This window comes from Mustelus asterias, chromosome 3 (assembly GCF_964213995.1).
Source record: "Mustelus asterias chromosome 3, sMusAst1.hap1.1, whole genome shotgun sequence".
NCBI classification, from domain to species: Eukaryota; Metazoa; Chordata; class Chondrichthyes; order Carcharhiniformes; family Triakidae; genus Mustelus; species Mustelus asterias.
This window is the reverse complement of record NC_135803.1, coordinates 94,715,335-94,859,513: the sequence shown is the minus strand read 5'-3', so window position 1 is coordinate 94,859,513 and position 144,179 is coordinate 94,715,335. Positions and strand designations below refer to the sequence as shown.

General features: G+C 43.7%; 3 protein-coding genes and 1 pseudogene across 11 annotated transcripts in view; 3 read left to right on the top strand and 1 right to left on the bottom strand.

The window, feature by feature from the left end:
• Positions 1-13,556, top strand: part of pcbp4 (poly(rC) binding protein 4) — a 72,227-nt gene extending 58,671 nt beyond the window's left edge. For 2 of the 5 annotated variants that reach the window (XM_078209364.1, XM_078209363.1), the window contains 4 exons: positions 1,012-1,090; positions 1,791-1,843; positions 8,275-8,444; positions 13,072-13,556. In XM_078209364.1, the coding sequence (XP_078065490.1) occupies positions 1,012-1,090; positions 1,791-1,843; positions 8,275-8,444; positions 13,072-13,159 (390 nt within the window). In that variant the 3' untranslated portion in view covers positions 13,160-13,556. Of the gene's footprint in view, positions 1-1,011; positions 1,091-1,790; positions 1,844-8,274; positions 8,445-10,365 lie in introns of all 5 variants that reach the window. The other 3 variants (XM_078209362.1, XM_078209360.1, XM_078209361.1) reach the window with 3 other exon arrangements.
• Positions 13,557-51,755: 38,199 nt separating this feature from the next.
• Positions 51,756-99,765, bottom strand: nprl2 (NPR2 like, GATOR1 complex subunit). Of its 3 annotated transcripts, none has more exons than XM_078209351.1 (11): positions 99,517-99,765; positions 91,743-91,834; positions 89,796-89,964; positions 89,387-89,495; positions 78,770-78,906; positions 75,964-76,061; positions 71,111-71,147; positions 66,090-66,183; positions 56,364-56,481; positions 55,007-55,149; positions 51,756-54,210 (listed from the first exon to the last, which is right to left on the bottom strand). In XM_078209351.1, exons 1-11 carry the CDS (start codon positions 99,763-99,765, stop codon positions 54,143-54,145), a joined length of 1,314 nt encoding a protein of 437 aa, XP_078065477.1. In that variant the 3' UTR covers positions 51,756-54,142. The 3 variants fall into 3 exon arrangements, with proteins under 3 accessions (XP_078065477.1, XP_078065478.1, XP_078065479.1); XM_078209352.1 differs by having other exon boundaries at positions 99,557-99,687; XM_078209353.1 differs by lacking the exon at positions 99,517-99,765 and adding an exon at positions 99,475-99,514.
• cyb561d2 (cytochrome b561 family, member D2) lies at positions 99,764-119,165 on the top strand. 3 transcript variants are annotated; one of them, XR_013497451.1, is made up of 4 exons: positions 99,764-99,887; positions 101,979-102,016; positions 116,327-118,056; positions 118,469-119,165. XR_013497451.1 is itself a non-coding variant. In XM_078209357.1 (3 exons), exons 1-3 carry the CDS (start codon positions 99,764-99,766, stop codon positions 116,828-116,830), a joined length of 666 nt encoding a protein of 221 aa, XP_078065483.1. In that variant the 3' UTR covers positions 116,831-119,165. The 3 variants fall into 3 exon arrangements, 2 of the variants coding, with proteins under 2 accessions (XP_078065483.1, XP_078065484.1); XM_078209357.1 differs by having other exon boundaries at positions 116,327-119,165; XM_078209358.1 differs by lacking the exons at positions 99,764-99,887; positions 101,979-102,016 and adding an exon at positions 113,261-113,397 and having other exon boundaries at positions 116,327-119,165.
• Positions 110,469-110,598, top strand: LOC144492022 (U2 spliceosomal RNA; annotated as a pseudogene).
• Positions 119,166-144,179: the final 25,014 nt, after the last annotated feature.

The window sequence follows — 144,179 nt, the reverse complement described above, 5'->3', positions numbered from 1 at the left end:
GCCCATCCCACGCTGCCCTTGAACTTAGTGGTTTGCTCGGGCAGTTAAGAGTCAGCCATGTGTAGGCCAGATGAGGTAAGAATGGCCGATTTCCTTCCCTAAAGGGCATTTGTAAACCAGGTGGATTTTTATGATAATCGATGATTGTCTCATGGTCACCATTCCAGATTTTATCGAATTTTAAATTCGATCAGCAACCATGGAGGGATTTGAACTTGTGTCTTCAGAACATTGACTTGGATCTGTGAATTACTAGTCTGGTGACTTTGCCACTATGCCACTGTTTCCAACTGGCTTTAAGGGTCTCTTTGAAATTAGTTTAATTGTCTCAGCCCAGTGGCACAATTAAAACTGCCCCTAATTGGCAGAAGACATGAGACCACAAGATGGCTGGTGTAGGAAATGATGTGGAGACGTTGATGTGGTGTTGTTAGACTCCTTACTGATGTAGGAAATGGCAGCATGGCTAAAGAGTAACTAGGCCTGAGGTTTCTTATTGATTAAAGTAAGGGGAACATCTAAATGTGGAAATTGAAAGTCAGTGGTTTAAGATAACTCAGTTAATGATTTAATAACCAATTATTTCATTCCGTGGTAGATCCAGGTAACTGTACCAGCTTATATTGGAGACTGCTGACTAAGATTGGTTCAGAGCAGTTGACTAACCAGACTGGTTTCCAGAGGGATTGGTGCAGCAAGAGTTTCCCAATCTTTGCCATGTCTCTAGGAAGCCACCAAAATTCCAGGCATATCGGGTTAACTCTCAGCTATACCATCTACCTGGTCCCTGTCTTTGCTGCTGCCATCAGACATAACTGAGTAGAAACATTTGTCCCTTCTGGATCGTCTACTGGGAGACCACAGCTAACCCTGTCCACTGTGCCAGGAGGGAATCTGAAGATGAGGATCTGAAAAGCTTTAGATTGAGACAGTCAACAGCCACAGATATTGCCATGATGATGCTATTTATAATTGCTAAATATTGATAACCTTTCCCATCCTGCCTTGCAGCTATCCAAACTTCACCAGTTGGCTGCGCAGCATGCTTCCTTCAACACAGTGAATCAATCGTCGTCCTCCTCATTTGCTGGTAGGTAATAAACACATTTGGAAAGTGGGACAGTAACTAACTGTCTTGTCACTGTTGTGCATTACTTTGAGATTTGACAGACTCTGGTCCTGAAACGTGAGTCAGTGTAAAATTATTTAAATTATGTATAAAGTTTGTGTTTCATTCCTCTGGTTGATTATCTGGTTAGGGTGGGATTGTAGATTATAATGGATGAAGTGAAAATTGATGCTAGAATTGGAGGGTTCTGGGTTGCAGAGATCTTTTAAAGGAAGGGTCCTGGTCAGCAGTTGGTAATAAGATAGAGCATTCCTCTAAAATTTAGTTGTGTGTAGTCAGCTTTTTCAATGTCCGTTTTCTTTAAATCGCATTACTTATCTCAGAACAGGGCTAGAACAGTACTAGTACACAGTTGCAGCTTAGTGGAAATGTTGATGGGACATTAGGACTGCTCTGTTCTGGGGATTTGCTTGATTTATCTTCAGGACTGGGGAAGAACTTGGCTGAATCCTAAATGGGTTTGCATTCTGTCTACAAGATTGATGGAAGCTACATTGCTTTCTTCTCTGAACTTTGTGTCTGCTTCATCCATTCTCTTTCTGTCTGTCCCTGCTCTGTCTCCATTGTTAACTCTTCATTTTCTGCCTTTGTCTTGCTCTTTGTGTCTGGCTGCATTTTTTGTGTTCCTGACCTTTCTAACTTTGTTGCTTCCCTCCTGCAGGATTGGACAACAGTGGTCAGACTACGTCTCAGGAGCTTCTGATTCCGAATGATGTAAGTAGTGGTCATAAGAAATAGAAGCAGGCCAAGAAATAGAAGTGGCCATAAGAAATAGAAGCAGGCCATTCCATAAGATCATGCCTGATCTGATTATGGCCATAACTCTAGTTTCCTGCCCCCCATTTGGTGACTGTAGTTCTTAAATGGGCTATCTAGCTCGTAGTGGATAACAGGATAATTGTACCTCTATAAGCAATGAACCTGCGCTGTCTGCGGGTGGCATTTCAGTGTATGAACTGACTACTCCAGACTATAATCAGGATGACTGTACTTCATGCAATGCAGTCATAAATAGAAGGATTATTTCTCCAGAGTGACACTGCCTCAATATTTCTGGAATGTGCACTGTTAGCTGTTGTCATGCCCTGTTTATTTTTATTTATTATTATTTGTGTCACAAGTAGGCTTACATTGACACTGCAATGAAGTTACTGTGAAAGTCCCCTGTTTGGACTCCATTAGTGATAGGGTCTGTGCTGTGTCTGTAAATTTGAGGCTGATGCTGTTGTCCTCTGATCCATTGCCCCAGTCCTGCTGAAGGACAGTTCTTTGTGCTGCATTGGGTAGGAATAGAGCTGCAATTCCTGGCATGTGAGGCAGGGTCACAGCCTCTGCAAGGACCATGCTTATAAATAGTCGGCAGTGCAGCACAATACTCTCTTCAAAACCCAGCAGTGTCAAGTGACAAAGGCAGAAAGGAATGTTATCCAGACAACGCAAGCCATACGCCTTTTGAAATTCAGAACAAGAATGAAGGGCTATCTGTTTCACGAAACATGCCAGGACAATGCTGAAGAGGCACTCTTAACTGTTGGAGGTCAGAATGCTATTATGTGAGGCAGACTTCCACATCCATAGGGTGTACTGTACGGTTAGGAATCTAGCTTGGATACTACGTCAGAGACATTCACACCAATATTAAAGAAAGACTTGCATTTATAAAGGATCTTCCATGACCTTGAGACCCCTCAAAGTGCTTTATGGCCTTTGTAGTGCAGTCATGGCTACAATGTTGAAAATATGACAGCTAATTTCCACACAGCAGGCTCCCATAACAAGATGATGATTGGCTAATCTGTTTTGGCAATGTTGGTTGAGGGATAAATATTGGTCAGCCCACTGCAGTGAACTCCTGTGATTCAAAATAGTGCCGTGGGGTCTTATACATCCACCTGTGGGCAGACACCCTGGTTTAATATTTCATCTGGGGGGGAAAAAAGCAGTACTCCCTCATTACTACGCTGAAGTGTCAACTTGAGTCCACCACTGATGAAGTTGGGAACTGATAATCTAATGCAAGTGAGGAAAGTATTTTGGAGAAACTAATGGGACTAAAAGCTGATTAATCCCCAAAGCTGACAGCTAGTGGATAGGGTTTTAAGAGGTGGTTCCAGCCATGCGTTTGTTTTGCTCTTTCAAGAATCTAGGGAACTCTGGGTGGTCCTCGTGAGTTGGAAGGTAACCCCACTGTTCAGTTTTTTTCCTATTGGTTAGCTTGACAGCAGTAGTAGGAAAAATGCTAGGTTCTATTATTGGAGAGGTGGTAATGGGGAACATACTAAATCAGCAGAGTCAGTATGGGTTTTATGGAGAGCAAATGGTGTTGATAAGTCAATTCCAATGCACTTGGGGCTGGTCTCCCACATTCTATACTCGAGTTAATGTCATCCAAACTCCATATCCTACCATGTACGCATTTCCACTCACCTGTCACTCCTGCACTTGCTGACCTGCACTGGCTGCCAGTTAAACAGCACCTATTTTTAAAAGCTTTTATCATCTTTGTTTTTAATTCCCACCATGGTCTCGCCCCTCCCTGTCTCTGTAATCTCCTACAAGCCTTGGATATTTACGCTCCTTCAATTCTGGCCTTTTGACTACCCCTGATTTTAATCACGCTTCCACTTGTGGCCATGTCTTTAGTTGCTAAAGCCCCAAGTTCTGGAATTCCCTCCCTGGAGTACTGTCTTTCTTAAGATGTTTCTTGAAGTCTTATCTCTCTCCCCAAGCTTTGGTTATCTGGCCCTAATAATAGCTCCTCATGTGGCTTGGTGTCAAATCGTGTTGATGTGCTTGTGAAGTGCACAGTCTTTTTACTGTTAATGGACCATATAATACTAGTTAGAGTACGTTTTTAGGCTATAAGTAGGATTGTCAATAACATTGAACCATTGAATGTTGTATATTTGGATTTTTGAAAGACATTGGCCTTATATGAGGTTGCTACTCAAGATTAGGTCTCCATGGCACTGGGAGGCTTGAGGACCAGGAACCATATAGAAAGCCAAATAGGTGCATATGTTGGCAGGGTGAATATAATGGAGTCCTCCAAGAGCAGTGCTTAAAAGTCTCAACTGTTTACAGTCTGTCACTAACCTGGATGAGGCTGAGTATGCAGGTTTGTTGATGATAGAAAACTAGGTGGGAGATTCAAGGAGGCCGCAGAGATGTTTAAATGGGTTATGTGAATGGGTATGCATGTAGCAAGTGAAATATAATGGGGAAGCGGCCGTGTAGTGAAAATGTCACTGGATTTGTATCCAGAGGCCCAGGCTAATGCGGTGGGGACATGGGTTCAAGTTCTACCATGGCAGCTGGTGGAATTTAAATTCAATTCATGAATCTGAAATATAAAGTTAGTCCCTAAAAATATCTGGTTCACTAATGTTCTTTAGGGGAGGAAGTTTGCCACCTTACCTGGTCTGGCCTACATGTGACTGCAGGTCCACAGCAATATGGTTGATTCCTGCCCTCTGAAATGACAGAGCAAACCACTCAATTCAAGGGCAATTAGGGACGGGCAGCAATGCTGGCCCATCCAGTGATTTTAAAAAAGAGAGGGGTGAAATAGGAAATTATCCAATTTGGTGCAAACCAAAATTTGGAGAAGCAGACTTTTTTATTTTATAAAGTCAAGTCCATTCAAAGTTGGTTTCCGAAGGGATTTCAAGATCCTTGTATATGAATCATGAAGGTGCAGCAAACAATAGCAAGACATATGGTATGCTCGACTTTCCTGCAAAGGAATTCGAGTATAAGAGTAAGGAAATCTTACAGCAATTCTATAGGCCTTTTGGTGGGACTACACCTGGAGAATGTTATAGTTTTACCCATGGGAAAATATACTTGCCGTGGACAAGGTGCAATGGAAGTTCATTACATTGATTCCATGAATAAAATGGCTGTCTTGTGAGAAGATTGAGTAGAATGAGTCAATATATTCTTGTCATTAATAGAATGAGGAATGAATCCTCTTCACGGTAGGGGACCCAAATAGCTTACCGAAAATTGACGGTCGTGGGACTGTAGGGGGTGAGGTCCTTAAAACGATTACTATTACTAAAGAGGTAGTGCTTGGTAGGCTAATGGGACTAAAGGTAGACAAGTCCCCGGGCCTGGATGGAATGCATCCCAGGGTACTGATGGAAATGGCAGAAGTAATAGCAGATGCGTTGGTTGTAATTTATCAAAATTCGCTGGACTCTGGGGAAGTGCCGGCTGACTGGAAAACAGCTAATGTGACGCCACTGTTTAAAAAAGGAGGTAGAAAAAAGGCAGGTAACTACAGGCCGGTTAGCTTAACGTCCATAGTTGGGAAATTGCTGGAATCCATCATTAAAGAAGAAATAGCAGGACACCTGGAAAAAATAGTTCGATCAAGCAGACGCAGCATGGATTCATGAAGGGAAAGTCGTGTTTGACGAATTTACTGGATTTTTATGAAGATGTAACGAGTACAGTTGACAGAGGGGAACCGGTGGATGTGGTATTTTTAGATTTCCAGAAGGCGTTCGATAAGGTGCCTCACAAAAGGTTGCTGCAGAAGATTAGGGTACACGGAGTTGGGGGTAAAGTGTTAGCGTGGATTCAGGATTGGCTATCTAACAGAAGGCAGAGAGTTGGAATAAATGGGTGCTTTTCTATGTTCTATGTTTCTATGTTTTCTGGTTGGCAGTTGGTGACTAGTGGCGTGCCGCAGGGATCGGTGCTGGGGCCTCAACTGTTTACCATATACATAGACAATCTGGAGGAGGGGACCAAGTGTAGGGTAACAGTTTGCGGATGACACAAAGATGAGGGGGAAAGTGAATTGCGTGGAGGATGCAGAAAGTCTGCAGAGAGATTTGGATAGGCTAAGTGAATGGACGAGGATCTGGCAGATGGAGTATAACGTTGACAAGTGTGAGTTTATCCACTTTGGAAGGAATAATAGTAAAATGGACTATTATTTAAATGGTGAAAAATTACAACATGCAGAGGGACCTGGGGGTCCTTGTGCATGAATCGCAAAAACTCAGTTTGCAGGTGCAGCAGGTGATCAAGAAGGCAAATGGAATGTTGGCCTTTATCGCGAAGGGGATGAAGTATAAAAGCAGGGAGGTCTTGCTGCAATTGTACAAGGTACTGGTGAGGCTGCAACTAGAGTACTGTGTGCAATTTTGGTCCCCTTATTTGCGAAAGGATATATTGGCCTTGGCGGGAGTACAGAGAAGGTTCACCAGGTTGATACCGGAGATGAGGGGGTTAGCTTATGAGGAGAGATTGAGTAGATTGGGCCTGTACTCGTTGGAGTTTAGAAGGCTGAGGGAGATCTTATAGAGACATATAAGATAATGAAGGGGCTAGACAGGGTAGAGGCAGAGAGATTCTTTCCACTTAGAAAGAAAACAAGAACTAGAGGACACAACCTCAAAATAAGGGGGAGTCAGTTTAGAGCAGAGTTGAGGAGGAACTTCTTCTCTCAGAGGGTAGTGAATCTCTGGAATTCTCTGCCTTTTGAAGCAGTGGAGGCTACCTCATTAAATATGTTTAAGTCACAGGTAGATAGATTTCTGATCAATAAGGGTTATGGGGAGCGGGTGGGTAAGTGGAACTAAACCACTCTCAGATCAGCCATGATCTTATTGAATGGCGGGGCAGGCTCGAGGGGCTAGATGGCCTACTCCTGCTCCTATTTCTTATGTTAAGTTTCTGTTGGGCTTGACAGAGCATAAGCTCTCTGGCCAAAGTGTCTAAAACTAGGGATAAGGGATTGGCCGTTTAGGACTAGGATGAGAAATCTCTTCATTCAGCGTTGTGAAACTTTGGCATAGAGAATTTCAAAGAGCTGTGTATGCTCAATCATTAAAAAATATATTCTTAAAGACCATAGACATTTGGACACTGGAAATTAAGGGATAGAGATAGGGTGGATAGTGGCACTGAGGTAGATCATCAGACATGATTTTATCAAATGGCAGATCAAACGCGAGAGCCTCCTATTTATGTTTTACATTAATCAGCAACCCCAATCCTTTCTTGTGTTGACTCAGGCGAGGCTACTACCACTGGACAGGAGCTGGCTGTTATGTGATTCGCGCATTTAATTGAAATGTCCCCAATCTGAGAGTGGGTGGGATAATGTAAAAAGGGGTAAAAACATTAGTTGCATTGTTCAAGACCTCCCACCCCCTCATAAATTAACTTACTAACTTCCCTATTTCCAATAGTTATAGTGTTGTTGCCTTGTTTAGCAGGCTTTTTCAATCAGGAAATACCAATGGTGGTTGCCAGTCTTGCTAGTATGCCTAGGCTTCAGAGCTCTGTGGTGTTGTCTGTGTAACACTGGCAGACACTTTGACCAGTTTATACATCTCAAACGCTTTACCCAGGTGCCCTTATTAATGAGATGAACAAAACGACAAGACAAGTCCCTAAGCTAGGTTTCAGTGCTGTTCCTACCCTCGCTGTTTAATAAGCTAGGGAATGAGGCACAACTCTTGTAACATGCATAAGACCGAATGAGTAGTCCCATTGAAAGGAGACATCTTATCCTGTCTTGAGTTTCAATCTGAAGATCTTCCAAATTTACGATTGAGATTCTGTCCTTTTGTGATTTGATAGTGAAGCAGTACCTTGCTTCAGTATGTGTAGTGGCAGAGGAAACATGCATTACTGTAACTCTTTGGTGTGAGATCTGGTGATCAGGTTCTGTAATTTCCCTGACTTTCTTGACTCTGTGCTCCAAAATGATCCTGGTTGATCTGGGCCTGCAGCACACATCCACCTTCAATCAGGCATCAATTGTCATTGGCAATAGGACAATGTCAAATTACAGTATGGGGCACTCTTGAGATTGAGTCTCAAGTTCATTGTGGGTCAGTGGGAGCTTTTCTCTAACTGAACTGTGTTGTACCTGTCCTGGGAGTAGTTGGTAAAGTGTAGAGGAACCTTTACTCCATGTCTAGTGTATGCTGCACCTAATGTTGAACTGTTGAGTAAATGTAAATTAGTGTCAATGACGACTAAGATGGAGTCTGAGATGGAGTATCTCCTTCTCCAGCACCATGACGGGCACAAAAACAACTCATTTTCTATTTGAAATGAAAAAATACAAAGGGCTGATCAGTTTTCTTTACTAACCCATGTTTGTTTTTCCTCCACAGTTAATAGGCTGCATTATCGGGAGGCAGGGCAGCAAGATTAATGAAATCCGGCAGATGTCAGGTGCTCAAATCAAGATCGACAATCAGGTCGATGGTTCGACCGAGCGACTCGTTACAATCACAGGGGGTCCCCTGAACATCAACTTGGCCCAGTACCTCATAAATGCATGGTAAGCAAACCTAGCAGCCTACCCCAGGGTAGTACTGCATGCGGCTAAGCACAATAGCTGGGAGAGGGACTGGTCTTCTGTTGACTGTGAGCGCAGATTTCGTACAGGGGTTACAGTGAGCCAGGGACTTGGAAGGGCATAGAGTAGAACCAACTTGCTTGGCTAAGTTGGAATATTGCATTTATTTTGGCATATTTTCAGTGTTCTCTTGAAATCTGAGGCCATGCGGAACCCACCGCCACAAGTGTCCTGTTCCCAGAGCTATCAATGCCATTCTCCTCTCAGTCAACAGCACAGGAGAGTGAGTTGAAGCTGGGTCACCCTTTACTGCTTTTTCCCACTTTCAATTGGAAGCACTGACTTCCGCCGACTGTTACCTTAGTGACCTGAGTTGTGATGAGTGTATCAGATGCTGGTGTCCCGTTACTCCTCACTGGTGATTGGGATATAGCACTGCAGCACCTCTGCTCCTTAGTTGGTTTCCTCTAATTTTCTCCCGTCCTTTCCTCTTGATTGCAGTACAGTTCCACAGGCACTGCCCAACATCCGAATGGTCTTCCTTCCTGTGCAAATTAGACAACTAGTGCTAACCGGCTATTTGACCATGGGGTGTATTGAGGCTCAGCCCTGCCTGGCCTTGCTCAATTATTCACATGGGCAGTATCCAGCAGTGGGTGGGTGGGAATGGGTGTATGACGAGAGTGAACAGGAATGGGGAACTCTGGCTGAATTTCCACATCTGTCCCTGGATTAGTGTTGGGACTGGCTCTCCACTGCCGTTGTGCTTGAGATCAGCTGGTTCAGCTCCGATCTGAGCCTGAACTGGACACTTTGCTGGTCAGCTATCTACTAACTGAAGTGTTGGTAGAAAACTTGGTATTGAAGACAAGATAGCAGGTATTGAACATGGAGATTTTCTGCTCCTAGTCACCACCCTTCATCAGAGAAGCATTATGATATTCCTAGGTTAAACTAGACATTGTTGCAACTCCTTGCTTATGTTCTCCTGTTTGCATCTCCTATTCCTAGACCATGTTTGGCAACATGTAGGGCACAGGCCACCTGAGGCAGGTCAAGGCCTCCAGCTCGGGTGCAAGAGTGACCACAGATGCGAACCTCATTCCTTTCAGCTTCTGGCACTGACTGCCTGTCCAAAGTACTGGCTCCCAGCATACTCCTCCACAGAACCAACCTCTGGCATGTTACCTGCCACTTGGTGTTTATCATCGAGAGGCCCGGGTGAAGGTCCTTACCACAGGATGCCAGCAAGGTTGAAAAATCAGAGATCTGTTTTTTAGGAAGCCTGGAGATTGCAGAGCTAGAAGGAAATGAGTTCCACAGTTACAATATTGGGAAACAAATTAACTGTAGGTCAGAAGATCAATCAGCAAACCAGGAGGGATAAAGATCAGAATAGAGAGAGACCAGGATCTCTAGCTTTGATTTTGCTTCCAAACCCGTAGACGAGTATCTAGGATACAACCTGTTAAGTTGAACAGCTCTGTAAATGTATCTACACTTTGTGCTTTGTGAAAAGCATTGGGATTTGCGCAGTGGGGCAAGTTGCTCCAGTGCGCAGGTTCCCCAGTGGAACTTTAACCAGGTATATGGACCTGTTCACTAGATGTACACAGGACCCCAGTGTGAACATCGTGGAGCCTGGCTCTATTCTGTGTACCCTTCATAATATGGATTTTAGTGGTTGAAGGGAAGGTCAGGCTGCGAAGGTTCCCTTGCATGTATTTAGTGTGCGTGAGTGTGTGTGTGTGTGTTTAATTCAATACGCAAGTATTGAACCTGAGGCATAATGTATCCTTACATTTGTTTTACTATCATCCTTCACCACCCTTCCTTAACTCAAATCTTCAATTCCTCTCACCTAATATAACCCTGACCTCTCTCCACCTCTCTTTCTTTACAGTTTAGAGATGGCTAAAACCACCTCCCAGAATGCTTCCATCACGACCCCAGTTGACCTCAACATGACCTTCTCTCAGCCTACCAACCCTGCCTCTTCCCCACTGGCATCGATGAGCTCCACCCTCCCATCCTCTCTGCTGAATGCCCCCTATGCCATTCCCATCTCCAGCCTCCTTGGCATGAAAAGCGTTCCCTTCCTGGCACTGTCTGCGGCCACTTCGGGGCCTTCTGGGAGCCTATCAGCTTATACAGCCAAAATCTCCTCATCCAATGGGGTTAAGAAGTCTGAGCGACAGAAGTTCTCTCCGTATTGAAAGGATGATGCAGCTGCCCAGACCCTGTGTAGAACTAGTGAGGTAACAAGTGACGGGAAGGAGTCATTGGGAGTTTCATTCAGATTTGTGAATTTTGTTGTTTAGGAGGTCTGTTTTCGTACAAGTCCGTACCTACAGATTGACCCCCTCAAAGTGGCTGAATAACCTTTACCTGATTCCCTCAACATTAAAAAAAAAATCAACATTCTAATAGCAGGCAGAATTCGTCAATTTAATTTTCATGTTGGCTAATGGAGTTTGAGACAGTGGCTCAGTGGACAAATGCATGACCTTTGTCTAATTGAGCCACATTGTCCAAGAAGACCTCTAAGGCGATCTCCAGTAGGGTGGCAATTGGCCTTAGTACCCTCTGGGTTAAGGGGGGTGGGGAGGTGGAATTCAGCCTCTGTTCCCACTCCTGATTGGTGTCAGTGACCCCTGCTGGAAAGAGTGACCTGCAAGTAATAAGAACAAAAAAGTGCTGCAAAAACTCAGCAGGTCAGGCAAGGCAGCATTTGTGAAGAGAAACAGTGTTAATGTTTCAGGTTGAATACCTTTCATCAGACCTGTGGGTACTGGCAAACTGATCTATCATGACTGGGGAGTAGGAGGCCAACAAACCCGTGCCTTCTCTGGCACCCTCCTCCACCCCACATGGTCAATTAGCCCATTGATGCTTGCTGTTCAGGCTTCCGCTTTGAATATTAGGCACAGGAGCAGGTTCTGTGGAACTCTATCCCAGCACGAGTCACTGCCTTGAGAAAGAAAAAGTGGGAAATGAACGTTGATTTTTTTTTTAACAATTTGGCAGTGGGGAAGGATTTGTTTTGCTGATGCCAGCTCGCTGTGCATTCTGGGAATCGGGGAAGCCATCTTGGAAGTCACTGGGCATTAGGGGGCTTGGCACATTCCGTAATCGAACTACTTCCTTTGTGCTGTACTTCTCCAGGTTCATCAAATGTTTAAGTTTAGTTATTAAACCTGATTCCTTCAGGGAAAATTTCAATATCAAATAATTACAATGAAAAAAAACTGTTCAATGTTTGTGTTTTATTTTGTTTTCCCTCCAATGAGAATTTAAGTATATCATTGATTGCACCAGGTTTGTGTAGCATGGTAAGGGTACCTACAGTGGACATGTCTGGTCCAATCTCAAGTCACCGACCATTTAGATTTTGAGTATTTGTCTCCTGCCAGCCCCCTTACAATTAATATCTGGCTTTAAGGCCCAGGCTGAAAATCAAACACCTTTAGCAAACTATGCAAAAATTAAACATGTATTATTGTTTTTTTAAAATTCAAATCTACTGAAATTTTGAACGACTGATTTAACTTCTGCTGCCGTCACGGAGGCTGATTTTTTTTTTATGAAGTTGTTTGCTCGTGTTGGAACTGGAAACATTTTCTCACTTCTTTAATAAGAGAATCCCTTTTCCTAGAAGTTCTGTTGTAGTTCCCATTTTCCCAATCCTGGCGGAGCGCACCAGGATAAGCCTGAAGAAAGGAAGAGACTTTTTTTTTTCTCACGAGCCACAGCTGTAACTGGAATGCAGCACATCTTTCTCTCTCTTCTCTCTCTCTTCCCCCCCCCCCCCCCCACACACACACACACACACACACACACACACACACTCTCTCTCTCACTCTCTGCACTGGACATTCCATTCACCTCCCCAACACCCTCATCTTCCTCTTACACAAAGCTTTTTTAACATGAGCCCATTCAAAAAGTGCTAGATTCACCAAGCAGGGGAAAAGTTAAATGATATTTTTCTTTTTGATTTTGGTTTGAGAACTGGATCCCAAACCAATGGAATACAAGTCCGCTTTTTGTGTAGGACTGTAAGCAAGATTAGTTTGGGCACCTTTAGCCCAGCTCCCTAGTGGATGTGAATACACCATGAAACTGCAGCTGATATGGTACAAATCAGCAGTTGTTCCCGGAGATTACAAAATGCCTGACCTCCTGGACAGACACAGGCTCCTGACATTACCTGAGCCTGAATAAACCCCATGTGATTCCTGCTGCAGGAAGGGACATGATCCTGATGTTGGGGTGGAGGTGCATATGTTGTAGCATCGAGGGAGCTTAATTCTAACCCATGCTGTACCTTCCCTGGGAGTGTTTGATCATGATAGAGTAGAGGGAGCTTTACTCTATCTAACCCCGTGTTGTACCTTTGCTGGGAGTGTTTGATAGGGACAGTGTAGATGGAGCTTTACTCTGTGTCTAACCCCATGCTGTACCTGTCCTAGAGGTGTTTAATGTGACTAATATCCCTTTAAGTGGCAGAAAATTTTCCTCAACCCAAGAACAAGTTGAAGTTAAACATAGGTCCCAGGGAATGTAGATCTTGGCCTTTTAGAATTTGTTCTCTGATTTCAATTTGTAGCGTGACAGAAGGAAAAGTGTCCTCTTTGACTGGGGACGGCAGGCCTCGGGGGATACCACTGGGCAATACCTGCGGCTACTGTTTGTAAAGGCGAGGACCGTGTGGTCTCTGACAACATTCGCATCTCAAAACACATCATTCCCATCGCCGAGATGGTGTTTAGTTGCTTGCACGTGATGAGGCTGGGAGAGAGCCAGCTCGTTGGGCCCCTCAACTGAGGAAAGCTTTGTGTAAAGGTACACGCAGACTCTGTGAATGCACAGGGTTCTGGGCTGACAGCCATGTCTAATATTACAGACCCACTTCTTTGTTCCCTTGTCCCACCTCTGCCCTTGTCCTCTTGTGTTGGTGGTGTTCAAATTCACTCTCCATTTTCCTTTGCAGTTGTTTCTTTTATATTTCCTGTTATGTTTCGTTAAATAAAAGTTTTTTATGCGACACAAATTCCTTTTATAAAATATTAATAAAAGTTTTTTGGCACATTACCGGAGTTCTGTGTCCCTTTTTTGATCTAATTTTGGAGGTTGCTTTTGGATGAGATGTAAGATAACAATGGAAAAAATCTCTGGAGTTGGGGGAGGGGATTGGATAGAGTGCTGCCAATACATCAGCCACATTAAGCAAGAAACTCCCAGGCTAAGACTGGGAGCTTGTCCAATGCCCCTACTTTTGATAACTGATCCAGTAAACGTGTTGAAATAAAATTGGGTTTGGCTGTGAATCTTCTCATGGTAGTAGAATGCTCATGGCAGCAATGTGTACTGTCTACAAGATGCAGCTCACCAAGGTTGCTTTACCTTCCAAACCCATGGCCTTTACCCTGAAGGACAGTAGACACAAAATTCTCTTCCAAGCCCCACACCATCCTGGCTTGAAGGTAAATCATCATTCCTTTGCTGTTACTGGGTCAAAATCAAGGAACTCCCTACTTGACTGGTGGGTATACCTGCAGGGCCTAAGAAGGTAGCTCAACACCTTGAGGATGTTTGGGGGAGTGGGCAATAAATACTGCCCAGCCAATAACCAATGAAAAAGGATTAGTGCATAGCATCAGTTTTTAAAAGGGCATGGTGGAGCAGGGACATTGTAATCTAGGTTGTGTGAGTAACAGTGCTGGTGTTGGAAAGGACATAGCTATGCAGCACATCAGGTTTAAAGTCAATTGGACCTTACCTGAATAAACAATGTTTTCAGCTGGTGCGGCAACCAGTATACATTAGATTTAGGCTGGCAGGAAGTGAAGCAAAAAAAACTTATTGTTGCTTTATGTACAACAATCCACAGAAATCTGATGAAGGATTGAACTAAAAGCCTTGGTTTGCATCTGGTGAATTCAGACATCATAAATAGTGAAGGAGGAAATTTTCCAGAAAACCATATTTTGTATCATCAAACATATTTACTTATTGGACTAATTGGCACCACTCATAACGGGCCAACAATGCAGAGGGGCACCCCCGGATGGATATTCGATCGGGTCCCCCCCTGCACAGCTGAGAGACTCGCGAATTTCAAAGACTACGGAAGATCCCTAATCTGCCTAGCAACAGCGCGCAGCTGCATTTTAAACTGGCCAAGGACGATCAAGATCCCTACGAAACGAGACATAGAGTGGGTTATCAAAACCAAGCTATCACTGAAATATTACCAATTCGGCCAAGGCAGACATAAAAATCTGATAAACTAAGATATAAGAATAAAAGGTTAGAATGAAATACTCCAGACATCCAACAGGACAGGATGACATTAACACTCAATCTCACAAGCAGGAAACACAGACACGAAACAATAAGATCAATTCAGATAAGAGGACACATAGAGAAGATAATGGGAAACGCATTTAGACACCGGGGCAGGACCAAGTAGTCCCATTAACACAAATACACACCATACAAATGCAAATTGACAAGCCTCCCAGAGAACGTCCTGACCTGACAGACCACTTTATACATATTGTAAAAATGCATAATCAAATGTTCCCGCTCGAATTTGGATCCCTATAAAGATCCAGAGCTGATGTGAAAGGATTGAGATCAACGTGGCCAAGCCACTGTTTCTGAGCTGGCTACGGGGGTCTCCCTGGGATCCCAGTAATTGTACAATAAAGACACGCTTTGAACCTTGATTTGCGACTCAACTTCTATTCTGCACTGGTAAAGGGATATTTCCCTACAACAATAGTCTGCAAAGAGTATTAAATATGTTGCAGGTTTGGCAGACAATCCCAAAGATTAGAGGGTAAAGGTGGCGCAGTGGTTAGCCCTGCTGCCTCACAGCGCCAGGGTCCCGGGTTCAATTCCTGGCTTGGGTCACTGTGGAGTTTGCACGTTCTCCCTGTGTCTGTGAGACTTTCCTCTGGGTGCTCACCACTCTGGGTTTCCTCCAACAGTCCAAAAGACATGCTGGTTAGGTGCATTGGCCATGCTAAATTCTCCCTCTGTACCCAAACAGGTGCAGGAGTGTGGTGACTAGGGGATTTTCACAGTAACTTCATTGCAGTGTTAATGTAAGCCTACTTGTGACTAATAAATTTTAAATACCCTATTGATGGTCATGACGCTGGCCGCACTCCCATTCTCACTCTGCCAGTAGATCCAAGATTTCTAAGGCAAATGTGGCCCAGAAATGAGCACTGAAATTCTGTGACAATTTACTCCCAATTTTCTGTTGTACTTTCAGTGGAAGCTGGGTCGAATCCCCAGAGAAATATTGTAAAACCAGGTGAAGCCCTTTCAATGTTATATGTTTACAATTACCTTTTAGACTGCTCAGAGACAAATTGACATGGGGGAAATGGTGGCAGTAGTAATATCCCTGGACTGGTAATTGAGGGCAATGCTCTGGACAACCATGGGTTCAATTCCCACCATGGTAGTGGGTGCAGTTTAATATTGAGTAATAGATCTGTAATGGAAAGCTGTTCTCAGTCATGTTGACCATGAAACCATTTAGGGAAAGCAAGCCAGGACAAGGGGATCTGTATGGATGAGTGATATCCCTGCTTCTGGAGCTACTGCCTCGTCCTTGGGTACAGTTCATTTGTACCCTCATTGTTATACAACTACCCTCTGCTATCTTGTTCAACTCATCACTCCATATAAGCATCTGAAGGCAAATAGCACAACTTTATTTATATCACAAGTAGGCTTATATTAACACTGCAATGAAGTTAGTGAAAATCCCCTAGTCGCCACACTCTGATGCCTGCCCGGATACACTGGGGGTGTTTAGCATAGCTGAATGCACCTAACCAACATGTCTTTCAGACTGTGGGAGGAAACTGGAGCACCCAGAGGAAACACTTGCAGATGTGAGGAAAATATGCAGACACAGCATAGTGACCCAAGCCGGGGATCAAACATGAGTCCCTGGCGTTGTGAGGCAGCAGTGCTAACCACTGTTACAGCCCCAGAGGAACAACTGCTCTACACTGGACCAAAGTTAAAAGCTGGAAAATGTATGGAATGTGGATGAGGGTTCAGCTTTGATGCCTTTGCAGTCAAACAACTTCGCTCTGCTTGCATCTGGAGAGTTGGGTGAGCTATAGGAAGGTGTCTGAGGATTTGGCTCCCAGTGAGACGGTGAACTTTAATGGGGGGGGGATGTGGCATGGTGAATGTGAATGAAGTAGAGGAAGGCCACTTTGTATTACAGGGTGTGACTCCTGTGCTTCGAGGGAAATGGTCGGCTAACTCCCCTTCCACCTATTTGTCCATTCTCATAAACCCAAAAGCCATCGCACTGTTGATCAGAAGCTTTGCGAGCCTGACACTGAGCCACTGTATGAGGAGGGGGCAGGCACGCTACTAACAAGTTTATTATTTCTCTACCCAATAAAACAAAATTATATTGATAGTGCCGTAACCTGTGCATGCGTTTGCTTTTAAGAAATTAATTTATACAGCTGCATTAAATCAAACAGAAAGCTAATGGGAGCTGCTCTCCTGCTGTTTGATATATGTAGATCTCTTCGATGCCATCAATACTTTCCATTCAGTGGCTGACAGAGAATCGAAAGCTGCCAGCTGATGCATTATTCCCCCATGAACCTGCCTGTCATTCACTCTATGTGGGTGCGAGTACCATCTAGATTTATTAACGGCATTCAGTTTATGCTAAGTGATGAGATCTGACATTTGTGAAGAGGGTGGGGGATGGCGTGCATTGGTACTCCTTTCCTGAGCTAACTCCATTGTAATAAAAGCAAAATACGTACTGGAGATCTGAAATCAAAACACAAAGTACTGGAAAAACTTTGCTCGATTCCAGTGTAATGTTCTCAGTTGCAGGTTAATAATCCCAGTGGTCGGACTATCCTGAAGCAAGTAGGTATTGTGAGAAGTGCTGAATTAAATATTAAGAGAGGACTAGCATTTATGTAACACCGTTCATGGCCGAAAGGCAATTCAAAATACTTTGCAACCATTCCTAAATCCTTTTCAAGTTATGTTACTGTTGATAATATAGAGAAATCTGTTGTGCATAGCAAAATCCCACAAAGTGCAATTAGATAAATGATCAAATTATCTTCTTTGTGACGTTGGTTGAGGGATTGGCCAGGACACCAGCGAGAACTCACCTGCTCTCCTTCAAATAATGAAATGGGATCTTTTAAATCCATCCAAGAGGCCAGGCACAGCCTTGATTCAACATCTCATTTGAACAACAGCACCTCTGACGGTGTAGCACTCTCTCTCGAGACAAGTGCTCAGGACTTTTTTTTATTTTATGTCTTCATGTCTAACCGTTCAAAATTAAAATGAAAAAGACTTGCAAAGACTTAATTTAATCCTTTTTTAACTCATTCATGTGCTACGGGCATCACTGGGCTAGGGCAGCATTTATTGCTCATCTAAGGAAGACTAAGGAAATTTGACATGTCAGCTACGACTCACCAACTTTTACAGATGCACCATAGAAAGCATTCTTTTTGGTTGTATCACAGCTTGGTATGGCTCCTGCTCTGCCCAAGACTGCAAGGAACTACAAAAGGTTGTGAATGTAGCCCAATCCATTACGCAAACCAGCCTCCCATCCATTGACTTTGTCTACACTTCCCGATGCCTTGGCGAAGCAGCCAGCATAATTAAGGACCGCACGCACCCCGGACATTCTCTCTTCCACCTTCTTCCATCGGGAAAAAGATACAAAAGTCTGAGGTCACATACCAACTGACTCAAGAACAACTTCCTTGCCGCCATCAGACTTTTGAATGACTTACCTTGCATTAAGTTGATCTTTCTCTACATCCTAGCTATGACTGTAACGCTACTTTTTGCACTCTCATTTCCTTCTCTACGAATGGTATGCTTTGTATAGTGCACAAGAAACAATACTTTTCAGTGTATGTTAATACATGTGACAATAATAAATCAAATCAAATTATCCTTAATAATCCCTTGAGAAGGTGATAGTCACTTGAACCGCTGCAGTCCATGTGATGTAGGCACACCCACAGTGCTGATAGGGAGTGTTCCAGAAATATGATCCATCAACTGTCAAGGAATGGTGATATATTTCCAAGTCAGACTGGTTAGTGGCTTGGAGGGGAACTTGCAACTTTGAAGATATGGATTATGTTTTATCTAATATCCTTCTGTTAAAATAGATTTTCCGCATCCCAAATAATGTCAGTTTTCATATGTCAGTACATTCATGATATTCTGAAGGTCACACTGTTGAGTTACCATTAGAATCAAATATCTTAGTTCGAGTACTCAAGTACTCACTGTTCCTTGTCAACATGAGGCACTCAATGGCTTGGCAACAAAGAAGCAACATGCACTCCCAATTCTGTCTCCATATGAGTCAAACAACATTTATTCCTCACATTTTTACAGCCTTTTGTTTGTGTTCCAATACATATTTCACATTTTTCCCAACAACAGGAAACTATTTGCCATCTCAGAGTTTGATTCCTCCATTAAGGAGGGGAGTGAGAAAGGGAGACTGCACCCAGGTTAATGGTTAATGCACCCAGCACAAAGGGGTCTGCAGATAAAGATTTAGCTTTATTGAGATGTCCATGGCTGTCATTATTTTATACAGGTCCATCATAACTCTCTGCTCTTATATTCTATGCCTCAACTAATAAAGACAAGTATCCCATTTCTCTTAACCACCTTATCTACCTGTTCCGCTGCCTTCAGGGATCTTGGACATGCACCTCAAGATTCCTCTGGTCCTCTGTACGTCTAGTGTAGAACCGTTCATTGTGTATGCCTTTGCATTATTAGTCCTCCAAAAGTATCACCTCACAGTTTTCAGGGTCAAATTACATTTGCCACTTATCTGCCATCTGACCAGCCCGTTTGTATCATCTTTTGATCTAAGGCTTTCCTCCTCGCTATTTACCAAACCACCAATTTTCGTGTCATCTGCAAACTTCCGAGGTGCTTGAGGGGGTCACACATTGAAACATGGCAGCCAATGGCTATGCACCTGTGATGTCAATGGCTTCAACCCATTGACATATGTTCAAGGGAGACGCGTGACTTGCATGCTCCTCCTGAGATTCCTTGTGATGCCAATTGACACATGACAGGACTTTCCCTGTGCTAGCAATGCTGAACTTTCATGAATGACTAGCTCCAACATGAAACCATTCCAAATCCTGCATTCACCATCAGCTACCTTTTCATACCCTTCATTTCAATGCCTCAACATCTGGTCATGGCCCAAAGACAGCAAATTTAAAAGATGCACAAAGTGATAACACAGTGGGATTCAGCAACTACATATGACCCAGTACTGACCCGAGTGTATTAGGTGCCTTTATATGATAGTGTTTGGTTTCTCAAACATCCTGTTCTCCCTGTGGCTGGAACAGATATGGAGACAGATTGCTGGCTTTGCTGATCCAGTGCTTCAGATGCCCGCGGCAGACAGCCTCTGGGTGCTTGAGCCCTTGAGGAGTTCAGCACAGACTGCCATCTGCATTTATGACTCGGAGCTGCATGCGGAACTCATGATATCATCAAAGAGGCTGAGGATCCATTATCAACACAAGGAATACCTTGAGAATAGCCTCCATGGCCTTCATTCATACTCTCCTGGAGCCTTTCAATAAACACCTGCACTCTCCTGCATACCTGGAGTGAGAAAACACCTGGAAACTAGGTGCCTCTGGGTCAACTCACCAATGCATCACACAACTCTGTTCAAGAATGAGGCCAAACTGTGGAGGCCAGTATGACCCTCCTGCATCCCCTTGGTAGTTCCGAATGTGGCTCTCCTTTCAGTAGAAGAGGACATCTTACCCAGGCCCTCCTACATTTTAGAGGCACCATTTGCAGGGTCCAATGAACATGGGTGCAGTGCCAGAGGCGTTTCTGTGGTCTGGCAAGGTGAGTGACATCCTACCCCCATAACCCCACACATTTACAATGGCTAATCCATCTAACTAAACATCTTAGGACAATAAGTGACAATTTTCTTTTTACCATGGCCAATCCACCTAATATGCACATCTTTGGCACAGATTTACACCTGGTTCAACCTAGGTGCCTGCTTGTCACTGGGAAAATCACATCTTTTGAATGCTGACTACTATTGTTGCTAAGCAGATTCCTACCTGTTGCTGGGCACGTCGCATCCTATCATGTCCTGTTAAATTATTGTTACTGCTGATACTGAGTAAATCTATGACAGTTCACAGGACCACACTTGTCTCACGGTCTAGCTGTGCTTGTCAAACTGTGGTACTTTATATGTCCATCATCATGCCAGCTGCAAACAGCCTTCACCCTTAGCACCACAAAGAGTACCTCTGACTGACCATGGCCCTCTGGTTTGGGGAGCACTGTGGCTCAATGTACATCATCCTTCCTGGGCATTCCCTATGCCTGGGTCATCCAGCTTATCCTACAACTTATAGGCTGCCATCTTGTCATCATACATGTCACTTGCCTCATCATCATATATGTCATTAACCTTGCTATCATACATGTCACTCACCTTGTCATGGTTCATGTCACATGCCTTGTCATCATACATGTCATTCATCTTGCCATCATACGTGACACATGCCTTGTGATCATACATGTCACTCACCTTGCCATCGTACATGTCACTCACCTTGCCAGACCACAGAAACGCCTCTGGCACTGCACCCATGTTCATTGGACCCTGCAAATGGTGCCTCTAAAATGTAGGACGAGCCCGTCCATAGGGAATGACCAAGGATTGGGAAAACCTAGAACAATCTCAGGATAAGGGGTCAATCATTTAGGACAGAGATGAAGGGAAATTTCTTCACCTAAACAGTTGTGATTCTGTGGATTCTGTACTTCAGAGAGTTGTGGATGCTCCATCATTGAGTATATTCAAGACTGAAATCAATGGATTTTTGATCTCTCAGAGAATCCAGGAATGTGGGGAGCAGCAGGAAGGTCTGATCTTATTATGCTCTCTTTTGATTTCCATTTGGTGCCAATCTTGTCTGATATAATTTTGATTTGGTGCCATTCTAATCTAGCATCATTCTAGTCTTAGCATCATTGGAGTCTGGTGCCATTCCAATGTGTTCATTCTGCTCCTTATCATATTAACCTGTTGTCACTCTGATCTTGTCACTCTCTGGTTCTTGCTAAAGTCTCCAAATCCTCAAAACCCGTCACCTGCAACTCCTTAAGTCGAGTCTGAGGCCTGAGGCCCGTCACAGTGACAGCCAGATGCAGAAGGATCAATGTGTAAAGGAGCCTCGGCCCACCTTGCATTACAACTGAAATGAAACTCTCACTCGTTGTAAATAAATAATGAGGTTACATTTTGTGTCAACAAGCAACAACGTGACATAGATTCTCAATTAATACATTCAGTGCTGGCTTTGTTACCCATTTTGATTCCTTCAGGAATGGAGATTTTAAACTTAAAGAACTTTAATGAGCTTAAACAAAGGTATAAATACACATTTCCCCAGGGACTCAGTAGGGTGGATATAGAATCATAGAATCCCTACAGTACAGAAGGAGGCCATTTGGCCCATCGAGTCTTTACCAACCACAATCCCACCCTGGCCCTATTCCCGTAGCCCCACACATTTACCATGCTAATCCCCCTGACATTAGGGTCAATTTAGCATGGCCAATCAACCTAACCCGCACATCTTTGGACTGACACAGACTCTTTGAATATTTTAAGGCAGCTGTAGATAGATTCTTGGTAAGCAAGGAGATAATAGATTATCGGGGATAGGCAGAATAGAGGTTACTATCAGATCAGCTATGATCTTATTAAAAGGCAGAGCAGGCTTGAGGGACTGAATGGCCTACTCCTGCTTCTTGTTTGTAAGTTTGTATTCGAGGCAGAGTTAGACGGATTTTTGATACTTAAGGGAGTCAAGCGTTAAGTGGGGCAGACAGGAAAGTAGAGTTGAGACCCACTCTACTTGAATTTTACTGAATGATTGAGCAGGCTTGAAGGACTGAATGGCCTACCCCTGTTTCTAAATCCTATGTTCCTATTTACATATAATACATATACTTGCATCAACACCCACAAACAGACACACATATATATATAAAAACATTTCAGCTTTCCTGGCTCAATGGGCGACATCAATGAAAAAGCTCTGAGAGATGGGGCAGGGCTGTGACTCACCGACACAAAATCCACAGGAACCAACAGAGTGGGGTGTCTCTCGACCAATGGAATCGGCATAGCTGACATGTGGCGGGATGCAGCAGAGAGCGTCAGGTGTCACCGACACATGAAGCCTGTGGAGTGCACCTCACTGATGTGGTGAGGCCAGAAGAGCTGGGTGTCGTTGATGTTAAAGTTAAGGTTTATTAGTCATAAGTAAGGCTTATATTAACACTGCAATGAAGTTACTGTGAAAATCCTCTAGTCGCCACAGTCCAGGGCTTGTTCGGGCCAATGCACCTAACCAGCACATCTTTCTGAATGTGGGAGGAAACCGGAGCACCCGGAGGAAACCCACGCAAACATGGGGAGAACGTGCAAACTCCACACAGACAGTGACCCAAGCCGGGAATTGAACCCGGGTCCCTCGCGCTGTGAAGCAGCAGTGCTAACCAGACAGGGATGAGCACTGGTGCCAGCAAAGGTAAGTATCACCTCCCCATTGTGGAAGTGGCAGCACTGGGTACTGGCAGCAGCAACCAGCAGAGTGGGTGTCATTGGCTATGGTGGTGCCAGTACAGGAAGGGAATCATTGACACACAGCAGGCGAGTCAAATTGAGTTGGATGTCATTGATAGTCTCAAAGTAATTTCTTATAAAACTATTTTGGAATATATTGCAACAATTTGGAAGCAAGGGAACTCTTACCATATTCCCTGACATAAAGAACTGGAGGTGTCAACATTCTGAAATTAAATTGTCCACAAGCTGCAATCTGACAGAGAAGGTGGAAACACAGTTCAGCTACACAGAACCAGCCACTACCAAGACTGAAAAGAGTTCACAGGAATTCCCAGTTTTTTTTTGGAAAGGACCAGTTAGAGCAGGAGTTCACAGTGAGCTTTCAATTTATGGTGAAAGTGCAGTAAGGAAGAATGTGTCAGTTGATGTGATGCCCTTTATAAAGATCCTGGAGAATTCACCTTGACTTATGGCAGTCACAGTAACGAAGATCTCTTGCTGCTCTCAGCGAATCTGAGGTGGTGTTAGAATGGGCCTGACGAACACTCAGTATGAACTGTACAGGTGTAGGGGCAGTGCTGCCCACTGTTTGCTGCTTTCCAGAGAATATGAAAATCAAATCAGAGCTGTGCCCATTTCTCCAGCGCCCTCTAGTAGCCCGGATGAAGCAGTCCTTTTGAAATAAGAATCAGCTCCTATCAGCCTTGCTGCAAGGATTTTAGGTTCTGGCACCATTGCAATGCACCCCTTGATTAAGTATTCATCTACTCGGCTCACAAATAAAGAGTGGTCAGGCTGGCAGACACCAGCCAGAGAGTGTCTGTAGAATTATACTTCAGAAAGAGAACATGCCTTTCGAGAAAACTTTGAGATGATTTTTCTTAAAGTTGTCAGTTAGAATCAGTGTAGTTACACCCAACCGATTCATACCAAATACTCACTAACCCTGGTTCACTCACAGATGCAGATGCCTGCTGAAGATATTCAATAGATTTCGGACTGTGCTTTCCACCATTTGTACAGAAAACACAGCTGAAGAAACAGCCACAATATCACAGGAGCACAACAGTTTTAAATGGATTTGGTTTCTTCAATGCAAGTCAAGAAATATACAGAGTCAACTGCATCAATTAACTGTTAATACTCATTGTTCAAGCAGCTAATGAATTGGTCTAAATGATGGACAGTTCATTGATGCAGTTGTGGAGGGAACAATATTGCTGTGGAAAGCCCTATTTCTCCTGTGTTCACCTCCCCAATGCATATCAGCATGATCCTCACATTGCACCATCACTTTTAATTTTAGGACGAGGTCACACTCCCTTCAAGGTCAGCACTGGCTCACAATCCAAGGTGGGGAAGCTATGAAAGAAAATCTGTAATGATAGTGAATGAAACATTTTGCAGGAGTTCATCTGTACAGGCAGGATGGGTCATATCTCAGAAACACATGTCCCCGTGGGCTGGTTTGCTGGTGCTGTTGGGGAGGGTTTAGACTAACTTGCAGGTGGATGGGCATCAGGAGCATTAGAAAGGAGAAACAAGGTTTGGGAGAGACAGATAGGACCAGTGCAAGGTATGATCAGATGCAGAGGGAATGCCATTATCAAAATTTTATCAATTAATTGTTAAGGTTTGTTCATGTCAATTACATTTTAAAGGTTAAGAGAAATAGACGATGGATATTAATAGTCTTTAAGCATATATAAATAGGGGATAGCAAAATAGGGGATAACTGGGACACTGGGTTGAGTGGGAGGAGAGTTTTGATGAACAAATCAACAAACTCTCTCAAAAAGCAAAGAGAGCTCAGTGCCTTGGTTTTAGCTTCACCAACAGCAGTACAGTTTAAATTATGTTTACAATGCATGCACAAAAGTGCACAGAGTGTGGTAAATAAGGTTGGTGAACGGCAGGTGCAGCTGGTGCCATGGGAATATGATGCCCGGTGATAATGGAGACCTGGCTCAAAAAAGGTAAGGACAGGGTACAAGGTGTTCAGGAAGATTGGGAAGGAATGGCAGCATTTTGTAAGGAGACTATAACAGTATTAGTCAGAGAGAATGTCCTAGAAGTGTCAAAGATAGAATCTATTTGATTCGAGCAAGAAACAATTGCGGTACCATTACACTACTGGGATGTATTATATAGGTTCACAGCTAGCAGGAAAGATATCAAAGAAAAAAATGCAGTGAAATTACAGAGGTGCAAAAACCTTGGAATAATGACAATGGAGGAATTTATCCAAATATAGCCTGGGATCATAATACTGGAGAAGGTCAGGAGAATTCTCCAGATCAGGATGTTTCTGGCCTAATGAGGAAGGAGGAGGCATTGTTGGATCTGGTTCTGGGGGAACAAAGTAGTAAAGGTGTCAGTAGGGGAACATTTAGGGAACAGTGATCATAGCATCATAAAGATTAGCAATGGAAAAGGATAAGGAGAGATCTAGCATTAAAATATTGAATTGGAGCACTGCTTAAATGAAAGTAGAGTGATTACAGATGTGAGCCTTCAACAGATGTGGAATCAAAGATTGTAAGAAGTCTCACAACACCAGGTTAAAGTCCAACAGGTTTATTTGGTAGCAAATACCATAAGCTTTCGTTGGCAGACAATACTGTAAAGGAGCAATTGACAAAGTACATTCCACAAAGGAAAAAGGTAAGACAACCAAAGCCAGAGCTCCCTGGATGGCAAAAGAGATAGAGAGTAAGATAAAGCAGAAAAATGGTACGTACAATGGATATCAGATTGATAATAGAAGTGAGTACCAGGCTGAATATAGAAAGTTCAGTGGGCAGGTGAAAAAGGAAATAAAAGAGGCAAAGAGAGAGTCAGAGAAGAGAATGGCAGCTAACATAAAAGGGAATTCAGGAATCTTCTATAGGTTTATGAATAGCATATGGGAAGTAAGAGGATGGATGGGGCTGAATAGGAGCCCAAAAGAGGATCAATATGTTGAGATAGAGGATATGGTATCTGGAACGGGATTAACTGATCCTTGACAAGGATTGTTTTTACGTCTGATGAAGGTATCTCTTGAGATATATTAATGACCTAGACTTGGGTGTGCAGAGCACAATGTCAAAATTTAGAGATGGCACAAAACTTGGAAATATTGTGAACTCTGAGGAGGATATAGATAAACTTCAAAAGGGTGTAGACAGGTTGGTGGAATGGTGGACAGGTGACAGATGAAATGTCAGACGGAGAAATGTGAAGGGATGCATTATTTAGGTAGCATATGACAAAGGGAGGTGATATTAACATATAAGATCCTTGGGGTCTTGACAAGGTGGATGCCAGAAGGATGTTTCCTCATTTGCGGTCACCTAGAACTAAGGGTCACTGTTTAAAAATAAGGGGTCGCCAATTCAAGACAGAGATGAGAAGTATTTTTTTACTCTCAGAGGGTTGTGAGTTTCTGGAGCACTTTTCCTCAAATGGCAGTGGAAACAGAGTCTTTGAATATTTTTAAGGTAGAGCGAGGTAGGTTCTCGATAAGCAAAGTAGGAATATGGAGTTGAGATTACAATTAGATCACAAGGCTGGAGGGGATATGAGGCCTATGTCTGCTCCTAATTTATATGTTCGTATGTCCATAAATAAAGGGTACAATTCTAAAGGGAGATGCTGACCTGGGGGTATATGCTTATACATTGTCGGGCAGGTTGAGAAAGGTTAAAAAGACATTTGAGATCCTGAGCTCCAAAAATTGAAGCACAGAGTACACAATCAAGGAAATTATGTTGGGTCTTTATAAAACACTGTTTCAGCTTCAAATAGAGTATTGTACCCAATTCTGGGGACCACACTTTAGGGAGGTGATGAAAGCACTAGAGAAGGTGAGGAAATGATTTACGAGAATTGTTTCAGGGCTGAGGGACATCAGTTACATGACAGATTGAAGACACTGGGATTGTGGCTCTTGGAGGAGGAAAGCTAAAGAGATTTAACATAAGCATTAAAATCATGAGCAGTGAGACTGTTGGGTTCCATTGTTAGGGCGGCATGATGACACAGTGGTTAGCGCTGCTGCCTCACAGAACCAGGGACCTGGGTTTGATTCCTGGTTTGGGTCACTGTTCTGTGAGGAGTCTGCACGTTCTCCCCGTGTCTGCGTGGGTTTCCTCCGGGTGCTCTGGTTTCCTCCCACAGTCCAAAATATATGCTGGTTAGGTGCATTCGGCTATGCTAAATTCTCCGTCAGTGTACCTGAACAGGCACCAGAGTGTGGCAACTAGGGGATTTTCATAGTAGCTTCATTGCAGTGTTAATGTAAGTCTACTTGTGACACTAATAAATGAACTTTAAACTGTTGCCATTTGCTAAAGGGGATACCAATATAAGGTGATTGACACAAAAGCTAATGGCGATGTGAGGAAAATCTTTTTTTAAATGCAGCAAGTGATTAGAATCTGGAATGCACTGCCTGAGAGTTTGGTGGAGGCAAATTCAGTTGTGGTTTTCAAAAAAAGCCAAATGTGAGCCAGCAGTGCTAACCACTGTGTTGCCCCACAGTGGCACAGTGATTAGCACTGCTGCCTCACAGTGCCAGGGACCCAGGTTCGATTCCTGGCTTGGATCACTGTCTATGTGGAGTTTGCACGTTCTCCCTGTGTCTGCGTGGTTTCCTCCGGGTGCTCCGATTTCCTCCCACAGTCCGAAAGATGTGCGGGTTAGGTTGATTGGCCATGCTAAATTGAGCCTTAGTGTCAGGGGAAGTAACAGGGTAAATATGAGTGGTTACGGGAATAGGACCTGGGTGGGATTGTGGTCAATGCAGACTCGATGAACCAAATGGCCTCCTTCTGCACTGTAGGGATTCTATGATAATCATCGGAAGAGAAAGCTTTTGCAGGTTACATCGAAAAGGCAAGGGAATAGGACTAGCTGAGTTTGCTCTTGTAGAGAGCTGGCATGGACACAATAGGCAGGGATGGCCTCCTTCCATGCTGTAACCATTCAATGGGTTCAGCCTTAGATAGAGGAAGTGGTGCTGGGCTCTTAAAGAAAAAGGAAAGACCTTGCATTTATTCAACATGTTTTAGCTGTTCAAAACAGCCACTGAAGTGCTTTTTGAAGCTTAGTCACTGTTGCATTGTATGGAAGTGCTGTAACCAATTTGCACACAGCTTAGTTTCACAATAGTATTCACATAAATAACCAGATCATCTGTTTTAATGATGTTGGTTGAGGAATACTTATTCAGAGAACTGTATGCTCTTTTTTAAAAATAGTGCCTTGAGGTTTTTTTATATCCAACTTGAATAGACAAATCATTTAATATGTCACATGAAAGACACTGTGCAGTAGTTCTTCAGTATTGGATTATGTGCTCAGGTCTCTGGAGTGGGTCTTGAATGCACAACCTTCTAAATTAAAACCATCAGTCCTCCAACTGAGCCAGGGCCTTCCTTTAAAAGATATTTGTCAGAAGCATCGCTGGCTAGGCCAGCTTTTATTGCCCATCCCTAATTTCCCTTGAGAAGGTCTTGAACCACTGCATCATGTGTAGGTACAGCCACAGTGCTGTTAGGGAGGAAGTTCCAGGATTTTGACTCAGCGACAGTGAAGGAACAGCGATATACTTCCAAGTCTGGGTGGTGAGTGGCTTGGAAGGAACTTGCAGGTTGTGGTGTTCCCAGGTATCTGCTGCCCTTGTCCATTTAGATGGTAGAGAACACGGTTTGTAAGGTACTGTTGAAGGAATCTTGGTGAGTTGCGGCAGTGCATCTTGTAGATGGGAGTGAACGTTGAAGGGGGTGGATAGGGTGCCAAACAAGTGGGCTGCTATGTCCTAGATGGTGTCGAGCTTGGAGTGTTGCTGGAGCTGCACTCATCCAGGCAAGTGGAAAGATTTTCATCACACTCCTGACTTGTGCCTTATAGAGGGTGATAAAGTTTGGGGAGTTCTCAAAGGAAACTGAGATGTTTGCCTTATTTGGTTAGAGGGTCATGGGACAGACCAGATATTAGACACTGGATTTGACAGTTTGGTTTTCGAACAGACAAACCTTTTGCCAGTTAACTTCTAGTCTATAAATACTGAAATTATGAATTGGCTTATAGAATTTTGAATTTCAGAACACTATCCAATTTATAACTACAGATTCTGTGACTAAACCTTTACTGTGCATTAGATGAGCGAAGTGATGAACAGCTTCCAAGCTCTCTCAGCTTATTCACCCAGCAACTAATATGCCTTCCCACTTTGGCACCTATTTTTTAAACTTATGGAGAGATTGGCTTGGTTACATGATAGACATGAATTGGCCAATCTTTAGATTTGTCATGTCCGAATGGCAGAGAAACTGGCCTTCGTGGTTGGTGTTTAATAAGCATCAAATTTTGGCAGCCCCTCCAATGCCCAGAAGAAGTGATTGGAGTCAGAGAACAAAATTGGTCAAATGTTGGGTTAAATTCAATAGGTAATGACCATAATGCAAAGATTTCAATGATAAAGGAAATAGGCTGGAGTGCGTGGGGGGCAAGGATGAGTTCATGATAATTGTTGTATTATTTATAACATCTCCCCTCCAGAAATATCTCAAGACACTTCACACACTCTGAATTGCTTTTGAAGTGTAGTCACTGTTGCACAGGCATAGACCTGGCAGCCATTTTGGACACTGCATAATCCCACAATTATGTTAGAAAAAAATCAAAATACTGCGAATGCTGGAATCTGAAACAAAAACAGAAAATGTTGGAAAATCTCAGCAGGTCTGACAGCATCTATGGAGAGAGAATAGAGTAAGAGTTTTAACAACACCAGGTTAAAGTCCAACAGGGCAGCACGGTAGCACAGTGGTTAGCACTGCTGCTTCACAGCTCCAGGGACCTGGGTTCGATTCCCAGCTTGGGTCACTGTCTGTGTGGAGTTTGCACATTCTCCTTGTGTCTGCGTGGGTTTCCTCCGGGTGCTCCGGTTTCCTCCCACAGTCCAAAGATATGCGGGTTAGGTTGATTGGCTGTGCTAAAATTGCCCCTTCGTGTCCTGAGATGCATAGGTTAGAGGGATTAGTGGGTAAATATAGGGGGGTAGGGCCTGGATGGGATTGTGGTCGGTGCAGACTCGATGGGCCAAATGGCCTCTTTCTGCACTGTAGGGTTTCTATGTAGACTCGAAACATTGACTCTATTCTCTCTCCACAGATGGTGGCATGTTAGAAAATCTTCTCTACCTTTCTACAAAAACCTGCCCAATCACATTTAAGAATAAAATAACTCCTAAAGAATAAAATAACTTCTGAAACACAGCCAACCCGATGGTCTTTACACTGACTGAGATTTGGGCTATTAATAGTTGCTAAAAATCTCATTAATGCCATATTTTCTTTGATGATGTCAAACACTGCTTTCTTTTTAAGTCAAAATAACATAAATCTGATGGGAGTTAAGAGTAAAGGGCAGAGTTTAAGGAGCAAGGCTAACATAAACATTCAGGAAACAAGTAGTTACAAAACAGATGTGAGAGTACTATTCAAAATGAAATAAAAGAAACAACAACGAAAGAAAAATTAAACTGCCCACCGAGCATCGTACACTTCACCCAAAATAAAATGGCGAAACTGGAAGCACCCCGATTCTCTATTAATAATTCCACAGCACAGTTGAGATAGGGTGAACTCAAGAGGATTAGTTTATTAGGCACACACTGAAAATGCAGAAAGGGGGTGGTGTTACCACATAACCCCCAGTGCATTCAGGCATTAAAAGGGATATAGAAATGAAAGTGGTACACGGCAAAGACCACAGACAAAGTATTATGGTTTCATGTGATTCCACAATCCAGAATCAAAATTGAATGATGCATTTTTTCACAAAGTCAGCAGGCTGCACAATGAGGCTGGAAATGCACTTTTCCAGTAGAGATGACTTCCATGATAGGATAGGCAGGTAGAAATGAATTAGTCTTGTAGGCACTAGTACAGAAGTTCCAGCAGAAACAGTGAAGATGGGGAGTCTGGTATTCATACCTGGACCAAGCCCTTTCTCTGAGTTGCTCCTGGCTCAATGGAAAAAGGCAGCTCCATAAGACAGGAAATCTGCTTCTCCCAGCTGCGGGGGGTGGGGGGGGGGGGGTGGGGGGGGTGGAGTGGGGAGGGTTGTACAATTCCATTTGGTTTCTGCAGCCACTGGGCCATTAGCATATCTTCAGAGAGAATGAGGTTGTACTTATTCAGAATGTCAGGAAATTCCATTTGTTTGAGTCATGGACAGCCATGGCTTTAGTCATTTTAAAGCCTTTGACCAGTTTTCAAGATTTTATAATTAGCCATAATACATATATATATTTTGTGAAAATATAGAGTGACGTCTCAGCCCCCTGACAAAACTAATATGTGAAATGAGTAAAGAACATGAAATTATAGGCTTCATACATGAAGGTATTAAATATTAAAGGAGGGAAGTTATGCTGAATCTTTATAAAGGTCTGATTGGACAACTAAAGTCTAGTTCTGGCCATCACACTTTATATAGAGAGTGAGGATCATTGAGAAGGTGCAGAGGAGATTTACCAGATTAGAGAAGCTGGGTTATTCGCCATTGGAAAGGAAATTGGATGGGAACTTGAGGGAAATGAGGGACAGCATAGACTTGATGGGCCTTTTGGACTCCTTCTTTGTCATAATGACTATGAATTATAATCAAAGGAAATTTTAATTATCCTCAAATAAACTGGCAAAGAGAGGTAGCAAAAGAGGTGCTGAGAATTAAGATTTCACAATGTGTTGCAGGTTATCTTTCTTATATGCAAAATGTCCAACCAGTGGGAAATGATCTAGGTAAGGCAAGTAAATGTAGGGGAACATCCAGGCAATAGTGATCACATCATAATATGGTTTAAGATAAAGATTGAGGAGGATGATGACCAAAGTAAAGATTTGAAAATAAGCCGAGAAAATGAGAATAAAATTGAAGAAAATTAACCCGGAACAAAATACTGACAAAGAAGTAGAACAGCATTCAATAATCAATAGAGTTCAAAGGAATTATATCCCACAAGAAAGCAAGGACAAATTAGCTAGTAATGACACACCATGGATGAACAAAGTAATAAGGACAAGATTGAAACTAAAGAAAAAAGCAAATGTTAAGGACATGGATAACAAAAGAAAAGATGCCAAAAGGGAATACACAAAGGCAAAAAGATTAGGAAAGAAGTCAAAAAAATTAGCAAAGTGAATTAAACTAAATTATCAAGGAATGTAAAAATTATTGGTAAAGTCTATTACACTCAAAAAACAAAATAAATTTTAAGAAGGGTGTGGAGCCACATAGGGAGACAGATGATAAATTCACAACTAATGGTGGCAATGTGACAGAATATTTGATTCTGTATTTACCAGGGAAACTAACATGGTGAATGTGGTTTTTAAAGAAGAGGTCAAAGAAGAAATAAAGACATTTACGGTATAAATGGAGGAGGGAAAAATAATTTATAAACTAATCTAACTTGCATTGCACAAATTAAAAATTAGGGAAGACAAAGCGGACATTATTAAATCATTAGGAAAACAGAATGTTGCCAGGGTGCTGGAGGACAGCTAATGTGATTCCATAGGGAAAATATCCTAAGGCACTTCATCAAAGCACAAGGGAAAAGACACTGAGCAAAAGGAGACATTAGGAGTTTGGTCAAAGGTGTGGATTTGTAGGGGGATGTTGAAAGAGGACGAGGAGGCAAAGGGTTGTGGAAGGGAATGCCACAAAAATCACCCCATGTGGCTGAAGGACTACCTGAAGGTGCATGAAGAAAATTATAAAATGGTTACAGCATAGAAAGTGATCATTTGGCCATTTGAGTCCGTACCAGCACAGGCTATCTACGAGAGGAACTCAGCTAATCCCACTCCCCTGTCTTTTCTCCATTGGAGAAGAAAACTGATTTTAGAGTGGTGGGGGTTGGTTGGCTGGGGGAGATTGTAGAAATAAGGTGGGACAAGGCAGAGTAGGGGTCTAAACACGAGGATAAAGTCACTGCGGCAGGAGCAAAGATTCTAGATGAACAGGACAAGATATTGATGAAGCAGATGGGTTGAATTTTACAGGAAGACAGGAGGCTGGCCAGACAAAGTAGTTGACACTCCATTTTTATCTTGAACTTTATTATGTGGTGATCACTATTGCCTGGATGCTCCCCTACATTAGCTTGCCTTATCTGTTCTGGATCATTTCCCTTTACTGGATCTAACATTGGACTTGGATAAATGTATGGACACGGGTCACTGGCAAATGGCCAGGGGTCTGGATGGGCCAGGTAATGTTATGGAGATGCAAGTAGGCAGTGTTTATAATGAAAGGGATATAATGTTGGAAATGCAGCCCACGATCAAACAGGACACCAAACATATTCCTAAAATGTTACCTGCAAGAACCTACAACATTCTCAACATGTTTTGAGAAAGCCTCCACAAGCCACGGGCATGATGCCTGCCCAGTCTTACTTCATTCTTTCCTTGTAGACCTGTCCTGAAGTGTTACATTTCATTTCCTCCATCATTGGTCTGCTCAGACTGTTCCAATTAAACACCCCTCTCCTCCTATTCCCTCCTAAAACCAGCATTAAAGTAAAGAGCCCCTCTTCAGACCCAACTGCCCTTCTGCCCCTTCAGCCCATCAACAACAAGATGCATTTATGCACCATTGAACAAGAAAAACTAATTCCAAAGACATGTCACAGATGAAAAAGACAGGGAGAGAGAGAGGCGTTATGAGGGGTGGTGACCAAATGTCTGGCTGAAGTAATGGGTTTTGAGAAAGCATTAAAGCTTTCAAAGGCACAAATCCAAAACCATTTACGGATGCTGATGCTGCAGATGTATGTACAATACTTTAGTGTTGTAAAAGTGTCACTTCACAAGTGGATTTATTGTTACCAATTCTTAAATTGCAGTTGAGTTTTTAAGAGAATGGCTGTTAAGTAAGTACTGTAATATAATCTCATTAATTAAGTTTGATATCAGTTTACGATGGAGAAAAAAAACCCATATTTTCTACACCCTTCAGAACAAATCTATGTATCAAAGCATTGAGATTTTGCTTGTCACCATGTCCCAAATCATAGGGCTGGGGTGAGTGCCATATCAGGCCCAGGTGGCCATCTCAGGAGTGGCACTGCGGGTGAGAGTGTAAGAATCTCAGAGTGACACCTTGCCAGTCCCAGAGCGATGCCTAGGCCAAACAGAGAAGCTAGCAGGCCAAATAATAGTCCCAGAAACAAATGGCAAACCCTCCTTCTTAAATGGATTGATATTCAACTTCTTCCTGATGGGACCTGCTTATATGAACATACAAAATATGAACAGCAGTAGGCTATTCAGCCCCTTGAACCTGCTGTGCCAGTCATTAAGGTCATAGCTGATCTGTTTATATTTTGAATTCCACATTTCAATCTACCCCTGATATATCCTTTGATTCCCTTGCCTAACAAGAATCTCCATCTGCCTTAAAAGTATCTAATGACCTCCAGCACCTTCTGAGGCAGAGTGTTCCAAAGTTGCACAACACTTAAGTGAAAAAAAATTATCATCATCTCTGTCCTAAAATTTTAAAACAACACCCCTTAGTTCTGGACTCACCCACAAGAGGAAACATCCTTTCCACATCCATCTTGTCAAGACCCTTCAGGAACTTGTATACTTCAATCAAGTCAAACCCTTATTCTTCTAAACTCCAGTAAAAACAAGACTGGCTGTCCAATCTTTCCACATAAGAAAACCCACTCATTCCAGGTATCAATCTAGTAAACCTCCTCTGTACGCCCAACAAATCCTCCTTTAAATACGAAGGCCAAAACTGTACACGATATTTGAGATGTGGTCTCACCAATGCCCTGCGTAACTGAAGCATAACATTTTTACTTTTATATTCAATTCTTTTATTAAAGGCTAGCATTCCATTAGCCTTCTTAATTATTTGCTGCACCAGCATACTAACCTTTTGTGACTCATGCACAAGAATACCTCTGCACCTCAGCATTCTGCAGTCGTTTTCCATTTAAGTAATACTCTACTTTTTTATTCTTCCTGCCAAAGTGAACAACTTCACATTTTCCCACATTATACTACATCTGCCACAACATCTGCCAGATTTTTGCCCACTCACTCAACCTTTACATACCAATCTGAAGAAGACCCATTTATGCATATATTGCCAGCCAGCCAAACTTCTGTCCATACTAATACATGACCCCCCTACACCATGTGCTTTAATTTTCCATAATAACCTTATCAAATATCTTCTACAAACTCAGGTGCAGTGTGTCTACAGGATCCCCTTTAGCCACAGCTCATGTTACTTCCTCAAAGAACTCCAATATATTGGTTAAGTATGATTTTCCTTTCACAAACCACACTGGCTCTTCCCAATTTTGTTTTGAAGTGCCCAGCTATAACCTCCCAACATCTTCCCCATGACAGATATTGAACTAACTAACCTATCAGGGTGGTGCGGTGGCACAGTGGTTAGCACTGCTGCTTCACAGCGCCAGGGACCTGGGTTCAATTCTCGCCGCGGGTCACTGTATGTGTGAAGTTTGCACATTCTCCCTGTGACTGTGTGGGTTTCCTCCGGGTGCTCCGGTTTCCTCCCACAGTCCAAAGATGGGCGGGTTAGGTTGATTGGCCATGCTAAATTGACTCTGGTGTCAGGGGATTAGCAGGGTAAAGATGTGGGGTTACAGGAATAAGATCTGGGTGGGATTGTGATTGGTGCAGGCTTGATGGGCCGAATGGCCTTCTTCTGCACTGTCGGGATTCTATGATTCTATAATTTCTTGCTTCCTGCCTTCTTCTCTTCTTGAATAGAGAGGTCACATTTGCTACCTTCCAATCTGATAGAACCTTTCCAGAGTCAAGGAAATTTTAGAAAATTAACTCCAACACATTATTTAAGACCCAAAAATGGTGTCGATCTTGGCCCAGAGAGTTGTCAGCGCATAACTCCATCAGTTTACTCAGTGACTGTAATTTCACCAAGTTCCTCTCTCCCCTCAACCTCCTGATTTACTGGAATGTTTCTCATATCCTCTATAGTCAAGACAGAAACAAAATATTTGTTCATTTCTTATGCCATTTCCTTATTATCTATTAACCTGCCATTCTCACTCTCTAGAGGGCCAACACTCACTTTACACTTACTCTTTTCTTTTTTAAATACCTGTAGAAACTCTTGCTATTTGTTTTTACACTTCTATCTAGTTTCCTCACATATTGTAATGTCTTTCTCCTGATTAACCTTTTAGTCATTCTTTGCTATTCTTTATATACTGACCAATCATCTAACCTGCCACCCATCTTTGCGTGGTTATATGTTCTTTCCTTAAGTTTGATGCTTTCCTTAACTTCTTTCGTTAATCACAGATGATGGTTTTCTTATTTTTTCTTTATGGTCGGAATATACTTGTTCTGAGTATTCTGAAATATCCCCTTAAATGTTTAACACTGCTTCTCTATTGATCTATCTTCTAGCCTTATATCCCAGTTCACTTCACCTAACTCAGTTTTCATGCCTATGTACTTGCCCTTATTTAAGTTTAAAACTTAGACCCAATCTTCTCCTATTCAAACTGGATGTAAAATTCAATCATATTGTGGTTGCTGCTACCTAGGGATGCCTTTACTCTGAGGTCATTAACTAATCCTGTCACATTACACAATACTAAGTCTAATATAACCTGCTGTTTTGTGGTTCTGGAATGTGCTGTTGTAAGAAACTCTCAAAAACATTCTATGAGCTCTTCATCCAGGCTTCTGCTGCCAATCTGATGTTTCCAATTTATATGAAGATAAAAATCACCCATGATTATTGCCGTCCCTTTGTCGCAATCACCCAATATTTCTTCTTGTATACTTTGTCCTACATTATGGTTACTGTTTGGGGGCTGTGGGTCACTCCCACTAGTGACTTCTTTCCCCTACTATTCCTCATCTCCCAAACCGGTTCTACATCCTGATCTCCTGAACCAAGGTCATCTCTGACTATTTTACCAATACCATCCTTGATCAACAGTGCTACCCCTCCACCTTTACCCAGCTTCCTATTCTTCTTGAATGTCAGAGACCCCTAATATTCAGGAGCCAAATCTTGTCATCCTGCAGCCATGCCTCTGTAATGACTATCATGATCTCTTTATTCCCTTCAAGTTGGGTTATCAGATACATTCAGATACAGAACCTTTAGTTTTGTCTTTTAGTTATCTGTGTAACATCTAGTCTTGACTGCTGGTGGATTCTTAGATTTTTCTCTCTCTGTCCGTTCCTGCCATTCTTTGACCCTCATTTCCCGTATTACTATTTTGCTCTCCTGTCTTGACTCTACCCCTCGATTTGCTACATCTACCCAAGCTTGATCCCTCACCCACCTTGTTTAGTTTAAAAGCCTCTCTACCTCCTCAGATATGTGGCTCGCTAGAACACTGGTCCCAGCATGGTTTGGCTTTATACCATCCCAATGGTATGTCCCTCACTTTCCCCAGCACTGATGCCAGTGCCTCACAAACTGGAACCCACTTCTCTAACACCAGGCTTTGAGCCACACGTTAGTTTGTCTAATTTTATTTGCACTGTGCCGATTTGCACATGACTTAGGTAATAAGCCAGAGATCATTACCTTTGAAGTTCTGCTTCTTAATTTGGTGCCTTGCTCCTCATTGTCTCATTTAAGAACCTCCTTCCTCATCCTGATTATGTTGTTGGTACCTACATGGATCACAGCAACTGGTTCCTCCCTCTCCCACTGCACTTCAGCCCTAAGCAAATGTCTCAACCCTGGCACTGGGCAGGCAACACAGCTGTTTATGCTCTTGCTCTTTGCTGCAGAGAACCATGTCAATCTCCCTCATTATGGCAGCACGGTGGCACAATGGTTAGCACTGCTGCCTCACAGTGCCAGGGACCCAGGTTCAATTCTGGCCTTGGGTGACTGTCTGTGTGGAGTTTGCACGTTCTCCCTGTGTCTGTGTGGGTTTCCTCCGGGTGCTCCAGTTTCCTCCCACAGTCCAAAGATGTGCAGGTTAGGTGGATTGGTTATGCGAAATTGTCTCTTAGTGGCCAAAGATATATAGGTTAGATGGATTGGCCATGGTAAATGTAGGGGTTATGGGAGTAGGGTGGCAGGCTGGGCCTGAGTGGGATACTCTTTCAGAGACTCGGAGCAGACTCGGGCCGAATGGCCTTCTTCTGCACTGTAGGGATTCTATGGAGATATACTCTCCACTACTACTAATACATAATAGACAGAATGGCATCTGTGCCTGCTTTCTGCATGGCTGGGCAGCCATTGTGACATGTATATTTGGTGATTGTACTCGAGAGCTCCGGAATAATTCCAAACACTGATATTTGGACATAAATACTACCTGCATTTGCTACAGTGAAACCGGTTCCATCTGAACTTCCAGTCTGTGCGTTGCCTCTATCTTTATCCAAACTCCGCACTGTGGAGCAAAATGCCTGAGCTCTTTTTGAAGTCGAGTGTCTTCTTCTCACCACTGACAATTGTAATTTTGAAACATGACACAGAAAAGCAACTTGGCAACATAATCTTTCCTGAGCTGGTTGCACAGTTCCTGCAACCAATTTGCAAGCAGAGATATGGTTTACAACATTCCCAACTATAAATGAATTGTCCATTTCTACATCCACATTTGGTCTTTATTCCTGAAGATAGCCATCAGCAACCCAGCTGTATCAGTAAGATTTACTGATCCAATTCATCAGTAGCTGATTCACTGTTTATAGCTGCTTGGACAAAACAAATGTGCCCTAAAATTCTTGCTGACATTTTCTCAGTTACAAAATGTTCAAGTATCTGATAGAATGGAATGCATTGGTTTTCACAGATTTCAAGATCAAAATCTGTATACACACAAACAACAGATCTTTGTTTTCCCTTTCAAGGAGCACATATCGCGGTTCATTTCCAGAAAGGTGCTGGGGGCGGGGTGGGGGGCGTGGATGAGGGTGTGCAGAGGGTCAATATAACAATCAACCATAACAATTATTCATATGACCCTGTAAGCATATGTCTCACTGGCAGGGTGGAATAGCAGCAGGTAATTCACCATTGCTCTGCCATTGTTCTTGTACTGTACTGGTAGGCTGCATGGTTTTGACTGGTCAGGTTCCAATAGTATCTGTGTGCACATTTGCAGGGGATGTGGTGGTAAGTGGTGGCAGGGTGGAGGGTTGGGGTGCAAGTGGAAAGGTGGTGCGGTAGTGGTATTGCCATTGAACTAGTAATCCAGAGTGATGTTCTGGGGACCTGGGTTCAAATCCTACCACAGCTAATGATGAGATTTGAATTCAGTTAAAAACTGTGATTAAAAGTCGAATGATGTCCATGTAACCTTTGTCAATTGTTGTAAAAACCCATTTGGTTCACGAGTGTTCTTTAGGGAAGGAAATCTGCCGTCCTTACCTGATTTAGCCTACATGTGATTCCAGATTCACAGTAATATGGTTGTTTTTTTAAATATCTCTCTGAAATGGCCTTGCTAGATCAGCCAGTGACGCCAATATCCCAGGAAAGAATGGAATAAAGTCTGATCTCTACCCCTTTGCACCTGAGCACAGAGCATTTAGATACGTAGGCTATGTCCTGATAAGGGAGAGTCCATACACATCAAGCAAATAAACTCTACCTATCTGGATTTCAAAAGGTTTACGTGTGTCAAAAATTGTGATGACTTACACGACTAGAGTTTTTCAAAGATGAATAAAAAGAAACCGAGAGGCAAATGTTAAACAGTAGGGCAGAGGAATGTAGGAACCAGAAGAAAGACTTGTAACTATGTTCAACTGTTCCTGACGTTGAGATATCCCAAAGTGCTTTGCATCCAACAAGCTACCATTGATGCATAGACACAGCTGAAATGTGCCAGCCAATTTGTGCACAGCTATATCCCACAATAAACAATTTGATTGTGACTAAATAAGCTATTTTAATTACGTTGGTTAGTCAGAACTCCAGGGAGAATTTCCCTGCTCTTCTTCAAAATAGTGTCATGGGATCTTTGACATCCCACTGAGAGCATGGTTACTTGGTTTGATGTACGAATGAAAAGAGGACACAGCTGACACTGCGTAGCAATACAGGACTTAGGAAAAGGAATAGACCATTCAGCCCTTGGAGCTTGCTCCGTCATTCAATCAGATCATGGCTGATGTGGCTGTGGTCTCAACCCCACGTTCCTATTTGCCCCTGCATAACCCTCGACTCCCTTGTCAATCAAAGATTGGTCTAACTCTGCCTTAAATAGATTCCTAACCTCCACTGCTTTCTGGGGAAGAGAATCCCTCAGTGAAGGGTTTCAGGCATCTCCTCAGCACTGCACATTTAGTTTACATTTAGTGCTCTGGAGTGGGAGCTGAATACTCAAACCTTAGGCTAATGGGCGAGTATGCTGTCACTGGGCCTCAGCTGCCACCTAAAGTAAAGAAATATATTTGCAAGCAGGTTGATCAAGATATGCAGAAACTCTAAGGACTGAACGCAGCCACATGACTAGGAATGATGATAAGACCCATTGTAGGGACAGGATATCAACCACTTGCCCATCCACCAAAAGTGACCACTCCCATTAGAAACATGGATCCAATTTTGTTTCTTTGTTCATGGGATGTGGGCAGCATTTATTGCCCATCCCTAATTGCCTTTGAGAAGATGGTAACGTGCTGCCTTCTTTAACCGCTGCAGTCCACATGGTGTAGGTACACCACATTCTCTTCCACTAACAGCAATTGATGCCAGATCAATTGTAAATGCTAACTCTGATATTGATAGATTTTCGTTACTGAGGTATTAGAGTGGGTATGTAGAGTTAGCAGATCAGCCTTGATTCCTTTCAGTGACCCAGTGGTACATCCAGTGCTGTTAGGGAGTGAGTGCCAGGATTTTTACCCAGCAACAGTGAAGGAATGGCAATATATTTCCAAGTCAGGATAGTGAGTGACTTGGAGGGGAACATCTAGGTGATGGTGGTCCCATTCCTCTGTTGCCCTTGGTGATAGAGGTTGCAGGTTTGGAATGTGCTGTCGAAGGAGCCTTAGCGAGTTACTACAATGTAGATGGTACACACTGCTGTCACTGTGTGGTGGTCGAGGAAGGGATGTTTAAGGTGGTGGATGGGATGCCCATCAAGTGGGATGCTTTGTCCTGGATTGTGTCAAGCATCTCTTGAGTGCTGTTGAAGCTGCACGCCATCCAAGCAAGCAGAGAGTATTCCATCACACTCCTATCATGGATTGCCTTAGTGACAGCGGTAGCCAGTGTTCAAAGGGGATGATGAGTAACGAGATATACTTCCAGATTCAAAGAATAAAGAACAAAGAAGATTATAGCACAGGAACAGGCCCTTCGGCCCTTCAAGCCTGTACCGACCATGCTGCCCAATTGAACTAAAACTCCCTACTCTTCCGGGGACCATATCCCTGTATTTCCATCCTATTCATGTATTTGTCAAGACGCCCCTTAAAAGTCACTATTGTATCTGCTTCCACTACCTTCCCCAGCAGTGAGTTCCAGGCACCCACCACCCTCTGTATAAAAACTTGCTTCGTACAAGTAATCAGCATATACAATCAGAGTTGTACATTTGTATAGAAATTATCTACGTTCAGTCATAACTATTGATTAGATTTACATAAGGGTATAGTTGTCCAATTACAACTTGTGCATGTCTATCTAATTATAGTATCATCAAGAAATGATAGCTATAAGTCTGCCCAATGGTATATCAACCTCCAATTTGTATTGTTCCTAGTTCTAATGGACACACATGAGCTGCAGCTGCACATCAATTCTTGTGTGTGTATACTGTGTGACTAAAACCTCCCTTGTAACTTGACCTTGACGCTTATCTGGGTCTGCTTTAATCATGACCTGTGCTTTTTCTCATAGCACCTCGTGTGATTTTTAAACTTGTGTGATTATTAACCCTTTCAAAGTTGATGGAACTGGCAGATAAATTGAAAGTAGTCTTAGTTGCAGGGGCTAAGATAATTGAAAGCATAGCATCACGTTTAAAAATACAAGAGGGGTTAGCCAGACCCAATATTTCGAGAAGTGAGAAAATTGAATAACTAGGCTTCCATTACAAAGAGACTTGGAAATTAAGAAGTTAGACGTGCAGGAAAGAGAAAGGGAGAGCTTTCCTATGGGAACTAGAGGAACGAGAGAGGGAGTTTAAAAGGGAAATGGAGTTTCTTGACTCAGGTGACCTTATCAAAAGATCTTGAAGTCTTTGCTCATCTCTCCATGAGTAGTCCTGATGTTTCAAATAGTGGCCAGACTATCAGATTAAATTCTCTTAAAAAAATTCCTAGACAAGGACATAAATATCTCCAGGAGGAATCTGTTAATTTAACTAGTCTTGTCTACACCTTCCTTTCACTAGACTGTACATTAATACCAAATTGATATATTGAATTGCACCCAATGTGTATTATTCCCATTCGATGTTGTATCTTTATTTTCCCTAACTCTATTTTGTCACACTATTTACACATGCAATAGTTACTATCTTATCTCATTTGTGAGCCCAGGAGAAACTTTACAGTTCAATAAAATATCCTCATATTGGGCAGAATTTTCCCATCCCGCCCACCACGGGAATGGTAACGGGTGAGACCATGCAAAGGTCTGTTGACATTGGGCGGGAATTTCCGGTCTTGGGGCGAGCACAACCGGAAAATTGCGTCCAATATCTTTAAAACAGAAGTCAAGTATTTCTCTTTGATTGCAGGCATTTATGTTTTACTTGTCCATTCTTTACTTTAGATGACATTTCCATTTCTCAAAAACAAGATACGAAATCACACTTGACCTATGACATTCCAAATTATTCTCAATTCAAATGACAATTTTGTTGTTGGACCAACAGGTTTCCTTTTTTCTTCATCTTTCTCCAAAATAAACTTTTTCTTTAAATAATAAGAACCACTCTAAAAAATAGTGTTTGTATATTTTTTACGGCTTTGCTTAACTTAAAAAAAAACTTGAATATCTTCTCTTATTTGTTACATGGAATTGTATTTACAGATACCAGTTTTTAAAAAACCAAACATCAATGTGGCTCTGGTCAGGAGCATAATGAGTTAAAACGTAGTAAATCATACCTTTGTAAGAATTTACATCCAAATATACAAAAGCTGTGTGGAGATTTAAAAAACAAATCAAATGTCTACTGAGTTAACTTTCCTGAAGAATCTAAAGGGGGGCGGGAAGGGGGGGAGTTACACAGTTGCGTAGTCCAATGTAACTTTCTCTAAACAGGTTCTAAACACCATATTGAACTCCACTTTCTCAAATGTTATACTTTTCTCTCCCATCCTAATTTCTACAAATTCTTCCTAGGGAACTAAACACAACAAAAAAAACTTACTAGCATTGACTCAAAAATAAAACAATAAACTAACCTATGTTTTAAATTTAACTGACTCAACAATCACATTCAAAAACAAATACAAATCGGTGGACGTTAGTCAAACCTTTGATAAGGTTCCTCATGGCAGGCTGATACAGAAGGTGAAGTCATATGGGATCCGAGGTAAGTTGGTAAAATGGATACAAAACTGGCTTGGGCATAGAAAGCAAAGAGTAGCAGTGGAAGAAACATATAAACATGGAAGATAGGAGCAGGAGGAGGCCATTTGGCCTTTCGAGTCTGCTCTGCCATTCATTACGATCATGGTTGATCATCCTACCCACTAGCCTAATCCTGCTTTTTCCCCAAAACTCGGCCAACTTTGTCTACCTGATACGCTGCAGGAAAGGATGCCCCGAGACATGGTACATTGGGGAGACCATGCAGATGCTACGACAACTGATGAATGAACACCGCTTGACAATCACCAGGCAGGAGTGTCCTCTTCACGGGCATTCAGCCTCTGATCTTCGGGTAAACGTTCTCCAAGGCGGCCTTCACGACACACGACAACGCAGAATCGCAGAGCAGAAATTGATAGCCAAGTTCCGCACACATGAGGACTGCCTCGACCGGGATCTTGGGTTCATGTCACACTATCTGTAATCCCCACAACTTGCCTGGGCTTGCAAAATCTCACTAACTGTCCTGGCTGGAGACAATACACATCTCTTTAACCTGTGCTTAACCCTCTCTCCACTCACATTGAATATACCTTTAAGACTTGATTACCTGTAAAGACTCACATTCCAACCATTATCTTGTAAACTGAGTTTGTATCTATATATGCCTTGTTTGTGAACACAACTCCCACTCACCTGATGAAGGGGCAGTGCTCCGAAAGCTTGTGGCTTATGACTTGTGCTACCAAACAAACCTGTTGGATTTTAACCTGGCGTTGTGACTTCTTACTGTGCTTACCCCAGTCCAACGCCGGCATCTCCACATCAGAGGCAGAGAGACAGAGAAAGGCAAGGGAGTGATGTGCTGAGAACTATCTTTCAGATTCTTCAGATCTGTTACTTTATGACCTGGTCTGAGAAGGATGGTGAAATGTCTGTTCAATTGTTAAAGTTAACCTTTCTCCCCTTACTGTTAATTGACACTTTGATTTTTATATGACTTGTTACCTTTTTAATGGTTAATAAACGTTCTGGATTCATCATTTAAAGTGTTCTTTCTTGTCATGTGGTTAAGTCACTAGAACCCTATGTGATTAACAATAGGAGGGATCATTGCAAATAAGAGAATCACATAAATCTTATTGGATAAATAAAAACACAGACTTATAAACTTAAATACTTATAATTGGTGACACCAGCAGGACTATCTGGATATGACTGTGAAATGGTAAGTGAGAAAGGGCAGGATGTTCCTCATTCTCAAGCTGATGGGCAAACTTGTGTTCGGGAATTAGGAACAGTCAAAGGAAGGAATTCACTCTAAAGAGACTAGGAAATGGAGATCAGGTGAGGTGAATCCAGACTAGGAGATATTTCTTTTAAGAAGGAGTTGGAGAGACACTGGATAAGCTGTAAAAGAACAAAGAACAGTACAACACAGGAACAGGCCCTTCGGCCTATCAAGTCTGTGCCGACACAGATGCCTCTAATATTTTCTTGCCTCTACATGGTCCATATCCCTCAATTCCTGTCTATTCATGTATCTATCCAGATGCCTCTTGAACGTTGTTATAGAATCTGCTTCCACCTCCTCTTCCGGCAGCACGTTCCAGGCATTTACCACCCTCTGTGTGAAAAACTTGCCCTTTACATCTCTTTTAAACATTTCCCCTCTCACTCTCAACCTACGTCCTCGAATAATTGACACATCAACCCTGGGAAAAAGACTCTGACTATCCACTCTATTCAAGCCTGTCATAATTTTGTAAACCTCTATCAGGTCCCCCCTCATCTTCCGACGCTCCAATGAAAACAGTCCAAGTTCGTTCAACCTTTCTTCATAGTCCATATCCTCCAAACCAGGCAACATCCTGGTAAATCTCTTCTGCACCCTTTCCAATGCATCCTTCAGGTAGTGTGGTGACCAGAATTGTACACAATACTCCAAATGAGGCCTCGCCAAAGTCTTATACAGCTGCAGCATGATTTTTCAATCCCAATACTCAATGCCTCGACCAGTGAAGGCCAGCATGCCATATGCCTTCTTGACCACCTTGTCCACCTGAGTTGCCACCTTTGGGGTACTGTGGATCTGCACACCTAGATGCCTCTGTATGCTAATATTTCTAAGGGCTCTACCATTTACTGTATACTTTCCTTTTGCAGAGACCTTGCAAATCGCATCACCTCACATTTGTCCGGGTTAAATTCCATCTGCCATCTTTCAGCCCAGGTCTCCAGCTGATTTATATCCTGCTGTATTCTCTGACAATCCTCCTCACTAGGACTTGGGTCTAGACCAATAATTGACTAACATGGCCGACTGTTGTTTGGAGTTGAGGTCCCTTAGACAAGGGCTCATTCAGTCTTTCTGCAGTCAAGGTTAACATTCATGTTATCTCCTTTCATGGTGGCTTGAGAAACACATACTAATCCCTTTCTCTCACAGCACTTCAAAAGTCTGTGTTAATAATCTCGTGTTAATAATATGCTTATAATTACAAAGTCATAAATATTTGTGTTTCAAATTACATTTCCAGTCTTTCTAACATACTGTATCTATTAATTAACTATATTCTTTAATTGTCTCACAATTAAGGCTGTCTTCTCAACCAAATCTGGCTGGCTTCCAATAAGACTGGTTTAGTTTTTATTAAAATGGCTTCCATCAGTTTCAGGTAAAAACATATAATTCAAACTACAAAATGATAGTCACAATTAAACTAGTGAATTTGAAACTACTAATAAGAAAGAGACACTTCCAACATCGCATACAAGCAGCAGGAACTGAATGGTAAGAGCAGGCGGTGCAGGACAATGGTTCTCGATGGGAAACTAGTTTAATCTTCAGCATAGTGATCTTGAGAGCCCCAGTTTATTGAAACATGTAGCCCTTTTCACATCTCTCATCCCCCCCCCCCCCCCCCAACCCCAACCACAGCAGACTCTGCTTTAGTGTATGGTGAAGCCTCCTTGGAGTTTCCGACCACTCCCTCTCTTGCTGGCCTGTCCCCTCACACACCTTCCCAATTTCTAGTATTACAAGAGAACATATTAATGAGAAACCACCGCATGTTAGTGCAGAGGACAAATGGACAGAAGTACACCAAACTGCATTACCGTCTGAATATAGGAAAGAGATTTTGAGGATAGCTTACAAGATTCCATTAGGGGGACACCTTGGAATAAAGAAAACCCAAGCAAAAATCCAAAGACAGTTTTATTGGCACAGACAACACGAGGATGTAGTCACCTTTTGTTGAACCTGTCACCTCTGTCAGGTAATAGACAAATCACAAGTGGTAATCAAGCATGTACCTTTGTTCCTTATCCCAACATTTGAAAAACCTTTTACCAGGGTCCGAATCGACTACTTAGGGCCATTGCTGAGGGAACCAATATTTGTTATCATGGATGTATCCACCCGATTCCCTGAAGCCATATCCTAGAACCATTGCAGCTGGGAGAGTAATAGAGTTAACCAAATTAATTATTAGATATGGCTTACCAAAGGAGGATCAAATTTAATGTTAAGACTATTCAAAGAGGTCATGAATATCCTGGAGATCAAACAGTACAACTTATCAGCCTATCATCCAGAGTCCCAGGGAGCACTAGAAAGGTAGCACCAGACTTTGAAAACCATGATGAGAGCTTATAGCCAAGACTACCCTCATGATTGGAACAAAGGGATTCCATTTTTATTATTTGAGATTAGGGATGTACCAAACAAGTCTACTAAATTTAGTCCTTCTGAACTGGCCTATCGGTATGAGGTCAGAAGACCATTGAAATTAATTCATGAAAAGTTGCCCAGTACAAAATCAGAGACTATCCTTTTAGACAATGCCTCAAATTTCAGGGAATGACTGATTGGAGCCTGAGGTGGCGACAAAACATTTAAAGAAAGCCCAGCAGGGAATGAAAGCCAGGGCTGATAGGAAGGCCCAAACCCCCAGTTTTATAACAGGACAGAGTGCTTATGTTATTACCTGTATCAAGTGAACACTGTATCAGTGGACCGTATCCCACAGAAAGGAAATTGAGCGAGGTAAGCTATACAGATAGATGCAAATCACACAGGGTGTGTCATGTGAACATGTTAAAGAAATATTGGGTTAGAGGAGATGAGAATAAGCAGGAGGTCTTGTTGGTAATGATGCAGGGAGAATATGAGGTGTTAAATTATTATATAATTTCCACAGGGCAGAAGAGGCCATTTGGCCCATCAAGTCTGCACCTACCTTCTGACAGAGTCGGCTCCCTACCCTATCTCCAGAACCTCACACAGTTCCCGTGGCTAATCCCCCCTAAGCTACAACACTAAGGGGCAATTTAGCATGGCCAATCCATGTAACCTGCACATCTTTTGACTGTGGGAGGAAACCAGAGCACCTGGAGGAAACACACGCAGCCACGGGAAGAACGTGCAAACTCCACATAGACAGTCACGCAAGGCTGGAATCGAAATCGGATCACTGGGGCTGTGAGGCAGCAGTGCCTCAGGGTGTGTCATGTGACAGTGACTGCCCTATAATTCATTTGGGGACTGAGGAAGTACTGGAGAAGTTAAACCAGTGGTTAAATGTCAAATGTCACTAGCAGAAGTACCAGACCATTAAGACAGAGACGTTAAGCCTGGTACTGGCATTACAACACTTTGAGATTTATGTTGTCAGCAACTCAGCAGAGGCAATCATATATATGGGCCACAACAAGAATTTGAGAGATCAGAACACTTGGTTATTCCGAAATAGTTTGCTATTGCAACCCTTTAACTTAAATCTTTCATGTGGCCAGGAGAGAAAACGTCATTATGGACGCTTTATCTTGAATATAGAAGAAATTTTGGGAGTCGTAAGCATAAATTCTCCAGGGTATCTTCTGTGTTAATACATGCATTTGAATTTTGTAATGTTGACGAAGATAGAATTAGTAAAAGGGTTGAGAAATGAAACATCTTTCAAATTAAGACATTTCATTTTTAAAAAGAGGGGGATGTGTCATGGATCAGCCTAGCGACAGCAGTAGCCAGTATTCAAAGTGGATGATGAGATGTGACCTTTCCCAGTAACAAGATTAGCAGATAACCAGACAGGATCAGGTGTAAATAGCTATCATCAGGAAACAGTTTACCTAGATGACTAAGAGATAAGTGGAGGTATACAGATGCTAATTTAAAAAGTCACAGAATGTGAGATGCAGAGAGCCCAAATATTTTGAGGGGGGGGGGGGGGGGAGGGGAGGGGGGATGAGGGGAGGGGAGAGGGGAGGGGGAGGGGAGAGGGGAGGGGGAGGGGAGAGGGGAGGGGGAGGGGAGAGGGGAGGGGGAGGGGAGAGGGAAATCGAAGAGGAACCAGCGATTAATTGCCAGCACCTACAGAAGCAGGCAAGTCAGTTTAACATTCCACTGCTAAGAGGCATTGTAACATCTAAGGGTCTGAGGGGTTATTTTAACATCTAAGAAGTCTTAGAGCCAAGACAGTGCAGAAACCTTCATAAAGGCAGTTTAAATATCTTTGATAGACCAGGAAAAGATGTTTTCCAGACTCTTTCATCTGCCTTGTATTGTGTGGGAACTATAAGCTAGATTTCACTTTAGATTTATTTAATTTGGATGTTGTTTGGGAATGGGAAAATCTTGAGTTCAGGGATCGCAAATATATATTTTGGAACGAAGGGTAATTTCTAAACAAACTGTGTGTGTTTAGTAATTGATATACTTAATTGTTGTAGAGTATTATAGTCCAACTCATGTGCATTTGTCTTTCATTTAATAAATAGTCTTTAGTAATCGTCACACAATGACTGGGCAGGTTATTCTCATTGGGGATTTCACATATCTCATCACGCCATTCCAAAACAAAACTATACACTACCACGAACTGGTGTCTCAAGTTGAGACGTCCTTGCAGATAACATCCACATGGTTCGCGAAACCCCAACATGTGCCTGTAGATAGGCTTTGGGAATCAGGAAGAGTCCACAGAATTCCAAGCCTTTGACCTGCTCTTGGTGCCAGAGCAATACTTGGTCCAGTTTAGTTTCTGTTCAATGGCAACCCTCAGGGGATTAGTGATTATGATAGAGTGGGTTTGAGTGATAGTAATTTGATTTGATTTGATTTTTTATTGTCACATGTATTGGGACACATGAAAAGTATTGTTTCTTGCGCACTATACAGACAAAATATACTGTTCATAGAGTACATAGGGGAGAAGGAGAGGGTACAGAGTATAGTGTTGCAGTCACAGATAGGGTGTAATGTTTCAGTATCAGAGTCTTTGTGCAATCATCAGCGAACATCCCCACTTCTGATCTTACGATAGAAGTTAATTAATGAAACAGCTGATGGATTCCTGCAGTGATGTGCAGGACTGAAAAGATTGACCTCCGAGAAAGATATTCATCTTTCTCTGCATCAGATACGACACCAGCCAATGGGATATTTTCCCTGATTGCTGTTGACTCTAGTTTTGCAAGGGCTTCTTGATGCCATACTTGGTCAAATGCTGTCATGATGCCAAGGTCAGTCACTCTCATCTCACCTCTGGAGTTCAGCTCTTTTGTCCATGTTTAGACTAAGACTGTAATGAGGTCAGGGGTGGAGTGAACCAGGCAGAACTCAAACTGAATGTCAGTGAGCTGGTTATTGCTGAGTACCTGCTGCTTGATAGCACTGTCGATGACACTTTCCATCACTTTGCTGGTGATTGAGAGTAGACTGATGGGGTGGTAATTGGGAGTGTTGGATTTGTTCTGTTTCTTGTGTGCAGGATGTACTTGGACAATTTTCCACATTGCCGGTAGATACCGGTGTTATAGCTATACTGGAACAGCTTAGTAGGGGTTCAGCTAGTTCTGGAACACATATATTCCCAGAATGTTGCTGTGTCCAGAGCCTTTGCAACGTCCAGTTCATTCAGCTGTTTCTTGATATCATATGGAGTGAATTGAATTGGCTGAAGCTTGGCATTGGCGATACTGGGAACTTCAGGAGGCGGCCAAGGTGGATCATCCACTCGGATGGAACATTTAATTTATGAAGAGAGGTTGGATAGGCTTGGGTTGTTTTCGTTGGAGCAGAGAAGACTGAGGGGCGACCTGATTGAGGAGTTCAAGATTATGAGGGGCATGGACAGGATGGATAGGGAGCAGCTGTTCCCCTTAGTTGAAGGGGGCACAAGTTAAAAGTGAGGGGTGGGAGGTTTAGGGGGGATTTGAGGAAAACCTTTTTTACTCAGAGGGTGATGACCATCTAGAATGTGCTGCCTGGGAGGGTGGTGGAGGCGGGATGCCTCACGTCCTTTAAAAAGTACCTGGATGAGTACTTGGCATGCCTTAACATTCAAGGCCAAGGGCCAAGTGCTGGCAAGTGGGATTAGGTGGGCAAGTCAGGGCATTTCATGTGTTGGTGCAGATTCGATGGGCCGAAAGGCCTCTTCTGCACTGTAGTATTCTGTGATTCTGTGAATTTAGCTCATAGAGTTACTTAATATTGGGTGTTATTTGGGATAACATAAAATGTGTCTATAGCCTTAAGTGTCGAAGTGAATTATAATCCTTCTTGTATTCTTTATTAATTGTTCACACAAATGGCTGCTTCCTCACTGCAGTGCACAGTGGTATTGTCACTGGACTAGTAATCCAGAGACCCAAAGCAAGATATGGGAACCGGAATTCAAATCCCACCACAGCAGATGCTGAAATTTTAATTCAATAGGAATCTGGAATTAAAAGTCTAATGATGACCATGAAATCATTGTTGATTGTCATAAAAACCCATCTGGTTCACTAATGCTCTTCAGGGAAGGAAATCCTCCACCCATACCTTGTCTGGCCTACATGTGACACTAGATTGACAGCAATGTGGTTGACTCTTAAATATGCTCTCAGATGCACTCTGAAATGCAAGGCAGTTAGGGACGGGCAATAAATGCTGGCCCAGCCACCGACATTCACGTCCTGTAAATGAATAAAAAACAAAACATAATACCAAAAAGGCACACACAACGATGAGCCAGTGTTCCAAGGTACCCTTCTGAATTTTGGGATACCCTTGCATTTATCATCACCATGTTTCATAACAACTGGCTGAAAGAGATACCAAGCACAAAGAAAAAGTATGATTCAATCAGAAAGATTGGATCTGGAGTATTCACAAAAAAAACCAGGAAGAATTGTAGGAAACAAGATGCTTGAAAAGACAACATGGAAATGCGCCCTTTTGATTTCCACTATTTGGAAATTCCTATTCTATCACACAGAGGATAAAGAGCAAAATAATATATAGCTACGTGAGATTTACAATCTACCATCTAATGGGTTATGTAAAGGTTAAAAGATATTGTGGACAAGAGGTTCCAATCGTTTTGAGGGAGATTAATGGATGTCTTGAAGCACAAGTATTGCACAGATTAGAACAACAGATACTAGCATTGCAGGTAAGGAGTTTGAGCAACTCAGCATTTCAAAGCTGCAAATGAGGGGTTTATTTACTGATATTGGATATGGAAAAGGACAGAAAGTGGAATTGCAAGAAAGAAGCAAGGCAAAAGAAGGGATTGGAAGAAAACAGAGTGTGCAAGGCCCCTGCAATTATTTCGCACCTTTGATATATTCAGGTGTAGCCAATCTAAGCAAAACAGGGTACCAGGAACAGCAAAAGAATGTTAAGCCTTGTCTTTTCCACTCACTTGTGGTGTTCCATCATCTTTGAGGATAGGGATGTTCAGAAAGTTTCCTGCATCCCCATTAATTGTCCACCACCATTTTTGGGACTGGTTGCGGCAGAACTGCAGGGTTTCAATCTGACTCACTGGGTTGTGGGAGTTCTTCGCACTGTGTATGGCATGCTGCTTCCACTGTTTTAGCATGCATGCATGCATGCAGTCCGGAGTTGTAGCTTCACTAGATATGCATTCCATTTTTCGGAATGCTTGATGTGCTGGCATACTCTCCAATACTTCTCATTGCACCAGGGTTGATACCTGACTTCACCGTAATGGCTTAGTGAGGGATAGGCTGGGCCATGAGGTTAGTTTCTGGTTGAATACAATTCTGCTGATGTTGATGTCCTGCGGTGCCTCATGGATGTCCCATTTTGAGCTGAATCTATCCCATTTAGCACAATGGTAGTGCCACACAATAAGATGGAGCATACCCTCAGTGTGAAGGTGGGACTTTGTCTCCACAAGGATTGTGCAGTGATCCCTCCTAACAATAGGTGATTGGTGAGGATGAAGTCAAGTTGTTTTTTCCCCTATTATTGATTCGCTCATTATCTGCCACAGGCCAGGTCTGGCAGCCATGTCCTTCAGGACTTGACCTGATGTAACACTGCATGTAAAAGATGAAAGCTATCTCAGTGCAGCACTCCCTCAGTAATGAAGTCGAGTGTCAGCCTAGGTTATGTAATCAAGTATCTGGAGTAGAACTTCAGCCCATAACCTTCTGCCTTAAGGGTGAAAGTGATACTACTGAGCCAAGCTGACAGGATGACAAATTGATGATTTGTGACACCACTGTTCCACAGCCACATTGAAGAGTTACTGAAATTCATCAATGCTTGTTCATTCACTATTAAATAATTCTATTTATCCAAAGCTAGTAATAACAATCAGTATGGATTTTATCCATTCCCAATCTCATAAAGGCATTGATTTACTGACTACTGATTCAAAGTGCATTGAAAGCTCTGCAGTAACACACCCAAGTGAATCATTCTTAAATGTTGGCAAAAATTTTTTAACTGCAAAGTCATCGTGGTTGACATGATCACTTTGACACACACACTTTCCAGCAGCTGTCCACAGATAGATCAGACTCCTCAGGAGTGAGGACTCTACCAAGCCCAGGAGCACTAATGCGCTTAAAGCACCCCCACAACAGTGGTGATCAGCTAACTCAGTACAGAGCAGCAACTGAATGTGGTTACTTCAGGATGTGTATGACTCAGTACTACACACAATCAGTAATCGGTTACACAGCATAGTGACTAGCCAAGGAATATTTACCCATTATAAATGATGGGAGGGGAGTGGAAGATTTGAATGAATCAGCTGAGGGGGGGAAGCTCTGTTCTATCCTTGATACTCATGAAGAACTTGCATGCGTACAGGAGAAAATAGCTGAAGGTAAGGATATCAATAAAAATCTCTCCATTGTGGATCAGAACCTATTTGAGAAAAAATATTTTCATACATTTCTTCACCTATTTTTAAGTGAATGCAGGAAGGTCAGAAGATCTTCTCAGTCCTGCAGGCCAGCACAGCTCACACTACCCAGCTCAGTACCATTTTAAGTCCACTTCTTTGCCAATCTGTTCCTCAATTTGGAAACTCCTGGTCAACATTATGCGACTGCACAGCAGAACACGCAGTGATTATCCTGGCAACACACTGTACTGTCACTTCCAGCACACAATGATATTTGAGTCGTTCTCCAGCCTCTCATCCAATTCCTTGTAGCTAATTCCTGAGAGAAACAGACAAAAAAAAAGTTATAATTCCTGCAAAAAAAAATCAAACCGTCCCAAGAAGTTAGTTACAGCACAAATCAGATACAGAGTTAAGGAAGTGTCAGTATGAGCACTCTTGCTTCAGAGTTAGAAGGCTGTGGGGCTTACAAGCTCCATTCTGACACTTGAGCACAAAATCTAGGCTGACACTGCAGTGCTGGAGTTGCTGCCTTTCGGATGAGATGTTAATCCAATGCTCCGTCATCACTTTCAGGCGAATGTAAATGATCCCATGGCACTGTTTTCAAGAAGAACAGGGAAAAGACGTGCTGGTTGGGTGCATTGGCCATGCTAAATTCTCCCCCACTGTACCCGGGCAGATGTCAGAGTGTGGTGACTAGGGGATTTTCACAGTAACTTCATTGCAGTGTTAATGTAAGCCTACTTGTGACACTAATAAATAAACTTTAAACTTTACCTGCTACATTACCGTATGGGTTAGATACAGAGTAAAGCTTCCTATGCACTGGCGTGATGGAATGCTTCTCGGAGACCCTGTGATATTGTTCCTTTTCTAGTCCCAAGCCATTCTACAGCCTCTCTGACTCAGAATCCCAAATATGTTGTTAATTAGAAGCTATGCATCTATATCCAATATAGTACTCAAACTGAATTCACAAAGAACTCTTACTGCCAACAGGCTGGACTGTGAACATGCATCTCAGTCCTGAACACATCTAATCCTTTGCATCATTCTGTTCCCTTGGCTGCTTTCGTTCCAATAATGGAGTGATTCGTTGTGGGTTGCTGTACCTGTTTTGCAGCAGATTTCATCATAGCTGTGAGAGCCAGTGTAGAGACGTGGTGGGCGGCTCCTCTCATCACGGTTAATCTTTACTGGATATTTGTGCAGTCGCCGAATTAGATCCTTCATCAGACCAAACTGGATCAACTTCCTGCAATCAGAGGAGAATGAGATAGGTTGGCTATTCTATAACAAATCACTTATCAGGCACCCAAAGTCTCTCCACTATTTACAGTAAGAAATCTCATAATACCAGGTTAAAGTCCAACAGGTTGATTTGGTATCACGTGCTTTCGGAGCACTGCTCCTTCATCAGGTGCTGTGAGATTTCTTACTGTGCCCACCAGAGTCCAATGTCAGCATCTCCGCATCATCATTATTTACAGGACACAAGTGTGTTGGGATTCCATCCATTTTGCTGGGTTGCTGCAACCAAACTCAAAAAACTCAACACCACGCAGAGCAAAGCAATGAGTTTGATTGCTACATTACCTATAGACCAAACATTCACATTCCTCAACCATCACCACACTGTGATTGTACTGAAATACCATCTACAAGATACCCTGCAGCCACTTGTCAAGGCTTCTTCTCAAGACCTTCCAAACCTGCGACCTCGACCCTTTTTAAAAATTCCTTCATGAGACGTTGGTATCGCTGGCTGCCCAGCATTTATTGCCCATCCCTAGTTGCTGGAGGACAGTTGGTAACCAACCACATTGTTGTGGCTCTGGAGTCACATGTAGGCCAGACCACGTAAGGACGGCAGATTTTTCCCCCTAAAATACATTAGTAAACCAGATGGGCTTTTCTGACAATTGACAATGGTTTCATGGTCTTTAGTAGATACTTAATTCCAGTTATTTTTAATTGAATTCAAATTCCACCATCCGCTGTGGCTGGATTCGAACCCAGGTCCCTAGAATATTAGCGGAGTTTCTGGATTAATAGTCTAGTGATGATACCACTCGACCATTGCCTCCCCAGCAAAGGGGAGGACAATCTAGACATCTAGAAGGACAAGGGCAGTAGGCCCATGGGAACACTAACACCTGCAAATTCCCCTCTTAAGTCATGCATCATCCTGACTGTGTGCATGTCACTGCTCCTTCGTCACACTGAGACAAAATCTTGGAAATTTCTACTGAACAGCACTCTGAGTACTTACACCCCACAAACTGCAGCACCTCAAGGGTAATTCGGGATGGACAATAAATGCTACACATCCTGAGAATTAATGAAAAGAAAACACTAAACAAAACCAACAAGAGCAGAGTGAGGGCAGGGAGCCCATCATCCAAATTCATTCGATCTGCTCAGAAAGGTAAATCACACTATGCTACAAATCCAGGCTCAACAGCTTACCTCTCGTCCACGTGTTGAAGCTGTTGAGCATAGCGTGAGCAGAGATCTCGAGCTGTAGTGCCAGGGCTGAGCCCACAGTATAGCTGGAATACATCTCGCAGGCTGGCACGCTTGTGTCCTGTGGGCAAAAGCAGCAATTAACAGCTCTTCAAAGATTTCCCATTGTTACAGGACCCATCTCCACTCCACAAGAAGCCACTGGGAAGATTGAAACAACATTTACCTCCAATGCCATTGAGAATGTAAGTAACTACAGGGCACATTCAGTGCAATAAACCCATTCTCTAATCTGACATTTCAATTTTAGGGATTAACTACCACAACATCATCATTACCTCAAACACAAACAGAAAAATGCTGGAAAATCTCAGCAGGTCTGACAGCATCTGTGGAGAGAGAGAGTAGAGCCAACGTTGAGTCTAGATGACCCTTTGTCAGAGCTGAGAGGAAAGAGAGTCAGCAGAGATTTATGCTATGAGGGTAGGGAGGGGTGGTGGAATTGGACAAAGGGAATGTAAATGAGTATACAGAAGGCTGAGAAGGTGTTGAAAGTGTCCATTAAGTGACCAGAATGTGTTAATGGCGAAACAAAGGTACAGCTTAGTAAAGGACTGCCTGAGGAATGTGGCAGTTGGCCTGAAGTGGAGGTGGGGATGTGGAAAAAAGAGCGATAAAATGGAGAATGAAATGAAATTAAATGAAATAAAATGAATGGAACACTATTACCTCTTTGTATTGGCAATCTTGCACTCTTATAATAGTCCAGTAACCTGTATATTTTGAAACTACAAACACCAAGCTGGTGGTTTCCACAATGACCCTCTGAGATCTTCAACAATATTTAAGACTATTCCATTAAATGTATTAACCAAGGACTGTTGGCTAATTTAGCAGAGATGAGTCAACACTAGTAAAATAGCAAACAGCAAGCATTTGTTCAGTATTATCTACAGTAATTTGTAGGTTGTGATGCCTTCTCCTGGTTCCTCATTCCCAGATCAGTTGTTTTTATTGTGAACTTCATTTGCCAACTACTGGCTCAGTTTCCCAGCAGATCCACATTGTTCCAAATCTATTTAGATTGTTTCTCATTAGTTGTCCTACCTCTAATTTTACCCTTCTTTCTTTTTTAATGTCTTATCCAAATGATGCTTTTTAAAATTAAAATCAATAGGGTCACAATTAATCAGTCACAACCTCCTTATATCTTGAAGAGTTTCCATTTATTGAAATTCTCTCTCTCCTGCTTTGGTCAATTTAACTGCTCCAAAGGCGCTGGTTACCATGTACTATTCCACAGGTGCTAGTTGCTAGGCAAACACTGCACAAGTTCTGACTGAGCTCTGGTATTTGTCCAAATGGACATCATCTGCAGAGGATCCAAATGTGTTCTCATCCAATATTCACACATCTCATACAAAGGGCATCAGATGCTGACAAAGAAGTGGGAACCCTGGACAACTCGTTTCTCTCTCCCTAACCCCAACATAGTTTGGCACCCTGGTGAAGATCAGCACAGTGGGTCTGGGACAGATCTGCAAGGCTCATCTAGTGGGTCTCTGGGGAGCTATTTCCTAGAATCATAGAATCCCTACAGTGCAAGAGGCGGCCATTTGGCCCATTGAGTCTACACCGACCACAGTCCCATCCAGGCCCTATCCCCCTATCACCATGCATTTACCGTGCTAAGCTCCCACACTAAGGGGCAATTTAGCATGGCCAATCAACCTAACCCGCACATCTTTGTAGTGTGGGAGGAAACCGGAGCACCCGGAGGAAACATACACAGACACGGGGAGAATGTGCAAACTCCACACAGATAGTGGCCTGAGGCTGGAATTGAACCCAGGTCCCTGACGCTGTGAGGCAGCAGTGCTAACCACTGTGCCCCCGTGCTGTCCAAGATCATTTTTGATGCAATGGTCCACTCTACTTCCTTAGTCATACCTTGGACACAAATTTACCTTAGCCACTAATCACAGACAAGGATCCTTATTAAATACTTTGTAAATTTAACTGTATGAAATCTGCCCCATCCAACAAACCAACCATATCTTGGAACACTCCAACGAGTTAGTTGGCTTCACTGTCCCTCCGTGCTGCCAGTAACTTATTCATTTTACCTTCCCAAATATTACCCACTATGTATTGTTACGTTATTTCAAAGATTCTTCAATATCATGTCCTTTACATTTATTAGGTTAGGTATGCTTCAAACATTTAATTTAAAGAATAGTTTTGTCACCTTCTAATTCCCAGAGACATTATCACTTTAGAAAATCATAACAACACCTTAATGTAGTAAAAACAGGGATTTTGCCAGCAGGGAGATGGAGTTGGGATGGCTCCAACAAGACAGTGGTGCCTAGATTATTCTAGGGAGATGCGCTGCCACGATTAGGCACGTGGTAAGGGTACGGGGTTGGATTTGGGGAAATCACAGAGAGACTGAAAGGATGTGCAATTGCTTTCTATCAGCTCTGTATGAGTGGATCTGAGCAAGTCATTGCTCAGGGTTGAGGTCGTCCTAGAAATGTTAGTGTCTCTTTTGCTGCAAGGCTTCATAGTTGATGCCAAGTTGGGCCGATCACTGACTCACATGACACCCACAGGAGATAACCAGGAGGTAACCATTTGCTGAATGTATGATGCATACCGGGCATATAGGCTTCTGAGACTGCTCCATTTCCATAGGAATTTCCCCAGCCTTTTCAGAAAGAGGTCACGTGATTTTTTTTCTGCGTCCCCCAGGAGTCAGCTTTACCAACAACCGGGAAGGAAAATGGATTTATCCCGATAGTTAGGGCTGTTATGTTGGGCATGATGGTCTTTTATTGCTTGTTTGTAATAAAACTACAAATAGATTAAGTTAAGAACACAAGAAATAGGGGTAATAGGTCATGTGGTGATATAAACAGGGCCTAGTTTTAAGGCTGATAAAATTGGATATCCTAAATTAAAGAATTGGGCATATTGAAATCAAACACAGTCAAACCTCAGGCAGGCCAATTGTACAATACACAAACGTGCCTGCGCCTGACCCATCAAACACCCATCAAACATCGTTACACTCTACTTGAAACTTAGCAGGAGATCATGGCACCTCATTGAAATGCATCGATCTATTGTTAGAAGCCCAGATCGGGCCAGACTTTCTGTCACCAAGAGATCCTGTAGATACCTTATCTGATAACAAGTTCAACAACATGGAGATGGACACCTGGGGGGCGGACCCTGGTGTCCTGTCAGGCAGACATCAAGAAACCCACTGGGTATTGGAACCCCCTCCTGGGACCTCATTGGCCGGAAGCCAGAGAAGTTTCTGGAAAGGCAAGCAGGCTGGGGATAAAGGGACACACTCAGAGGCACACGGCAGCGAAGACTCAACGAGGGAGGCAGTTGTGACCATTCGGAAGACTGACCAGAGAAGGAAGAAGCTGCCATCAAGACTCACCTTTGTGACGACAGACCAGAGGGACTCAGAGAATCGGGCCTGCAGTTTAACCAAGCCATCTTTACAGGTAGTATACTTGAATCTGGGGTATCCTCTTGTTTTATGTGGGTAATTTAAGGGTTAATAGTGTTATTATTAATAAACTTGTTGAATCTTTACTTGTGTTTGTCCTTTGTCCACCTTGCAAATAAAGGCACCGGGGTAAAACCTTGGAGTAAGTAAACTGGTTGAAAGTATCTGAGAATTAACAGGTACAACAGTGGCACCCCAGATGGGACTTCGATAAGAAGTAATACGTTGCTCCGAAGTCGAACCTTCAACCCGGTATTCTCCAACACTCCGTCTGAGCCTGAATTAAGAGGGCAGATGCCCCACGTGACGGCCAGTCTTAAGTGAGTGAAGGACTAATACAGATTGAACCAGTAAATTGGGCCATAAACCCGGTGTCTGTAACACAAGGTGGACAAACTGTGTAGTCAGAACTAGAACAGTCTAGGGAATTTGGGTAAAATCTACGGGAGGGAATTTAGTGAAAACCGAACCCCTATCCCAATCCCTTACCTATACTCAAGTGACGAATCCTAAAAGGAAATAATCATGGCCAGTCATGCTGCATGGGAGGACCTCTGGGATTGGGGTTCAAATGTCCAAATCCACCCATGGGTCCGCATTCTGTCACAACTGGCCGTAAGAGGAATCCTGCTTATGACAGTGTACCTAACCATCCTCACATTTAAGTGCGCCCGATGGAAGACCGCGCGCACACAACAATTGGAAGGGGAGGTAAGCACAGGAGAAGAAAGGAACCAAATCAATATGATACACATGAGCCAATTCCAGGCTCAATGTGATCAAGCCTACCAAAAGGCACAGCGTGCTGTCCGTGAGAGAGAGGCTGCGCTGCAACAGGTAGAGGAAGTTGAACGTAAATGCAGCGACCTACAGGCTGCAGTAAAAGTTTTGCACCAAGCAGGAAAAGTAAATACAGCCCGCGCAACAGACCACTCCAAATGCCTGCGCGAGATTAAAGATTTAAAAGCACAACTAGCCATAAAAAGGGGTGTAATGTGTGCATACACGACCGAAACAGGGGATAGTGACCCAGGGGTAGAGTGGGGGGATTTAGAAGAGGATGCCTGCCATTATGCAACAACTAGCGTCACTGCCGACTGGGGACCCCCCACCTCCCTTCCCGGTAGTGGAACCAATGGCACCACCTAATCCGGCCCCCATCTGGGGAAACTCAGTCTCAGCTCCTAGTCCTTTTACCATCCCAATAAGCCCAGTCACTAATCCGGTTCCTGTACCGATGAATCCGGTCACCACCCAACGACAGGACGGACAAAACCACAATGTGACTTATGTAACTCCATACACCATGACACAGCTCACTGACATAACTAAAGTGATTGGAGAATTTGAACCCTCCACATGCTCTCTTTGACCAGGTTACCCAATATCGTGTTTTAAACGGCCTAGACGAGGCAGAAGAGGTTAAACTTATTCTGTTATGTTTAAGTCCTGCCATCCGTTCTGGCCGCCATAGGCTACAATAGGGATGACCACAAGGCTTAAACAACTGCCAACAAAAGAGAGGGGGGAGCACCCGACAGCCTATGCTGGCCGACTGTGGAACCAATTTGTTGTGGTTTTTGGCCAATTAAATCGAGTCCAATTAAATGCACACCACCAGCCCACATGGATCCGGACCCTGATAGCACACGCCACCGAGGGGAGTCGGAAAGCTTGTGAGAATTTTGATCCTGATGATAATACACACACAGAAGCCTGGGCCATCCGCAAAATGACTCGTGTGTGGGAACAGGAAGTCAGACAAACAGACACCCCCAAGTCCACAAAACACGGATTGATGAACCCGATCCACACAGACCTGGCCCCGGTTTGGCGTAACGAAGGGGGAGGTGGAAACAGGGGACTGGGAAACTCACCCCCATATACCCGTGCCAATCATCGATACAGAAGACCGCAGCCCCGCGCAGAACCCCGATATATTCCCAACCCCAGGTACAGGGGACAAGATAAAACCAACCCCAGATATGCACCCCCACAAGCACAGTGTTATAACTGTGGGCAACCCAACCATTTTGCCCGGGACTGTAGGGCACCACCAAATTTCAGGGGACCAGCAAACCCCGCACACCCATACACTATCGCTGATTGCCGACACAGGGAACCACAAGGCTGCACAGGACATAGGCCCAATCCCCGACACCGAGAACGATATAGAGCTGAGCCCAGAGGCCCACGCCCACAAGCACAGTGTTATACCTGCGGGCAACCCAACCATTTCGCCCGGAACTGTAGGGCAGCACCCAACTACCCCACACGACCATCTCAGCGGTTCCTCGACGATGGACCCCGACCCATGCCCCTTGAAGGACTGGCCCGACAAGCAGCTACAACCCTCACATTCCTGGCAGACAACCTAACCTACGGCAGGGAGCCCCATGAATGCGAGGTTCCGGCAATAAAAGACCCCAAGGGGCCATTTTTGCCAAAACAAAAAGGGGGAGGAGCCAGGGGAATCAGCCAACCCAGGCTCAGGACAGTTTAAACATTTTTGTAGATGGGTCATCCATGGTGGAAAAGGGAAACAGGAGGACAGGATGCGGGATATATGTGGAAGACCAAGAAGGCCAGCCCCTCGGTATACAAGGTCATGGTAGACCACAAGAAAGCCGGGTGGTATCATGTGAACCAAATGAAGGCATTCGGCTCCCAGCAAAATTTTCACCAATACCATGTCACCCTGGAAGGAGTCTTTGAGTCACAAGGAAGCCCCAACCCTCACCCCACAGCACCGGACCTAAATCACGGTCCACAATCTGTACCCCAGGTTATCAACCCCCACCCAGTATCCCCAGGAACAGCACACGCAACCGCGGTCCCCACCCCAATTTACAGGGCTTCAGGAATAAAACCCCGGCCCAGGGGACCCCGGCGGACAGGATGGGGAGCCCGCAAACCTTACCTGCTGTGGCGCCCCTGGTACCGGGACTCCCAGAACCGTTTGACTCGGCGCTCACTACCAGAGGTGGTAATGCAGTGGGTACCTGGCAGCCAAAGCCCGCCCATATAGGTTCCCTCCACTAAGAAAGAATCAGGACATCACAGTCCAGATTGTAAATAGCTTTATCCGTCCACTCCACGCATCACCCAATTGAAAAGGGTTTCTTATCTGCCCACAATATACTGCGTCATAATCTTCCGACACACCATAGTTTGGTTGTGAGATGAAGAATCTATTGCTATACTGTGCCATAGTCCTCCAACAACAAGGACACATGCCACATACCCAACATTTTATTTTCACGCTCTGCAAACTCCTTACCCCACTACCCTTCGTATGACACGATTGGGCCTTTATTATTCCTTTACTTATTTCTTTGTTTTTTTTTAAAAAGAGGAGTCATACGACATTCTAGTAAAGAAAAGGAAAAGAGAATCAGATATTAATAAGAATTAACAGGTGCTACCTTGATCTTCCCCAGAATGAACTACATACTTCCCTGTTATCTGGGACTCCTTGTCTCAGACCGAACCACAGACACCACATCAACCAAAGACCAGAAGATCAGCCTACGATACCCCGGATATATGTGGTTCACCCCACACCCGATGGAAGTACACTCGTCAGAGGTCAACCTTTTGGCACCAATTAGAAACTTTCTGGAAGGGGACTACAGAACAATATCTAAAGAACGTAAACTCTTGCAGAATAAAAGACTTGATTTAGATGCAGCAAAAGCAAGACTGAAGAAAGCAAAGGTCTCAGAGGCCCGTTCAGCAGCAGAACAGGAAATGCGAATTACACAAAGTGAATTTGATCGCCAGGCAGAGATCACAAGACTTTTGCTTGAAAGAATTAGCAGTACACATGCTCATCACCTTCGTTGCCTGCATGACTATGTTGATGCCCAGTTGACCTACTACGCTCAGTGTTACCAGTATATGGTTGATTTACAGAAGCAACTTGGAAGTTTTCCAACCACGTTTTCTTCCAACAACAATCAGACTGCTCCGGCTTCCCTATCGTCCTAAGGAATTTCGGCAAGGGCCATCCAACATCGGGAGAGGCTCGACAATCAAGAGCCTTGATACTCTCCCATCTTGGTCACTTGTCATTTTGTACTGTTTATTGCTTTGTTTTGTATATACCCAATTGACGTATTGTTTCTTGTTGTTTTTTAAAATTATTTTACTTCATTTTGTACTGTTTATTGCTTTGTTTTGTATATACCCGATTGCTTATTGTTTTTTAAAATTATTTTACTTCATTTAAATTTGTTAGTACTATTGTGGGTTAGGGATGATACTGTCAACTCCAGATTTGGGGTACTTGCTTGTTGAGATGGTTTGGTGAGAATTGTGTGATCCGGTTCGCTGACGCTCATTGGATCAAGAGGAGGGAATGTGGTGATATAAACAGGGCCTAGTTTTAAGGCTGATAAAATTGGATATCCTAAATTAAAGAATTGGGCATATTGAAATCAAACACAGTCAAACCTCAGGCACGCCAATTGTACAATACACAAATGTGTCTGGGCCTGACCCATCAACCACCCATCAAAGGTCGTTACACTCTACTTGAAACTTAGCAGGAGATCATGGCACCTCATTGAAATGCATCGATCTATTGTTAGAAGCCCAGATCGGGCCAGACTTTCTGTCACCAAGAGATCCTGTAGATACCTTATCTGATAACAAGTTCAACAACATGGAGATGGACACCTGGGGGGCGGACCCTGGTGTCCTGTCAGGCAGACATCAAGAAACCCACTGGGTATTGGAACCCCCTCCTGGAACCTCTGGCCGGAAGCCAGAGAAGTTTCTGGAAAGGCAAGCAGGCTGGGGATAAAGGGACACACTCAGAGGCACACGGCAGCGAAGACTCGATGAGGGAGGCAGTTGTGACCATTCGGAAGACTGACCAGAGAAGGAAGGAAGGAAGAAGCGGCCATCGAGACTCACCTTCGTGACAACAGACCAGAGGGACTCAGAGAATCGGGCCTGCAGTTTAACCAAGCCATCTTTACAGGTAGTATACTTGAATCTGGGGTATCCTCTTGTTTTATGTGGGTAATTTAAGGGTTAATAGTGTTATTATTAATAAACTTGTTGAACCTTTACTTGTGTTTGTCCTTTGTCCACCTGGCAAATAAGGGCACCGGGGTAAAACCTTGGAGTAAGTAAACTGGTTGAAAGTATCTGAGAATTAACAGGTACAACAGTCATTAAGCCGTTAAGCTTGCTCTGCTATTGAACACATCATGGCTGATCTTTTACCATAACCCTATATTCCCATACTACTATTGTATCCTTTAGCATCCTCCAAAATACATCCCAAACCGTAAACATTCACTCGCTCCTTCAGTGACTCACAGGGGCAGCAGTGTGTACTGTCCACAAGATGCAGTGCAGCAATTCACCAATGTTCCTTTAAGAGCACAGTCCCAACCTGTGACTTCAATCATCTTGAAGGACAAGGCCAGCAGATACATGGGACCATCATCACCTGCAAGTTGCCCTCCAAGCCACACACACTGACTCAGAACTTTATCTCCATTTCTTCAATGTCACTGGATCAAAATCCTGGAATGCCTTTCCTAACAGCATGGTGGATATACCTTCAGCAAACAAACTGCAGCGGTTCAAGTAGGTGGCTCACCATCACCTTTTCAAAGGCAGTTAATGTTGGCCAGCAACACTCACATTCCATGAAAGAATTTCAATAAAAACTTGATCTATAATTTGAAAATACTCAATGAAGGAGCATCTGCAGCTCTCTGGAATAGAGAATTCCTAAGACTTACAATCATCTGAATGAAGATGTTTCTCAGTTATATAAGGTGGCCCTCCATTCTTAAACCATGCCCCTTAGTTCCAGTCTCCCCAGACAGGGATAATCCTGCCACAGCATACCCGCTTTAGCCTCTTTCAGAATCTTGCATGTTTCAATGAGATCACCTTGTATTCTTTTAAATTCTAATTAAATGGTCCCAGTTTATGTAATCACCACTAATAGGACAATCCTCTCATCCCAGGAATCAATCCTGTGAACCCATGTTGTGCTTTCTCCAGTTTAAGCACATCTTTTCTTAGATAAGGAGAACAAAACGTATGCAGGTGTGGTCTCACCAATGGCCTGTATAAATGCAGTAAAATGTCTTTACTCTTATACCCCAATCCATTTGGAATAAAAGCACTTTGATTGTCAATGCTTTATCACTGAACAGACACTTGCAGCATACCTAGTTTAGTGACATATGCCAGGCATTCTTCCTGCAAGGACTTGTCATCCACCAGATCCTGCACCCTCGGAGTTGGGCAGTACACATTCGAATACTGCAGAGGGGAAAGGGACAAAACACTGTTAAACATCAACAGAACTACAGATCAATATGATTAGTGGAGGTTCAGTAAAACACAAGATATTTTATTTATTGGTTCATGGGCATCGCTGGCTGGGCCATCATTTATTGCCCATCCTTAATTGTTCTCGAGAAGATGATGGTGAGCTGCCTTCTTAAACTGTTGCAGTTCAAGTGGTTTAGGTATACACACAGTGCTGTTAGATGGCAAGTTTCAGGATTTTGACACAGCGATAGTGAAAGAATGACAATATATTTCCAAAGTCAGGATGTGTGCACAGCTTGGAGGGGAACTTGCAGGCGTTCCCATGCATCTGCTGGCCTTATCCTCTTATGGGGTAGATGTCCTAAGTTTGAAAGGTGCTGCTGAATGAGCTTTGATGAGGTGCAACAGTGCATCTTATAGATCAGGTTTGTCCATTGTATGGCCCACGGCTCGAATGTAGCCCTCAAAACCTCCCCTATGTGGCCCCTGGAGCCGAATTTAAAAATGCCAGTCAAACAGGTAAGCTGCAACGGAAGATTGTTCAAGGGGAAGCTCCTCCAATCACAGGCTGCTCCTCCCCCGTGTTTAGTTCTAATAGGCTCAATACTGGTGGGTGGAGATGATACATGCTACGTGTGTATGGGAGATAAAGAGTGTGAGAGGGAGGGGGGCCGTACCGGGGGAGGGGGGAGGGGGGAGGGGGGGGTGTTGCGAGAGGGAAGGGGACCACAAAGGTAAAAACAAGGATGGTGCAGGAGGGAGGGATTCAGATACCTGGATAATTGGGACTCATTCTGGGGTAGGTGGGACCTTTACAAACGGGATGGTCTACACCTGAGCCAGAGGGGTACCAATATCCTGGGGGGGGAAATTTGCTAATGCTCTTCGGGAGGGTTTAAACTAATTCAGCAGGGGGATGGGAACCTGAATTGTAGCTCCAGTGTGCAGGAGGTTGAGAGTAGTGAGGTCATGAATAAGGTTTCAAGATCGCAGGAGTGCACCGGCAGGCAGGAAGGTGGTTGAAGTGTGTCTACTTCAACGCCAGGAGCATCCGGAATAAGGTGGGTGAACTTGCAGCATGGGTTGGTACCTGGGACTTCGATGTTGTGGCCATTTCGGAGACATGGATAGAGCAGGGACAGGAATGGTTGTTGCAGGTTCCGGGGTTTAGATGTTTCAGTAAGATCAGGGAAGGTGGTAAAAGAGGGGGAGGTGTGGCATTGTTAGTCAAGGACAGTATTACGGTGGCAGAAAGGACGTTTGATGAGGACTCATCTACTGAGGTAGTATGGGCTGAGGTTAGAAACAGGAAAGGAGAGGTCACCCTGTTGGGAGTTTTCTATAGGCCTCCGAAAAGTTTCAGAGATGTAGAGGAAAGGATTGCAAAGATGATTCTGGATAGGAGCGAAAGTAACAGGGTAGTTGTTATGGGGGACTTTAACTTTACAAATATTGACTGGAAACGCTATAGTTCGAGTACTTTAGATGGGTCAGTTTTTGTCCAATGTGTGCAGGAGGGTTTCCTGACACAGTATGTAGATAGGCCAACAAGAGGCGAGGCCACATTGGATTTGGTACTGGGTAATGAACCAGGCCAGGTGTTAGATTTGGAGGTAGGTGAGCACTTTGGTGATAGTGACCACAATTCAGTTACGTTTACTTTAGCGATGGAAAGGGATAGGTATATACCGCAGGGCAAGAGTTATACCTGGGGGAAAGGAAATTATGATGCGATTAGGCGAGATTTAGGATGCATAGTATGGGGAAGGAAACTGCAGGGGATGGGCACAATTGAAATGTGGAGCTTGTTCAAGGAATATCTACTGTGTGTCCTTGATAAGTATGTACCTGTCAGGCAGGGAGGAAGTGGTCGAGCGAGGGAACCGTAGTTTACTAAAGAAGTTGAATCTCTTATGAAGAGGAAGAAGGAGAGCTATGTAAAGATGAGACGTGAAGGCTCAGTTAGGGCGCCAGAAAGGACCTAAAGAGAGAGCTAAGAAGAGCCAGGAAGGGACATGAGAAGTCTTTGGAAGGTAGGATCAAGGAAAACCCTAAAGCTTTCTATAGGTATGTCTGGAATAAAAGAATGACTAGGGTATGATTAGGGCCAGTCAAGGACAGTAGTGGGGAAGTTGTGTGTGGAGTCCGAAGAGATAGAAGAGGCGCTAGATGAATATTTTGTCAATATTCACACAGGAAAAAGACAATGTTGTCGAGGAGAGTACTGAAATACAGGCTATTGGACTAGATGGGATTGAGGTTCATAAGGAGGAGGTGTTAGCAATTCTGGAAAGTGTGGAAATAGATAAGTCCCCTGGGCCAGATGGGATTTATCCTAGGATTCTCTGGGAGGCTAGGGAGGAGATTGCAGAGCCTTTGATCTTCATGTCGTCATTGTCTACAGGAATAGTGCCATAAGACTGGATAGCAAATGTTGTCCCCTTGTTCAAGAAGGGGAGTATTATAGACCAGTGAGCCTTACTTCTGTTGTGGGCAAAATTTTAGAATGGATTATAAGAGATAGGATTTATAATCATCTAGAAAGGAATAATTTGATTAGGGATAGTCAACACTGTTTTGTGAAGGGTAGGTCGTGCCTCACAAACCTTATTGAGTTCTTTGAGAAGGTGACCAAAGAGGTGGATGAGGGTAAAGCAGTTGATGTGGTGTATATGGATTTCAGTAAAGCGTTTGATAAGGTTCCCCACGGTAAGCTATTGCAGAAAATACGGACGCATGGGATTGAGGGTGATTTTGAGGTTTGGATCAGAAATTGGCTAGCTGTAAGAAGACAGAGGGTGGTGGTTGATGGGAAATGTTCATCCTGGAGTTCAGTTACTAGTGGTGTACCACAAGGATCTGTTTTGGGGCCACTGCTGTTTGTCATTTTTATAAATGACCTGGATGAGGGCGTAGAAGGATGGGTTAGTAAATTTGCAGACAACACTAAAGTCGGTGGAGTTGTGGACAGTGCGGAAGGATGTTGCAGGTTACAGAGGGACATAGATAAGCTACAGAGCTGGGCTGAGAGGTGGCAAATGGAGTTTAATGCGGAAAAGTGTGAGGTGATTCACTTTGGAAGGAGTAACAGGAATACAGAGTACTGGGCTAATGGTAAGATACTTGGTAGTGTGAATGAGCAGAGAGGTCTCGGTGTCCATGTGCATAGATCCCTGAAAGTTGGCACCCAGGTTGGTAGGGTTGTTAAGAAGGCGTACGGAGTGTTAGCTTTTATTGGTAGTGGGATTGAGTTTCGGAGCCAGGAGGTCATGTTGCAGCTGTACAAAACTCTGGTGCGGCCGCACTTGGAGTATTCCATACAGTTTTGGTCGCTGCATTATAGGAAGGATGTGGAAGCATTGGAAAGGGTGCAGTGGAGATTTACCAGGATGTTGCCTGGTATGGTGGGAAGGTCTTATGAGGAAAGGCTGAGGGACTTGAGATTGTTTTCGTTAGAGAGAAGAAGGTTAAGAGGTGACTTAATAGAGGAATACAAGATGATCAGAGGATTAGATAGGGTGGACAGTGAGAGCCTTTTTCCTGAGATGGTGATGGCTAGCACGAGGGGACATAGCTTTAAATTGAGGGGTGATAGATATAGGACAGATGTCAGAGGTAGGTTCTTTACTCAGAGAGTAGTGAGGGCGTGGAATGCCCTGCCTGCAACAGTAGTGGACTCGCCAACATTAAGGACATTTAAATGGTCATTGGATGAACATATGGATGATATTGGAATAGGTTAGATGGGCTTTAGATTGGTTTCACAGATCGGTGCAACATCGAGGGCCGAAGGGCCTGTACTGCGCTGCAACGTTCTATGTTCTAAGGGACGAGGGTAAAAACAAGTAGGCTAAGGGGCGAGACACTGAATGAGTGTGTGGGTGTGAGTGTGAGTCTGTTTTATGCTCAGTCTCAGATTTCTCACTCACCACTACACACATGCTCACACTCACCCACCCACATACACTGACCCTCTCACCTGCTGGTCATTTTTATTAGTTTTTTTAAAAAAACGTAACAATTTAGAGCACTCGAATTGCCTTACTTTTGCTCAGAAATCGTTTCTTTCCATAAGATCTCACATTTTTTTGAAATTCAGTTTATTGTTTTGTCAAACCTTTTCTGTTGAAATTTTCTCATTAGCCCCTTGAGTGAAGATAATATGTAAATGTGGCCACCTGAACAAAAAGGTTGGACAAACTTGTTGCAGACGATACACGCTGCTGCCACTGTCAGTGGCGGAGGGAGGGAATGTTGAAGGCGGTGGTTGGGATTGGGATGCCAATCAAGCGGCTTTTTCCTGGGTGGGTGTTGAGTTTTTTGAGTGTTGATGGAGCTGCTCTCAACTCGGCAAGTGGAGAGTATTCTATCACACTCCCAACATGTGCCTTGTACTTGGTGAACAGGCTTTGAGGAATCAGGAGATGAGTAATGCTCCAAAGAATTCCCAGGTTCTGTCTGCTCTTGTAGCCACAGTATTCATATGGCTAGTCCAGTTCAGTTTCTGATCAATGGTAACCTCCAGGATGTTGATGGAGGAGGATTCAGCGATGTACTGTCACTGAATGTCAAGAGGGGATAGTTAGATTCTCTTCTGTTTGAGATGGTCATTGTCTGGCACCTGTGTGGCGTGAATGCTACTTGCCACCCCAAGCCTGGATTTTGTCCAGGTCTTGCCTCTTATGGGCACGGACTGCTTTGGCATCTAGGGAGCTGTGAATGAACATTGTGCAGTCATCAGTGAACATCCCCATCCTCTGATCTTATGATGGAAAGAGGGTCATTGATGAAACAGCTGAAGATAGCTGGGCCTTTTGTTGTACATTAAGGACAGAGGGGGCCTGGCACAGAAGCAATAACTATCCAGATTACATTGTGGAAGTATAAACATACCAACCTTCCATAGTGCACTCACCTGGAATATAGGAACTAAAGTCACAACTCCATAGTATCTGCAAGACAACAGCACACATTATGTTCAGAGTGCAACTTGCACTGAACGAATTCTAGTCCCATTACTGGACTGTGTGCAATGTAACACATTGTTTTGGGCAAGATATATCCCCATGCTGAATGTGGCGCGACAGACCTATGCTAGAGCAAGGATCAATTTAGGAATCATGAAGAATGGAATGAAATAAGGTCCTCAGACTTATTAACCAACTCTTTATCCCAAATTACCATAAATACTGTGCATTGCTGTATACTCTACTTCAACCCGTTGAACCTTCTGAGAAGGATGACTAACTATATGCAAATTACTTCATCCCAAATTCCCAGATCCTGACCACTACTCAACAAGTTCCTGAAAAAGCATTGAAACCTCAAATGAGCACAAGATTTAAGACAAGGATCAATGGGAGATGTGTGTCAAGAGAGACAGAATGATAAAGAGAAGGAACAATGCAAACTTAATGTCAATGAGAGGAAGCAGCTTCATCAGCATGAGACAGAAAAGGAAGGGAAAGAAAGCCATTGCACTCAAACTGTCAGAGAAATACGCAGACTCTGATCGGCAATGTTATGGAACAAAAGTAGCAATATCATAAGTCAGCCCAAGGTGCTTCACAGGAGCATTATATAACAAAGTAGGACACCAAGCCATACAATAAGATGTTGGGGGCAATTCTCCAAGCCCACTGCGCAGCTCGAGTAGCGCAGTGGGCTGGGAGGCATCAGCGGAAGGCGGCGGGAAGGGGGCATGATATTGGGGCTTGCCCGGCGAGGTCCAGGAGCCAGCAATCGGAGTACGGGGGGGTCAGAAGGCCAGCGATCTGAAGGCTGACAATGCTGGGTCACTGCGCATATGCCAAACTTCGCACTGACAGATTGGCACATGCGCAGTGGTCCGTTCAGCGCTATGCTGCTGGCCTCTCCAGAGAGAATAGACCCTGCTCCACGATTGCCAGAGTGAATCCCACTGAGGCACTCTGTGATGCACAGAGTGTCAGAGATTCGTTCCGGAAATCACGCTGAAAAAACCAGTGGGATTTACTCCCATTTTCCCACACGTTGGGGACTTAGAATTTCTTTGGGAGAATCCCAGCCATTATGTCAAATGACCAAAAGCTTGATCAAAGAGATCTTAAAAAGAGGAGAGGTGAGATAGAGACAAAGGGGTTTAGGGAGAGAATTCCAGAGTTTGGGGTCTAGGCAACTGGAGACATTGCCACCAATGGTGGAGTGATTATAATTGGGAATACACAAGAGACCAGAATTAGAGGAGCAGATATGTTGGAAGGTCATGGGGCTGGAGGAGATTATAGAGAAAGGGAGGTGCCATGAAAGGATTTGAAAACGATGAGAAGTTTAAAAGACCAATCTAAATTAGCGAAAACAGGAGTTATAGTGGGAAAGGACTTGCTGCACGTTAAGGCACGGGCAGCTGGGTTTTGGATTACCTCAAGTTTAGGCAGGTGACGGCCTATAGCTGCTTCTTGCTTTTACGTGTAAATTTCTGACTGACACTTGTGATGTGGAGGACTTCAGGAGGCTGTGATGGACCATCCATTCAGCACTTTTGGCTGAAGGTGGTTGCAACTGTTTCAGGCTTGTCTTTTGCATTGATGTGCTGCACTCATTGAGGAAAGGGATATTTGAGGAGCACCTGCTCCCCTGAATTGTTTAGTTGTCCACCATCATTCATAATTGGATGAGGCAGGATTGGCGAGCTTTGATCAGATCCATTGTTTGAGAGGTCACTTAACTCTGCCTATCCTCAAAGTGAAGATAAGACTTTGTCTTTACCAGGACTGTGCAGTAGTTACTCCTGCCAATTTGGTCATGGACAGATGCATCTGCATCTGGTAGATTGGTGTGGGTGAGGGAAAGTTGTTTTTTCCATCTTGTTGGTTGTCTCACCACCTGCTGCCGATCCAGTCCAGCAGCTATACCCTTCAAGATTCATCCAACTTGGTCAGTAGAGGTGCTGCTGAGCCACTCTTGAAGGATATTGAAGTTGCTCACATGGACACATTCAGTGCCCTTGCCACCCTCAGTATTTCTTCCATGTGGTATTCAACATGGAGGAGTATTGCTTCATCAGCTGAGAAAGAGTGGCATGTGGTAATCAACAGGAGATTTTCTTTCCCATATTTGCCATGATGCCATGAGACTTCATGGGGACCAGAGTCAATGTTGAGGACTCCCAGGGCAACTCCCTCTTTCATGTATATCACAGAGTCGCCCTCTCTGGTGAGTCTGTCTGGCTGGTGAGACAGGACATTGCTAGGAATAGTGATGGAGGAGTCTGGGGCACTCAAGACTGACGCTTATGTCAACAACCACTATAATGTATAACCCTTACAAACGCATCTAATGTGTTCCAATCAAAGCAATCCTGTAGACAAAAAACCCTTTTCACAGGTTTAACACAGCATAGACTAATGTTCCTGTGATACTGTACTTGAGACCTTTGAATGAAGTCTCCAGTTCTCTGGATAGACTCAGAACAGTTTGAAGTTTGTTTATTTTTACTGGGATATTTATGACTGCATTCTTAGCGAAAAAACTGATTGGCAGGTCAGGTGATAGGAGTTTTTTCATTTTCAGTTTGGAGCGGCAGTTAGAGTTGAATTAAGGGTTATCAAGCTGAAAAGAAGACTATCTCTCTCTGTTTTTTGGAAATTCTGCTGATTAGCTGACAGCAAGGTCTTGCCTTTCTGACGGGGGAGAATCGGCTGTTGGTGGCTTGCCTAGAGTCCCTGGTGTTTTGGGAAGCTGTTCGGACTTAAAACTGTTCTGAGTTTATCCAGAGAACTGCAGACTTCATCCAAAGGTCTCAAGTCCAGTATCATGTGAACATTAGTCTATGCTGTGTTACACCTGTTGAAAGGGTCTTTTGTCTATGGGATTGGTTTGATTGGAACACATCAGATATATTTGTTAAGCATTATACATTATAGTTGTTCTGTTTCTTGTCTGTAATTGATAAAAGTTCTTGCTAATTTTTTTACTATACATGTTAACTACATTCTTAAATAAGCTTGGTTTGATAAAAGCTCCCTAGTGGGTCATTTGAATCATACCTGAAGTGAAACATATCATGCTTATCCTAGCCAAATTCAAGAGGCAAAACTGATGATCCACGTGGTCTTCATAAAACACTTTGGAGTTTCTGACCTGAACCACAACAGTAGGAAGCTCCCAAATTTAGCACATGTTCAGATGTTAGTGTGGAGGACTTTGCAGGGTCGACTGGGCAGGGTGTGCACTGCCATTTCCAGTACCTAGATCCATGTCAGGTAGTCCCTCTAGTTTTATTTCTTTTTGACTTTTTGGTAAAACTTTGTTTGGCCATTTCAAAAGGGCAGTTAAGAGTCAACCACATTGCTGTGGATCTGGAGTCACATGTAGGCCAGGCAGGTAAGGATGGCAGATTTCCTTCCCTAAAGGACATTAGTGAACAAAATGGGTTTTTACAACCATCAATGAGAGTTTCATGGTCACCATTACTGGCTTTATATTCCAGATTTTTTATTAATTAAATTTAAATCCCACCAGTTGCCATGATGAGATGTTAACTTATGACTCCAATGCGCTAATCAGAGCCTTTATATTACCAGCCTAGTAACATCATCAATGTGTCACTATCTGCTTCCAACACCCTTTAAAGTGATGTGTCCCAGATTACAACAACTGGCTGCCAAAAAAAATGTTCCTGCCATCTCTGGTTCAATGAGCAGTAAAAGGAAATCTTGGTAGGCAAAGCCTTTCAAAAGGAGCGATTTGTTTTTCAGCAAGATGATCACCAAACACATGGATCCCACCCTCGTCTACATAATCTGTTCAATTAAGTGGCAATTAAAATCTTATTGATTATAATTGCTGAGGTTGCCAAGGTGCAGTAAATGGGCAAAAAACATTCACCCACTTTGTACTAGAATTATAATGCAAAACAAAATGTTGGAAGGAACGAACTGATACATGCTTCAGAACAATTAAATCTGGTTTATTAGATTTGAGAATATTTTGATAAACAGTGTAGAGAGTGCTTTACCCTGTATCTAACTCCTCCTATACCTGCCCTATTCAAATGAAAGCTCACTGACCTGAAACGTTAACTCCGGTTTCTCTCCACAGCTCCTTCCAGACCTCCTAAATACTTAAGCATTTTTTTGTTTCCATACCTGCCCTGCGAGTGCTTGATGGGAACAGTGTAGAGGAAGCTTTACTCTGTATCTAACCCGTACTGCAGCAGTCCTGAGTGTTTTTGTTGGGGACAGTGGAGAGAGAGTTTTACTCTGTTTGAAGCACGTTCCGTACCTGGCCTGGGAGTGTTTTATGGGGATACTGTAGAGGGAGCTTTATTCTGTATCTAACGCTATGGTGTACCTGCCCTGGGAGTGTTTGATGGTCATGATGTGGAGATGCCGGCGTTGGACTGGGGTAAACACAGTAAGAAGTTTAACAACACCAAGTTAAAGTCCAACAGGTTTATTTGTTAAACTTCTTACTGTATTTACCCCAGTCCAACGCCGGCATCTCCACATCAAAGATTCTAGGCAATGCTTGAATTGACATTGTCTGTTAAAAACAGAAAACTAATCGATTTCCTACCACTACCAAATCTTATCTTGATCTGCACACACAAAACAATCAGACAGAAAAACAAGAGGAGAGAGGCCTGGAACAGAACAGTTGGAACCTACTACTGCAGGTGGTGATATTCTCTTTAAAAAGCTATATTTCTTAATTGTGCCAGTCAAACAAAAGGCAAACTTGGGTTGAAATAGTTTGCAAGACACTGACTCTCTCTGTGCTACTCACAGTAAATTCTGCACTGCAATCCGCACCAAGTTTAACTCCACATCTGCTTCAGCAGAGATCTTCTGGATATGGCGGAATCCATCGATGTACGGCAGAATCTGATGGATGCAACATCAGCCAAAACTTAGCATATAGCCAGCCACACAACGGTTCAATGACAGTCTTCACCGGACAATCGCTGAGCCAAGCAGGCTCCTACAGTGCTTTGGGCACTCAGTGGCTCCTCTACATGATGCATTTTTGTACACAGAGAAAATGTGGAATTTACTGCCACATGAAATGGTTGAAGCAAATAGCACTAACATATTTCAGGGATGGCTTGATGTATATTGCACAGACTATGTGTGGTCAGCAGGTTCCAGTGATACAGCAGAAGCCACATGAGGTCAGCCAGACACAGTCAGCGATTCCCCCATGCCAGCTTGGGGTCGGATTCAGTCAGTGACTTAATTATGCAATAGCCAAAAATAGCAAAACACATTCAATTGTGTCTTCAAATCACATGGTAGTAACTGGTGAGGAAAGCCATGTGGCCCACCTTAGTTCACCTGTCCAGAAAAATCCTATGCCTCCCCCACATTGCAGTACCCATTATTTCTTAAATGATTCCAGAATTTACACTTCCACTTTCCTGGAGTCCTTCCATGTGGTGATCACTATGTGTGAAGAAGAATTTTCTGATATGAGTTGCAGATGTTTAACTACTCTGATGCCATTTCCAGTTACTAATATATATTTATATCGTGCCTTTAGCACAACGAAACCTTCCAAGGTGCTTCACAGCGCATTTAAACAAAGTACAACACCGAGCCACGTAAGGAGATTCAGATACAATGTTTCAAATCTGGCTATCTGAAAATTGGCAATATCCAAAAACTGGACAGTTCTTTAAGCTGCCATGCATGAATCTTCATTATTATTAGATTAGTAAAATAACTTACCAGCTTGTTTAGTTATCTGCTGCATTGGTATGGTGGCACACTGACTAGTTATTGACTTCATGCACCTGTCTTTTCCCACACTCTAATTGGTCCAAGCAACCCCTGACCCAGTCCAAACCACCCAACATGAAAACTGGGAAGATTCAAAATTCGGCATGGACTTGGTCCTGATGTTACCGGTTTTGAGACACTGTACCGGTGTCAAGTTTAATGATCAAAAAAGAAGAGTCTTAAAGGAGGAAAGTGAGGTAGAAAGGCAGAGAGCTCTAGGGAGGGAACTTCAAAGCTTGGGCCCAGACAACTGAAAGTTCAGCTACCAACGGCAGACCAATTATAATTGGGTTTGCACAAGAGAACAGAATTAGAAAAGCATAGATATCTTGTGGAAGAGATTACAGAGATAGGGAAAGTCAAGGCCATGGAGGGAAGAGTGAAAACAAGGATGGGAGTTTTAAAGTTAAGACTTTGCTTGACTCGGAGCCAGCGTAAGCCAGCAAGCACTGAGGAATGAGACTTGCTGAGAGTCAAAACATGTTTTGGATGATCTCAAATTTATGGAAGATAGAACGTGGGAGATCAGTCAGAAGTGTGTTGGAAATCGTTGAGTCTAGAGGTAATGAAGGTGTGAATGAAGATTTCAGCAGCAGAAGAGCTGAGATGGGGTGAAGTCAGGTGATGTTATGGAGGTGGAAATAGACAGTAATGCTGATGGTATGAATATAATATCAGCAGCTCATCTTGGGATCAAATGTGACACCAAGGTTACAAAAGACTGGCTCAATCTTAGACTGTTACCAGAGAGAGGGATGGAGTCACTAGGTTTAACATTTTATGACTTTTCCATGTTTCAACTATATACATACAGCATCATTTCAGATGTTGCTTCCTCCAGCGGGTGCTTGTTCTTCTCTGCTTTACCTTGTTTACCATGCTCCAGCTCTGGAGAAAACACCCGACAAAACCTCTGCTTTCACACCAAAAATCTGCAACTGACACCAACAAACAGACTTTTCCTCAAATGAGGCAAAGCAAGAGGGGAAGGACTGGGGAGTCTGGCGTGTACTACTCAGCCAGTGTCTGCCGTTGTCTGGCAGTCTCAAAAGCAGCCAATCTGATACCTAAACTATTTACAATTGACAGGCTACTCAGCCAATGTCTGCTGTTGTATGGCAGTCTCTAAAGCAGCATTGACAGTGGGTGGGATCAGGCAGGAGAACAAAACCTGTACTGGACTCAACAGATGCAAAGTGAAGCAAATGTTTACACGGGGGAACTGAAAAGGTTAGAATTCTGCCCGAGTCAGAAAGGTCCCATTTTTCTTTTAGTAAAGTGTCATGACTTTTCAGTGATTTAGGGTCTTTTTTCCATAGTTTTTCAGTTTTCTAAGATCTGCGGGAACCCTGCTGACTGGAGAGGTTCAAACATGGAGTTCTGAGAATCTTACTTTTGTAATTTTATTTAATGTTCCAGACTTATCATTTATCATCCAGTATACCTCTTCTCAGACCCCGGCTTTCTAGGACCCGATCTTCCCCAGTCAGTCATAATCCAGACATTAGGGATCAGTCTCGAGTGTCTCACGCTGCTCCCAATGACTGAATGCCTCTCTTGTCCCAGCGGGTCTGACCAGAGCAGTGTACATTTCAATCTCAACTTCTGCTGAGCAACTTTTCCAACATCCAAGAACGTGAGGAACTAAGATTGGGACTTCGATAAGAGAGCCGTTTGAGTACTGTGGTGATACTTGGTCAACTGGGCTTTTACAACGTCTGAAGTTTCTTGTGGGCTTTGGCAGAATCAGGCTTTCATACATTTACAGCATTCAGACACTCAATTCCCTATTCTTCTCATGACTTTCCTCTCACCTGCTGTGTTGTGAGATCCCAATGGATTTTAATAAAATCCTCTTTACACTCGGAGAATACTGGAACATCATATTCCTGTACCACTGGCTGGTCTCTCCGCTGGGCGATCACCTTCAGGTGAATGGTATTGGATTCATCTACAAGAGTGAGAAACCATAACTTACTTAGAATGCAACAACGCGCACCTCCATCTTCAGCTACACTGAGAACCACCCAAAAACTGGGACTGTTTCTTTCAAACACTCAGCTTTGCATTCTAGTCCCATGGTCGCCTCCCTACTAAATCAGTTACTAACTGGAAAGGGTCACTGGTATGGAGCTACACTTTGCAATAGGGCTGACTGTCAACAACTCTCTGAAGCGGAAAAATGCTCAGCTGCATCAAACCGCAACAAAGAACAATGAGAATGATATTGGCTCAAGAACATGGACAACCACTATCCTTTCAATGAAAATAGACAATAAATGCCAGTGATGTCCACATTCTGGGATGAATAAAAAGCAACTTGCTCAAGGGTTAATGGTCACAATGTGCTTTCAAGATTTATGTTTTGGAATTTTATCAATTAGGAGCATGAAGAGGCCTCTTGCTCCTTTGAGACTGCTCTGCTGCTCAGTAAGATCATGTCTGATCTGACTGTAATCCATATGATTAACACCTGGGCCTAGATTTTGACTCAAAGGTGTTTTACCTGCAGTTGGGGGAGTGCAGCTGGGTAGGTGGGCAGTGTTTGAGGCCTGGAAGCCCAGAAAAAACAGATTTCTCAAATGTCCTGCAGCTTTAAACTGCAAGCCTTCTTTGCGTTTTTTTCCCAGTTGACTTCCTGCCCACAGCCAATCTGACTGATAGGCTAAGGGGCCGGTTGGGTGTGGAAGCCTAGAAACACAGTCAGCGGTGAGGAGAACAATCAGGTCTGGGACGGGCTTGTGAGCAGATGGCTGTGGGTGAGCAGATAGCATGGACGATGTGCAAGTGGAATAGCCAAGAGTGGGGTTTTATTGGTTAGTTTGTTGGGCCTGGAAGAAGCACACTTGCTCATTTTGCCTCACAAGCCTCAAATTTGCTCCGATTGCTGTGTGTGTAATAGTTGGAAAACTGAGACAGACTAAAAATAGGTGAGACGGAGTCTGCGTCACAAGCAGTGCTGTAAAGTACTTTGTGCATTCAGTCTCTTCACCTGCTGCATATCCCAAGGCCAAGAAAAGCTGGCTAACACGAGATAAATTTACAGTGACCTCATTATAATATTTAAATGACCAATACACACCCTATAAGTAGACTTTTTGCCTGTTCCTCATCCCACCTTCATTAAACGTGGAAATAGCTCACGTTTTGAAATCTTAACCTCTGACAAGACACCCCCTGACCCATTTTTGGGGATGAAGGTTCAGCCATCTATTACAAAACAGCCAAGCAGAAAACAATCATAGCAAAATTGACAGATAAAATAGAGCTGTAAAATATGACACAGATCTGAAACCTTACAGTTCTGTACCAGAAATGCACCATACCCCAAGAACAACATCTAATCAAGTTAGATGGCAAGATACTATAGACAATTTGCCCAAGGGAAAAACAAGTTCGCAGACAAGGAAGATGATGAGAAATCTAAACGAATAACCAGCAAAAAAAAAAATGCTTTGTAATCAACTGCTCGAAAAACTACTTAAATAGAACCCCCCCCCCCCCCCCAAGACACAAGTGAACTTGTAACAATATCCCCACTATTGTGAAGATACTGTACTTGTAGGAAATGTATTTGTGCCATGCTTCTTGTGCAGGATGTTTTTTAGAAGTCAGTTCTATTTACCCGGTGCTGTATATCTATAACTGGCAGTCCCCATGTTGATACTGCAGAAGTATAATTAATCTTAATTGCTGGAGTGTTTATTTTAATCTGGGTTATTGCAGTTCGATTATTTTAGTGTTTTCCCCTGGGGTTTTTCAGAATGGCATTTGATTAGGGCGATTGACAGGAAGAATCACGTGACTGTGCTAGGCTAGGCTTAGAGAAACAAGCCCAGTTGCTGCCTGGGATCTTAAGAGAGAAGTAGCTCTCTGTCTCTCTCTGGAGACTGCTATATGGGAGTCAGAAGACAAGTGTCTTTCTGTATCTCTGTCCAGAGCTGTTAAAAGGCTGGAAGTCTAGCACCCATGTAAGCCTATATGTTTTGTGTTAACTGATTCTGAAGAGGGAGTTTTGCTTAAATTGGAACTACGGAGATAGCCAGCAGTTAACAATTATACATTGTCATGTTTAAGTATTTCAATTGGTAAAAGTTATATTATATTTTAACTGTGTTGTTAAATAAAGTTTGTTTTAATAAAAGCTTCATAGTGCGTTATTAGAATCACACCTGGAAAACACCTTCTAAAACACATTCTAAATTGGGGCAAGGCCAATTTTGATGGTATCAGGCAGGAACTTTCAAAAGTTAATTGGGGGAGTCTGTGGGAAGACAAAGAGACATCTGGTAAGTGGGAGGCTTTCAAAAGTGTGTTAACCAGGGTTCAGGGTTAGCACATTCCTCTTAGAGTGAAGGACAAGCTGGTAGAAGTAGGGAACCCTGGATGACTCAGGATATTGAGGCCATGGTCAAGAAGAAGAATGAGGCACATGACATGCATAGGCAGCTGGGATCAAGTGAAAAGTATAGGGGATGAAGGAGTAGAGTTAAGAGAGAAATCAGGAGGGCAAAAAGGGGACACAAGATTGTTTTGGCAGATAAGGCAAAGGAGAATTCAAAGAGCTTCTACAAATACATAAAGGCCAAAAGAGTAACTAGGGAGAGAGTAGAACAAACAAAGAACAATACAGCACAGGAACAGGCCCATCGGCCCTACAAGCCTGCACCGCCCATGTGCCCAACTAGACCATTTGTTTGTATCCCTCTATTCCCAGTCTGTTCATGTGGCTATCTAGATAAGTCTTAAACGATCCCAGCGTGTCCGCCTCAATCACCTTGCTTGGCAGTGCATTCCAGGCCCCCACCACCCTCTGTGTAAAATACGTCCCCCTGACATCTGTGTTGAACCTTGCCCCCCTCAGCTTGAACCCGTAACCCCTTGTGTTCGTCACCTCCGACCTGGGAAAAAGCTTCCCACTGTTCACCCCATCTATGCCCTTCATAATTTTATACACCTCTATTAGGTCGCCCTTCATTTTCCGTCTTTCCAGGGAGAACAACCCCAGTTTACCCAATCTCTCCTTATAGCTAAGACCCTCCATACCAGGCAACATCCTGGTAAACCTTTTCTGTACTCTCTCTAAAGCTTCCACGTCCTTCTGGTAGTGTGGCGACCAGAACTGGACGCAGTATTCCAAATGTGGCCTAACCAACGTTCTATACAACTGCAACATCATATGCCAACTTTTATATTCTATGCTCCGTCCTATAAAAGCAAGCATGCCATATGCCTTCTTGACCACCCTCTCCACCTGTGCTGCCACCTTTAAGGATCTGTGGACTTGTACACCCAGGTCCCTCTGTGTGTCTATACTCCTGATGGTTCTGCCATTTATTGTATAGCTCCCCCTTACATTAGATCTACCAAAATGCATCACTTCGCATTTATCTGGATTAAATTCCATCTGCTATTTCTCCGCCCAATGTTCCAGCCTATCTATATCCTGCTGTATTCTCTGACAATGTTCATCACTATCCGCAACTCCAGCAATCTTTGTGTTGTCCGCAAACTTACTAAGTAGAGCCTCTTAAGGATCAACAAGGTCATCTATGTGTGGATCCACAAGAGATGGATGAGATCCTAAATGAATATTTCTCATCAGATTTACTGTTGAGAAAAGCATGGATGTTAGGGAACTTGGAGAAATAAATAGTGATGTCTTGAGGAGTGTACATATTACAGAGAAGGAGGTGCTGAAAGTCTTAAAGTGCATAAAGGTAGATAAATCCCCGGGACCTGATGAAGTGTATCCCAAGACATTGTGGGTGGCTAGGGAGGAAATTGCGGGTCCCCTAGTAGAGATATTTGAATCGTCGATAGTCACAGGTGAGGTGCCTGAAGATTGGAGGGTGGCAAATGTTGTGCCTTTGTTTAAAAAGGGCTGCAGGGAAAAGCCTGGGAACTATAGGCCGGTGAGCCTCACATCTATGGTGGGTAAGTTGTTGGAAGGTATTTTGAGAGACAGGATCTACAGGCATTTAGAGACGCAAGGACTGATTAGGGACAGTCAGCATGGCTTTGAGAGTGGAAAATCATGTCTCACAAATTTGATTTGAGTTTTTTGAAGGGGTAACCAAGAAGGTAGATGAGGGCAGTGCAGTTGATATTGTCTACATGGACTTTAGCAAGATCTTTGACAAGGTACCACATGGTAGGATGTTGTATAAGGTTAAATCTCATGGAATCCAGGGTGATGTAGCTAAATGGATACAAAGTTAGCTTGATGACAGAAGCCAGAGGGTGGTTGTAGAACGTTGTTTTTCAAACTGGAGGCCTGTGACCAGTGATGTGCCTCAGGGATCAGTGCTAGGTCCACTGTTATTTGTCATTTATATTAATGATTTGGATGAGAATATAGGAGGCATGGTTAGTAAGTTTGCAGATGACACCAAGTTTGCAGATGGCATAGTGGACAGTGAAGAAAGGTATCTCGGATTGCATCAATTGATCTTGATCAATTGGGCCAGTGGGCTGACGAATGGCAGATGGAGTTTAATTTAGATAAATGTGAGGTGATGCATTTTGGTAGATTGAACCAGGGCAGGACTTACTCGGTGATGGTAGGGCGTTGGGGAGAGTTACAGAACAAAGAGATCTAGGGGTACAGGTTCATAGCTCCTTGAAAGTGGAGTCACAGGTAGACAGTGGTGAAGAAGGCATTCAGCATGCTTGGTTTCATTGGTCAGAACATTGAATACAGGAGTTGGGACGTCTTGTTGAAGTTGTACAAGTTGGTAAGGCCACACTTGGAATACTGCGTACAGTTCTGGTCACCCCATCATAGAAAGGATATTATTAAACTAGAAAGAGTGCAGAAGAGATTTACTAGGATGCTACGGGGACGTGATGGTTTGAGTTATAAGGAGACGCTGGGACTTTTTTCTCTAGAGCGTAGAAGGCTGAGGGGTGATCTTATAGAGGTCTATAAAATGACGAGGGGCATGGAACAGCTAGATAGTCAATACCTTTTCCCAAAGATAGGGGAGTCTAAAACTAGAGGGCATAGGTTTAAGGTGAGAGGGGAGAGATACAAAAGGGTCCAGAGGGGCAATTCTTTCACATAGAGGGTGGTGAGTGTCTAGAACAAGCTGCCAGAGGTAGTAGTAGGCGGTACAATTTTGTCTTTTAAAAAGCGTTTAGACAGTTACATGGGTAAGATGGCTATAGAGGGATATGGGCCAAATGCGGGCAATGAGACTAGCTTAGGGGTTTTTTTTAAAAAAGGACAGCATGGACAAGTTAGGCCGAAGGGCCTGTTTCCATGCTGTAAACCTCTATGACTCTGTGATCTTCTAATGCCAAAATCAAAAAATGTTGGCGGTCTAGGCTAACTTCATAATATACCTCGGAGTTTCTGATCTGTTCTCTAAAACTATTCACAAGGAATATACAACAGGCACTACATACAATGAACAGCAATAGAATAACACACATGCCTCACTACCACACCATTCATTAATGACAGCACGTGAATGGCCACCAATCAGCAGCAAGATTAAACCATATAAGCGAGGACTGGTTGTAATCTTCCCAACTTGCCCAGATTCTGGAAAGATCCTAGCGGAATGGAAAACTCCAAATCTAACAATTCTACTCGAGAAACAAGGGAGACAGAAATCAGGAAACTGTAGACCAGTTACCCAAATACCTATCACTGGGGAAATGCTGGAGGCAGCAGCAGGACCTTTAGAAAATTATTATTCAATCAGGCAAATTCAACATGGTTTTGTGAAAGAGAAATCGGTTTTGATAAAGTTATTGGAGTTCTTTGAGGATGTAACAAGCAGGGTGGTTAAAGGGAAAGCAGGAGATTTGTGTGTTACTACACAAGATAAGAGCTGACGGTATTGGGGGTGATATATTAGCATGGATAGAGAGGATTGACTAATTAATTGATACAGAGAATTAGGATAAATGGGTTGATTTCAGGTTGGCGAACTATAACTAGTGGAGTGCCACAGGGATCAACACTGGGGTGTCAATTATTTACATCTAGATGAATGACTTGGATGAAAGGACCGAATGTACTGTAGCCAAATCTGCTGATGATACAAAGGTCGGTAGGAAAACAAGTTGTGAGGATACAAAGAATCTACAAAGGCATAAAAATAGATAAAGTAAGAGCACTCAAACATTAGGCAGATGGACTATAACATGGAAAAATGTGAGGTTGTCCACTCTGGTAGGAAGAATAGAAAAGCAAAATATTTAAATGGAGCGAGATCGCAGATTGCTGAAAAACAAAGGATCTGGGCGCCCTTATATAGGAATCACAGTCAGTTACAATGCAGATACAGCAAGTAATAGGGAAGAAAAATGGAAGGTTGGCCTTTAATGCAAGGGCTTGGATTATAAAAGTAGGGAAGTTTTGTAACAACGGCACGGGACACTAGTGTGACTGTACCTAGATTCTGCACTGTAGGGATTCTATGATTCTAGAATACTGTGTACAGTTTTGGTCTTCTTATTTAAGGAAGAATATATTTCCATTAAAAGCAGATCAGAGCAGGTGCTGTGGGCTGATTGCTGGTATGAAAGGCTTGCCTTATGAGGAAAGGTAGAGCAGGTTGGGTTGATACTCATTGGAGTTTAGAAGAAGGGTCTTACTGAAACATATAAGATTCTGAGAGTGCTTCACAGGATAGATGCTGAGAGGATGTTTCCTCTCGATGGAAAATCTAGAACTAGAGTACACAGATTGCACACAAAGGCTGTCTCGTTTAAGATGGAGAGAAGGAGGAATTTCTTCTCTCAGAGGGTCGTTAGCATTTGGAATTCTCTTCCACAAAGCAGTGGAGGCTGGGACAGAGAATATATTCAAGGCTGTGACAGACAGATTTTTGACCAACTAGGAAGTCAAGGGTAATGGGGATGAAAAGTGGTATTAAGACCACAACCAGATCAGCCATGAATACTGAATGACACAGCTGACTCGATGGGCTGAATGGCCTCACAATGTTATGGTACTTTAAAGTTTCTGGGAGAGCAAGAGCATCATTCTGGATCATTGTCATCCATTTAAACCACTGGCACTAAGACTTGTTATGATAACTATTCTAAAAACTGAGATTGCTTCTTTCAAATATACTGCTGTGCCTCCCATGCATATGGTAATATTGTGGTTTTTACACTGAATTAGGGTAACAACTAACATAGCCTTTGACAAAGTAAACATTCCGAAGACTCTTCCCAGGAGAATTATCAAATAATATTTGTTGCCCATCCCTAACTGAGTGGCTTGCTGAGCCATTTCATAGGATAGTTATGAGTCATAGAAATAGAATCCCTAGTGCAGGAGGCGGTCATTTGGCCCATCGAGTCTGCATCGACAACAATCCCACCTAGGCCCTATCCCCATAACCCCATGTATTTATCCCACTAATCCCGCTAACCTATGCATCCCAGGACACTAAAGGGCAATTTAGCATGGCCAATGCACCTAACCCACATATCTTTGAAGAGTGGGAGAAAATCCATCCAGACACGGGGAGAACGTACCAACTCCACACAGACAGTGACCCAAGCCAGGGATCGAACCCACGTCCCTGGGGCTGTGAGGCAGCAGTGCTAACCACTATGCCACCCCACATTGTCAGCCACATTGCTGTGGATCTGGAGTCATATATTGAGTCTTTCTTCCCTAAAGGACATTAGTGAACCAGATTGGTTTTTACAGAAAATCACAGAAATCACAGAAACCCTACTGTGCAGAAGGAGGCCATTCGGCCCATCGAGTCTGCACCGACCACAATCCCACCCAGGCCCTACCCCCACATATTTTTACCTGTTAATCCCTCTAACCTACGCATCTCAGGACTCTAAGGGGCAATTTTTTTTTAACCTGGCCAATCAACCTAACCCGCACATCTTTGGACTGTGGGAGGAAACCGGAGCACCCGGAGGAAACCCACGGAGACACGAGGAGAATGTGCAAACTCCACACAGACAGTGACCCACACCGGGAATCGAACCCAGGTCCCTGGAGCTGTGAAGCAGCAGTGCTAACCACTGTGCTACCGTGCCGCCCATGGAGGGAAGCCATGGCTTCCTGTGCCCATTCGCCCATTCTGTGCAAATGTTTGTGGTCTAAGAATTGGACACGTATCTGTAAACCCAACCCACAGAAAGCCCAGAACTCATTTAAATATTCCTAATATTCTACACAGCACTTTGCAAACACAAGAAGCATAAACATTCAGGTGCGAGTGTGGGTTTTGCAGGGATAGAATATAAACATATTTCACCTGATGTGGTGTTGATTTGTGGTCGTTTCTCTTCTCTGGGTTTTGGTGCTAGGGGCTCAGTACAATGTTAAAGAGGATGTGGCCGAAGGGGATGTGGTAGCCCAATGGTATTGTTACAGGTCTATAATCCAGAGACCTGGGATAATGCTCCAGGGACCTGGGTTCGAATCCCACCATGGCAGGTAATGAAATTTAAATTAGCTAAAAAAAAAAAAATCGAGAATTTAAAAAGCTCTTAGGGAACCAAATCTGCCATATTTACCCGGTCTGGTATATATGGTTTTTACAATTGATAAACATATGAATTAGGAACAGGAGTAGGCATCTTAGTCCTTCGAGCCTGCTACACCATTCAATAAAATCATGGCTGATCTGACTGTCACTTTTTTAAAATCAAGACACTATCTAGTTCTGTCTTGAAAACATTTAAACACTCTGCTTCCACGGCCTTTTGTGGAAGGGAGTTCCGAAGGCTCACTTCCCCCAGAGAAAAAAATCTAATTTCTGTCTTAAATGAACAAACTCTTGTTTTTAAACAGTTTCTGTTTAAATCAGTGGTGCCAGTGGTTTAAATGGATGACAATGATCCAGAATGATACTCTTGCTCTCCCAGAAACTTTAAAGTACCATAACATTGTAAGGAAGAAGAGTAGGCCATTCAGCCCATGGAGTCAGCTGTGTCATTCAATATTCATGGCTGATCTGGTTGTGGCCTTAATACCACTTTTCATCCCCATTACCCTTGACTTCCTAGTTGGTCAAAAATCTGTCTGTCACAGCCTTGAATATATTCTCTGTCCCAGCCTCCACTGCTTTGTGGAAGAGAATTCCAAATGCTAACGACCCTCTGAGAGAAGAAATTCCTCCTTCTCTCCATCTTAAATGAGACAGCCCTTGTGTGGAATCTGTGTACTCTAGTTCTAGATTTTCTATCGAGAGGAAACATCCTCTCAGCATCTATCCTGTGAAGCACCCTCAGAATCTTAAACAGATGATAGTTTCATGATTACCGTTGCTGAGACTAGTGTTGAAATTCAGATTTATTTTTAATCAATTAAGTTTAATCGTCACCAGCTGCCGTGATAGGATTTGAAACTATGTCCTCAAAGCATCTGCCTGGGCCTCTGGATAACTAATTCCACCATCTCCTCCAAGCTGTAGGAGATTACAGAGATATGGAGGCACAGCACTAAGGAGGGATTTGAAATCAGGGAAGAGAATATCAAAATCAAGGTGTTGGGTACCTGGGAACCAATATAGGTAAATGATAGTCTTGGTGCAAGTTAGAATATGGACAGTAATGTTTTGGATGATTTTATTTTTATGAAGCTTCAAAGATGCAAGGCCAGCCAGAAATGCATTGCAAGCTCATTTCAGGGTCAAGTACAACACTAAGGTTGCAAAGAGTCTGATTCAGCAGCAAATGGTTGCCAGAGATTGATGAAGTCAATTGTTAGGGGGCGGGATTTGTGGCAGGGAGAGGAGGAAATAATCTGCCCGTCCAGCACTGGATGTCAGACAAGTTGTCTGACAATTTACAGAGGTAGGAGGTGAGGTAAAGCTGGGAGTTGTCATGTGGGGTCGAATGTATTTTTGCGTGATTTCACCGAGGGGCAGCACAGAGATGAAAAGTAGGAGGCCAAGGATTAATCCTTGAGAGGCACCAAAGGTAATAGTATGGAAAAGGGAACAGAAGTCATTGCAGGTGATTCTCTAGCTACAACTGGCTACATAATATTAGAATTAGGAGAGCACAGTCTCACCCAGCTGGACAACTCTGGGGAGGGGTTGGGGGATAATTTTGTCAACCGTGTCAAAGGCTACAGACTGGTTGAGAAGGATGAGGATTTTGGTACTACGGCAGGACAGAAACCTGATTGGAGGAATGCCAACAGACCTCTGGGAAAGAAAGGCCTGGATTTGGGAGGTGCCAACGGGTTCAAGGATGCTGGAGGGGAAAGGGAATTTGGAAAAATAATTTGAAAGGACAGAAGGGTGAGGGGTTGTATTTTTTGAGAAGGGGTGACAATGGCAGATTTGAAGGGGAGGGGGACAGCATCTGAGCAGGCAGAATCATGAACAATGTCAGCTAATATGGGACCAGCAAGGAAAGTTGGGTAGTCAGCGGTTTTGTAGGAATAGAATCAAGGCAGCAGGAGGCCATTCAAGTACTCACGGATGTACCTATTGGTAGTGAACACTCTCCATGGGCATTCAACTCTTCCAGAATAATGGTCATCAGTGGGACTAGTTTCTGCTTGCTGTCTTCATTAGAGATGAAACCACTCTCAAGCTAGAAAAAGAGAACTCTTTTTATAGATCAGACTATGTATTGGCAGATTAAGCTGTTTCATCAAAATCAAAACACTTTAATTCATTTCCCTTTTCAACTGCCTCAGTGGAGAGGAGATTTTCATCAAATCCCTCAGACTGAAAGTTCAGAGCTTTAACCTGTTGCTTCACATTGCCAATTCCAATCGAAGGGACTGTAAACATTGAAATTTTCAGAATGTATCCAGGACTGAGTTCCTGGAGAAGTGAATACAAAGATGATTCTCGAGGGTTGAATGGTCCTTTTCCATGCTGTTCTTACCTCCAGTGTGGTGAGGTAGCCTGCCAGCTTTTTTACAATTGGCTCCAAGGAGCAGGTCTTGGCTTTTGCATCACAAACAAAGCCCAGATTGAAGAGCAATGCATTTCGGACATACTTCTTGTGTTCGATGCACACAGGACAGCCAATTAGCTTCTTATCCATAGCAGTGCTTCACAAATAGAAAAAAAAAACTGATCAACAGAAATACAGAACTGACAGCAAATAGTATTTACAATATAATTTTTCTTTATATTGGGAGGAGGAACAATACAAGCCTGTATATAAACCACCTTCCCTGTGGTTCTAACAAAATAAAGCAATTGCCTCAAGTTTGATGAACTCTATACCAGTTTCCAAACTGTGGGTCATGACCTTCAGCGAGATGAAATTTTGGGGTTGCAAGTTCTGAGATAGTGATGCTGCTGTGGAGCTCAGACTGATTTCTGATGGCTACAAAGTTCTTTTAAATCTTTGCATTTTTTTCTCTATTGATGGGCTCAGCCTAACAACAAATCACTCCCCCTTGCTCAGGAGTTAAACCCACCCTTGTCTCCTGATCAACAACAGTCCACATACACACACCCCTCCCCCATTCCCCAGGATCACATGAAGTCTGAGGCATTAAAATGGGGTCACACCAGGAAAAGGTTTGGGATGCACTGCTCTATACATTTCACTACTGCTTTCCCTGCTCTCTTTGGTCGACACAAAAGATCTCAGCACTATTCAACCAGCGGAGGAGTTCTCCCAGGAGTTTTGGTCAATACTTACCCATGACCAACATCACTGAAAGAGATTATTCAGTCATTCACATAGCTGTTTGTGGGTCCCCGAAGAAACAAACTGGCCACAATCCCTATAACAGTGATTACACGTCAAATGATTTGTTTGCTCTGAAGCATTTGGGACAACTTAAGTCATGAAAGGCACTCCTTAAAGACAAGGCTTTTTAACTTTTTTTTACTGCAACTCATAGTTCATTGGCATTGAGCTGCTGCCAAATGCCAGAATGCATTAAAGTGGATGAATCCTTCCACCCCATCCTCCCCCACCCCATCATCTCTAGGATCAGAAGTGCTGGCGATGCCCACAAATATGAAGGTAAATTTTCCATTTCTGTGCTCTTGGTTGGCAGTGAACACAGTCCTCAGTCTGTTCATACAGGCCAGCAAAGGGATCCTCAACCACCAGCCTATAAAGATCTTCTCCAGTCAAGCGGAGAAACTGGCAGTCAGAAATAAAACCAACATCTGTAATGTTAAAACAACTTCTGCTCGGAGTAAAAGAAGTCAACAGAATCAGAGCAGACAAATGTTACAGTGCACAGCATATTACAATCTGGGAAACTCCATCTGAAAAGGTGATGGAAGCTGACTCACCATGGAATTGGATATATAACTGGAAAATAAATACTCACAGATCTATCAGGAAAGCATAGGTAAGTGGGAGTATTTGGATAACTCTTCCAAAGATCAAGTATAAGCACAATGGGCTGAATACCCTCCTGCTGCACTATTTGATTCGAACTGCCCATGCTGCTGTTTATTTCATTGAATCCCTACAGTGCAGGAGGCCATTCGGTCCATCAAGTCTGCACAGACTCTCTGACAGAGCATCCCACCCAGGCCCTATCCCGTAACACCACGTATTTACCCCACTAATCCTCCTAACTTGTACATTTTGGATACTAAGGGGCAATTTAGTATGACCAATCCACCTAACCTGCACATGTTTGGACTGGGAGAGGAAACTGGAGCACCTGCAGAAAACCCACGCAGACACGGGGAGAACATCTAAACTCCACACAGATAGTTGTTTATTGTCACAGGTTCCAGGGAATCCTTACACAGCACTAGATTATTACACAACCACTTGTGTTTGAAAGGTCCAATGATATGAAAAGAGAGGGCACAAGTGTGCAAGAAGTTTGTAATTTGTGGAACTTACACTGTAATGAGCTTATTCTGTAACTCTGGCTTTGTTATGATGTACACCTGGACTGTATCAAACAGCTCCCTTGAAATGTACTCCTCAGGCACCTGTAACAGATCCAACATGCGAGTTAGGCTAACTGCAAGCGATATCCATTTTTGCTGATTCCTAAATACTTACACTCACCAAAAATCAGGTTACCCAATAAACCAGCGACTGTAAGTGAGCTGCCATCCTTTATTCTGAAATGAAGGGCATCAGTACAACAGGTGTGTGCCAAAGTTCCCAGTATAAACTTATTGCCATCAGCATTCTTACTGATGTGCCTGCACTGAAGTGTCTTAGTACATCACCTTAAGCTTTCTCCCCACTACTAAACTCGGAACCTCACTTCACCCTGGAGTTGAATTGTTTTTATTGGCTTGAGTGCTGTCAGCAGACCCTGATGCTCAGGTCTCACATAGCCGAGGGCAAAGACAGAAGAACATTTGCCAGATTCACCAAAGGTTGCTGCCTGGGAATACTAAAATTAGAAGTAAATTCTGGCAGTGAGAGACCCCCCCCAGATTCGGAGTCACTAGTGCTAAATCCATATTAAAAACAAGCCAGCGAGTGTCATACAGCTGACAACATGCTTCGCAGTGTCATCCATAGATCAGTAATAGCATTCCCGCCTCCAAGTCAATGGTTGTAGTTTTAAGTCTTACTCCTGCAAGATGAGCACAATATCTCAGCTGACACTCTGCTGCAGTACTGAGGGAGTGCTGAGCTGTTGGAGGTGTCAAATTTTGGAGGGGATGAACTGAGGTTTCTCTGCCCTTTTTTTAATTAATTGCTGGCAAGGCCAGCATTTGTTGTCCATCCGTAATTGCCTTTGAGAAGGTGGTGGTGAGCCACCTTCTTGAACCACTGCTGTCTGTAACATGGGTAACTGGGACATCTTACAAGCCAGTTAAGAGTCAACCAAATTGCTGTGGGTCTGGATCCACATATAAGCCAGATCAGGTAAGGACGGCAGATTTTCTTCCTTACAGGACATTAGTGAACCAGATAGGTTTTTATGACAATCGATGCAAGTTTCATCATCATTACTGAGACTGCTTTCAATTCCAGATTTTAGAAGTTAATTGAATTTAAATCCTACTAGCTGGTGGGATTTGAACACGCTTCTCCAGAGCATTAACCTAGGTCTCTGGATTACTCTACCAGTGACAATACCACTACTCCATCGTCTCCCCATTGTAAAAGATTTCTTGGCATTATTGGGGCGGCACGGTAGCACAGTGGTTAGCACTGCTGCTTCACAGCTCCAGGGTCCCGGGTTTGATTCCCGGCTCGGGTCACTGTCTGTGTGGAGTTTGCACATTCTCCTCGTGTCTGCATGGGTTTCCTCCGGGTGCTCCGGTTTCCTCCCACAGTCCAAAGATGTGCGGGTTAGGTTGATTGGCCAGGTTAAAAAATTGCCCCTTAGAGTCCTGGGATGTGTAGGTTAGAGGGATTAGCGGGTAAAATATGTGGGGGTAGGGCCTGGGTGGGATTGTGGTCGGTGCAGACTCGATGGACCGAATGGCCTCCTTCTGCACTGTAGGGTTTCTATGATTCTATGATTCTATTTCCAAGAGCAGGGGAGTTCTGGCTAATAATAAAAATAGAATATGTTCCCATATTGCTCTTTGTGAGAGTTTGCTGTGCACAGAATGGCCACATTTCCTACAACTGCAGCTACAATTCAATTGGCTGTAAAATGCTTTGGGAAGCTCCAGGCCTGGGAAAGGTGTTACCAAGATGGAAGTCTTTCCTCTTTTGGACAACTTAAGCCAAATACTCCAGCCACACCTTTTGCCAAGTTCAAAGGGAGACAGAAGTTGGAATCAAAGTTTCATGTTTTGATTTTGATCATAAGACCATAAGGCCATAAGATATAGGAGCAGAATTTGGCCATTCAGCCCATCGAGACTGCTCTGCCATTCCATCATGACTGATATGATTTTCATCCCCATTCTCCTGCCTTCTCCCTGTAACTGTTGATCCTCTTATTGATCAAGAACCTATCTCTGTCTTAAAGACACTCAATGACCTGGCCTCCACAGCCCTCTGTGGCAATGAGTTCCACAGATTCACCACTCTATGGATCAAGAAATTCCTCCTTATCTCAGTTTTAAAGGAGCGTCCCTTCACTCTGAGGTTATGCCCTCGAGCTCCAGTCTCTCCCACTAGTGGAAACATCCTCTCCATGTCCACTCTATCCAGGTCTCTCAGTATTCTGTAAGTTTCAATTAGATCCTCCCTCATCCTTCTAAACTTCATCAAGTATAGACCCAGACTCCTCAACCACTCCTCATATGACAAACCCTTCATTCCTGGGATCATTCTTGTGAATCTCCAAGGCCAGCACATCCTTCCTCAGGTATGGGGCCCAAAACTGCTCACAATATTCTAATGGGGTCTGATCAGAATCTTATACAGTCTCAGCAGTACATCCCTGCTCTTGTATTCTAGCCCTCTAGAAATGAATGCTAACATTGAATTTGCCTTCCTAACTGCCAGCTGAACCTGCATGTTAACCTTAAGAGTCCTGAACTAGTACTCCGTAGTCCCTTTGTGCTCCAGATTTCCGAAGGCTTTCCCCATTTAAAAAATAGTCTACGGCCTCTATTCTTCCTACCAAAGTGCATAACCTCACACTTTCCCACATTGTATTCCATCTGCCACTTCTTTGCCCACTCTCCTAACCTGTCCAAGTCATTCTGCAGCCTCCCTGCTGCCTCAACACTATCGGTCCCTCTAAATATCTTTGTATCATCCGCAAATTTAGCAACCATGCCCTCAGTTCCATCTTCCAGATCATTAATGTATATCATGAAAAATTGTGGTCCCAACACTGACCCCTGTGGAACACCACTAGTCACCGGTTGCCATCCTGAAAAGGACCCCCTTATCCCCACTCTTTGCCTTCTGTCTGTCAGCCAAACTTCTATCCATGCCAGTACCTTGCCTCTAACATCAATGGATCTTAGCTGATTTAGCAGCCTCCTGAAGGCACCTTGTCAAAGGCTTTCTGGAAATCCAAAAAAGTCACGTCCACCGCCTCTCCTTTGTCTAATTTCTTCGTTATCTTCTCAAAGAATTCTATCAGATTTGTCAGACATGACCTCCTTTTGACTAAGACGTGCTGACTCAGTCCTATTTTACCTTGCATTTCCAAGTACTCCGCAATTTCATCCTTAATGGACTTACCCATGACCGAGGTCAGGCTAACTGGCCTATAATTTCCCATCTTCTGCCTTCCTTCCTTCTTAATCAGGGGTGTTACATTAGCCTTTTTCCAGTCCTCTGGGACCTTCCCTGACTCCAGGTGATTCCTGAAAGATCACCACCAATGCCTCCACAATCTCCTCAGCTACCTCCTTCAGGAACCTGGAGTGTAGTCCATCCGGTCCGGGTGATTTATCCACCTTCAGACCTTTGAGCATCCCTTGCACCTTTTCCTGAGTGATGGCTACTACATTTACCTCTGCCCCTGACTCTCGAAGTTCTGGCATGTTACTGGTGTCTCCCACTGTGCAGACTGATACAAAGTACTCATTCAGTTCCTCTGCCTTTTTTTGTCCCCCATTACAACTTCTCCAGCTTCAATTTCCAGCGGTTCAATGTCCATTTTTGCCTCTCTCTGACCTTTTATATATCTAAAAAAACTCTTGCAATCTTCTTTTATATCACTAGCTAGCTTAGCCTCATATTTCATCTTCTCTACCCTTATTGTTTTGTTAGTTGTCGTCTGCTTGCTTTTAAAGGCTTTCCAATCCTCTGGCTTCCCACTAATCCTCACCTCACGGTATGCTCTTTCCTCTGCTTTTATGCTATCCCTGACTTCCCTTGTCAGCCATGGTTGCCTTGTCCTCTCCTTAACATAAATTCATCCCAAGGAAGAGGAAGTATGTTGCGCTTTCTGAATTATCCCCCAAAACTCCTGCCACTGTTGTTCCACAGTCTTCCTGCTCGGCTCCCTTTCCAATCAAATCTGGCCAACTCCTCCCTCATGGCCTTGTAGTTTCCTTTACTCAATTGTAGCACCATTATATCTGATTCCAACGTCTCCCTCTCAAACCTCAAGATGAATTCTATCATATTGTGGTCATTGCCTCCCTCGGGGTTCCTTCACTTTAAATTCCCTGATCAAGTATGCCTCATTACACATCGTAAGAAGTTTAACAACACCAGGTTAAAGTCCAACAGGTTTATTTGGTAGCAAAAGCCACACAAGCTTTCGGAGCTCCAAGCCCCTTGTGTGGCTTTTGCTACCAAATAAACCTGTTGGACTTTAACCTGGTGTTTTTAACCTGGTGTTGTTAAACTTCTTACTGTGTTTACCCCAGTCCAACGCCGGCATCTCCACATCATCATTACACATCACCAGATCCAGAAGTGTGAGTTCCCTAGTGGGTTCTAGCACAAACTGCTCCAAATAAAAACCCATCTCGTAGACGTTCCACAAATTCTTCATCTTGAGGTCCGCTACCAACTTGATTTTCCCAGTCCATCTGCATATTGAAATCCCCCATTATGACTGTAATGTTGCCTTTCTTACATGCCTTTTCTATCTCCTGATTTATTTTCTGTCTGACATCCTGACTACTGCTAGGGGGTCTATACATAACTCCCATCAGGGTATTTTTTCCTTTGCGATTCCTCAACTCTATCCACACAGATTCTACGCCGTCCAACCCTATATCGCTTCTTGCTAACGATTTAATTTTGTTTCTTACCAACAAGGCAAGCCCGCCTCCTCTACCCATCTGCCTGTCCTTTCGATAGGATACATATCCTTGGATATTCAGATCCCACCTCTGACCCCCTTGCAGCGACGTCTCTGTTATCTCCACAACATTGTACCCTCCAATTACAATGTGTGCTTCCAGCTCATTTACCTCATTCCGTATACTGCATGCATTTAGGTACAGCACCCTCAGTGCTGTGTTGACTGCCACCCTTCCCATAGTTGTCCCTTTATCTGCTGTGCCTGAAGTTTTATTCCTGACAATTTCCATACTCTCTATGATTAGTTCTGGAAACTTTACTAACTTCTATGGAGCCATCAATATTAATTGTAAACATTAATAATCGACTCTGCATTACGAGATACAGGAACAGATAATAATTCAAAATTACACCCAGAGCATTGCTGTTTCAATTTACATTATACAGGTACAAACATCCCAGTGTATAATATGGATTATACAATGAGAACCAGGCTGAATATAGAAAGTTCAGGGGGAACTGAAAAATCAAATAAGCAAAGCAAAGAGAGAGTATGAAAGGAGACTGGCAGCTAACATAAAAGGGAATCCAAAAGTCTTCCATAAACATATAAATATTAAAGAGTGGCAAAAGGAGGAGTGAAGCCGGTTAGGGACCGAAAAGGAGTGTTATGCATGGAGGCAAGGGCCATAGCTAAGATATTGGATGGAAAACTTTGCATCTGTCTTTAACAAGGAAGAAGATGCTACCCAGGTTATGAGCAAAGAGGAGATATTTCAGACTCTTGAAGGGTTTAAAATCGATAAGGAGGAGGTATTCAATAGGCTGTATGTACTTTTAAGTTCATGAGGCATTGATTGAGATCCAAGGATACTGAGGGAATTGAGAATGGAAATTGTGGAGGCACTGGCCATAATTTTCCTTAGTGTTGGTCCCAGAGGACTGGAAAATTGCAAATGTTCTAAAACGGGTGTAAAGATTTAAGTCCAGCAACTACAGGCTAGTCAGTTTAATCTCAGTGGTGGGGAAGCTTTTAGAAATTATGACAAAATTAATAGTCACTTGAGCAAATGCAGGTTAATTAAGGAGAGTCAACATGGATTTATTAAGGGCAAATCATGTTTAACTAACTCATTTTGAGTTTTTGATGAGGGGAGTTAACGAGGTGTACATGGACTTCCAAAAGTCATTTGATAAAAGTGTCACACAACAGACTTGTGAACAAAGTTACAACTCATGGAATAAAATGGGCAGCAGCAACATGAATAAGAAATGGACTGAGTGACAGAAAACAAAGTGTAGCGGTGAACGGCTGCTTTTCTGGCTGGAGGAAATTTATAGTAGAGCTCCCTAGCGTTCAGCTTTAGGACTCCGATTATCCGGGTATGTATTAATGATGTAGGCCTGGGCGGATAGGACATAATTTCAAAATTTGCGGATGACATAAAACTTGGAAGTATCATGACCTGTGAGGACGATAGTTTAGAACTTCAAAAAAACATAGGCTCATGGAATAGGCAGACAAGCAGATGAAATATAACATGTTTTTAAGTGTGAAATGACTCATTTAGTTGAAAGAATGTGGGGAACAATATAAACCAAAGGATACAATTCTAAAGGGTGGACAGGACAGGTTGATAGCACAGTTAATAAAGCATCCTGGACTTTATCAGTAGAGGCACTGAGTGCAAAGTATGGAAGTTACATTAAATCTGAAAAAAAAACATTGGTTCAGTCTCAGCTGGAGTACTGCATCCAGTTCTGGGCACCACAGTTTAGGAAGGCATTTGAAAGGGCACAGAAAAAATTCACAAGAATGGTTCAGGGATTAGAAATTTCAGTTACAGAGACAGATTGGAGAAATTGGGACTGTGCTCCTTCGAGAAGGTTGAGGGGAGTTTTTAAATAGAGATATTCCAAATTAAGAGGGGTCTGAAACAGAGTAGACAGGGAGAAACAATTCCCTTTAGTGGAAAGATCCAGAATGAGGGGACACAGATTTAAGGTAATTGTCTAAAGAAACAATGATGACATGGGGAAAAACTTCCTTACATTATAAGTGGTTAAGATCTGGAATTTACTGCCTGAGAATGTGATGGAGGCAGGTTCAATCAAGGTATTCAAAAAGGCACTGGATCATTATTTGAAAAGGAAAACTGTGTTGGGTAATGAGGCAAAAGCAGAGGATTGAGTGGCACGAGGTGAATTGCGCCTGCAGGAAACTGGCAGCCACAACAGGCTGAATTGCATCTTTCTGTGTCGTAACTATTCTACAATTCAAATCCCAATTCTTAATCTGAAATAAATCCTGGAACTAAACAGCCAATACAACCATCACAGCACAGCTATAATAGCCAATCCCTCCGAATAGAAGTATTTCAGGCTCAGTCAGGGCAGTGCGGAAAGTCATGGAGGAATCCAGGTGCTGGAAGGTACAGCAGGTCACACCTGTACTTCTTGTAAAGATGCCGGCATCTCCACTCCTACCAGTACAGGGTGAGCTGGGGGCTCATTGGCACCAATAAATAAATTCACCGAAAGCTTGTGTGGCTTTTGCTACCAAATAAACCTGTTGGACTTTAACCTGGTGTTGTTAAACTTCTTACTGTGTTTACCCCAGTCCAACGCCGGCATCTCCACACCAATAAATGTGGGCAGCCAGTGGACAATGAGGCTGCTACTTAGCTGCAATTTGGGTGTAGAGACGGGATTTTTAAAAATCCAATTCAATCAAATCAAGTCCAAATCAGAGTCTCAACAAGTTGAGACATTCCCGATCCAAGCTGATAAGACAGGGCTCTCACCTCCTGTCTTGGGCTTGATCTACGTGACCCAAATTGATTGGAGTCGGCATTGCACCTCCTCCAAGGCTTGATCTCATTTGCATCTTAGCCAAAAGGCCGAGATGCCGCTTTTAAAAATTGCTTCAAATGAAGCTAAAATGTAACCTAATGACTTCAACCAAGTACAGAGAGGGGATGCTTCAAACCAGATAGTCTGGGTGCCCTCAGGAAGTCTCTCGAATTCCCACCTGCCAGGGGGCATCGCGCTTTTGTGTGGGTCCGGCGTACCTGGAAAGTGATCTTCGGCCCGAGAGTCGGGTGAAACTCGCTGAAAAACACACACTCGATCCGGCTGCCCATTGCCGGCTGAAGAAGGAGCGGGGCGGAGCCTCCCTGAACTTTGACCCCGGGCTTGACCCCCGCCGTACGCAGCGCCGTGACCTCAGCGCGTTACTCGGTAACCTCAGCGCGCAGCTACGCAAGTCGCTCGCGGCCATGGCGGAACCCAGCGACGACTACTGGCTGTATGGAGCCCTGCGGAAAGCGGCTGGGACAACAGCCCACCTCCTCAGCCTGGCAGTCCCAATCGGTGTGGCTGTGCTGTCAAGGCCCGGAAGCAGTGAGTATCCGACATCTGGACAAGAGCAAGCAGCGGGGCTTTTAAAATAGGGGCAGGATGGGGGAGGGGTCTATGGGGCAGGATGGGGGAGGGGTCTAGGGGGCAGGATGGGGGAGGGATCTATGGGGCAGGAGGGGTCTATGGGGCAGGATGGGGGAGGGGTCTATGGGGCAAGATGGAGGGTTGTGGGTGTATGGGGGAGGGGTGTGTATGGGGCAGGATGGACGGGCTGTGGGTTTATGGGGGAGGTTACCCTTCTCTCAGAGGGTGGTGAATCTCTGGAATTCTCTGCCCACTGAAGTGGTGGAGGCTACCTCATAGAATCATAGAAACCCTACAGTGCGGAAAGAGGCCATCTGGCCCATCGAGTCTGCACCGACCACAATCCCACCCAGGCCCTACCCCCTTATCCCTACACATTTACCCGCTAATCCCTCTAACCTACGCATCTCAGGACACTAAGGGGCAATTTTAGCACGGCCAATCAACCTAACCCGCACATCTTTGGACTGTGGGAGGAAACCGGAGCACCCGGAGGAAACCCACGCAGACACGAGGAGAATGTGCAAACTCCACACAGACAGTGACCCAAGCCGGGAATCGAACCCAGGTCCCTGGAGCTGTGAAGCAGCAGTGCTAACCACTGTGCTACCGTGCCGCCCCTCGTTGAATATGTTTAAATCACGGATAGATGGATTCCTGATCGGTACGGGAATTAGGGGTTACGGGGATCAGGCGGGTAAGTGGAACTGATCCACTTCAGATCAGCCATGATCTTATTGAATGGCGGGGCAGGCTCGAGGGGCTGGTACTCCTGCTCCTATTTCTTATGTTCTTATGTTACTGTGGGTGTATGGGGAAGGATGGGGAGGTGCTGTGGGTGGATGGGGGAGGGGCTCTGGGTGTATGGAGCTGAGTGTAAGGGGCAGCATGGAGGAGGGGCTGTGGGAGTGTGGGGCTGGATGGAGGAGGGGCTGTAGATGTATGGGGCAAGATGGGTGAGTGGCTCTAGGTAAATGGGACACCGTGAGTGAGGGGGTCAGATATATGTGACACCACTGAGGAGGTGCTGCAGGTATATGGGTCACCATGGGGAGGGGCTCAAGGTAAATGTGACACTCTGGACGATGGGCTCCAGGTGTATTTGGCAGTTTGGGGGAGAGGCCCCATGTGTATGGGACAGGATGTGTGTGGGTCCAGATATGGGTGAGGGGCAGATGTATTTTAGCATCATTGGGAGTGGTTCAATTTTTACAAGGGAATCGCAGTGCAGGGGCTTCATACCGTACAGCCAGGGACACATCTAATAAAGAATTAAATGTATGTTTTAATTTGTTATTTATCCATTCATATGGCAGCAGGACCAACAATAACCCTTTGAAAACTTCCTATTCTAATAGAGTAGGTTATGGCATATTCACTACAGTGATCACTCAAACTTTGATCTCCAGCCTTCTATGTCCTTCTAACCTAGTCTTGTGTAGTGTTGTTCCGATGGAATTTCATGAGCCTAGTGGTTTGGAAAGAGTTACTTTCCACTGCTCCTGCCTCATTGGTAGATAATAAGTTCATTAACATTGACCACTTGAGATATATGCACATTAATGTGGATACAGATTTAACCTTTATAAGACATCTCAATACTCCTTTATACCTATACCTATGCAGTGGAATATGATAAAGGCTTGACCATATCTCACCAATGCTATGACAGTCTGATTACTGGGACTTGAGGACTGGACTGCAAGTAACCTACATGCTTTACTTTAGACTTACCCAGCCATAGACTCATGTTCTTTAATCAACAAATTGTGAATAAGCATGAAAAAACCCTAGCAGCTTCTCCACTCCATCATTTGCCACATCTGTGAGCATACTGACTCAATACAATATGCTTTTACCAATCTCTTTCAAACTCACTTCAAGTTATCTTCCTTCCTAATAGTCCAGCACTAGCAAGATGGGCTTCATTGCCTTGCTTTGTACTGGAAGCTTCTATGAAGTACTTGTGACCAAGTGTTGTGATGAAGGTGTTATTGGAATATACCTTAAATAACAGCTGATGATTTCACTTCATCTTTTTTGTTCTAGGTTTATTTTCTTGGCATCCATTCCTGATGGCTCTTGCTGTAAGTAATCTACACTTGCGTGTCACACATGGAGATAGTCATCAGAGGCTGCCCTTTGGACCAGGCATTTTTTCCAAAGAAAATACAATCTCCCCATTTCTTTTGCACAGTCTTTCCCAGGTCACACCTCTCTTAACCTACTCTCTTCAGCAGCTCTCCTCACTGACACAGAAACTGAGTAGAAAGGAGGACTGAGCCTGTATGCTGTCTCTGTGGGCTGGCCTAACATGCTCCCTTTGCATTAGTGACCTTTAAAAATCCACCATGCAGCATTTACCATCTTCCGTGTCCCGTAGGGTAGTGTGGATCCTGATTTTAATTTTGTTTTGGAACAGTATTGCTCCATGAGAATCTGTCCCTCCGTCACACAAATGCAGGTTTTAAACAAAAACATTTCCTGCTTTGGATACAAGTCAGTTGACACATTCTCCCAAAGCTGTGTTGTGCTGGGGTTCCTGACTTGTTTTTCATAGTGACAGCAGATGAATCTCAGGACGACCTGCCACACAGACTCTTGTCAGGCCCACTGGCGGGTTTTCTGTGACTTTGCTCAGAGTGAATTGGAAGTTCCACAGTTTTATGAGGATGGGATCATGAAAACGTAGGAATTGCTAGATGTTATTTTTTTTAAAAATTCATTCATGGGATATGGGTGTCACCAGCTAGACCAGCATTTATGCCCATCCTTAATGGCCCTTGAGAAGGTGATGGTGAGTCACAACTTAAACCGCTGTAGTCCCTGTGTGTAGGTACACCCACAGTGCTGTTAGGAAGGGACTTCCTAGCTTGCTGCTAAGTGGTCCATCTGGTTTCATTCCTTTTAAACTTCCTAACGGTTTGATACAGCTGAGGGCTTGTTAGGCCATTTCAGAGGGCACTTAACAGTCAAGCGCATAGAATCATTGGGTGGAATGTTCTGATCAGCACCAAGTTCTCTGTCCACGCTTTCAGCAGAGGCAGGGCGTGAACGGACAGAAAATTCAGACCATAGAACTCCTACAGTGTAGAAGAAGGCCATTCAGTCCATCGAGTCTGCGGCAACTCTCCGAAAGAGCATCCCTGCCCTATACTGGTAACCTCACGCATTTACTATGGCTAATCTTTGGACAGTGAGAGGAAACACACAGACATGGGGAGAACTTGCAAACTCCACACAGACAGTCACCCAAGTCTGGAATCGAACCTGGGTCTCTGACGCTGTGATGCAACAGTGCTAACCACTGTGCTACCGTGTCACCCCTTGCTGTGGGTCTGGATTCATGTACAGGCCAGACCAGGTAAGGATGGTCGGTTTCCTTCCCAAATGACATTGATGAACCAGGTGGGTTTTTTCAACAATTGTTTCATGATCACCTTTCCTGAAACTAGCTTTTAATTCCAGATTTCTCAATTGAATTTGAATTCCACCACTTGGGATTTGAACCCTGAATTACTAATCTGGTATATTACCACTATGTCATCGCCACCCCCTATAATAGACCAGGTCCATCTCGATCCCCTCTGCCATGCTCAAAGTAACTTATACAGTAACAATCCAGATATTGAATAATCACAGCAATTTCTATTGTCCAGTTTTATATCAGATAATGTACAATGTATAGTGAAGCTGTATTTTAGCTGCTCTGTCCCTTTAAGATCTCACAGTCCAGTTGTTAATAAGTGCATCCAGAGGCCAATTCTGTTGAATGACAGCTGCTGGAAAATATGGCCAGTGATTCCTTAGAACAGAAAATATTACAGTAAGATTGAAAGAGGTGTTCAAGGTTATGTGGAATGTTTATAGAATGATGAGGGGGCAATTGTTTCCACTGGCAAGAGGATTAGAGGACACTGATTTAATGAGTAATTGGCAAAAGAACCAGAGAAGAGATTAGAAGAACTTTTTTATGTAGCAAATAGTTATGATTTGGGAAAACTACCTGAAAAAGTGGTGGAAGCAGATTCCATTTAACTTTCTAAAAGAAATGGGATAAATATTTGTTAAAAAGGCTATAGGAAAAGAGTGGGATTAATTGGATAGCTCTTTAATAGAGCCGGTACAGGCTTGATGGGCCAAATGGCTATCTTCTGTGCTGTGTGATTCTGTGGTCCTATATTCTAGATTTCCAGCTGAGTGGAGGTTGAGCTTCTCTGCAGGGAGTGTAGACCTGGACACTTCTCACTAATTCCTAGTACCCCCCCACCCCCCAATCCACCTTTATTAACCAGAATATGGTATGGAGTGAGCAGATGAGACTCAACCTTCCAACCAGATGCACTGAGATTGTGAAAATGAGCAGGATACTGCCTTGTTTGCTGTGGAATGGAATAAGAGACCAAAGAAAGAAAGGAAAAAGTTCATCCTGATTTTGTATGTTTTAAGGATTCTTGGTTCTTATTTTCCCATAACTTCTGCATTGTTCGGGAGAGCAGAGATTATCTGCTTGTCACGGGAATGTGATTCTCTTTGTTCCTCTATTCTGCTGTGAGAGAAAACAGAACACTGAATAAGTGAAGTTATTGGTGAATGACAGCTCTTGGGGACCCTGGGGCAACGCTGAATGCAAGGGTGAGGAGGTTATTCAGTTATACAGAGAATTGGTGAGACCACATCTGGAGTACTGTGTACTGTATTGGTAGCCTTATTTAAGGAAAGAGGTAAATGCATTGGAAGCAGTTTAAAGAAGTTTTACAAGAGGTGATACCTGGAACGGGTGAGTTGTTTTATGAGGAAAGGCTCTACAAGCTAGGCTTGTATCTATTAAAGAGTTTAGAAGAATAAGAGGTGACTTGATTGAAATATATAAGATTCCGAGGGGACTTGACAAATGGATGTGGAAAGGCTGTTTCCTCTTGTGGCAAAATCTAGAGCTAAGGACAAAGATAAAAGCAAATTACTTCAGATGTTGGAATATGAAATGAAAACACAAAATTCTGGAAAATCTCAGCAGGTCTTACAGCATCTGTGGAGAGAGAACAGAGCTAATGTTTTGGGTCTGGATGACCCAGCCCTCTGACAAAGGGTTATCCAGACTTGAAACGTTGGCTCTGTTCTCTCTTCACAGATGCTGTCAGACCTGCCGAAGATTTTCTAGAACTAGGGGGCCTCTGTTTAAAAATAGAGGGGTCATCCATTCAAGACAGAGATGAGTTTATTTTTCTCAGAGGATTGTGAGACTTTGGAATCCTCTTCCTCAAAAGATGGTTGAAGCAGAGCCTTTGAATATCTTTAATGCAGAAGTAGATAGGTTCTTGATAAGCAAGGGGCCGAAAGGTTATCCAGGGTAGACAAGTTTGTGAAGTTGAGCTTTAAATTAGATTAGTCACGATCTTATTGAATGGCAGAGCAGATTCAAGGGGCCGAGTGGTCTCCTGCCCCCACTTTGTATGTTCATATGTGTTGGTATCTGAATTTTTTTCATCTTACAATGAAAAATAAATGAAAAGTGGTTATTGACAGCATTTACTCTGAATGTTTTTCATTTTATGTGAGATATTGTGGAGAGTGCCGAAAACTTTTTAGTTTTGAAGTATTTTAATGTATAGTCACTGTTGCAATGTAGGAAATACTGCAGCTAACTTTCACCCATTAACCTTTCACAAACAACAATGTGACAATGATCTGTTTGATGATGATTGAAGAATAAATATTGGGAAGAATATTGCTCTTTAAAATTGGGCAAAGGGGTCTTTTATATCCACCTATGAGGGCTGACAGGGCCTCCTTTTAGCACCTTCTTTGAAAGACTGTGCAGTCTTCCCTCAGTACCACACTAGAGTGTTAGGTTTTGTGCTCGAGTCTCCAGATTGAATCTTCAATCCCAATGACTCACTGATATGTTTTCAGGAAGGAAACATGCAGTCCTTACCTGGCCTACACGTGACTCCAGATCCATAGCAATGTGGTTGACTCTCTTAAATGCTCTCTGAAATGGCCAAGTAAGATAGTTGTATTCGGCTGCTACAAATGGAACAAGAAGGAATGGAACTAGATGGGCCACCTGGCATCGACTTAGGCACCAGAAACGACAACAGAAAATCCAGCCCTGTGGATCCTGCAAAGTCCTCCTTCCTAACATCTGGGGGGTTGTGCCAAAATTGGGAGAGCTGTTTCACAAGACTAGTCAAGCAACAACCTGACGTTGTCATACTCACGGAATCATACCTTACAGATAAAGATCCTGACACCACCATCACAATTCCTGGGTATGTCCTGTGTCACCAGCAGGACAGACCCAGCAGAGGTAGTAGCACAATGGCATACAGTCAGGAGGGAGTTGCCATGGGAGTCTTGAACATTGACTGTGGACTCTATGACGTTTCATGGCACCAGGTCAAATATGGGCAAGGAAATCTCCTGCTGATTACCACATATAGTCGTCCCCCAGCTGATGAATCAGTCCTCCTCATCAGGTGAACAACACTTGGAGGAAGCACTGAGGATGGCAAGGGTGCAAAATGTACTCTGGGGGAGACTACAATGTCCATCACCAAGAGTGGCTCAGTAGTACCACCACAGACTGAGCTGGCTGGGTCATAAAGGACATAGCTGCTAGACTGGGTCTGTGGCAAGTGGTGAGGGAACTAATGAGGGAAGAACATAAATTCACCCTCACCAACCTGCCTGCCACAGATGCATCTGTCCATGACAGTAATGGTAGGAGTGACCACTTTACAAACCCTGTGGAGACAAAGTCCCATTTTCACATTAAGGATACCTTCCATTGTGTCGTGTGGCACTACTACTGCTAAATGGCTTCAAACATATCTAGCAGCTCGAAACTGGATATCCATGAGGAGCTGTGAGCCATCAGCAGTAGCAGAATTGTACTCAACCACAATCTGTAACCTCATGGCATGGCATATCCCTCATTCTACCATTCCACCAAGCCAGGAGATCAACCCTGGTTCAATGTAGAGTGCAGGAGGGTATGCCAAGAGCAATGGCGTACCTAAAAATAAGCTGTCAACCTGGTGAAGTTACAACACAGGACTACTTGCATGCTAAACAGCATAAGCAGCATACAGAGGTAAGCAATCCCACAACCAACGGATCAGATCTAAGCTCTGCAGTCCTGCCACCTCCAGCTGTGAATGGTGGTGGACAGTTAAATAACTCACTGGAAGTGGAAGACCTCAGCAAATCAGTTCAAAAGGTAAGGCTGGAGCACTCCCAAAAATCTTCAGCCAGAAGTGCTGAATGGATGATCCATCTTGGTCTCCTCCAAAGGTCCCCAGCATCATAGATGTCAATCTTCAGCCAATTAGATTCACTCCACATGATATCAAGAAATGGCTGAAGGCACTGGTTGCTGCAAAGGCTATGGGCGCTGATATTCCAGAAATAGTACTGAAGACTTGTGCTGCAGAACTTTCTGTGTCCCTAACCAAGTTGTTTCAGTACAGCTACAACACTGGCATCTACCCAGCAATGTGGAAAATTGTCCAGGTTTATCCTGGACACAAGAAACAGGACAAATCCAACCCGGCCAATTGTTGTCCCAGCAATCTACTCTCAATCAACTGTAAAGTGGTCGAAGGAGTCATCAACAGCGCTATCAAGCTGCACTTACTCAGCGATGATGGATGCTCAGTTTTGATCACTCGGCTCCTGACCTCATTACAATCTTGGTTCAAACGTAGACAAAAAAGCTGAATGCCAAAAGTGAGAGTGACTGCCCTTGACACCAAGGCAGCATTTGACCAGTATGGCTCCGAGGAGCCCTAGCAAAAGTGGAATTAATGGGAATCAGGGGGAACCTTTTGCTGGTTGGAGTCATACCTGGCGCAACGGAAGATGGTTGTGGTGATTGAAGGCCAATCATCTCCGCTCCAGGGCATCACTGCAGGGGTTCCTCAGGTTAGTGTCTGAGGCCTAACCTCCATCATAAGGTCAGAAGTGGGAATGTTCGCAGATGACTGCACAATGCTCAGAATCATTTGTGACTCCAGATACTGAGGCAAACAATGTCCAAATGCATCAAGATCTGGTCAATATCTAGGCTTATACTGATAATTGGTAAGTAACATTTGCGCCAGGCAGTGACCATCGCCCAACAAGAGAGGATCTAACCATCACCCTTTTGACATTTAATGGCATTACCATCACTGAATCCCCTATTAACATCCTGAGGGTTACCATGGACCAGACACTGAACTGGATTAGCCATATAAGTTCTGTGGCTACCAGAGCAGGTCAAGAGGCTAGGAATCCTCTGCTGAGTAACTCAGCTCCTGACTCCCCAAAGCCTGTCTACCATCTGCAAGCCACAAGTCAGGAGTGGGGTGGAATTCTCTCCACATGCCTGGATGGGTGCAGCTCCAACAACACTTAAGCAGCTCAACACCATCCAGGACAAAGCAGCCCGCTTGATTGCTACCCTGTCCACAAACATTCAATCGCTCCACCACCGACACACAGTGGCAGCAGAAACCAAAAGAAAAAATACTGGAAAATCTCAGTAGGTCTGGCAGCATCTGTAAGGAGAGAAAAGAGCTGACATTTCGAGTCCAGATGACCCTTTGTCAAAGCTAAAAGGCATAGAAAGTGGGAGATGTTTATACTGCAGGGTGAGGGAATGAAAGATGAGTCATAGCCATAGAAATCAGGGGAAAAGACTGCTAATGGCAGCCGATAGAGAGAATAAAGAGTGTGAATGGCCAAACGGCAGAGAAGCTAAAATCAGAGGGTAAGCTGTGACAGATGAAGATGTGGGGGGTGGGGGGTTGGGGGGGGGGGGCGGTGTGGATGGGAGAGAGGTAAAATTTGGAAAGGGAGAAGCAAAAGGGGAGAAAAGGTAAGGAAAGGGGGGATAAAGTAGGGGGAAAGAGTGGGGGGAGAAAAAGGAAGAAAGACAAAGAAATAAAAGATAGAGAACAGTAAAAAATAAAATGAAAACAAAGGGGTCAACATGTGTATCCTCCACAAGATGTACTGCAGGAACTCATCAAGGTTCCTTAGGCAGCACCTCCCAAACCCATGATCACTACCATTTAGAAGGACGAGTAGCAGATGCCTGGGAACACCACCTGGAGGTTCCCCTCCAAGCTACTCACTATCCTGACTTGGAAATATATTGCCGTTCCTTCACTGTCACTGGGTCAAAATCCTGGAACTTCCTCCCTAACAGAATGTAGCTGTTACTAGGAGGCATAACTATAAGGTTCATGGTGGGAGATATAGGAGGGATGTCCAAGGTAGGTTCTTTACTCAGAGAGTGGTTGGGGTGTGGAATGGACTGCCTGCTGTGATAGTGGAGTTGGACACTTTAGGAACTTTCAAGCAATTATTGGAGCACACCAGAATGATAGGGAGTGAGATAGCTTGATCTTGGTTTCGGACAAAGCTCAGCACAACATCGAGGGCCGAAGGGCCTGTACTGTGCTGTACTCTTCTATGTTCTAGCACCGTGAGTGTAGCTACACCTCAGGGACTGCAGTGGTTCAAAATGGCAGCTCACCATCACCTTCTCAAGGGCAACTAGGGATGGGCAATAAATACTGGTCTAGATAGTGATGCCCACATCGGTAAATGATTAAAAAAATAGTATTCTTACTGAAATGAGAGTGCTACCACTGAGCCAAGTCTGGCACATAATCACAAGGTCAGCCAGGTGAGGCAATGAAAGGTTATATATGAGGTGAATCTAGGGCACTCTATTAACAGTTGAGGAAATAAAATGAAGCAGTAATTAATAGGAAGTGCTGTAATTTGACAAATTAACATATTGCTGAAAAGAGAGACATGTTGCCAAAGCTTTCCGTCTTCTATAGAACGATAGACTTCCGAGCTTCTGATTAATTCCAAAAGGAGCAAGGCTTGAACATATTCCTTTTTTGCAGAGAATAGGTTGCAGCGTCTGACTTTAAGACGCTTCTAGCAAGGGTAAATGAGACACGTTGTTAGCTCAATTAATAAACTCATTTGATTCCTGATGTAGCTATTAACGCACTCGGTTGTTCAGCAAGTTGTGGAACCATATCTAACTGTAGATGTTTTGTTTTGGGTTTTGCAAGCATGGGCTGGATGAGTGCAGTCTGTCTATTAGGAACAACTGAAGGAATATGCTGTTTGGAACAATTAGCTAGTCATGGGACATTTGGCCTGTGTACCTGGTGTTACGCCAATGCTGGAATTTGTATACAATGTTGCTCAATTGTGCTGTAGGCTTTTTGGACTAATGCAACATCCTGTTAAGTGAAAAATATTATTTGCATAGCCACTACATAGTAACAGTGTGAAACGGCTTGCTTAACTTGTTATTCAGATTTTTCAGATACTAGCCTTTCATGGGTCATTTGAGGTAGACTGGGCACTTCTCAGGATCAAAAGTAGTGGTGTTTGGCCCATTTGCAAGTTTTCCCCACACACAACTTACAATGATTTGATCAGGATAGCTGTTGTCCCACAAGATAGCTTTGATGCACCCTATTTCTGTGGCAAGCCTGGAAGGAGAGCAAATGGCTCGGCCTTTTGGCATCTCGGCCTTTTGGCTAAGATCAAGTGTAGTATCGGATCTGCACTTGGTTGAGGTCATGTGGTTGCGCTGAGGCTTCATATGTTTCATATGAAGCAATTTTTAAAAGCGGCATCTCGGCCTTTTGGCTAAGATGCAAATGAGCTCAAGTCTTGGAGGAGGATCCTCCCCCTTCTCCAATCAGCTTGACTCATGTAGATCAGGCCCAGGACAGGGTGGTTTAGTCGCCCGCCCTGTCTTGTCAGCCTGGATCGGAAATGTCTCAACTTGTTGAGACTCTGAATTGGATTTGATTTGATTGAATTGGAAAAGTATTTTTTTAAAAATGGCTCGGCCTTTTGGCTAAGATCAGGTGTAGTATGGAGAGGATGCTGCACTTGGTTGAGGCCATTGGGTCACATTTAAACTTCATGTGTTTCATATGAAGCAGTTTTTTTTAAGCGGCATCTCGGCCTTTTGGTTAAGATGCAAATGAGATCAAGCCTTGGGGGAGGAAACCTCCCCCTCCTCCAATCAGCTTGGCTCATGTAGATCAGGCCCAGGACAGGGTAAATGGTTGCTTGCCCTGTCTTGTCAGCTTGGATCGGAAATGTCTCAACTTGTTGAGACTCTGAATTGGATTTGATTTGATTGAATTGGAAAAGTATTTTAAAAAATGGTAAGGGCCCTTTACAAGGTGGCTGATGAGCCTAATCTAATAGCCTTGGAGCTATACAAATCCCAACTTATATATTGACTAGTGCAGGTAGGTTTGCGGTAGACTATATTGGAGAACCTATTAGCAGATTTCTTAACCAGCACATTGAGAAAAGGGAGTGAGTTAGACTTCACCATCTCAAAAGTCCAGTTGCAACACCTCAGCCAATCTAAATCAATTTGCCAACAAATCAGTACCTTTTTCTCCTGCACCATGAATTGTGATCGTTTGAAATTTGGCATTCTTGCATTTGTCCTGTTGAAGCCTTTCATCTTGCGCATACACCTTTCTTTGCAGCAATATTCAAATTAAAATGCCTTTCGGAAGAACAAAGGATATAAGAAGCAGTACTACCAATTTTTGAAGTTATGTGTGGAATAAAGAGTTTCACATAGCCAGCTTGGATGCAATAAAGTGAGGAAGGAAGGAATTTTTACAAGAATTTAGTAGCTTCTAAAAATTACAAGCGTAAATTTAACTTTGGATAATTAGGGGGAGGGGATTTGAGCCAGTTAGAATGGAAATGTGCATCGTCAAAGTAAGGAAATTAATCAGGAATTGCTGCAGATTACCCCGAGGAAGAAATTAACATGGAACAGGTAGGAAAAGGCGGGTAATAATTATGGGGGATAATAATTATGTAGGATATTAATTACTCTACATTAACAACAGCAACATGTATTTATATAGCACCTGTAAGGTAGTACAATGTCCCAAACACTCCAAAGGAGAAATATCAAACAAAATTTCTCACTGAGCCACATAAGGTGATATCTGGGTAGATTAGCAAAAGCTTGACCAAAGAGGTTTTTTAAGAAATGTCTTAAAGGAGGAAAGTGAAGAAGATAGTCTTAGGGGCAGAATTCTAGAGTTTAGCACACAGACAGCTGAGAGCACTGCCCTCGAGTGCAGTGATTAAAATCAGGGGTGTTCAAGAGTTGGAGGAATGCAGATATCTCGGAGGGTTGGAGAGCTGGAGGGGATGACCGAGATTAGGAGGGGCGCGATCGTGAAGTGTTTTTAAAACCAGGATGGGAATTTTAAAATTGAAGCATTATTTGGACGACAGCCAATGTAGGTCAGTAAGCACAGGGGTGTGTCAGATGAATGCAACTCCAGTTTATGGAGACTGCTCTGGCATTTGCGAGACTGGTTAGGAGTGCATTGAAATAATCGGATCCAGAGATAACATGAGGGTTTCAGTAAAGGGTAATCTGAGGCACAGCAAATATATAATTGGGCTCACCTCCAAGTCAAAATGACACCAAGGATGAGAACAATCCGATTCAGCCTCAGATGTTTGCCATGGGGAGGGAAGGAGTCAGTGGCGAGGGAGCGGAGTTTGTAGTTCACCAATGGCTTCAGTCTTCCCAATAATTAACTGGAGGAAGTTTCTGCTCAACCAGTATTGGATATCGGACAAGCTAATCCAATCATTTCTGGATGGTGGAGGGTTTGAAGGAGGTACTAGTGAGGTTTAGCTGAATGTTGTCAGTGTACATGCAAAGCCAATGTATTATCTAATAATGTTAGCAAGGGGCAGCATGTAAGTAAGAAATAGGGGGGGGGGCAAGAATAGATTCTTGGGATACACCAGAGGTAACATTTTGGGAACAGGAAGTGCAGCCATTGTAAATGTTCTCTGATTACAAGTGGATCGATAAGAATAGACCAGGTGAATAGAGCTGATCAACCATGGAGAGGCATTGAAGATCAACATGTCAGCAGCTGCAAACAGGTTGAAAATGACAAAGGGAAATATTTATCTTTGTCACAGTCACATTGGCTGTCATTTATGACTTTGATAGGAACTATTTTGGTCTAGGCAAAAGAAAGGGTAAGGTGGGCAAAGAAGCAACAGCACTCATGGACTTTGGGGAGGAAAGTGAGGTTGGTTTGATAGTTTAAAGCTAAAGTTTATTTATTAGTCACAAGTAAGCTTACATTAACACTGAAAATCCCTCAGTCGCCACACTCCGGTGCCTGTTCGGGTACGCTGAGGGAGAATTTAGCATGGCCAATGCATCTAACCAGCATGTCTTTCAGATTGTGGTAGGAAATCGGAGCACCCAGAGGAAACCCATGCAGACACGGGGAGAACGTGCAGACTTCGCACAGACAGTGGCCCAAGCCGGGAATCGAACCTGGGTCCCTGGCATTGTGAGGCAGTGCTAACCACTGTACCACCGTGATAGTGTACAAGGATAGGCGTGGATCAAGGGTTTTTTGTGAGTATGAGGTAGATATGCAGGAGACTGGGAGGATATCTGAGGTAAAAGAACCGTTAACAATATTGGCTAACATGCAAACCAAGGAAGAAATGGTGTCCTAGATTCAACAACCTTCTGCTACTTCCTATTAAGGTCCGAAGTGGGGGATGTTCACTAATGATTGCACTGAGTTCAGGATTATTCACAACTCCTCAGCTACTGAAGCAATTTGTGTCTGCATGCAGCAAGACCTGGACAATATTCGGGCTTGGGCTAGTAAGTGGCAAGTAACATTCACGTTGCAAGTGCCTGGCAATGATCATCTCCAACAAGAGAGAATCTAACCATTTCCCCATGACATTCAACAGTCTTACCATCATGTAATTCCCCGCCATCAACATCCTGGGGATTACCAATGGCCAGAAACATAACTGGACCAGTCATATAAGCTCTTTAACTGAAAGGGCAGCTCTGGATATTCTGCAGTAAGTAATTAATCTCTTGTCTCCCTAAAACCTGTCCACCATCTTCAAGGCGCAGTCAGAAGTGTGTTGGAATGTGCTCCATTTGCCTGGATAAGTGCAGCTCCAACAACACCCAAGAAGTTCAACACCATCCAAGACAAAAAAAACTGCTTGATTGGCATACCATCCACTACATTAAAGATTTGCTCCCTTCACTATTGGCACACTGGCAGCAGTGTGTACCAATTACAAGATGCACTACAATAACTTGCCAAGGCTCCTTCGACAGTACCTTCCAAACCTGTGACCTTTACCACCTAGAAAAACAAAGGTAGCAGCATCCCTTCTAGTTACACACTATCCTACCTTGAAACTATATCACCGTTTACTGTGTCAAAATCCTGAAACATTCTCCCACATCAAAACTGTGGGTGTTCCAACACCACATGGACACATGTAATTGTGCTAGGAGCAGTTCAGAGATGGTTTACTAGACTAATACCAGGAGTGGATGGGTTGTTTTATGTCGAAAGGTTAGATTTGTATCCACTAGAGTTTAGAAGAGTAGAAGGTGACTTGATCAAAACCTCTAAGATCTTGAGGGGTATTGACAGGGTAGATGTGGAAAGGATGTTTCCTCTTTTTGGAGAATTTGGAACTAAAAATTAAAAATAATGGATTGCTCATTTAAGACAGAGATGAGGAGACATGTTTTCTCTTAGGGTCATAACTCTCTGGAACTCTCTTCCACAAAAGGCAGTGGAAGCAGAGTGTTTGAATATTTTTAAGGCAGAGCTAAGTTCTTGATTAACAAGGGGTGAAAATTGGGAGCGAGGTGAGGAAGGGAAATAGAAGGCCAAATACAAAACTCCTCCCAACCCCCTTTGCCCATATGACAATATGAATAGTTAAATGTGCGATAAACGATGAACAGCAGGCTCTTAAAGATGTAAGGGAAGTTAAAAGAGAACAGAGTTCTGCTGAAGGCTGTGAGTGAATGCATTGCATGGTGTGTTACTGAACAATTCAGACCAGGAGGTGTTGTGATTAGCTTCAAGTGTTCAAAGGTTAGTGGGGGGGAAAATAGCAGCAAATCACCCTTCATGTGATCACAAGCACGATTGCTGAAAGTGTATTTGTGAGCCTTGGGGCCCAAGTGTCTAGGTTGTATGATTACCCAAGTGAGTTCCTGCAGGAATTCTCTTCTAGTAGCATTTCAGGAACGGGACTTAAAAAAAACACACAAAGCTTGATCTAAAAAAACTCAGTAGGAAGGAGGAAGAGCATAAGATAGCACAATTGAAGGAACAAGACAGGGAAGTTGAAAGGAACAATGATCGTGGTGATGTTCAATAAATTGGAACTGTTGATGGGAAGTGAAGGAGGATCCTATATCAGTATTTTCCTATGTCCTTTTCACGAGTTCATGAGAGCTGCTAGCAGAACCATTGCAGGTTTGGGGCAGTGTTCAAATCACGAGTGGAGGCATGAGCTACAGAGAAGAAAAGAAGCTTCTCTTGTAAATACATTGGCTTTAGAAATGAAGGAGATATAGAAGATCCAGAATGGATCAGAAGACACGCAGTGGAAAGAATACTGGTATTCTTTGGTATGAAGTGAGAGTTGTTGGTTAGAGGTGTGGGGAAACTTAAAAGAATTGAAAGAACAACTTGATTTTTATTGTCCATGTCGGTGGCATGAAAGAGATTGAGATTTGGTTCTTCAAAACTGCTTCTGTGCAAGCAACAGAATTTTGTGTGCACTGACTGATGTTTCGGGAGAAATAGAGTGGATTCACTAACAAAAGAGTGTTGAACTGGAGGGTTGTTGGAAGAGATCATTCTATGGAAGAAGAAATAGATTGGGAGGAAAACAGCTCCGGGGGATCCTGAGTTGACAAGAAAACAATCAGAAAATAAATCATTAACAGCAGTGTAGTTAGAACAATTTAAGAGAAATCCACATAGCCATGGGCAAGTTCCCCTCCAAACCACTCACGATCCTGACTTGGAAACATATTGCCATTCCTTCGCAATCGCTGAGTCAAAATCCTGGAATTCCCTCCCTAACTGCATTGTGAGTCAACCCACAGCACATGGACTGCAGCGATTCAAGAAGGCAGCTCACCACCACCTTCTCGAGGGCAACTAGGGATGGACAATAAATGCTGGCCAGCCAGCGATGCCCATGTTCTACGAATGAATAAAAAAAAACCACATCATGGTATCTTATGTAAGACAGTAGAATGGAGAGCAGCAAGAGCCAAAACCTAGTAGGATCCTGAGTGAAGGATCTGACAGACATAGTGGAGATAAATTCTGACATTCTGTTTGTAGAACATGTTGATCAGGAAATATATGTGAAAACGTTCAGCTTTCTCTTTCAGAGAGATGGCTAAATTACCAGGGCAAAAGAGACAGGAAAGGAAGATTCACAGAAGATTTGATGTGCAAAAATTTAACCGTGCTTCTGTTTTCTCCTAGTTTTCCTTCATTATGACTCAAGCCATTCTGCTGTTCTCTCCAGAGACTTCCCTTATTCTGTCCTACTCGAGGAAAATCAAAGTCCGAGCCCATTGGTTGTTGCAGGGGCTGGCCACAATGTGTGCTGGTCTAGGTTTGACCATTATTAGCTATAACAAATACCTGAATGACAAACCACATTTTACCAGCTGGCATGGTCTGGTTGGCCTGGTGACTGTCCTTTACATTTGCATGCAGTCCATTGGTGGAGTGTCACTGCTCTACCCCAAACTAATGAGGAACTGGTCCCTATCCAAACTGAAACTCTACCATGCCACCTCCGGATTGGTTGCCTACCTGCTGGGCTGCACTAGTCTCCTGCTGGGTATGTGTTCAACATGGTTCATTGAAACAGCGACTGGTATTAGCTGGTACCTTGCAGTTTGCTGTCCAGCCCTGTTGGCATTGGTCCTCATGAACCAAATATCCAGTGCCTTCCTGAAGAAAAAGAGGATGCAGCCTTAAATCAACTTCTCCGTCCATTCAAAGATGCTCAACAATGACCTGGACTTGTATTAATCTGAAATTCTACTGCAGTGGAACTGTCAAAACTAACTTCCAACTATTTTACGAAGACCCATTCATCAGTACAGGTGACTGTCACGCCAAAATAAGAACAGTTCAGTGCAAAACCTGGACTTTATGATTCTACTCCATGCTAACTGATGCTGGGAGATTGAAAAGCGATTTGATCATCTGCTGCTTTGTGACACCGTTTAGAGTGTCAAGTGTCCTTATGTATGCTTCATCCATAATGAAATGTCTGTGTGTTTCTTCTTTGTTAATCAGCATGGCAGTGAGCAGTGCTGCGTCTTGGTTGTGTGGTGTTCTCTGAATGTTCCTTCTTTTGCTCTTACTGATTGAAGTTTAAGAAAATATTCAACAAAATGGAAACAAATGTTGTACTCCTGAGCCATGATGTTACATGAAGTCATGAACAAAAGTTCAGTGTTCGGACCAAAATGTTGTGCCTCCTGCATTAACCTGGAATTTTAAAAAATCTGTCATTTTAAACCTTTTGGGGTTTTTTTTGAGACCTCATTTCATGTAAGAAAATATTCCTTATCCCAACCCGCCTTAATTCCCCCATGTAGAATTTGCAACAAAGGTGGGTGTACAACCTCAGTCTTGTTTAGAATAGCTTATTTATTTATTAATGTTGATGTAATTTTAATTGTGCTGTTTTCTTCTCAACTTGCATATTCCAAATCCATGTACATGTTTAATGCTATTGCTTTCTGTCTGTGCGTTTGTCTGTGTTCCTAAGTGTTGCTCCTACAGTATTACATGAATAATTTATCCCACTGGTCATATATTGAAAGTTTTTTTAGAATGTTTATTAGACATTGTGTGTGTTGAGAGGATTGGCTTGTGCTTCATTAGTATGATCCCTGGCCCTTTTTCTGTGCTGTTACTTTCAAAGGCCGTTCCAATAAGTGGGGTGAACTTGGACATGTAGAGGGGACTGAAAACAGCAGATTCACCATTGCCAACTGCACTTGATATTCAGTTTTATTGAAGTCAGTGACTGGAATATGTGGTGGAATGTGTAACAGGCAATTAATGTGATGCAGTGTGTTTGGTGTCCCAACCCAATATCACACCCGGTATATTGTTCCAAACTGCAAGTGAGATCTTAGGCTCCAATGAATTATTTTCATCTTTCACAAGCAATTAAAAATTACTTAATCGTGCGATTATCCCTGGCAGATTATCTGTACTCTTGTCTTGTGCGTGTACAAGGGGCGGCACGTTGGCACAGTGGTTAGCTCTGCTGCCTCACAGCACCAGGGACCCGGGTTAGATTCCCGGCTTGGGTTACTGTCAATGCAGAGTTTGCACGTTCTCCCTGTGTCTGTGTGGGTTTTCTCCGGGTGCTCCAGTTTCCTCCCACAGTCCGAAAAATGTGCTGGTAAGGTGCATTGGCCATGCTAAATTCTCCCTCAGTGTACCCGAACAGGCACCGGAGTGTGGCAACTAGGGGATTTTCACAGTAACTTCATTGCAGTGTTAATGTAAGCCTATTTGTGACTAATAAATAAACTTAAATAATAAACTTACAAGTGTATGTGTGACTCTTACACACAAAAGACAAGAGTACAGATAATCTGCCATGGATGACAGAATCACAGCAGACATGAGATTCTTCCTGTGAGGGATTTGCTTGTGTGCGCAGTAAGCTTTCTTGTACAGTATCGTCACCTGTCATCTCCTAGTTGCTTTTGTTTGAACTGCAGCAGCCAGAGACTGGGCTGTGTTCCGACAGTAGACCAAAAGACTTTTGTAGATATAGACTATTACTCTGAACAAGGATGATCTGACATTGGACTGTAGCTCAAAGAAAATATTGCATCAATTACAGACTTTCTTTTAACTCTTAACAATATCCAGAGGGACTGAGAGAATCTCTATGGGCAGACTGATGACGAAAAATGTTCAAATTCTCATACTTCACATACTGGTCTGATCTGCCATATTTGAGCCCTCAATCCTCTGGATGGCTGAGGAAGGTCCTACAATTGAACAAAAGCAGTATATTAAGCGAACTCCAACAAATCCAAGCGCACTCACCCTCTTTCTTTAACATGTCATCTCAATAGATTCAGTATTGAGGTTACAGAGATGTATCCTGTTGATTGGTGTAATACTGCTAGATGCCTGTCGGATTTAGATAAGACTGCTTAACTATTGAATTTCATTGCTGATCAACTTGTGGCTGAATTCTATTGGTTTACTGAAGTTGTAATGAGCCAGGCAGTCAGTGCCTTCCAGCTCTGAATAAACAAAATATATGATCATCTTTTATGTGTTGCATTCTCTCTTGCTTGAGTGCTTTTTGTCTTCTGTTCAGTTAGGCTCTACGTTCCTTTGTACGAAATGCAAAGTGAGTGTCAGGAGGTGTCTGTCCCAAAAGCACAATGCTCATCGGTATTTTTATTTGTCTAAGTTTGGCTTGGTTGCTGTCCCTTTAAGTTCAGTCACTGCACATAAGTGAATGGATTTAAATTTTATGCAATAGTGTTACATCTCTTGCATTTTTTCCTACTGTTTGCTTCAATGGACAGGCTGCTTGCTGATTTGTGCTGTTGCACAAAGTCAGGGTCAACTCTAAAGACTGTAGAACCAGTTGCAGTTTAAGAACAAAAGCTGCATATTCCAGCTGAATTTAAAACATATGTTGCAAGCACTGTTGGAACATGTCTTGTTTCCGGCGGCATGGGGGTTGGGGGGTGCAGGGTAGATTTGAGCTAATTCTGGAGAAACTCTGGTTGTAATTTGTTCAGTTGTATATGTATGGCAAGTAATTATTTTTGAGTCCAAGTGTCACACGTGAATATCAAAGCAAGCCAGGCAACTGGAATTAAATTGAGTTAGTAGAAGATGGTGGAATTGATCAGCATCTTCACAATGAGAGACATGGCAGATATGTTAGCTCTTGTAGTCAGAAAAGATTATAAGTAAAAGTCTACATATAAAAGTTATATAGTTACATTGTGTCATTAATCAGTTAGAATATTCACCTTATTTGCTTAATATATTAAACTTAAATTAGGTCAGATGTGACTTACTTTCTAAGTTTAGAGGCATATAATAAACTCCAGTAGTTTAAAGGTAATTACCAGACAGGGTGTTATCTGGGGTTTGTTAACTTGGGAGTGTAATTGAAAACCTACCTTGGTCTTAAAGCTAGAATAGTGTTCATAGAATCATAGAATCCCTACAGTGCAGAAGGAGGCCATTCGGCCCACCGAGTCTGCACCGACCACAATCCCACCCAGGCCCTACCCCCACATATTTACCTGCTAATCCTTCTAATCTACGCATCTCAGGACTCTAAGGGGCAATTTTTAACCTGGCCAATCAACCTAACCCGCACATCTTTGGACCGTGGGAGGAAACCGGAGCACCCGGAGGAAACCCACGCAGACACGAGGAGAATGTGCAAACTCCACACAGACAGTGATCCGAGTCGGGAATCGAACCCGGGACCCTGGAGCTGTGAAGCAGCAGTGCTAACCACTGTGCTACCGTGCCGCCCAGTTGCTCGAATACATAATGTGTTGAGACTCACCGATGGGGTGCTGCAGGATCTGATAGCCAAACTAGCCTAAAGTAAGAAAGCTGAAAATGGTGGTGGCAGCACAGCCCACACAGAGTTCAGGCCAAACTTGAAACCAGTGGAATATTTTGTTGTAAAATAGTTTCAAGTAAGTGTACCACAGAGTCAAACCCCATTGGGGTGTTCGAGGTATCTAATGCCCCAAATGTAACAAAAGGGATGATGGTGCTGTGCGAATTGAGGTGAAAATGGGATAAATGAAAATAATCTAATGGAGCTGTAAAGGCTGACAGCAGAAGCATTATCAGCACCTCTTGTCAGAAAACCTGGGAGCAGTGGTTGTGATCTGAATTAGTTGGATTCAGTATTGAGTACAGAGGGTTGTAAAGTGTCTAATTGATAAATGAAGTGCGATGAAGCAGGAGCTAAATTCTGAAGTGAGGACATTCCAGAGTGGTGCCAAATCATATAAAAAGGCGAGGTTTCAACGTCCATCAAAATATGATCAACTAGTGTAACAGGGGAGTTTGGAAATAATTAAGAATTATTTATAAAGCACCGAAAATGTATTTAGAAAGTGCCTTTTGGGTTTCTAAGATGTCTCAAAATGCTTTATAGAGCGCAATAATCTATTTTATGTATTGATTGAGGGATAAATATTGGCCAGTGGATAGAGAAAAATTCTGCTGTAATTATGCCATTACACATCCACCTGAGAGGGCGGATGGACATCATTTCTGATAGTGTACCACTTCCTCAGCACTGTTGTGTTCACCTATATGATGTGCTCAAGTCTCTGGTGTGGGACTTGTACCCACAACCTTCTGACACGAATGGAGAGTGCTGACACATAGCTGACATTTCAGAATGAAAGGAGTTAGCAAAACGCACACTAGCCTGACCCTGCCATAAGAGGATATGTGGGCTCAAGCCACCTGGGGCAGCCAAATCCATGGGATGGTATAGTTACGCGAAGGGACTTTTGATCAAAAGTTACAAATTCCATCCAGGTTAGGTGGATTGGCCATGCTAAATTGCCCCGTAGTATCCAATGATGTGTAGGATAGTTGGATTAACCATGGTAAAGACATGGGGTTACTGGTATAGGACAGGGAGTGGGCCGAGGTAAGATATTCGTTTGGAGAGTCAGTGCAGACTCGATGGGCTGAATGGCCTCCTTCTGCACTGTTGGGATTCTATGGATTCAAACACATTGAGGGACAGGAACCGGAAGAGTAACAACAGAGAGTGGTACAGCAGATATACCTGAAAAAAAGCAGAAAGTGCTGGAAAAACTCAGCAGGTCTGGCAGCATCCGTGGAGAGAACAGAATTAACGAGCAAATTTTCCCCAAAATTTCTAAGCATCATGACAGCGAGAAACATGGGGTGAATCACGCCGGTCTCTCAGGCGCGCTCTGCATCGCAATCTTTCAACACTGTCATTTTTTTTGAGAGTTGGGAGCTTGGCATTGGTGACGGGGAGGGGTGTAGAGCAGGGCTTAAACATGCTGACTAAACTGGTTTGTAAGTCCATATGACCTTTTTCAGAGCAGATATACCTGATTGATTTACTATAGGTGGCCCATAATGTCTTGGAAATCTTCACTTTACTCATTCAATTGTTTTATCTTTTAACAAAATTGGCAATAGGTTAAACCTAAAATGAAGTTAAATATGATGCTCTACCACTTATTGAAGATGTGAATAATTCCAGTAACTAAAAAAAGGATTGAGAGATTGCTGTTTGTTGGTCTGGGCATCTTACCAAGGTATCCAGGCAAGTGAAAGCATTTCATAAGGTTAAGGGAATTGGGACTCATGTTGAAAGTGATCTGAGATACAGCAGCTGGAGGAATATATAGAATTCATAGAATCCCTAGAGTGCAGAAGAGGTCATTCAGCCCATCGAGTCAGCACCAACTCTCTGAAAGAGCACCCTATCTCGGCCCAATCCCCTGTCCTAACCACGTAGCTCTGCTCATTGGTCATGGCCAATTCATTTAACCTGTACATTTTTGGAGCGTGGGAGGAAACCAGGGCATCCTGAAGAAACCCATGCAGACACGGAGAGAATATGCAAACTCCACACAGACAGTCATCCAAGGTCCCTGGTGCTGTGAGATAGCAGTGCTTTAAGGATTCTTTAAGGGTTGTTGGTTAGGCTGCTCAGCACCTGGATATGTGGCCCCATGTTTCCCTTAAATTTGCATCTGGGTTCAATCTGAATCATGAGTCTCCGATTCGAGATTGTAAATTGAGAGAGGTGGATACTCAATGAGTCCTTTGAATCCTCATGCATCAGTTGCTGAAAGTAAGCATGCAAGTATAGCAGGCAGTAAAGCAGGCAAACGGTATGTTGGCCTTCATAGCGAGAGGATTTGAGTATAGGGATGTTTTGCTGCAATTGTATAGGGCGTTGGTGAGGCCACACGTGGAACGTTGTGTGCAGTTTTGGTGTTCTTATTTGAGGAAGGATGCCCTTGCTATAGAGGGAGTACAGCGAAGGTTTACCGGGCTGATTCCTGGGATGGCAGGTCTGTCATATGAGGAGAGACTGAATTGGTTAGGATTATATTCATTGGAGTTTAAAAGAGTGAGAGGAGATCTCATAGAAACTTACAAAATTCTAACAGGGTTAGATAGGGTAGATTTAGAAAGAATGCTCCTAATGGTGGGGGAGTCCAGAACTAGGGGGTCATAGTTTGAGGATAAGGGGTAAACCTTTTAGAACTGAGGTGAGGAGAAATTTATTCACCGAGAGGATGGTGAATGTGTGGACTTCACTCCCACCAACCAAAACGTTGTCTGATTTCAGAAGAAATTAGATATAGCTCTTGGGACTAAAGGGATCATGGGATATGGGAGGAAGGTGGGATCAGGATATTGAATTTGATGATCAGCATGCATCTTTAGACACTAAGGGACAATTTGGCATGGCCAATCCACCTAACCTGCACATCTTTGGACTGTGGGAGGAAACCGGTGCACCTGGAGAAAACCCACACAGACAAGGAGATAACATGCAAACTCCACACACTTACCCAAGGCTGGAATCAAATCCGGGTCTCTGGTGCTGTGAGGCAGCAGTACTAACCACTGTGCTATCATGTCTGTCAACATTGCTGTTGGCCCAAATTTAGAGGTAATTACTCAGAAGTGGTGCGAATGAATGGCGGAGCAGGCCTGAAGGGCCGAATGGCCTACTGCTTCTAGTTTCTATGTTTCTTTGATTCACAAAGAGGCTTACTGCCTGAAACACGTGAGTGTGCTGTGACTGCTCAGAGGAACTCTTTAAAAATGGCAACGTTTGTAGTATCATTGTTAACAGGACAATAAATCTACCTGTCCCATTTTAAGGCTGTCACTGCCACATTGACACCAATTTTGCATGGATAAAAAATGACCCTATTATGTTTCTTAGTCGACTGATTCAAAATGATTGCAGCTCAATGGTGGGTACTGAGAATGGGACTGACCCTCTGCACATGCCAGGATCAATGACATCTGCCATCTTCAGTATGGCCCATGTATGACCATTCTTCGTGTTCCACACAGTTAACCCATCGGTATTCGCACCACTTCTGAGTAATTACTTCTAAATTTGGGCCAACAGCAATGTTGACAGACATGATAGCACAGTGGTTAGCACCGCTGCCTCACAGCACCAGAGACCTGGATTTGATTCCAGCCTTGGGTAAGTGTGTGGAGTTTGCATGTTATCTCCTTGTCTGTGTGGGTTTTCTCCAGGTGCACCGGTTTCCTCCCACAGTCCAAAGATGTGCAGGTTAGGTGGATTGGCCATGCCAAATTGTCCCTTAGTGTCCAAAGATGCATGTAGATTAGGGGGATTAGCATGGTAAAATAAGTGTGGTTATGGGGATAGGGCCTGGGTAAGAGTCACTGACACTCATGCATCTCCAATCAAACTGGGTTTAGGCCCAATCCTTGCAGAGGCATGAGGCACACCAAATGACCTTGGACCGCATTACAGGATGGCAGATCAGGTCACTGATTAAAGGAGGTGACGATGAAGGAGAGCAATTGGGAATGGGGCGACCAGGAGGGGCACAGACAGGAAGAAGTCAGTTGAGAAGGGGTTGATTGGGTAGAGAGGCAATTGGGAAGGGGTCACTGAGGATGAGATAGCCTGATCACCACCGTCCTTGGTTATGAGGAAAAGAAATGCATTTATATAGCACCTTTCACAACCACCAGACAGTCCTAGGTCAATGAAACACTTCTAAAGTTTAGTCAGTGTTGTAATATAGGAAATATGGCAACTAGTTTGGACACAGCAAGCGTCCACAAAACATGACCAGATAATCTGTTATTGTGATATTGAATTGAGGGATAAGTTTCAGCCAGAACACCAAGGAGAATGCCCCTGCTCTTCTTCCAAATAGTGCCACGTCGCCTGACAAGGTCTCAGTTTAACATCTCGACCAAAGACAGCACGGCCTCAGTATAGCACTGGAGTGTCAGCCAAGATGGTGGTGCTCACAGTCTGGAGTGGGACTTGGACCCAAAAACATCTGTCTCAGAAGTGAGAGAGCTACCACCTGAGCCACAGCTGTTACACAAGGAGAGCAGAAAATGTGGAAAGTAGTTTGGAGGTATCAGTGACCTGTATTCTTTGAACAGGTGCTCCTTCCAGCTCCACGTTCAGTTAATATATCTTGTGATCTTACCTTGTTCGTTGCAGTTTGCTGTTGTCTCAGTAAGGACCCCCTGTTAAGCTGCACATAGACCTGGTTTTCCTAAGTGCAGCCTGTGCTGGTGCAAGCAGCAGTTACCTCCGGGCAAGCCAGCAGGGTCCAAAACAGCAAATAAGCCCCTTACTTACATATGAAAGCCTAACACACTAGGCGAGGGCTCTGCACACTGAATGTTTGGCCTTGTGTTGGCAGTTGGTACATTTCCGGTTCATAGTAAGATGTGTTTCCTGCTGCCACATTGGAAGCTTAGCGTAATGACTTTAATGAGTTCCACAAGGTAGATTTATTAGACTATGAGCTCCTTGATTGAGGCAGTTGTAGCTGTCCAATCCAGGAGCCCTGCAGAAGTATATAATGTGGAGTGTCCGGGTTACTGGCACTCAGGGTGTACACTCAGTACTGAGAAGTACCTGTCTGAACTTTACTAGCACTTGTAAATAAATCTGTATTTGGTGATGGGACACTGACCTCGTGGGGGTTATTTCACTTAGAACATCACATAGTACCCAACAACAAAACCTCTGAGCCTCTGTATCCAAATAACTAGAATGGCTGATAAAGAGAAGAATGTCTGTTTGTCAGTGAAGCAACACATGGAAGCTAGCGGGCCAGGAAGGCAGACTTAGATTGTCATCCTTTTATTTCTGGAAAGAAATTCCAGCCCAGGATAATCTGTCTATCCTTTGTACTTCTGTGTGGGGGAAAGACTGTCCTCTGTTTGAGCTTTGTGTTTTTTTTGTATAATAATGCATTTTTAAAATGTAATCAAGCAGAATTTGTCGGGCAGACCTTGTCAGAGGATGCTGGGTAATCGCATTCCTTCTTTGTGCTTGGGCAACATGACATAGGGGTTTAAATAATTCTGGGCTGCATTTCATTCCACTTACACAATGAGATCAGATTAGTTATCCCATTAAAGAATATTTTTGAGGTACTAAGCAGATAGTGCTTACAATGTAATTAGTTTATGAGGCCATTATCTGAACGCATCGGGTCTTTCTCCAAAGAGATGTGCACTAGAAGATCCAACTAATGTAATTCAATCCCAGTTTAATCCAGTTCCCATTTGCAGTTGTTTGCCAATAGGGATGAAACAGCTTGTCCTTTTTGGTCCACTAATTTATTTTAACATTCAAAGGATTATGTCTGCCATTAGGTAGCATTAACCCGGCATAAATTCAATATGTATGGGAACAAGGTTCCCCTCCAAGCCACACACCAGCCTGATTTGGAACTTCATTGTCATTCCTTCACTGTGGCACAGTGGTTAGCACGGCTGCTTTACAGCTCCAAGGACCCGGGTTCAATTCTGGCCTTGGGTGACTGTGTGGAGTTTGCACATTATCCCTGTGTCTGCGTGGGTTTCCTCCGTGTGCCCCGGTTTCCAAAGATGTGTGGGTTAGGTTGATTGGCCATGGTAAATTGCCCCTTAGTGTCCCAAGATGCGTAGGTTAAATGGGATTAGCCATGGTAAATGTGTGGGATTACGGGGATAGGACTGGGGAGAGGGCCTAGGTAAGATACTCCTCAGCAAGTCGGTGTAGACTCAATGGGCGGAATGGCATCTGTAGGGATTCTATGATTTCTATGATTCACTGTCACTGGGTCAAAATCCTGGAACTCCCTAATAGCACTCTGGACGTACCTACACCACATGGGCTACAGCAGTTCAAGAAAGTGGCTCACCATCACCTTGAGGGCAAATGGGATGGGCAATAAAAATGCTGGCCTAACCGGCAACACCCACATCCCATGAAAGAAAGAAAGATTATAGAATGAAAGTTTGGAAAATAATGATACTGATTCAAGAACTTAGACTGTTGAGGGTGAAAATCTAAATATCTGGGCCCCCACTAAACCACACATTACTACCTAACCATTTACATCATTTTGTGTCGAGTTAGATAATCCCAACAATAATAAATCAAATCAAGAGGGCAGGATGTGACATCAGGAAGGTAGTTGTGATGTTGCTTGCCGCCTTTCTTGAAAACTGGCAAGTGGAGGAATGATTTTGATTCTGGAATTTGAAAACCAATCATCTTACCAATTGCTTTTCCATTTTTCACAGGTGTTTGTGTTAATGGCTTCAAAAAAATTAGCTACAATTCAATCAATCATCTTTCATATCTTTAGATTTATTGTCTGCTAAGTTAGCATAGAGTAGGCCATTCAGCACAACTAGTCCAAGCCCAAACACATGTATCCCATTGGAGGTAACAGGGGAAAGGGGGTGGTTGTTCATGGGGATCTTGTTTGGCATTTCTCTTGATCTGGATGAGGAATGGGAGGGGGGAATGGGTCCGGAAAGTGCAGCACCAGCTACTGGAGGAAAGAGGGAGTGGAGGGACAGAAAACAAGGAGGGCTCTTCAATTAGGCCCTCAAGATGCCCATTGTTTGGGTTTTGAATTGCAACAGTACTACATGTTCCACCTGGCTTGCCAGAGTTCTGTGACTAGAGGCAGTGTCTCTGGAGACTGCCATCTTGAGGTCAGACCAATAAAGAATTACAATGAGAAAGCACTGAGAAACTCTGTTGCCTTTGAATGTGAAACATCCACCAAGAGTCTTTAGAGAGCACAGCTCCTACATTACATGAATCAGGAGCAATGCCTGAGGAATTTGCACTTCACCAAGGAGGCTGTCATAGAGACCTGTGGCTTAGAGAAACAAAGGCTCAGATCTCATAGCACTGCCAGGATGACATTGCTGTCAGAGTAGAACTTAATTTTTACTCTTTGCTTCTGTGGCAGCCCAGTAGGTTTCAATCTGTGGGAAAATTGGCACAAGGGGCACCTTTCCTTTGAGTACCATCTCAGATTTGAGTTTAGTTCTGTCCAAATGAATATATTCCCCTTTTGAACCATGTGACTTGAGGTTTTGTATGAGGTGATTGTGCTTCTTGCAGTCCTACTATCTCCACTGCAAGTGCTTGAAATCCATGCACTGGTTATCAAGCACCATCAGATAATTAGGCATGAGCTTCTGAGATGAAGAGTCATCTCACTTCTGTGGTGATATAAACAGGGCCTAGTTTTAAGGCTGATAAAATTGGATATCCTAAATTAAAGAATTGGGCATATTAAAGTCAAACGCAGTCAAACCTCAGGCAGGCCAATTGTACAATACACAAACGTGTCTGCGCCTGACCCATCAACCACCCATCAAAGGTCGTTACTGAGACTTAGCAGGAGATCATGGCACCTCATTGAAATGCACCGGCCTATTGTTAGAAGCCCAGATCGGGCCAGACTTTCTGTCACCAAGAGTTCCTGTAGATACCTTATCTGATAACAAGTTCAACAACATGGAGATGGGACACCTGGGGGGCGGACCCTAATGTCCTGTCAGGCAGACATCAAGAAACCCACTGGGTATTGGAACCCCCTCCTGGAACCTCATTGGCCGGAAGCCAGAGAAGTTTCTGGAAAGGCAAACAGGCTGGGGGATAAAGGGACACACTGTGAGACACACAGGAGCGAAGACTCGACGAAGGAGGCGGCCTTGCCCATTCGGAAGACTGACTGAAGAAGGAAAGAAGCTGCCATTGAGACTCACCTTCGTGACGATGGACCAGAGGGACTCAGAGAATCGGGCCTGCAGTTCAACCAAACCATCTTTACGGGTAGTATACTTGAATCTGCTGGGGTATCCTCTTGTTTTATGTGGGTAATTTAAGGGTTAATAGTGTTATTATTAATAAACTTGTTGAGCCTTTACTTGTGTTTGTCCTTTGTCCATCTTGCAAATAAGGACACCGGGGTAAAACCTTGGAGTAAGTAAACAGGTTGAAAGTATCTGAGAATTAACAGGTACTACACTTCTTGTTTCAGATAGTTTTATACAAACCAGGAAATCATCCTCCTCACCTTTTGTCCTTTCTGAACTGGTTCAGCAGATATCTCCACTGAATTACTGATTGGTGATACATTGATTTCAGAAGGTCTCCTCTCCTGCACAATCAATAAATTCTGGTTGTGTATGGAAGAAGTGATCCGTTGAAGGTCCAAGGTCTTATTCATTCAGCCTCCCCCATATAACCACTCGATGAATAAAAATAATGAGATGGGAAAAGGTTCTTGGCTGAAACCCAAATAGTTTCCTGTTCTTGTTCCATTTTTACAGGAGTTTGTAGTAACCACGTTCTGAAGATTGATTTCAGATGTTTTAGCCAATCATCCTTTATTTCTTTAAATGTGCTGAATGCTAAGTTGTGCACAGTTTGAAGATTTTTTTTGAGAATTAAAACAAGTGGGAAGGAAGGAGACAAACCAGAATGAGTGATTTAAATGACACTAATTTTGGGCTTTACCAACCTGTTCATCCTGGTTCAGGTCCTCACTATCCAGCATCCTTGGCCTAGTCCTCACTTACAACATCTGTTTCTAATCAACGCTACTTTCACCAACCCCATTGCAGAGTCTACCTTGCATTCCACTGTCCCTTTGTCCTATCTTCAATCTTCCTGTCCTCCAAAGTTCGTTGGGAATAAGGAAGTCTTAGCAAAACCGTACAAGGCACTAGGTAGACCATACCAGGAATACCATGAACAGTTTTGGTGGAGCAGACCCGATGGGCTGAATGGCCTACTTCTGCTCCTACATCTTATGGGGGTACACTTTGCAAAAAACTCCATGCCCATTATTCTGTTCTAAGGAGAGATATACTGGCATTGGAGGCAGTCTAGAGAAGGTTCACTAGGTTAATCCTGGCTACGGAGGGATCTTCTTATGAGGGAGGTTGAGTAGGTTGGGTCTGTGTTCATTGGAGTTTAGAAGAATGAGAGATGACCTTATTGAGACATATAGGACATATACCAAGTATTAAGTGTAGAATCACTTAAACAATAAACATGCTGCAGTTGTTTAGTATATGACCATGACTACAGTGGAATGTATGTTTTATAATAAACCCGACCTTGGGTATTTCTGAAAGAAGAGACATGTTGTTAAAGTTTTTTGTCTTGTACTCTTTAGGATAGAATTGCAAGAATACTAATACTCAAAGGGAATAACAAATTATACTACATTAGAAATGGGGTGCTGATTTTTTGTCATGTTAGCTCTGATTGGTTGTTACGTTGCCATGGAGAATACACCAGGGGCTATTGTTGTCCCCCATCCCCCAGTGCTTTTGTTTATCCAAAAAGGTGTGTGGTGATATAAACAGGGCCTAGTTTTAAGGCTGATAAAATTGGATATCCTAAATTAAAGAATTGGGCATATTGAAATCAAACACAGTCAAACCTCAGGCAGGCCAATTGTACAAATACACAGACGTGTCTGTGCCTGACCCATCAACTACCCATCAAACATCTACTGAGACTTAGCAGGAGATCATGGCACCTCATTGAAATGCATCGATCTATTGTTAGAAGCCCAGATCGGGCCAGACTTTCTGTCACCAAGAGTTCCTGTAGATACCTTATCTGATAACAAGTTCAACAACATGGAGATGGACACCTGGGGGGCGGACCCTGGTGTCCTGTCAGGCAGACATCAAGAAACCCACTGGGTATTGGAACCCCCTCCTGGGACCTCATTGGCCGGAAGCCAGAGAAGTTTCTGGAAAGGCAAGCAGGCTGGGGGATAAAGGGACACACTTTGAGTCACACAGGAGCGAAGACTCGACGAAGGAGGCGGCCTTGCCCATTCGGAAGACTGACCGAAGAAGGAAAGAAGGAAGAAGCTGCCATCAAGACTCACCCTCGTGACGACGGACCAAAGGGACTCAAGAATCGGGCCTGCAGTTCAACCAAACCATCTTTACGGGTAGTATACTTGAATCTGCTGGGGTATCCTCTTGTTTTATGTGGGTAATTTAAGGGTTAATAGTGTTATTATTAATAAACTTGTTGAACCTTTACTTGTGTTTGTCCTTTGTCCATCTTGCAAATAAGGACACTGGGGTAAAACCTTGGAGTAAGTAAACAGGTTGAAAGTATCTGAGAATTAACAGGTACAACAGGTGCAATACCTTGACATATTCATTTTGCCTGCAGAAGAGAGGTCCCTGTATATGAATATATGTGTAGCTTCTAGCAAGCATTAATGATCTATGTGAGCCCGACTGATAATCTTAAATTGATTGCTAGTGTAATTCTTAGCACACTCGGAATTGTTTGGTAAGTTCTGTCCAATCACAGAACCACATCTAACATTAGACATTATGTTCTGAGTTTTACAAGCATGGGCTGGTTGAATCCAGTTAGTACACTGCTTAGCAAGCAGCCAAAAGTATGTACTGTTTTATATGATCTGCCCATCATTGGGATGTTCATCCTACATATTTGGCATCACAATGGCACTGAAATTCATAAACTATATTACTCATTTGTGTGGTAGGCAGAATGTCTTTTTGACTTGACGGCAGTATCCTGTTAGTGGAAAACGTCACCCGTGTCGTCACTGCACAGTAGCCATTTAATCAGTTGCTCAAGGTTTTGAGATACTTTAGGCTTCCAGGGTAATTTGAGGTAGAAAGTGGCAGTATTAGGCCCATTTACGAGTATACGTGACACACAGCAAGCAGTAATCAGACCAGGGCAACCATTATCTCACACAAGAGCTTTGATGTGCCCTATTTTGGCGTCAATTGCAGAGTTCTCACACCATCCTCCCTCTGCAATCTTCTTCAGCCCTATATCCCCAGCACACAAGCTCAGATCTTTTGTATGTCTCCCTCCCTCCAGTGTCAGCCACCATTCTGCATAGTCAAGTTCTCTCTCTAACCCATTGGAGCGTAAGAATTGCTAGATAAAAATAAATCAAAGTGCATCCAGTTTACCTTCTACACCAATCTATTATCCAACATTATGCCATGTAATGTACACTGTTGTTGCAGCGAGGCTGTGATCTGGAGCAGCATGGTGGCACACTGCTGCCTCACAGCACCAGGGACCGGGGTTCGGTTCCCAGCTTGGGTCACTGTCTGTGCGGAGTCTGCACATTCTCCCCGTGTCTGTGTGGTTTTCTTCTGGTGCTCCGGTTTCCTCCCACAGTCCGGAAGACTGCTCAATTCTCCCTCAGTGTACCCGAACAGGCACCAGAGTGTGGAGACTAGGGGTTTTCACAGTAATTTCATGCAGTGTTAATGTAAGCCTACTTGTGACAATAATAAATAAACTAAACTATCCCTTTAAGAGCACAAGGTCTAGTTGCTGTAAATAAGTACATCCAGTACAATTCCGTAGATTGGCAGCTGCTTATAAATCTTACACGAGATCTTTGTTATTGAAGTCAGAGAAAAACAGTAGGAAGTGACTGGCTTTTTAAAAAAAACTACAGTTGAAATTAGGCAACGTGTACATTAGCTGTAGAGAGCTATATGTAGGTAAAGGAGCAAGCTGGCAGCAGTAGTATTTCCGTGCCTGTGACTTGTGTGCCCTTCCACAGGTGAGACCTGCAGTTATTTTACTGTGTGTCTCATCACCTTCAATAAAGGCCTCAAAACCTACTTCCTTGACCTTGCTCTCACTCACCTCCCCCAATTTCTGCTTCCTCCCTGATGTTACCTGGAAAAAGGGCCATATAATCTGAAGCCTTAGTTATTGATCGATGGTGCAAGGGAAGGAACCCCAGTGTACCAAAGTCCAGAAAAAAACCCAGTCAGTGTAAACTGTATGACAGGTATTATTTTCAATGAAATGAGGGCACAGAAAGATGAAAGTGTGCAGGAGATGATATTTTAAAACCATTTACTAAAAGTGAGGGAATCTCTTTTGTCCCTTTGATTTACATTCTATCTGTTTTTCTTCCTAAGATTGACAGGGTTGGAATTTTTTGAAACAATGCATTTGCTGTGTTGTTTCAGTTTTGGTTTTATTTCAGAATGCTTTTAAACTGCTGCTTAAAGGAGCAGTTTGTTTGCAGTTTGTTTCAGGGTTAGTGACTATCGAATGATTATGATGCTGATGTAGGGGCTGTAATATCTTTCATATTGAACCATGACAATGACACGCTGTGTGACCATACGGCAAATTCATTATCTTTAAAATGGGTATTGATTCAAAAATACATAACCTCAGGAAATCCACCACTCTGTACAACCCACAGCATACTCTACATTTCTCCAACACTGGCCTCTTGCCCACCCACCCCACCAGGCATTCACCTCCACCCAACCACCATTAGTAGCCATTCCTTCATCTGCCTGAGCCCTGAGTTTTGAAGTTCCCTCCCCTACGTCTCTCCACTGACCTATCTCTTTGACAAAGATCACTTGTCCTGATAGCGCCTTATATATACAGAGAACGGGGTGATTCTCCCAGCCCGCTGTGCTGCTCAAGCAGCACAATGGGCAGGGTGACATCAGCGGAGTCCGTTTTGCGGGCTTCCCGCTGGCGCCATGGCCTCTGCAAGTCTCCCAGCCCAAGGTTTTCAGAGTAATCAGCTCTGCACCAGAAATCGGCGTGGAGCTGATTTCAATATGCTAATCGGCACTTCAATATCATTAGTGGGCCTGGGACTGAAGCCCACCAGCATCTCCCCCCCCCCAAACCAGGAGTGGTTCCCTCCAGTGGGGTTTACAGCTGCTCCTCACTGACAGGGAACAGGTGGCCCGACCCCGCTGGAGTGAAGTGAGATCATTGAGGCCCCCCCAGGAGGTCGGGAGTAAGGAGGGGGGTCCTTGGACAATGCCAGCTTGGCAGTGCCAGCCTGACCCCCTGTCAATGCCCAAGGGGCAAACTGGCAATGCCCTAAGAGCACCTTGGCACTGTCCACGGGCCTATTTGGGAGGAGGGCCCTGTTTGGGAATTGGGGAATCGGGGTGGGGGGGTCCCACTGCCACTCTGCATTCAGGATCGTGGGTAGAGAGAGGGGGGACGGTGATCGGGGCTGGCCATCGAGGTGGGGGCTGCCAGGAGTGGGGGTGATTTGGGAGTTCGGGGCTGGCCACCCAGGTGATGGGAGGGCTGCTGCTGGGTGGGGGTTTGGGGAGATCGGGGCTGGCCAGGCAGTGGGGACATCGAGGCTTGCCCGGGGCGGTCTGGGAGGCTAGCAATCGGGAGCTGGGGAGGGGTCGGAAGGCCAGTGATGGGGGTTTGCAGGGCTGGCCACGATTGGGCTGGCCCCTGGTTGGAGGCCGGCAATGTGATGTGCTGCCGGCCTCCTGGGCGGGAATAAGCTACACACACTGATTTTCAGACGGAATCCCGCTAGGCCACTCTCTGATGCACAGAGTATGGGAGATTTAATCTGAAAATCATGCTGGAAAAATCAGTGGGGACTTGGAATTTTTTGGGAGAATCCCAGCCAATATCTTCAGAGAAGAGGAGATTTTCCTTTGGAGTGTTCAAAATCACGATGGGTTGGGATAAAGTAAATAGGGAGAGCCGTTTCCATTGGTGGAAGGGTCAAGAACCAGAAGGCATCAGTTTAAGATGATTGGTAAAAGAAGGAATGACAATGTAAGGAAAATCTTTCAGTTGAGTGGTTAGGATCTGGAATGCACTGCCTGAGAATGCAGTGGAGGCAAATTCAATTGTGATTTTCAAAAGAGAATTGAATAATTATCTGAAGCGAGAGATTTGCAGAGCCAAGGGGAAAAGGGGGAGGAGTGGGCCCAGCTGAGTCACTCTTAAAGAGAAGCCAGTATTGACACCACAGGCCAAATAGCCTCCATCTGTACTGTAACCATTCAATGACTCAAGTTTATGGCTCTGTATGACTTGGGTTGAATTTTGTCTGATAACACTCCATTCAGGCATCTTGGAACATCTTACTGCATTACGAGCAAATACAAGTTAAGCTCTTGGATATCTGGGGGATTGCTGGTGACCCAACTTTATCATGATAGTTGCATGGAATACCATGATAAATTATGCATGATTATAGCTGCCACATTAAAGAGGACAGTTCCAAACATCATCAATGATCTGAGGCAGGGCCATTAAGAAAGAAGACAGAGAGCACAGAATATGTTGAGTGTTTTGGAATCACAATAGATTGAATTTCATTATCATTTGATGATTTGATATTGCATACACGTCCTGTGATTCTATCAAGTTACTGAAGGATGGGTAGTACACAGACTGATTGGATTACAAGGAACTGGCACAGTCTTGGGTTCTGATCTCAGAAACTGAGAGTGGATCTCAGTTTCGTATAATGTAAAATTTGGCAAGATCTGTGGAGGGGAGGGGATTGCTTCTGTTACAGTGAAGAAAAGATTCAGTGAATGGAGTTACAGAATGGAGAAGTTTTCATTTCCATTCAACACACTATGAATTTCTGATCTCTGCTACAATGTAGTGTGGGGAAGAGGGGAACGTTAATTGAAGGTTAAGCATCTCCTCACAGAGCCGGAGAAAATTCAGTGAGACGATATTGAAGGAGCCTCAGCAATGAGCTGTTACCATACAGCCCCTTGTGTGTTGTCCTGAATGACATTCAAAAAAAAGATCTTGGATTTTTATAGCATCCTTCATGATCTCAGAATGCCCCAAAATGCTTTGCAGCCAATATGTCGAGACTATTGTAATGTAGGAAACGTGGCAGCCAGTTTGCACACAGCAGGATCCCACAAACAGCAGTGTGAGAATGACCAGATACTAAGATGTTGGTTGGGGTATGAACACTGGGGTGAACTCTGCTTTTCCTCTTCTGCCATTCTCTTCTGCCATTGCGCACTACCTCCCTCTGCAGGAATTCGCGCAAGTTAAGCCCCGCCCATAGGTATATCTGTGTTTCTGTCTATGTTATTCTGCTTGTCTGTGTGCACAGATCCATGTTTCTGGCTCTCTAACTTTATGTCTGTGTGCATGTTTATTATTTGTTTTTCAGTGCCTGAGTGACTATCAGCATGTGTAACTGTCTGCACATGTGCCTACATGTGTGTATATCTGTATGTGTATCTGTTTGCACATGTGTGTATATCTGTATGTGTGTGTATCTGTGTATCTGTCTGTGTTTCTGTATGTGTGTGTATCTGTCTTTGTATGTGGTGTATATGTGTGGGCTGGAATTTCCAGCAAGCATGAGGATCCAGATGTCGGGTCCATGTAGAGGTTTTGAATGTGTCCATGTCTTCAGAACACCCGCTGAGACAGCCTTCCAGGAATCGTTCACCTAATTGGCTGCCTCTTTGCTCACCATCCTATTCAGTGAGTGGGCTCCTGATGCTGTGGGCACAATCAGATGTCAGGCTGGCAGCCCCACCATGAGAGGTGAGTGCTGTTAAGGACACAGGAAAATGGTGCCCTCTGCTGCCTACATAGAAATAATAGAAGTCTGAAGCCATTAGGGCCATCGTACTCGAGAGGAAACTCCAGCAGAGGTGTATTCATAAAAGGAACTACAATATTTCATCCTTGGCACGCGGGGAGCCATGTACGTAAAGTACTAACACTGGGGCAAAGTGGCTCCTTAGTGCAATTGGACTAATTGAGTTTCCACCTCCATAGAGCAGGGAATCCACTCAGTTACCAATTCATCCCTGGGAAAGTGTCTCGGAGGCAGGAATGTGTCAAGGAGTTGTCCTGATATGGCTGGCTGTTATTTTTCTGGCACCCCCTACCCCTCTGCTTCCAACACCATCTCCACAGAGCTGGGTCCTGTGTGTCTGTGAGCATTCATGAATTCTCTGTGTGCCAGTATATCTGTGTCTATGTTTGCGCATACGTATCTTTTTTTCTATCTCTGTGGGGCCAATTTTCCAGCCTCGCTGTGCTTGGCACAGATCGCACTAATCCGGGAAAATTGCACGCGGGCTTAAAAATGGGTTTTGCGCCCAGCGCCAAACAATTTGCAATTGTCCCAGTCCCTTGCTACTGAATATCACCCAGAAAGGGTGCGAGCACTCTTAGCACACTTAAAGTAGCATTTAAATATGCTTAGCCCGATCAACGCTGGATTCCCCCAGCTCCCGGGATTTTTCCACTCCCAGGCGTGCGCGAACCCGACGAGAATCACTACTGGTCTCCACTAGTGGAGACCTGGCATGATGGCCACACTGGGGAGCTCGGAGGCTATTGAAGCCCTGGGTGGTCGGGGACATGACTGGGGAGTGCCCATCTGGTAGTGCCCACAGAGGATGGGGTATGAAGGGGGACCCATTGGGAGGGCCCCATAGGCCCTGATGCCAGGAAGGGGTGGGGAAATATGCCGCCGCTGTAGGAGGGGGGTCCTGATGTCCATGGGGGGAGTGTCGGGGTCTTTCAGTGCACTGTTTGATTGGAGCGCTCTTTTAAAACAGTGCCCGATCGCTTTGCAGTCAGGCCCACTGGCATGTTTAGGCTCCGCCCCTCCCAGAACGTGGGTAACTCACCACTCTCCCAACAAATGGGTAAGCGTGAGATGCTTGCAGTCCAGACCGCGACAGTCTGTTCTGGTTTTCTCACTCTTTTGATACACATTCCTCCCCGTATGTGTGGGTGCATCCATGTTTCTGTCTGTTTACCTGAGATTTTTCAATTTGAAAAGTAGGCAATGATATATTTCCATTAGGGGGCAGCACATACTCACTCCCTTATATAAATATTTCAATGATAGCGACACTCACATCACATTTATAAAGATTTATGTATGTTCTTTCTCTGACAGCAGCCAAAATCGGCTCTTTTTACTTGGTACTACATGTTATACACATTTGCCCCATACCTTTACTCGCTTTTGTGTATGTGCCGATAATGTTGAAGAAATTTGGTGTTTGTCGCTTTAATTGGGTAAAACTTTGAGTGAGAAATTGGGCTTGTTAGTATCCAATGTTTGGGCATTATGAGTGTCCTTTGAGTGTCCACAGCATGTACGCAGACCTGTTAGGCTAATCATGCCAGATGCCTTGTTAGTTTAGACTATAGCATGCACAAAGTCAACATCCATCGGGAACAGGCAGGTCCTGGCATCAATCCATTTGCAATATGCCGCCATTGGTGATATTTTTGAATTCAATACTGCAGCCAATGCCCTCACTTAACCTCAGAGAGTGTTCAGCAGCTTGAAGGATGCCTCCTCCTCCCCCTAATAGCAATGTCACCTCAGTAGAAGTTAGGTCCTGCTATGGTTTACTCATATGCGTGTCAGGTATGAGTCCTGATCGATAGAGATTGTTAGTAAGTGGGTGATGAGGGTGCAGTGCTTTGTGGAGTTGGTGGGAAATGGCATCTGAGGACGCATTCACTGAACTTGACCACTCACGTGAGGTCATTGAACTTTTTGTGGCACTGCATTGACCTCCATGCCTATCTGCTCCCACTGCCTTTTGATGGTGTGTCTGGAGGAACTCCGATCCCTTGTGGATCCAGAATTATTATTCCTACAGTTTCATTTTCACTATCCTGGAAACCTCATCACAAAAGCAACATCACCACATGTACTGCAGCGTTTCAAGGAGTAAAGCCCACCACCATCTTCTAGAACAACTAAGGATCAGCAGCAAAGTGACCTCAGTGTTTCCCACATGCACACAACAAAGAATAAAAATTCACATGAGAAGCAATTTACCTGCCGGTTTCCTCCACCAAAACCTGAAGCACAGCGTTTGAAAACCTTGGAGCCCACTCTCTTCCTTGTGTCATTCTTCACTTTTCCCAAGATCAAGTTCTCTTCATCTGTGGGTCCCAATATTTGCACTGGTCACAATGCATCACCCGTTTAAGAGGTGCAGGTTAGAACAAAGAACAAAGGACAAAGAAAATTACAGCACAGGAACAGGCCCTTCGGCCCTCCAAGCCTGCACCGACCATGCTGCCTGACTGAACTAAAACCCCCTACCCTTCCGGGAACCATATCCCTCTATTCCCATCCTATTCATGTACTTGTCAAGACGCCCCTTAAAAGTCACTACCGTATCCGCTTCCACTACCTCCCCCGGCAACGGGTTCCAAGCACCCACCATCCTCTGTGTAAAAAATCTGCCTCGTACATCTCCTTTAAACCTTGTCTTTGCACCTTAAACCTATGCCCCCTAGTAATTGGCTCTTCCACCATAGGGCATAGGTTTAAGGTGCGAAGGGCAAGTTTTAAAAGAGATGTACGAGGCAGATTTTTTACACAGAGAGTGGTGGGTGCCTGGAACTCATTGCCGGGGGAGATAGTGGAAGCGGATACGGACTTTTAAGGGACGTCTTGACAAGTACATGAATGAGATGGGACTAGAGGAATATGGTTCCCGGAAGCGTAGGGGGTTTTAGTTAAGTCGGGCAGCATGGTCGGTGCAGGCTTGGAGGGCCGAAGGGCCTGTTCCTGTGCTGTAATTTCTTTGTTCTTTGTTCTTTGTTAACTCTGGGAAAAAGCTTCTGACTATCCACTCTGTCCATGCCTCTCATAATCTTGTAGACTTCTATCAGGTCTCCCCTCAACCTCCGTCGCTCCAGTGAGAACAAACCAAGTTTCTCTAACCTCTCCTCCATAGCTAATGCCCTCCATACCAGGCAACATCCTGATAAATCTTTTCTGTACCCTCTCCAAAGCCTCCACATCCTTCTGGTAGTGTGGCGACCAGAATTGAACACTATATTCCAAGTGCGGCCTAACTAAGGTTCTATAAAGCTGCAACATAACTTGCCAATTTTTAAACTCAATACTCCGGCCGATGAAGGCAAGCATGCCGTATGCCTTCTTGACTACCTTCTCCACCTGCGTTGCCACTTTCAGTGACCTGTGTACCTGTACACCCAGATCCCTTTGCCTATCAATACTCTTAAGGGTTCTGCCATTTACTGTATATTTCCAATCTGTATTCGACCTTCCAAAATGTATTATCTCACGTTTGTCCGGATTAAACTCCATCTGCCATCTCTCCGCCCAAGTCTCCAACTGATCTATATCCTGCTGTATCCTCTGATGGTCCTCATCGCTATCCGCAAATCCACCAACCTTTGCGTCGTCCGCAAACTTACTAATCAATCCAGTTACATTTTCCTCCAAATCATTTATAATATATTACAAACAGCAAAAGTCCCAGCCCTGATCCCTGAGGAACACCACTTGTCACAGCCCTCCATTCAGAAACGCATCCTTCCACTGCTACCCTCTGTCTTCTTTGACCGAGTAAGAAGTCTGACAACACCAGGTTAAACCAACGTCGGCATCTCCACACCATGACTTCTTTGACGGAGCCAGTTTTGTATCCACCTTGCTAGCTCACCTCTGATTCCTTGCGACTTCACCTTCTGCACCAGTCTGCCATGAGGGACCTTGTCAAAGGCCTTACTGAAGTCCATGTAGATAACATCCACTGCCCTACCCTCATCAATCATCTTCGTCACTTCCTCGAAAAACTCGATCAAGTTCGTGAGACACGACCTCCCCTTCACAAAACCATGTTGCCTCTCACTAATACGTCTACGTATTTCCAAGTGGGAATAAGTCCAGTCTCGAAAAATCCTTTCCAATAATTTCCCTACCACTGATGTAAGGCTCACCGGCCTATAATTACCTGGATTATTCTTGCTACCCTTCTTAAACAAAGGAACAACATTGGCTATTCTCCAATCCTCTGGGACGTCCCCTGTAGCCAGTGAGGATACAAAGATTTCTCTCAAGGCCCCAGCAATTTCCTCCCTTGCCTCTCTCAGTATTCTGGGTAAGGTGAACAGTACCAGTGCTAGTCACTCATAGTATAGGTCCTCTGCTGATGCTTTGAGCCAGTGAACAGTGTGGTTAACATCTGCTGGACGCAAAGATCTTGTAAGTAGTAGGCATGTAAAATAAAATGTGAACTTCTATTTCTTTGTTGTATGATGTGGGTGGCATTGATGCCACATTTACCACTGGTTCTTAGTTGTCTTGGGATGTGGTGGTTGGCTTGAAATGTTGCAGTTCATGTGGTGTTGCTATTCCAGTGATGGGGTTAGATGGGGAATCCCAGGATACTGACCATGCAACTGTGAAGGAATAACAATACAAGTCCAAGCCAGGATGGTGTGTAACTTGGAGGGAACACAAAGGTGATCGTGTTCATGCCCTTTTCTGAGGACAAGGTCAAAGGGATTGAAAGTGTTGCTGATGTTAGCTTGGTGAATTAATGCAGTGCACCCTGTAGGTAATATGTGCAGCCAAAGTGAGTTGGCGATGGATAAGTTGGCTATGAAATCCAATCAAGTAAACTGATCTGCCCTGGATGGTGCCGAGCTGAAACAACACATAGACAGCAGAAGAAAAAATTTAAAGATCTTACCAGGACAGCCAAGATATAGTAAATATAATTCCACTCGCCCACCACCCTCTGTGTGAAAAACTTACCCCTAACATCTCCCCTGTACCTACCCCCCAGCACCCTAAACCTGTGTCCTCTCGTAGCAGATATTTCCACCCTGGGAAAAAGCCTCTGAGAGTCCACCCGATCTATGCCTCTCAACATCTTATACACCTCTATTAGATCTTCTCTCATCCTTCGTCTCTCCAAGGAGAAAAGACCGAGCTCCCTCAGCCTATCCTCATAAGGCATGCCACTCAATCCAGGCAACATCCTTGTAAATCTCCTCTGCACCCTTTCAATCTTTTCCACATCCTTCCTATAGTGAGGCGACCAGAACTGAGCACAGTACTCCAAGTGGGGTCTGACGAAGGTCTTATATAGCTGCATCATTATCCCTGGACTCCTAAACTCAATCCCTCGATTGATAAAGGCCAGCACACCATACGCCTTCTTAACCACCTCCTCCACCTGCGGGGCCGATTTTAGAGTCCTATGGACCCGGACCCCAAGGTCCTTCTGATCCTCTACAGTACTAAGAGTCTTTCCCTTTATATTGTACTCCTTCATCCCATTTGACCTACCAAAATGGACCACGACGCATTTATCTGGGTTGAAGTCCATCTGCCACTTGTCCACCCAGTCTTGCATCCTATCTATGTCCCTCTGTAACTTCTGACATCCCTCCAGACTATCCACAACCCCACCAACCTTCGTGTCATCGGCAAACTTACCAACCCATCCCTCCGCTTCCTCATCCAAAAGCTCTTTGGATCTTTTATGTGCACCCGAGAGAGTAGATGGGACCTCGGTTTAACTTCTCACACAAAAGGTGGCTCTGTCGACAATGCAGCAAACCCTCAGTACTGCACTGGGCTGTCAGCTGAGATTTTGCTCTTAAATCTCCAGGTCATTTATGAAAATGACAAACAGCAAGGGTCCCAGAACAGATCCCTGGGGCACACCACTGGTGACCGACCTCCATTTAGAAAATGACCCATCTATACCCACTCTCTGCCTCCTTTGGGCAAGCCAGTTCTGGATCCACCGGGCAGCAGCCAGTCCAAAGATGTGCGGGTTAGGTTGATTGGTCATGCTAAAAATTGCCCCTTAGTGTCCTGTGATGTGTAGGTTTGAGGGATTAGTGGGTAAATATGTCGGGATATGGGGGTAGGGTCTGGGTGGGATTGTGGTCGGTGCAGGCTCAATGGGCCGAATGGCCTCCTTCGGCACTGTAGGGTTTCTATGATTCTATGAATGTGAAATTCAACTGATCACATTGCGTGGTTTAAACCTCATAATATGCTGCTAAATTGAAGATGAAGGAACTGTCCACCGAAAGACTGGTTCGTTAAGAGATCTATTCAAACCTGCTTAAATCAGTGTGAGATGTCAAAGCAAATGTGTACTTCCATTTTTATCTTAATTCTGGAAGCAAATGTTTGAGGGGTTTGAATATCAGCTGATGAAAAAGCAGTTTTGAAACAAAGAAAACCAGAAACCTGGCAAAGATCACTGGAAGGTTCTCTGTTGGATAAATCAACAAAAACTCTGGAAGCTGCTACTCAAAAGACTTCAGAGCAAAATCTAGACTGCCAGTCCAGTGCAGTACTGAGGGTGTGCTGCACTGTCGATAGAGCTACCTTTTGTATGAGAAGCTGCAGAAATCATTGATAGCTGGAGATGCCCAACATAAAGTAAAGTAAAAAAAAAAGTTTATTTATTAGTCACAAGTAGGTTTACATTAACACTGCAAGGATTGAGCATTTATAAACTCTTTTTAAAAAACCTTGTATTTATAGAGTGTCAATGTGTTTTGCAGTTAATTAAGTTCTTTTGAAGTGTAGTCACTTGTAATATGGTAACTGTGGCAGCCAATTTGTAGTCATGATGTGGAGATGCCGGCGTTGGACTGGGGTAAACACAGTAAGAACTTTCTTACTGTGTTTAAGCCAATTTGTACACAGCAAGCTCCCACAAACATGATAATGACCAAATGAGCTGTTTTAGTGATTTTGGTTGAAGGATGAATATTGACCAAGACATTGGGGACAATGTCCTGCTCTTTGGATCTTTTATGTGCACCCGAGAGAGTACATGGGACCTCGGTTTAACTTCTCACACAAAAGGTGGCTCTGTCGACAATGCAGCAAACCCTCAGTACTGCACTGGGCTGTCAGCTGAGATTTTGCTCTTAAATCTCCTGAGTGGGAACTTCAAGAGTCTTTATTATGATTTTAAAATGACGCTGATGTCAAGGGAAGTTCTTCCATGCCAAGAATGCAAAGGAAATTTGCAGAGCTGTAAAGCCAACCCACAGCCAGATCAATCAGAGCAGACAACTAGGCTGCCAGAAGCATAACTTTATGTCACAAGTGTAATTCTTGCCTCTATGGGCACTGGGAACATCTTATTTTATTGTAGTTCTGAGAGCCACATAAGTGTCAACCAATGAGTTGGAGGTAAACTGGGGACTTGAGAATCTCTGAACTCACAACCAAAACTACAGCAGAGTGTTGCAAGTACAAAAGGATTCTCCAACAAAATGCAGTGAGTAGAGGATAGTTACATAATACAAGTTTGAGGCATAAAATAAATTCCAGTCACTTACAGCAGTGACCCCAAGCATGGTCAAGGAGGCAATTACCCAGGCATCTCCATTCTGCCTGGCATTTGTGCTGTCATTGTCTGCGTCTAATTTCTCTGTTCTTTTTAAATTTTATTTATTATTGTCACAAGTAGGCTTACATTAACACTGCAATGAAGTTACTGTGAAAATCCCCTAGTCGCCACACTCTGGCGCCTGTTTGGGTACACTGAGAAAGAATTTAGCATGGCCAATGTACCTAACCAGCATGTCTTTTGGACTGAGAGAGGAAACCGGAGCACCCAGAGGAAA

Coding starts and splice junctions, on each gene's coding strand:
- cyb561d2 (XM_078209357.1), top strand. CDS start 99,764: ATGGCGGAACCCAGCGACGACTACTGGCTGTATGGAGCCCTGCGGAAA. Junction 99,888..101,978: donor GCTGTCAAGGCCCGGAAGCA/GTGAGTATCCGA, acceptor TTTTTGTTCTAG/GTTTATTTTCTTGGCATCCA. Junction 102,017..116,326: donor CATTCCTGATGGCTCTTGCT/GTAAGTAATCTA, acceptor GTTTTCTCCTAG/TTTTCCTTCATTATGACTCA.
- nprl2 (XM_078209351.1), bottom strand. CDS start 99,765: ATGGCCGCGAGCGACTTGCGTAGCTGCGCGCTGAGGTTACCGAGTAAC. Junction 76,062..78,769: donor GGGATCTCACAACACAGCAG/GTGAGAGGAAAG, acceptor TGCATCCATCAG/ATTCTGCCGTACATCGATGG. Junction 71,148..75,963: donor ATTGCAGTGCAGAATTTACT/GTGAGTAGCACA, acceptor GTTGTCTTGCAG/ATACTATGGAGTTGTGACTT.